The 144179-nt window shown below is 38.3% G+C and overlaps 2 protein-coding genes across 2 annotated transcripts; one reads left to right on the top strand and one right to left on the bottom strand.

The window, feature by feature from the left end:
* Window positions 1-32248: 32248 nt before the first annotated feature.
* On the bottom strand, window positions 32249-39809 carry UTP23 (UTP23 small subunit processome component). Its single transcript, XM_081214276.1, has 3 exons — window positions 39516-39809; window positions 35932-36106; window positions 32249-34954 (listed from the first exon to the last, which is right to left on the bottom strand). The coding sequence occupies exons 1-3, from the start codon at window positions 39701-39703 to the stop codon at window positions 34571-34573; spliced, it is 747 nt and encodes a 248-aa protein (XP_081070402.1). The 5' UTR covers window positions 39704-39809; the 3' UTR covers window positions 32249-34570.
* Window positions 39810-53708: 13899 nt separating this feature from the next.
* On the top strand, window positions 53709-141466 carry EIF3H (eukaryotic translation initiation factor 3 subunit H). Its single transcript, XM_081258767.1, has 8 exons — window positions 53709-53870; window positions 73822-73978; window positions 126840-127007; window positions 128528-128627; window positions 129854-130003; window positions 137252-137372; window positions 139379-139511; window positions 141242-141466. Exons 1-8 carry the CDS (start codon window positions 53739-53741, stop codon window positions 141337-141339), a joined length of 1059 nt encoding a protein of 352 aa, XP_081114893.1. The 5' UTR covers window positions 53709-53738; the 3' UTR covers window positions 141340-141466.
* The last annotated feature ends 2713 nt before the right edge of the window (window positions 141467-144179 follow it).

Genomic DNA, 144179 nt, shown 5'->3' with positions numbered 1-144179 from the left:
GACTTCATCAGGAAGGGCCTGAAAAAACTCAGAAAAGTAGCACTAAAGGGCAGTTAATCTTGAGCAAATACTGAGAATGTAGCCTAAGAACGTGTTAAGTCCTTTATATCTTGGCTTAATTCTAGAAAGTCCTTAGAGGTGATTTAACGAAAGGCTGGGGGCCTGAAACAAAGGCTGCTGGGCCCTGATCATAATTGTTGAGGCTCTAGGGCAAGCAGCATAAATCCACTTGGCCTATATTTGGTAGCTTATGCTACATTCATTTATTCATTCAGTTAGCTAGCTGTGTCTACTTTAGACTGAAGCTTCAAAAGGGCTTTTTCTACCAGAGTAGACATAATTTAAATAGGATATGGGGGTGGTGGTGTGATGAATTGGGAGACTGGGACATGTATACACTGATGTGTATAAAATAGATGACTACTAAGAACCTGCTGCATAAAAAAATAAAATTCAAAAAAAATATATGCATAACACACACACACACACGCATGCACTCAATCAATTAATCCTCTTTCCTATAATAAGTAAATAAATAAATATTGGCTACAATAAAAAAAGAAAGAAAGAAATAGCATAGTCAGCTTTTATAAAGGCTCAACACTATATATACTGGCATCAAGAAGACTGATACATCCTTATGTCACTGGTTTATTTAAGAAACGTTTATTGAATACCTGTCTCTGGCATATATTTTTATTAGGCTACTTTGAGTCTTCAAATGTCACTTCCCCTGTCCTTTCTGAAAGCCCTCAGGTGGAATGAATCTTTAAAAATTATTTATAGATACATTTACTTATTTACTTATTTATAGTTACCTTGACTTGTGCCCCCCTCCCCCCCAAAATTCAGATTGATGTTACATGTTATACAATCAAAGGATTTTATGGCTGGAAGGAGTTTTATTATAACACTAGTCTCAATGTAATAAAATTCACTATTTACATATCTGTTCCCCAGGCAGATCACAAACTTCAGGAAAGGAGACTGTATCTCACTCATCACTGAATCTCAACACATAAGGTGTTCAGCGAACGAATATACGTACGCATATATGAACACCTCTGTATGAATGCTGTCCTTCAAAGTAGTACCTTGGGAAACAGTACATTTTTCCAATAGTAATGACACTGCATAGAATTCCTCCCTAGAATTTGAGATGATCTTCAGAGCCAGTGTCAAAAGCACATAAGAGAACAAGAAATATTTTAATTTTCCCTTTGATTATTTCCCAAAACATCTCTTTTCCATTGATTATTATGAAATTATTTTAGGTCTTTTCCAGAAGTCAAATTCCTCCTTAAAGGATTAGGAATCTCCCCAGTCGAGGGTGTCACTCTTGTTGTAGATGACCTCTAAACATTTTAACCCTGGCCTGCCTCAGTGACTCTACCCGTCTCACCCTACCTGTGCCCAGAGCTACGCTGACTTACAGACTTGGGTTCAAATCCCAGCTCTGCTGCCTGTTATCTGTTCATACATGGGCAAGTTATTTGAGCTCTCTGAGTTTCAGTGTGATGTGTAGTTAATTTTGTATCAGTTTGATGGAGCCATGTGATACCTAGAATAATGTTTAACCAAATATCTAGGTGTGTCTGTGAGGGTGTTTCCTGGTGAGATTTACATTTGAATTAGGAGACTAAGTAAAGCAGATTGCCCTCCCTAATGTGGAGGAAGGGAGAATTCACTCTCTCTGCCTGTTTTCTAGCTGAAATATGGGTCACCTCCTGCACTTGGACTGAAACGACACCACTGGCTTTACTGGGTCTCCAGCTTGCAGATGGCAGGTCATGGGACTTCTCAGTCTCCATAATTGTATGAACCAATTCCCTTATAATAAATCTTTCTTTCTCTCTCTCTCTCTCTCTCTCTCTATATATATATATATATATACATAATCTCCTATTGGTTCTGTTTCTCTGGAGAACTCTAATACACTCATTCTCCTTATATGTGAAACAGGGAAAATAAGAGCCATATATGTTAGCACGGTGCTAAGCATTGTATATATATCTCACTTAATCCTTTAACCTCGAAAAAGATAGGTACTACTGGGACTTCCCTGGCAGTCCAGTGGTTAAGACTCCACGTTTCCAATGCAGGGGGTGTGGGTTTGATCCCTGGTTGGGGAAGTAAGATCCGACATGCCATGTGATGTGTCAAAAAAAAAAAAAAAAAGATATAGGGTACTATTGATAGGATTATCTCCTGCATACTCAAAGTCCTTGCTCCCTTGTGGCACTGACATTCCTTGGGGTAATATCCCCCTACCACCAAGGAACCAATTCTTTTTGCATCTCAGTCAAATTCCAAGGGGAGGGAATCTGATGGGTTCAAGTTAATGACTGGTCCCTGTTGGGCAAAATTCTCAGAAAAGCCTGTTCTATCATCTGACCTACAGATGGGCTTGTTTGATCAGATTCCCACACCTGGGCCATTCAGCTTTGTTCAGGGGAAATTAGTGGGGGGGGGGTGGGGAGCCGTTGGTCTTATGTTAACACAATGACAATTTATATTTAAGAACCACCTTTGGAGTGGTAGAGGCCAGGACTCCCTGGGATTACTAGGAGGCTTTGGACCTGGCAAGCTTGCTAAGGTTGGACCTGTATTTAGTTTTTTTCTAAGGACTAAGGCAGAAAGGGTACAATATCCCAGGGTGTGCTCTTTAGGAAACAGTGATCTCCTATCCCTTGTTTATTGCCGAATTCCAAGCCTTAGAATTGTGCCTGGCACCTGGCAAGCATTCAAATAATATATATTAAATAGATAACTAAATCCAACAATTCAAGGCCTTCCTGAGAGAGGCAGCTCCAGAGATCAACAGCCGTGAACTAGTCTTTCTGTGGCTGTATGATCTAGAGAGAAATCCATGCCCCTAAATACACGTCCAGGAAATGCTTTTGCTGTTTAAGAGATTTTCAGTTCTCTTTAGGCATGGAATAACAAAATCCTGGAGCAAAGCACTGATGAGGAGACCTCTAGAGGAGGCGGGAGCTCCCTCTAGGGGCCAAAGAAAATATCCTCAAAAATGCAGCACTGACACTGTAGGCAAATTTCTTTAAGAAAAAATGTTAATGCTTTAAAATATAGCAACGTCACCAGAACAACAAACAGAATGACAGCTTTAACAATTCTCCTTTGACTACACAGTCACCCAGCAAATAAAGTATTTTTTATATTCCAGGTTCTGTGTAAAGTATAGGATATTTGGATGAAGCTGAGGATGAGGGAATGTGTAGAAAATAGAACCTTTGTACACTATTGGTGGGAATGTAAACAGTTAAAGCATTATGGAAAACAGTATGGATGGTCATGAAAAATTAAAAATAGAATTACCCTATAATACAGCAATGCTCCTTCTAAGTATATATCCAAAGGAAATGAAATCAGTACCTCAAAGAGATACCTGCACTCCCATGTTCATTGCAGCATTATTCACAGTAGCCAAGATACAGAAACAAGCTATATGTTCATTGACAGATGAATGGAAAAAGAAAGTGTGGTGTACATATACAAAGAAATATCATTTATCATTCAGTCTCCAAAAAAAGGAAATTCTGTTATTTGTGACAACAGAAAGGAACCTGGAGGACATTATGCTAAGTGAAAGAAGTCTCACACTTAAAGCCAAGTCTCACACTTAAAGCCAAGTACTATATAGTACCACTTATATGTGGAATCTATAATAGTCAAATTCACAGAAGCCGAGAGTAGAATGGTGGTTGCCAGGGGCTGGGGCAGAGGGGAAAATGGGGACCTATTAGTCAAAAGGTACAAAGTTTAAATACGTACTGGAGATTTAATGTACAGCATGGTGATATAGTTAATAATACTGTATCGTATGCTTGAAATTTGCAAAAAGAAGATGTTAAATTTTTGTGTGTAACAACAATTAACTAAGCAAGGTGATGGATACGTTAATAAGCTTCATTGTGGTTATTATCTCAAGTGCACGTGATATAAAAACCTCACATTGTAGATAGGATGACTGGCAGCATAAGGCACTCCTCTCTTTGTCCCCCTTTTGTCAACAAAGAATTAGACATCCATCCATGAGCCACAGTACCTTGGTGGGAGCTGTGGGATCCAGCAACACGTGCCAAGGGACACAGGAGTCGTCTCACTCACCTGTGTATCCAGTAATAAGCAGACAGACCTCAGTACAGGATGGAACAAGCAGAGCAGTAAACTTGCCGCAACCCCTGTCACGTGGTCAGGAAAAAGCCTGGAGAATAAACTGGGCAGATACCCATAGTCAAGAGAGAAATGTTAGAAGTCCAGCCTACCTGAGAAAAGATTCAAGTACCTCATTAAAGGAAAGAGCCTGAATGCAGCCAAGACAGTAAGAACTTTACCAACAACAGTCTCCCCCCACCACAGCAACACTGCACGGGGCTGACCTATCAGGCGGCGGTGAATTCTCCTGCAGGAAAAAAGGAGAGTGGTGAGTGACCAGGGATGCAGGACACAGCTGAAGAAACTTGTTTCTCTCCAGCAGCATCAAGAGGACCAAGGCAGAACCTCCATGAATGGGAGGAGAGAGGAGATCAGGAAATGGACAGGTAAGACTGTCAAAGGGCATTAAAGGGAACATAGTCAGCAGGAAGTCCATCCACAAGCCTCTGGGAGTCCCACAGCCAGGGATCTCCCTACCAAGTCCACAGGCACCCCCAACACCTTGAGGGCTAAACCCATAGCTCCCTCCAGCCTGCAACTGGCTCCTTGTACACTCCCAAGTGTGGCGACAAGAGAAAGCTTCCGTAGACAGTGAATGTGCTTAGAAAACGGGCGAGGGTTTGTGGGCAAGGAAGAAATTAAAGCTCGAGCTATAGTACCACTTTTAGAAAACAAAAGGGAGGTTTCAAGTAGCCAGCCTGGTGAGTTGTAAGAACCAGGGAAGACTTAAAAGCTTAAGAATTCCGCCACAAGAGGGAACAAGATGAGTGGAACAGGTGTATCTACACAAAGGCAGAGAAAACCCCGGAAAATATCAGCACCAGTGAACTGAATACCTATCTGAAGGCAACTAGCAAAGATTTAAAGAGTCGTCTGCTTCTTCAAATGCAAAAGCAGCAAAGCAAAACTACAAGGAACATAAAGGATCAAAGAAACAGGTTATCACCAAAAGATAATAATAATCCTCTAATAACAGAGCTCAAAACACAAAATTTGCAATGTGGTTGATGAAGAATTCAAAATAACTGTTATGAAGAAACTCAATGAGCTACCAAAAAAATAAAAAAAAAAACCCTCAGAAAGACAATTCAATGAAATCACACACACACAAAAGCACAGGTTCAAAATGAGATATTTACCAGAGATAGAAATCATCAAAAAGAGCCAAGCAGAAATTTTAGAGCTGAAGAATTCAATAAATGAAATGAAAAATGCAGTACAGAACATGTGCAGTAGAGTAGGGCACCTGCAGACAGAATAAGCGAGGTAGAGGGTAGGAATTTTGAAATAACCCAGTTAGAGGGAACAAAGAAAAAGAATGAAAAAAAGAGAAGAAAGCATTCATGATCTATGGGACACCATTAAAAACAAATATTAGAATAATCAGGGTCCAGAAGGAGAAGAGAGGAAGAAGGGGACAGACTTAAAGAAATGGCAGCTAAGAACTTCCCAAACCTAGGGAGAGAATTAGACATCCGAGAGAGTGGAATGATATATCCTTAGTGTTCCAAGAAAAAAACTGCCAGCCAAGCATATTCTATTTGGCAAAGTTATCCTTCAGATATGAAAGAGAAATACAGACTTTCCTAGGCAAACAAAAGCTGAGGGAGTTAATAACCACCAGACCTATAAGAAATGTTGAAGGAAGCTCTTCAAGCTGAAATGAAATGACATAAAAATATACAAAAGTATACAATACACTGGTAAAGGTAAATATAAAGTCAAACTTAGAAAATTCTAATTCTGTAATTGCATGGTGTGTTAACCACTTAACTATAGTATAAAGGGCAAAGGAAAAGAATATTAAAAAATAATTATAGCTAGTATAATTACAACTAACACCAATATTAAAAGAGGTGTAATTATAACTAATACCAATAATGACATCAAAAAAATAAAATGGGGGTGGGCTTCCCTGGTGGCACAGTGGTTGAGAGTCCGCCTGCCGACGCAGGGGACACGGGTTCGTGCCCCGGTCCGGGAAGATCCCACGTGCCGCAGAGCGGCTGGGCCTGTGAGCCATGGCCGCTGAGCCTGCGCGTCCGGAGCCTGTGCTCTGCAACGGGAGAGGCCAGGGCAGTGAGAGGCCCGCGTACCGCAAAAAAAAAAAGAGATGGAAAAAGAGATTCCATGCAAGTGGAGACCAAAAAAAGCAGGGGTAGCTATAATTATATCAGACCAAATAGACTATAAGCCAAAAATGGTAAAAAGAGACAGAAGGTCAATAGATAATGATAAAGGGATCAATTCATCAAGAAGATATAATAGGGCTTCCCTGGTGGCGCAGTGGATGATCCGCCTGCCGATGCAGGGGACACGGGTTCGTGTCCCGGTCCGGGAAGATCCCACATGCTGTGGAGCGGCTGGGTCCGTGAGCCATGGCTGCTGAGCTGCGCATCCGGAGTCTGCGCGTCCGGAGCCTATGCTCCGCAACGGGAGAGGCCACAACAGTGAGACACCCGCGTACCGCAAAACAAACAAACAAACAAAAAGATATAACAATTACAAACATATGCAAACCCAACATTGGAGCACCAAAATATATTAAGCAAATACTAACAGATCTGAAGGGAAAATATAGACAATAATAGCAGGGAACTTCAATACCCCACCCTCAACAATGGACAGATCATCCTGACAGAAAATCAACAAGGAAATGTTGAATTTGAACCATACATTAGACCAAATTGACCTAAGAGACATCTATAGAACATTCCATCCCATAGAAGCAGAATACACATTCTTCTCTAGTGCACATGGAACAAGCCCCAGGATATGATATAATAGATCACAAAACAAGTCTCAGCAAATTTAAGAAGATTGAAATCATACCAAGTACCTTTTCTGACCACAATAGTAAAAAACTAGAAATAAGTAACAAGAGGAAATCTGAAAAATCTACAAAAAATGTAGAAATTAAATAACACATTACTGAACAACCAATGGGTCAAAAAAGAAATCAAAGGGAAATCAAAAACTATCTCAAAGCAAATGAAAATGGAAACACAATATACCAAAACCTATGGGATGCTGCAAAAGCAGTTCTGAAAGTTTATAGTAATAAATGCATATATTAAGAAAACAGAAATCTCAAACAACCTAACTTTATATCATAAGGAACTAGAAAAAAAAAGTCCAAAGTAAGCAGAAGGAAGAAAATAACTAAAATAACTAATATCTGAGCAGAAATAAATGAAATAGAGACCAGAAAGACAATTTTAAAAAATCAACAAAACCAAGAGCTGTTTTTTCAAAAAAGAAAAACGGACAAACCTTTACCTACTCTTCCTAAGGAAAAGACTCAAATAAAACCAGAAATGAAAGAGGAGACACTACAACTGATACTACACAAATACAAAGAATCATAAGAGACTACTGTGAATAACTAAATGCCAACAAATCAGATAACCTAGTGAAATGGATAAATTTCTAGAAACATACAACTTATGAAGCCTAAATCATGAAGAAATAGAAAATCTGAAGAGACAATAACCAGTAAGGAGAGTAAATCTGTAATCAAAACCTTCCAATACAGAAAACCCCAGGACCAGATGGTTTCACTGGTGAATTCTATTAAATATTTAAAGAAGAATTCATGGCAATCATTCACAAACTCTTTCAAAAAACAGAAGAGAAGGGAACATTGCAAACTCATTTTAGGAGGCCAGCACTTGAGATAAGGACAGCACAAGAAAACTATAGTCTAAAATCTGACGAATATAGTGTCAATGAAAAATTAATCAGCCAACTGATGAAAGAAATAAAAAATGTTATTCAAGCCAAATTGAGGATTATCACCTGGGAACAGCCTCGCAGAAAGCTCTGAGAACTCTTCTGTCCATTAGAAGTCAAAGCACAGTTATATAAGTTTTTTGAGACAGAGGGCTGTACATTAAATAATGTATTATTGACAGTTTACACAAGTACAAAGTGGTGGGTCATGTGACCCCTTACAAGATTAAAAAGGAATGTTATCTTTTAAGGCATTGTCTTGTTGATGCTAGGAAAATATTCTCCCTTATGGTCGAGAAGGTATTTCTGCCAACGGGGAGGTTTGGTTGATGCATGATGCAGATACACAATGCACAGTAGGGGGAGAGAGGTGGCCAAAGGGCAGGGAAAATTTTTTATGTTTAAATTTTTCTTGTCTTGCCATAAAATATAAATTTTATTTCACAATAGGTACAAAAATTCTCAACAAAATATTAGCAAACTGAATTCAACAACACATTGAAAAGATTATACATCATGACCAAGTGAGATTTATCCATGGGTTGTAAATGATTCAACATACACAAGTCAATAAATGTGATGCACCACATTAATAGAATGAAAGATGAAAATTACATGAGCATCTCAATATGCATAAAAAGTATGACAAAATACAGTATCTTTTTATGATAGAAACACTCAACAAATTGGGCATATAAGGCACATACCTCAACATAATAAAGGTCATATATGACAAGCTCACAGCCAGCATCATACTTAACAGTGAAAGGTTGAAAAACTTTCCTCCAAGATCAGGAAGACAACAAGAGTGCCCACTCTAACCACTCTTATTCAACACAGTACTTGAAGTCATAGCTAGAGCAATTAAGCAAGATAGAGCAATAAAAGGCACCCAAATCAGAAAGGAAAAAGTAATATTGTGTAATATTGTGTTCATGAATCAGAGGAATGAACACTGTTCAAATGTATACACTACCTAAAGCCATCTACAGATTCAGTGCACTCTGTGTCAAAATTCCCATAGCATTTTTCACAGAAATAGAAAAAGCAATCCTAAAATTTGTATGGAAACACAGAAGACCCCAAATAGGCAACTCAATCATGAAAAAGAATAACAAAGCTAAAGGTATCACACTTCCTTATTTCAAACCAGATTACAAAAAAGTATCAAAATAGTATGGTATTGGCTAATAGACACATAGACCAATGTAACAGAGTCAAAAGCACAGAAATAAACCCTTGAATTTACAGTCAACTAATATTTGACAAGGAAGCTAAGAATGGATAAAGGATAGTCTCTTCAATAACTGGGCTGGGAAAACTGGATAAGCACATGCAGGAGAATGAAATCCAACCCCTGTCTTATACCACTCACAGAATTAACTCAAAATGGATTAAAGACACAAACAAAGACCTGATACTGTAAAACACCTACAAGAAAAATAGGAAGGAAGTTCTTTGACATTGGTCTTGGCAGTGATTTTTTTTAGATACAACACTGAAAGCACAAGCAACAAAAGCATAAATTAGTAAGTGGTATATATCAAACTAAAACGCTTCTGCACAGTAAAAGAAACAACCAAAAAATGAAAAGGCAATGTACAAAATGAGAGAAAATATTTGCTAACCATATCAGAGCAGGTGTTAATATCCAAAATAAAGAATTCACACACTTAGCAAAAATAATGATTTAAAAATTGGCAAAGGAAATAGACATTTTTCCAAAGACAATATCCAAATGGCCATGAGGTACATAAAAAGGTGCTCAACATCACTATCAAAGAAATGCAAATCTAAACCACAATGAGATATCACCTCACACCTGTTAGAATGGCTATCATCACAAAGACAAAAGGTAACAAGTGTTGAGCAAGGGTGTAGAGAAAAGGGAACCCTTGTGTACTGTTGATGGAAGTGCAAATTGGTTCAGCCATAGTGGAACACATTATGGGTGTTCCTCAAAATTAAATATAGAACTACCATAGGATCCAGCAATTCCACTTATGGGTATGTATTCAAAGAAAATGAGAACAGGATATCAAAAGAGATATCTGCACTCCCATGTTTAGTGCAGCATTACTCACAATAGCCAAGATATGCAAACAACCTAAGCATCTGTCAATGTCAGGTGACAGATGAATAGGTAAGGGAGATGAGAAACATATATTACCTATACAGACACACACACACCATTGACCTTTGAACAATGAAAGGGTTTAGGGGCACCAACATACCACCCCTAGGTCAAATATCCATGTATAACTTCACAGTCATCCCTCTGCAGCCATAATTCTGCATCTACAAATTCAACCAACTACAAACTGTGTAGTACTGTAGTATATATTTATTGGAAAAAAGCCTTGTATAAGTGGACCCATGTAGTTCAAATCCATCTTGTTCAAGGGTCAACTATACGTGGAATATTGTTCAGCCACGAGAAAGAAGGAAATCCTACCATTTGTGACAACGTGGATGGACCTGAAGGCATTATGCTAAGGGAGATAAGTGATATCATATAGTATTTTGTCTTTCTCTGTCTGACTTATCTATGGAATCCAAAAAAAGCCAAACTCATAGAAGCAGAGAGTAGAATGGTGTTACCAGGGATTAGGGATACAGGAACTGGGGAGATGTTGGTCAATGGGTACAAACTTCCAGTTAGAAGATGAATAAGTCTTGGAGATCTAATGCACAGCATTGTGATTATAGTTAACAATAATGTATTATGTACCTAAAATTCCCCATATTATATAATCATTTCTAATAATAAAGCCACATCAGAGTTCCTTGTTTGGGGTTTTTTATAAAAAAAAATTAATACCTACATGTTTAAAATTTTTGCAATAGACTTTCTTGAAAGGACTGGAAAGAAAGTGAATTTTCAAGAATTTTTTCTAGAATGTAATCCTAAAGAAAAGCATTTGTCATTGTAATCCCCCAAATTATACACACATTCTACAATTTTACCGAGGGATCAAAGCCAGATGAAGGAAACGAGAATGAGTAGCAGTGAGTGAAGTTAAGTTGCAAAGTTTTTAATTTTGATGGTGAGTATGGTCTTCACATGATGATGATAATGCAAGACCCAGTTGATCACACTGAGGGTTGATAGTAAGTTATACCATATTTTTATACAAAGTCTGATGAGAATTAAAAAATTAAATAATCCCAGTAAAGATTCAATTAAACTCTAATGCGCAGATATCAGCAGTGGCCATTTGTTCCTTACGTGTCAGCAATCACTCATCCTTTTTTTTTTTTTTAAATAAATAAATAAAAACATCACTCACCCTTCTTCTGCTGGCAGTGCTGCAGTTTTCCTACGGGAAACAGCGCTTAGATACTCTCTGTCCATGTGATTCAGATGGAGTTCACTCCCAGAGCCAGAGCTGAGCATGTAACCAAGAGGTAGCCATCAACTTGTACTCTCGGGCTCCACTATTGGTTCAGGGATGTGCACATTTTTGGATCTTTTGCTGGAGCAGGTAAGAGGGGTGATTTCCTTTCTGCTCCAGCTGCAGATTCTGGGAAGCCACCAGGTAGAGAACACTTTCCTGAGAGTAAAACCAAAACAAAGAAAAGAAGAAGTGAAAGATAGAGTAGGTGAGTAGTCTGAACGAAGTCAAGTACCTGGATCCAGCTGAGACAAGCTAAATGTATCCCTGGACTTCTCAGTTGTGTGACCCAATAAACTGTCTTTTTTTTTTTTTTTTTTTTTGGCCATGCCGCATGGCTTGTGGGATCTTAGTTACCCAACCAGGGATCGAACCTGGGCCCTCGGCAGCGAAAGCACGGAGTCCTAACCACTGGACCGTCAAGAAATTCCCAAACTCTGCCTTTTAAAAGTCAGTCTTCTGTTACTTGCAACCATAAGTATCCAGCCTAGTGTAACTTACATTTTTCACCAGCTCTAAGTCTGTGGATTGCTCCTCTTCTAGGACCAGTCATCCTAAACCTAGTTTATTCTTTTTCAACCTAAACACAAACTATGACTAAAATAATGGTATGCTCCTAAAGCACATGGCTTCATGCCCCACCATCAATGGGAATAGAATTTATACAGTTACAGGATTTCATTAGACTGAGGTTCACCCGGGTTGTCCCAACTTAGTAATTGACAATATAGTTCTTTTAATTGTTCAGGTTAAAAACCTTGAAGTTGTCCTTGCCTCCCCTCTTTCCCTCACCTGACATCAAGTGCTTCAGCAAATTGTTAGCTCTTCTTCCAGATCTGTTCAGAATCTCACCACCTCTAACTTATTGCAACCTATGATTGTCTCTTGCTTGTATTGTTCCAATATCTTCTCAAATGCTCCCCCATTTTTCATTTTGTATTGTTAGGGTTGTTTTCCACACAAGTCTCCAGAGAGATCCTTCTAATGTGCAGTTAAATCACTTTATTATTCTATCCCAAAACTCATAAGGGTTTCCTATCCCCCTTAGTTCATCCACATGGCTTCATTTTTAATAAGATTAGTACATTTTAAAGTACTAAATTTATGATTAGCTGAATAAACTTCACTTCCACTAACTAGACGTTTTATGGGCAAATCAAATGGCAGACTACCCTGAAGTGAAATTCAATTTGACCTCTGAATAAATGGTAGATAGAACATGATAAAATGCATAAACTTGCAACTGATGGTTATTATGGATGCTAAAAAAAGGGAGAAATTTTGCAATATGAACAAGAATACCCAATGATAATTGGATTTGGATGCAGCACAGGGTCATAAAATGATACCATAAAGACATCAGATTTCTTCTTTGATGATGTGAAAGAGCTCTGGACATTTTGGAGAGTTTTGGTGCTGGAAATACTGGAACTAGTAATTGAAACAGTTTCCAAATAGCCACAGAAGATGATTATCAGTAAAGCACTGGTATGTCTGCCTTTCTTTCTTCTTTGACAAACAAACATTTATTGTGTGTCTACTACACACAATAGGGACAAGTGCTTAGGCAGTAGGGATTTGGCAGCGAACAGAGAATCTCTTGACTTTAAAGAGTTCACAGATCCTAAATTCAAAAAAAAATAAGAGTATTATAGTGAGATAACTGCATACTTTAATGGAAATATAGCCAATGGATGCTGTGGGATATTGAAAGGAATGATCAACTGTGCTTAAGGGGATGGATGCTCATAGAAGTCTTTATAAGGGTTGGCCTTGAAGGATTTTAGAAAAGACCTTTAGGAAAATTCACTGTAATGGGCCTGGGACCCTCCTCCCCTCCGCCTTTATCACCACTACCACCCTCTTAATACAACATCAAAATTTTTCCTTCTACTGGAAAGTAGATGTGATTTTCAGACCACAACCACTGTGTGGTCTCTTGGAATTCCCTACCATCACCATCACTTCAGGTACCTTCAAAACAATGTAATTTAGTGGTTAAGACCATGGCTCTAGTTTCAGATCCTGGTTTCACCATCTGCCAGCTAAAAGAGCTTGGGGAAGATACTGAAGCAAAGTGTCGAACTCTAAAGGTTGATGCACACTTTTCAAAAGATGTATATCTGGAGAGAGAAGAATTTGTAATTCCCACCAATCCTCTGCTTGAAGCCCTTTGATTAAAAAATCTTGCTGGCTTATTCATTTGAAATATATATTTCCTTAAGTCAGAGTGCCTGTCATCTTGCATCCAAATAGGTTGATGAAAGTTGAGACTGGGAATCTCCATGGACCTATCATTCACGTACCAGGAAAGGCACTAAAAATAGTTCAAAACCCCAACCATCATCATCACCAGGAATGCCTTAGAGAACACGTAATGATGTAGCGATTGTTCCACAGACTCTAGGTACAAATCCTGGCTCACCACTTGCAGTTGAGAGACCTTAAGCAAGTCACCCAACCTCATTGCAATCAAAAGAATCAAAGTATTGATATAATCTAGTGAAGATGTGACATCTGTTTTTGGCAGATCCCCAAACGGGATATTGCTTTTAGGATGCCTGTCCACTTTTCTCTAACTCCAACCTATTCCACACAGATCTACACAGGGTGAAATGCAAGCACTTTTTCACAGGACCACTGGATTTGAAGCTCCATTGAGACTGGAGACTTTGGTCCCTACAGTATCCAGATAGCCTATAAGAGCAAGTGGCATGTGGTAGGCTCTCAATCAGCATTTGTTTAATGAGTAAATATGAACATTTCCCTCCTACACAGCTGACTAGACCAAGAGTGAATTATTTCAGACCCTGGGGCCAATCAGATTCCCTCTTGCAAAACTTGCATTCAGGTTCTGGAGAATATGGATTTATGAGCAGTCAGCTCTGGCTTTATGATGTGATATAAACTCTTTGAGGCTAAGGGCACCACTGAATGGAGGAGGAGATGGGCAAAGCAGGAAAGAGGCAACTGGCCATCTTGGAAGGGAAGAAAGCAGAGCAAATGCACAGAGAAGATCCAGAGACAAGAGACCTTACAGCCTTAGAGGGAAAGAGGTGGAGCTGGAGTGAGTAGCTACCTTGGATTTGTATTGCTGATTCTGATTCCTGATTTCTGGTCTTCATGAAACTCAGCTTCACACCCTTCTCTAGGTTTGGGGACATATTCCTGTGTCCTTCTATTGAATCCACCCTTGTTTTCGTCATTTTGAACTGGTTTCAGTTTTGTACAATCAATCCTTAAAACAACAGTAATTTACCAAGGTGTGAAAAGAAAGATGAAAATGTTTTGACATTGTCTCAAAGCCAGGAACAGTCAGTAACTTTCAACTGAAATATTATAATGGCTTGGGTTTCTACACCTAATTTACACAATGAGGTAAATGTTTATATAGATTCATCCCTTAAGAGTCATCTCTGCCTTTCTGAAGACTTCAGAAGCCTTTTATAGATTTGCAGTTTTTTCTCCCCAGTGTCTAAACTACCTGTGCACTAAAGGTGAATTTGCACACACACACAAAAAAGTTTCTGACAAAAGCGAAATGCAACATTTAGAACTTCCAATTAATTTAAGTAATTTAAAAGATTTTATTTGGGGGGCTGAGTAACTATTTTCTGAATACATAATGTGATTTTCTTATGAGACCAGTTACTGTCAGGGTTATTTTGCTGTCATCTGTATACATTTACATGAACGCAGTTTTCCTCTCTTTTCAGTTGTGGGACAGTAAGATGACCGACTATATGGGTATGACTTGGGATACTCTGCAAGTATTGATCTTCTCCCCAAAACCTGCTCCATCTGCAGCCTTCCCCATTTAGCCTGATGGCAACTGTACCCCTCCAGTTACTCAGGTCAAAACCCTTAGAGTTATTTTCAACCCTACCCTTTTTCTTCCACTTTGTTATGGGTTGAGTCATGTTCCCCCAAAAGATCTGTTAAAGTCCTAACCCCCCTGTACCTCAGAATGTGACACTATTTGGAAACAGGGTCATAACAGATGTAGTGAGTTAAATTGAGATGAGGTCATACTGCAGTAGTGGGGGCCCTTAATCTAATACGACTGATGTCTTTATAAGAAGAGGAAAAGAGACACAGGCACATGAGGGGAGAGCACTGTGTGACGATGGAGGGCTGCAGCTGCAAGCCAAGGATCACCAAGGATTGCTTGCTGGCAAACCACCAGAAGCTAAGAATGGGCAAGGAAGAATTACTCCCTACAGGTTTCAGAGGAAGCATGGCCCTGCCAACACCTTGATTTCAGGCTTCTAACCTCCAGAACTCTGAGATAACACATTTCTGTTATTTTAAACCACCCAGTTTGTAGTACACTTTCGTGGCCACTCTAGCAGACGGACGCAACCCTACATCCAACTGGTGAGCAAATCATCTTGCCTCTACCTTCAGCATACATCCAGAATGAGACACTTCTCACCACATCCAAACTGGCCTCCCAGCTGCAGTCTATTCACAACATGGAAGCCAGGGTGATATTACATTAACACCTAGATCAAAGGATGTCACTTTCTGCTCTGCCTGCAGTGGCTCTCCAGTTCCTGAGTAAAATCCAGAACCCTCACAATATTCTATGAGGTCTGTCTTCCCTTGTTTTGCCAACACTCTCCTGTGACCTCTCCTTCTACCTAGAGTCAGTCAGTCTCTCCCCTCCCTCTCCCCTCCCCCATCTTCCCACCTCCCTTCCTTCCTCCTCTCTCCCCCTCCCTCCCTCTCCCGGGCTCTCCCACCCTCTCCCTCTCCCATTTAGCCACACTGACCTCCCTGCAGTCCCCTGAACTAGCCATGCGGCCTCACACCTCAGAGCCTTTGCACCAGCTGCCCCCTCTGTCTAAAACACTCCTGCCCTAGATATCCAGAAGACTTGCATCCCTTCACCTCCTTCAAATCTCTGCTCAAATGTCATCTTCTCAGAGCGGTCCACTCTGACCATCTCATTTAAAATTACAACCTCTCCTACATTCTCAACGGCCCTTCTCCTTGGATATTTCTATTTTTTGTAGCACTTATCAGTTTCTAGTATATTATATAATTCATTTGTTATATGTTTATTTTTTATCTTCTATCTCCACCCTCCCCAAAGAATTTGGCCCACAAGCACAGGAATCTTCGTCTTTTTTTTTTCCTCTAATGTATCCCAAGCACCAAAACAGTAGGTGCTCAATAAATACCTGTCTGTTGGATGAATTAATATCAAAAGGAGCTGTCAGCTACAGGCTTGGGTCAGTTCTGCACCAGTGGTATGCTGGAGTCTGCTCACACCAGCTTGCCTCTCTTCCCAGCTTCTTGTTTGGTGACATCACATTGGTAGTTTAGAACCAGCCATGGTGGGAGTATTTATACCACAGAAATTGGCAAGGTCTACAAATCAGGGCTTTTTTTTTTTTTTCCAGGAGAGCTGGATGGTAAACATTTACCAGCATGCCACCTCTGCCTAACATTATGAAAGACATTACAAGAAGAGCTAAGTTTTAGCTGTGAGACCAACTGATAAATCAGAACCTAGCTCATCTGGCCTGCTTTGCTCCTCAGAAGCTAAATACCACTGAACATAAATGCCCTGCTCTGGTCAGGGTTCATGTAACAGTGTTTATCCATTATGATCACTACCAAGAAGAGCGGTGGATAAAACATGGTCACCATCTAACAATGCATGTGGTCTCCTGCTGAATCTATATTGAGGATACAAACAAACATGGGTAGTAGGTTCTCCACTCAGATAATTCCTCAGTTTAACTCTATTGCTGAATTTTGTAGCATAATCATTAACTTGGTATTAGGCTTCAGTGTAATGGAAGAAATGCTTGACAAGGCTCAAGCACTGTGATAAGAAATGATGACACTGAGGTTAATAAGACCTGTCCTTTGTCCTCAAGGTGCCCACAGTCTAGTGGAGAGAATGACACAGATAATGCTAGGATACTTCAAGATACAGAGACACACAAATTATCAAAATGATTTAGTCTTGCCACCATCTGCAATTTTTTTGCTTTTAAAAAAAAATCAACATAAGATAGTGAAACACTAGCCTGATGATGACCATTTGGATATAATGCAAATGGTCATTGGATACTGCCTTTTGCCCATCCCCTGAAAGGGGTCAGGCTAATGTTCATATCTTCTGGTGGTGATGGAGGAATGGAGGGTAAGAAAAAGTAGGGAAGGACCAGGAAGTAGAACCATCCCTCCTCAGGTGGCAAAGAGGCAGAAAATGGATCCCCATGACTCTGGCTCCATGTTTCAGAATCAGACCAAAGGAAGCAGGCATCAACTAACCAGGAGATTCCTGGAAGGTCAGCCAAATGCAGGACACAGAATGAGAGTGACCATATGCTCCAGTTTGCTTGGGACCATCCTGGTTTACCCCTGTCACCCTAGTATTGGTGTAGTTCAGCATTTGTCCCAGATAAAAGTCAGTCCGTTTAGATGACAACTGTCCTGAGAGATATTAGGACAGAGCAGACATAAACCATCGTGCGGCACCACATGATGAAATAGCACCCTGAGATGCCAAGCCAGCTAGCCTAGTCATTTCTTTAATTCTGCAGCAACATGATGCTATATTTTATACCATTTTATGCCCATCCAAACCCCCATCTATTGTGGAAATTTGGGACGCATAACAGAGGTCCTTTTTTTGGTAATTTGTGTTTTCCTGCCAAGTCTCTTTCATCCTGCTCTTGATAATAACACCTCTCTTCTGTGTGAGAAATACATTCACGCATACCCACTGTGAACCCGGCCCCAGAAGTGGCACCTGACCGAGGACTGGCCAGCATCCTCAACTCTAGGTCTTTTTTCCATAAGCCTGAAAATGTTGGACCATTTCTCTGGCCTTATCTGGAGACCCTGGCTGAGAATGAAGCCAATAAAAAGCTATGAGGCAGGATGCAAGGGCATGAAACAAAGAGTGTTGATGGATGAACTACAGAAGTAAGCTGGAGCCAGCTGATAATTTAGCTCTTAAATCATGTTTTTTTTTTTTAAAAAAAAAAGAACCTTGGGCTTCCCTGGTGGCGCAGTGGTTGGAAGTCTGCCTGCCGATGGGGGGACGCGGGTTCATGCCCCGGTCCCGGATGATCCCGCATGCCACAGAGCGGCTGGGCCCGTGAGCCATGGCCGCTGAGCCTGCGCGTCCGGAGCCTGTGCGGTTAGAGGCCCGTGTACCGGGGAAAAAAAAAAAAAAAAAGAACCTTATCCACGGTTCTACATCCTCCTCAGAATTTTATCCGGAGGAAATTACTACATAGCTCTCATAATTGTCCCCCGCATCCCCATGGCTACTGCCTCTCATTTCAGGCCACCATCATATCTCAACCAGACCTTTGCAACAGTTTCCTAAATGGTCTACCCATCCCCACTGTCCACCCACTACCTCTTACCCTACATGCCCCCACCCCCCTCAGAGTTACCAAAGTGATTTACTCAAAATCCAGATACACATCTTCCTTGACTTATGATAGAGTTACATCCCGATAAATACATCATAAACTGAAAATATCATTAAGTCAAAAATTGATTTAGGGACTTCCCTGGGGGCACAGTGGTTAAGAATCTGCCTGCCAATGCAGGGGACACAGGTTCAATCCCTGGTCCAGGAAGATCCCACATGCCGCAGAACTAAGCCCGTGTGCCACAACTACTGAGCCTGTGCTCTAGAGCCCATGCACCACAACTACTGAAGCCCATGCACTCTAGGGCCCACGTGCCAAAACTACTGAGCCCATGTGCCACAACTACTGAAGCCCACAAGCCTAGAGCCTGTGCTCCACAAGAGAAGCCATCGCATGAGAACCCGGCGCACTGCAACTAGAGAAAGGCCGTGTACAGCAACAAAGACCCAATGCAGCCAAAAATAAATAAATAAATTTATTTTTTAAATAAATAAATTTAAAAAATAAAGTTTAAAAAAGCGCATTTAATACGGAACTATACTCAATATTTTGTAATAACCTATAAAGGAAATAATCTGAAAAGATATATATATATATGTATGTATAACTGAATCACTGTACTCTATACCTGAAACTAACACAATATTGTAAGTCAACTATACTTCAATAAAAAAAAAATAAATAATTTAAAATGCATTTAATACACCTAACCTTCCAAACATCATAGCTTAGCCCAGCCTACCTTAACATGCTCAGAATACTTACATTAGCCAACAGCTGGACAAAATCATCTAACACAAAGCCTATTTTGTAATAAAATGTTGAATATCTCGTGGAATTTATTGAATACCACACTGAAAGTGAAAAACAGAATGGTCATATGGGTCCAGAATGATTATATGGGTACAGAATGGTTGTAAGTGCATGGGTTGTTTACCCCTGTGATCACATGGATGACTGGGGGCCTCTGCTCAATGCCACTGCCCAGCATCACAACAGAGTATCAGAATGCATACTGCTTGCTTGGGAAAAGATCAAAATTCAAAGGACGGTTTCTATGGAATGTGTATTGCTTTTGCACTATTACAGAGTCTAAAAATCATTAGGTTGAGCCATCCTAAGTTGGGGACCATCTGTATATATCACTTTCCACACTGGCTTTCCATTGCCCATAGGAGCAAGTGGAGGTGAAAATCTACAGGGACTCACAGAGCTGCCTCCTGCCCATCTCCCCAAATACACCAACCCCTTCTAGAGCCACACCCCATTTGTTCTCCAAGCCTCAACCCCACACAACTGTCTACCCTGGAGCGTTCCCTACTTCCCCACCCTGCTCAACTACTTCAGCTACATGGAACACTCACTCCTCTATTTCTTGCCTCAGTTTTAGAATTTCCTCTTCACATAAGCCATGTGACCTCCAAGGCCCCCTGACATGGAACTTGAGATGTCTGTCCAGGACTTCCCTGGTGATGCAGTGGTTAAGAATCCGCCTGCCAATGCAGGGGACACACGTTCGAGCCCTGGCCCCGGAAGATCCCACCTGCCATGGAGCAACTAAGCCCATGCGCCACAACTACTGAGCCCACATGCTGCAACTACTGAAGCCCACACGCCTAGAGCCCATGCTCCACAACAAGAGAAGCCACAAGGAGAAGCCCACACACCACAACAAAGAGTAGCCCCCGCTCGCCACAACCAGAGAAAGCCCACAGACAGCAACAAAGACCCAACGCAGCCAAAAATAAATAATAATAATAAAAAGATGTCTGTTCACTTGTTACACTTTACTGCCTTATTTGTCAGTGTGTCTTCCTCTAGAGTCAGACCTCAGCCTTTTGAGGATATGCCCCTCCCTGAGATGAACTTTCTTCCTTTACCTCCTTCATCCCCTCAGCCCATCCTTAACACCTCTTATCTCCACTCAGGTGGATCTATTTCTTCACACCAAAGTGTCCTCAGCCCTCCCTCAGGAAAATCTTTGGTTCTCATATTTAGTAAGCCTAGGTGGTAATGAAAGTAAAGCATAGCATCTTCAATCTGTGAGAGAGCTATTATTACTCTTTTCTTTTACCAGAACAGAACAATTACTCTTGTAGAATTTTCTCATATCATTTCCATGGCCCCAGGATATGCCATTTTACATTATAAAAACAATTCCTTTTAGCCCTTCAATACCCAGGGTACTGTAACCTGAGTCACTATTGAACAAGGCTGAGAGAGAAGCATTTTCCTAAATGCGTTTATCTGTTTCACACTGAGCAACTGCAGATATGGGACTAAAATTAAAAATGTAAAAGTAATTAATTATTTGAAGCTAGATTTAATTCTAGGCTATATATGAATTTTTGACTATAGAAATAAATGACTTTGTTATTTTCTTAATAATAGATAATTTCAAACACCAATCTAAATCAATCACTTTTCCGCCTGAGTTTTATCAAATTTGTATTGCTTATTTTTTGATAAAAGAAACAGTATTTTTCACAAACATAGAAAACAAACTTATGGTTACCAAAGGGGAAAGTAGGGGTGGGGGGGAGGGATAAATTGGGAATTTGGGATTAACTGATACACACTACTATATATAAAATAGGTAAACAACAAGGACTTACTGTATAGCACAGGGAACTATACTCAATATTTTGTAACACTCTATAAGGGAAAAGAAATCTGAAAAAGAATATATATATAACTGAATCACTGTGCTATACACCTGAAACTAACACGATATTGTAAATCAACTATACTTCAATTTTTAAAAAAAGATTAAAAAAAAAGGAATCTTCGGGGGGGTCAGGTTTGTTGAGATGTAATTTATATACTGTAAAATTCACATTTAGGTGTACAGTTCTGTGAAAGATGACAATGAATACAATTCTGTAACTACTACCACAATCAAGATAAAGAATATTTCCCTTATTTCAAAATGTTCCCTTATGCTCTTTTACTATTAATCTTCTCTCCCCCCAAGCCCCCTATCAACCACTAATTGGTTTCTGTCCCTATAATTTTGCTTTTTCCAAAATGTCATATAAATGAAATTACATAGCTTGTAGCCTTTTGATTCTTTTTTCACTCAGCATAATTATTCTGAGATTTATTCATCTTGTTGCAAGTTTTTCAGTAATTCCTTTCTTTTTGTTGTTGAGTAGAATTCCATTGTCTGGCTATAATAGAATTTCTTCATCCATTCTCCTATAGATGGACATTTGGTTGTTTTCAGTTTTTAGTGACTATGAATAAAGATGCTATAAATATTTGCATACAGGTTTTCGTGTGGACATATGCCTGTATTTCTCCTTGGTAAATACTTAAGAGTGGGATTACTGAGTTTCATGGTAAGTGAATGTTTACAAGCAACTGCCAAACTGTTTTCCAAAGTTGCTCTACCATTTTGCATTTCCACCAGCATCTACAGGAGTTCCAACTGTGCTATATCCTTGCTACCATTTGTCTGTTTGCTTTTTCAATCTCATCATTTTAATAGGTGCATAGTGGTACCTCGTTGTGGTTTTGAATTTTATTAGTTTTAATCCCTTGATTTGAATACTATTAAAGTCAATGAGTCAAGTCTAGAGATTTAGAGAGAATACTGCTATTTATACAAAAAAAAATGTTTCTCAGTCAGTTGTAATTGTGGGACCTGAAGTAAGCACTTACAATGCCAAACAAATTTGAATCTCTGAATTTAAAAAAAACACATTTTTCTTATTTTATTATTGACAATAGTTACTCTTTTCTCCCATAAAAAAATTAACAACCACTGTTTCACGGCATGTAAAAAAAATTAAAAGTAATATTTATTGCATCCATACTCTGAACAAGGCTATATGTACAAATTATTGTCTTGTCCCAAATATCCATTCTTCTTCTTTAGTAACAGATGCCCTGATTTACCTGGGTATGTGGCTAACTGGAATAAAGGTTATATTTTCAGTCTCCCCTGCAACCAACAGTGGCCACATGTTGTAGAAGTGTCATGTGACAACTTCTAGGAACCTCTCTTAAATGATGGTTTGCCTGTGCCCTTTGTTCCCTTTCTTCTTTGTCCCTTCCTCCTACCTGATACAGAGCTAAAGAAGCCACCTTAATCCATGAGTTAACCTTGACAATGAGGCCATACTCAGAGGAGCAATAAGACAGAAGCAGGAAATTCCCTGGTGGTTCAGTGGTTGGGACTCCATGCTTCCACTGTCGGGAGCCTGGGTTTGATCCCTGGTCGGGGAACTAAGATCCTGCAAGCCCCGCAGCCAAAAAAAAAAAAAAAAAGACAGAAGCAGCCTGAGTTCCTGAGAATTTTGCCAACCTTTGGATATTTAGATGAAAGAAATAAATTTCTGTCTTGTTGTGGTAGATTAAACAATCACCCCTAATTCTTCACTCCTCCTTATACCCACATCCTTTCCATGGCCTCATCATGGGCAGAGAGTATTCTCCACCCTCTGACTGTGGGCTCAGCATGTGATTTCTTCATAGGTAGAAACAACAGTGTGCTGGTTCTGAGACTGGGCCTTATGGGGCCTGCTGGCTACTTTGTGCCTCTTCTTTTACCAGAAGAATAGTCCTGGTTTCCAGCATTATTTATAACAGCTAAGACATGGAAGAAACCTAAGTTTCCATCAACAGATGAATGGATAAAGAACATGTGGTGCATATATATACAGCACTCAGCCATAAAAAAGAATGAAATTTTGCCATTTGCAACAACATGGATGGGTATTATGCTTAGTGAAATAAGTCAGATAGAGAAAGACAAATACTGTATATTATCATTTATATGTGGAATCTAAAAAGTAAAAACTAGTGGTTACTGGTGGGGAGAGGGAAGGGAGGAGGGGTAAAATAGGGGTAGGAGATTAAGAGGTTCAAACTACTGGGTATAAAATAAATAAGATACAAGGAAATATTGTACAGCACAGGGAATATAGCAAACATTTTACAATAATTTTAAACGGAGTATAATCTATAAAAGCTTTGAATCACTATGTTATATACCTGAAACTAATATAATATGGTAAATCAACTATACCTCAATAAAAGGAAAAACTGCTAACTGAAAAAAAAAGGGAAAATAGCAGTCAAGTAAATTTAATGAGGAAAGTCTTTTTTTAAAAGGCTGCTTTAACGACTACATATACCTATATAGAAAAATAAAATAAAATTTGATCCATAAGTCATTCCATACACAAAAATTAACTTGAGATGGCCAGTATACCTGAGACAGGCTGGGACCTGGGCCCCTTTGCTGCAGTGCTTGCACCTGGGTACACGTCGAGCAACAAAATACAAGGAAATTATGTGGGACTAAAAATAACTGCATGCCTGTGCAGTTAGGGAAAATTCTGGACAACAGATAGAAAGAGACCAAAAAACCCAACTGCTACTTTTCAAGAGCTCGGAGCAAAACACGGGGTCAGCAGCAAAAGCACGGTACTGCGCATGCCCCCTGCACACACCACCACCTAAGGGGTGGGCAAACCCCCTGGACACACCCCTACCCTCACCGCATATAATGAACAAGCTTACCCCCCTCTCGGGGAGCAAGCAAGGGAACCTATTGTTTGATCTAGGTCCCCGCTGCTGCAGCAGGGGTCCCAACAAAGCCTTGCCTGAATTCCCTGTCTGGCCTCTGATCAATTTCTATTGACTAAGGAGGCAAAGAACCCTGGTCAGTAACATACCTACCTAAGCATAAAACCCAGTGTTGAAATAAATTTCTAGGTCCAAGATGGAGTGGCTCCTTCCCAGGGTGCCACGTCAGCAAACCAAAGCTTAGATAATTTTTGTGTCCCTGTAAATGTTCTGCTTGACCAGAAACACAGTATATCCAGTCAGCCAACCCCCAACTCCAAGCCAACTCTGGGCTCTATACTATTTCCTTGTTCCTTCTCACCCCCAACAAGGTCGAGTAAGTGGTCCCAGCCAATCAGATGTTTTCTATTGTTCTCTTCCTTGTTCCTTATTCTTTACCCCATAAATGTTTTCTGCCTTTCACCCCATTTTGCAGTTCTCCAAAAGGGGACTGTCCTCTTCACGAGGTGTTAAAGTTTGTATTACCTAAATTATTTTCTTTAAACTTTTAACACCAGAAACATAAAGCACAAAGGCTATATTTCCTAATATAATTAAACTGACCGCCCCCAATGCTACTTTAATAAAAAATAATTCATATAACTTGGGCTTCCCTGGTGGCGCAGTTGTTGAGAGTCTGACTGCCGATACAGGGGACGAGGGTTTGTGCCCCGGTTCGGGAGGATCCCACATGCCGCGGAGCAGCTGGGCCCGTGAGCCATGGCCGCTGAGCCTGCGCGTCCAGAGCCTGTGCTCCGCAACGGGAGAGGCCACAACAGTGAGAGGCCCGCGCGTATCGCAAAAAAAAAAAAAAAAAAAAAAAAATTCATATAACTCACTAAGTACTTACGTGCCAGACACTCACTAAAGAACACTTTTGCCTGCATCATTTTGTTTCATCCTCAGAAACAAACGCCATAATTCCACATTCCCCTCCATATTTGTAGGGGATAGCTATGTTTTTATCTAACATTTGTTCCCCTTGGTTTGGCAATGTCACCAGAGTTTCCTTAGAAGACCCACTTCTCCCTTGTACTTACTCCTTGTGTTTTCTCTGGCTCTAGCCTCAGACTCCGGTTCCCACGTTGGACATCTGAAGTCTCGGTGACCTTCCCAGATTCCTGGTGGTGCCCTTCGTCTCGCTTTGGCGTTCTCTCCTCATCTAAGGCGTGGCTCCTAAAGCTTACCACGGGTCAGGATCACCTGGAGAGCTTGTTATAGAGATTCTTAGACCCCACCCCCAGAGATTCTGATTGGTAGTTCTGGGGTAGGGCTCTTCAATTTTCATTTCTAACAAGCGCCCAGCTGATGCTGATGCTGATGCTCCTGGTCTTCGGAGCTGAGAGTTTGTTAAAAATGCAGATTCTGAGCCCTACCCCAGACCTACTGAATCAGACTCGCTGAGATTAAGACCCAGAAATCTGAGTTCTAGTAAAATCTCCAAATGAGTCTTATGCACACCAGAGTTTGAGATCCACTGTTCCATTAAGTGCTTTTGAACCCTGATTTCATATTAGAATCACTTGGGGAGCTTTTAAAACATTCAGAAGCCCAGGCACCTCCCTTAGAGATTCTCATTTGATTTTCTGAAAGGTCTCATGAGAAAAAAATTTGCAACCAAGAGATGAAAAAGACTGCTCTGAATTGTGTTGTCCTTAGGAAGGAAGGTAGGACCCAGGCATGTACCTGCAGAAGTTGGCAGTGCAGGGAAAGAGAGAGAATGGGGGCAAGGGAACAAACATTTGTTTTCTTGGATCATTAAGTAGCCTTCGAAAATACGAGTTTTATTGGCTGCATGGTATTCCATTATAAGCTGTGCACTATTTATCGAACATATACTAAAGGCCAGACACTATCTTATTTACAATCCATATTTACCCTATTTTACCCATTAAAAAAACTGAGGCCGAGAGAAGCCCCATTTGTTTGGACCTAGAACTGCCTGACCCCCAAACCCAAGTTTCTTTTTACGCCAGAGGTTTTCAATCTGGCTGCACATTAGAAACACGTGAGGAACATTTAATTTACACAAATGCTTGGATCTCTCACCAGACTAAAGGAATCTAGGACATATACTTTCATTTCTCTTGGGTATATACCTAGGAAAGGAATTGCTAGATAATACAGTAATTTTATGTTTAAGCATTTGAGGAACTGCCAGACTGTTTACCAAAGCAGCTGCACCATTTTACACTCCCACCTGCAATGTATGTGGGTTCCAATTTCTCCACATCCTTGACAACACTTGATATTTCTTGTCTATTTAATTATAACCCATCCTAGTGGGTATGAAATGGCATGTAATTTCCATTTGTCCTTTCACCTTCACAATAATTTTATTTGGGCGGTTTTTGTAGGGGAGAAAAAGGTTGTGAAAACTTCTTCTTTTATAATCTTTAAAGATTATGTTAATGCTTAGATGTGATTTTTTTGCCTGATCCCTTCTCACCTCTCTTTATAATAGTACCCCATTTTTCTTCTTTGATGAGGACTATCCCTTATCCACTCTCAGTCTATATAATTTGAGTAGAGCTGACCTCCTCCCCCCTAGCGCCAGAATGAACACCTGAATCAGGCCTGGATAATTGGAAACGTTGTATTAGAACAGGGCCTAGTCGGGAGCCGAAAACCACACCAGTCATGTGAAAGAGATAATGTAATATAAGCATGTATTAATTAAGTATCAAGTTGTTAACCAGGACCCTAAATAGGTAGAAAGAGAACCCGAAAGCTCCTAAAGGTATAGTAACTGCAGGAAGCAGCTTCTGCCCTTAAAGCAAGGGGATAAAACGGAAGAGGTGAGAATTACTAAAACAGAAGTTTGGAGAAGCAGCCCTTGGAGTTGAAACCTCGGAGAAGGCAAACTCCAATCCATTGGTGCAGACGTCTCTCAGCTCAGAGGAGGGGCCCCATGGGTCTGGTACCCACACACATCTCAGCAGAATGGGCTCCAGCCCCTTAGTGCTGGTGTCTGGCTCTCTGGTTGGGGGAGAGGGGTGGATGCAATAAAGCTGTTTCTGCAAGTGTTGCAAATTGGGTTCAGGGACCGTGTTAGTAAGAAACTGCAGCTGCTAGAGTGAAGAAGTGACCCTTGCAAGAACCCCAAGCAGTCAGGGAGTCTACAGTAAGCTCACAGGAAGAAGCATGTGCTTTCTTCTTCCTTCCTCCTTCCAGGTCCTGCCTCAGTGCCCCTCAGTGGCAGAATCTACAAAAAAGCTGCCACCAGAGAACTGTGGTTTGCAGAGTTCCAGCTCCAGTGCCACAATGTAGAGCATAGAAAGGTGGGCTTGGAGCTGGCACAGTCCACCCCTTTGGCTACTCAGCATCCGTAGGCACCCTTCTTTACACATTTAAACTTTCAAACAATTAACTCCCTGTTTCACCTAACAGGATGCAACTGTCCTTCATACAAATGAAGGTATTCTCACACTCTTCACAAAATGAGAAGATGCAAAATCCTAATGGTCATTGTAGCTGTCTTTAGGTTATGTTAATTACCTCTCAATTTCAATCTCAGTCCGGGATGAAATTCTGTTTCTGAAGACCAAATGGTAAAGTTAACTGCAAATAAAAAACACTTGTAGGGGGTTGGGGAGGGATGGACTGGGCGTTTGGGATTAGTAGTTGCAAACTATTATGTATAGAATGGATAAACAACAAGGTCCTACTGCATAGCACAGGGAACTATATTCAATATACTGGGATAAACCATAATGGAAAAGAATATAAAAAAGAATGTATATGTGTGTATTAACAGAGTCACTTTGCTACACAGCAGGAATTAACACAACATTGTAAATGAACTATACTTGAAAAAAAAAATTTAAAAACCACTTGGGGCTTCCCTGGTGGCACAGTGGTTAAGAATCCGCCTGCCAATGCAGGGAACATGGGTTCAAGCCCTGGCCCAGGAAGATCCCACATGCTGTGGAGCAGCTAAGCCCATGAGTCACAACTACTGAGCCCATTTGCTACAACTACTGAAGCCCACGCACCTAGAGCCTGCACTCCACAACAAGAGAAGCCACCGCAATGAGAAGCCCGTACACCGCAAGGAAGAGTAGCCCCTGCTCGCCGCAACTAGAGAAAGCCCGCATGCAGCAATGAAGACCCAATGCAGCCAAAAAAACAAAAAACAAAAAAAACACTTGTTTAAATGATTAGGGAAAGGAGGAGAAAAAAAGAAAATAATATATATGTGTGAGTGTATGATTCTTTTATACATAATATATATTGTACATATAATGTATATGCACATATATTTATATATGTATAACATTTACATAATATATGTGTACATATGTATATTATATATACATATATGCATATAGCTATAGATACATATACACCTAACAAGGAAGAAAATATTCATAGCTGTTAGAGACATAATTTATGTAATTGGTCACAGGTCATATTTGATATTTTAAACTTCTCCATTTTTGTATTAGTGGTATTGCTGCATAACAAATCACTGCAAAACTTAGTTGCTTACAACAACAAACATTTATCTCACATGGTTTCCATGGGTCAGGAATTCAGGAGTGACTTAAATGAGTGGTTCTGCCTCCCATGAAATCACAGGCAAGATGTTGGCTGGGTTGCAGTCATCAGAAGGCTTGAGCAGGGTTAGAGGATCCACTTCCAAGATGGCTCACTCACATTGCAAGTAAGATGATGTGGGCTGTTGGTAGTAGGCTTCCTTTCCTCTCCACCTGGAATTCCTCATAGAGCTACTTAAATAGCCTCATGACATGGGAGCTGGCTTCCCCCAGGAACAAGTGATCCAAAAGAGAGCAAGATGGGGCTTCCCTGGTGGCACAGTGGTTGAGAGTCCTCCTGCCAATGCAGGGGACGCAAGTTCGTGCCCCGGTCTGGGAAGATCCCACATGCCGCGGAGCAACTGGGCCCGTGAGCCGTGGCCACTGAGCCTGTGCGTCCGGAGCCTGTGCTCCGCAACGGGAGAGGCCACAACAGTGACAGGCCCGCATACAGGAAAAAAAAAAGAGAGAGCAAGATGGAAGCTACATTTTTTTAGGACCTAGCTTCAGAAGGTACATGCCATCATTTCCATAGTATTAGTATCCTATTTGTTATATGGGTCAGCTCTATCCAGTGTGGAAGAGGACACACAAGCTTATGAATACCGGGAGGTGAGAATTTGGGGGCACCATCTTGGAGGCTGGCTATTGCAACTATGTGTTCCATGTTTCTTTTGACATCAGCCAGAACCTCAACTTGTTCTTTAATTGGTGAAGCAACACAAACCTTCATTACTGAAGTGTTTGAATACACCGTGGTTCTGCCTTTGTTTGTAGTAGTTTTTTACTAACATTTACTATCAGATATAGAAGTAATAAGAGGCATCTTAGAGACTCCTCAGTTCCAGAAATAGTCCTCCCTACTCTCAGCCTGTAGCAGGAATCCAATTTGCTCTTTGAAATTGGGATCAATTATCCCAGCCAGTAGAGTAACTCTCTTTTTTGCCTGTTGGTTCAGAGGCATAAGAAAGAAACCCCCAAATGACTTGGTGGCAGTCTCATCTTCCAAATGAATGGAATTATTGTTGCACCCTTGGTAGGAGCATTTCACCTTTAGAAACAAGACCTCCAAGCCAGCAGAGCTCAAAGTTGTGAGGGGAGGAAGCAAAAATTCTCTGAGTGGGTTATAAAATGTAATAGTGAGAGGAGCTCCTCCCATTTCTATCCTTTAATTCCTGGACCCATGTATTCTAGGTATGGAAGAGACACACCATATATTGACCTCTGGTTCAAAGTTTATACTGCATCTTGTAAGAGAATATCCATCCTTTCAAGGTGTTGTCTCCAAACTGGCATTACTTACATAATGATGTATTATAGCAAGACCATTTAATACCACAAATTCCTTGATTAGAAGCAGTGTTGGCAGAATACCATGACGGCAAACAGGCATTTTGTTAAGTGATACTGACAGAAGCATTATGGGAAAGAAAAGAAAACTCATATACACAATAGGCTCTGTTCCATTAAGGATAAATTTCTATTCCCTCCATGATGGAAAGGATCCAGTGTAATCAACCTGCCAGCAGGTGGCTGACGGGTTCCTTTCCCCTCCCCACCAGAATGGTGCCATACTGTGGGCTCAGTGTTGTTCTCAGCAGTAGTGATAACTAGGTCAGGTATGTCGTTGAAGCCCATGCATAGTCTCCATTTTGTCACCATAGCCACTTTTTTCATGGGCCCAGTGAACAAGCACTCAGCGGCGGGAAAAGACATCTAACTGACATCTGTAGAAAGTGCCATTCTGTCCAACTGATTTTTGAGAGCCTCCTCTGCTGTGAATGCCTATTGATGGATTTTCACATGGGACACAATTATCTTCATACTTTGTGCCCATTCTAAAAGATCCATCTATATACTTCTTCACCAGACATCTTTCTCACAAATCTTCCAATCCTATTCTTTCCAAGTCCCTAACTTGACTAACATGTTTGTAGTACTTGCTCCTTCCTGCTCATCAGATTCAACCTGCATAATCCCATCAATGTAGTGGGTCAGTGTGACGTTGTGTGGAATATCAAGATGCTCATGATCTCCACAGACTATACTATGGCTGAAAACAAATGAGCTGACTTAGCATGAAACAAGACTGTAAAGGTACACTATTGACCTTGTCAAGGAAAAGCAAACTGAATTTTGGTGGTGGTCCTAGCAAATTGTTAAAAATTGAAGGAGAAAAAAAAGGATTTTCCACATGAGGTGCCGGGAGCTGTGTTGATTTGTTCCAGCAAAGATATTACATCTGGAAGAGGTCCTGCAAGTGAGTTACCCTCTGATTAACATTAAAATAATCTAGTCATGCTTCAAGATCCATCTGTCTTCTGCACAGACCAAATAGATGTGTTAAATGGAGATGAGTTAAGAATCAACATTTCTGGGCTTCCCTGGTGGCGCAGTGGTTGAGAGTCCGCCTGCCGATGCAGGGGACACGGGTTCGTGCCCCGGTCCGGGAAGATCCCACATGCCACGGGGCGGCTGGGCCTGTGAGCCATGGCCGCTGAGCCTGTGCGTCCAGAGCCTGTGCTCCGCAATGGGAGAGGCCACAACAGTGAGAGGCCCACGTACTGCAAAAAAAAAAAAAAAAAGAATCAACATTTCTGCATCATTCAAGTATTTGGTGATGGTAGTAATCCCTGCAATTCCTCCAAAGATGTCTTATTCTTCTGGTTTACTATCCTGGTAGGGAAGAGAAATTCCAATAGCTTCCCTTTGACCCATCATACCCTAATGACCCTTCATACATGAGAGAGCTAATACAGGGACACAATCAGTTGCCTAGTATGTCTTTAAGTTGCACATTCTGGAACTGGAGAAAAAACACAGGGTGGGCTTATGGACCTACTGTGATTCAAACTTGGCATGTAACTCAATTTATTACCTGACCACCATAAACCTCCATTTTGAATGTTGGACCAGTTGCATTTTGAAACCCTAGCAATCAGCATCAGTTCAGAGTCAGGGTGTAGTAATCTCCAAAGGTTCTAGATATTTCTATTCCCCAAAGCACATTCACTCTAGAAAATGGCCACAGGTCCCTTTGGGGAAGGCTTCACACGGACTTCAGTAGTTGTAGCTCACGGGCTCTAGAGCACAGGCGTAGTAGTTGTGGCGCACAGGCCTAGTTGCTCTGCGGCATGTGGGATCTTCCTGGACCAGGGCTCAAACCCATGTTCCCTGCATTCTTAACCACTGCGCCACCAGGGAAGTCCATGCATTTTATCTTTTATATTTTAACTTAAAAATTGCTATTTTATAAAAGTGAGTTGACTTTTCCAGCTCTCCAGTTTGAACTCTAATAATAGGCAATCAAATAGCACTGAATAAATATAAACCTTGTTAAAAATACCTAAAATTTGTGCATTTGAGGATATTGAAACAAGTATCATCAGTATACATTTCACTTGCTTTATCACTTCATCTACATTTGATTTGCTAATCTTAACTCGTCATTATTGACAAATGTTATTTCTCCTCACAAGAACTACAGAACTATATTCACTTTTTCCCAGTACCTTTGCTTTCCTTTTAAAAAAATGTTCCTACCATTAAGAATTTAAACCAGAATCATGAAATGACAATAGAAAACACTCATCTGGCTTGACAGGTAATATAGCCTGTGTGGTCCTCCTGGTGAAAAGCTAAAATTCCACTTTCCACCAAAACAGCACCTCTTGAATTCAACTGAGAATGACATTTCTACAGGAATAAATTTGAATTTTCTCATATTTAGGAAAAGTTATTTATTTTAGCCATAAATAAGAACTTATTCATGAAGTACTTCATACATGATCAAGATATTCTAGGGATACAGATTCGAACCACTATTTGAAGGTATCACAGGCAGCTGAAAATCTGGAGCTACTGATCAATCTGACAACTTTATACTTCAAACTTCCAGTGCTACTTTAATTTTGGCCTGAAGGATGATTAAAACAATTGGGGAGGGGGCCGAAAAAGAAAAGCTTGATTATTCAATTCCTAATTGAATTAACCCTTTAGACATTTTAAAATTTATTTATTTTTGGCTGTGTTGGGTCTTCATTGCTGCGTGCAGGCTTTCTCTATTTGCGGCGAGGGGGGGCTATTCTTCATTGCAGTGTGCGGGCTTCTCATTGTGGAGCATGGGCTCTAGGCACGCAGGCTTCAGTAGTTGTGGCACATGGGCTCAGTAGGTGTTGCTTGCGAGCGCTGGAGTGCAGGCTCAGTAGTTGTGGTGCATGGGCTTAGTTGCTCCACAGCCATGTGGGATCTTCCCTCACCAGGGATCGAACCCGTGTCCCCTATATTGGCAGGCAGATTCTTAACCACTGTGCCACCAGGGAAGCGCCCCCTTTAGACATTTTTAAAGTAACATTTAAAGCCAACCTGAAAGAGTATTATTTTGGAATTTTTGCCATTTAACATTTATATCTAAAAGAAAATCATCCTCCAGAACTCAAAAAAAGGGATTTTTTCCCCTAGGACCTTATAAACAATTAAGAAGTTCTCAAGAAAAATTGAGAGAAATGATTTTTCAGCAAAGAATTCTTTACCTTGCTAGATTATCAGTGCAACAAATATAGGTTTAGACACACTGGTTGAGCCTCAAAAAATGTGCCTCCTACACACTCTTATGCTCCACCGCAGCAGAAGAGGAAATCAAGAACGAGTAGAATGAAGAATCTAGGCTACAGAAGTGACAAAGTCGATTCTCTGGATAAGGACAGGAAATGCCTGGGTGATAGCTGAGCAACATGCTTGGCAGAAAACCTTTCCACATTGGAGGACAGAAGGCTGGCTCCAGAAGCATTCCAGGGGTAAGAAATGACCTGATATTATATTGAAAATTATGAGATCCTTTCCAGAGTTACTGGAGAATATGGTAAGATCAAGTCAGAGGCTAGAAGAAAATGAGACCATTATTAACTTCTGGAATAACAAAAAAGTAACATAAAAAATAAATTCAACCATAGCAGGCTACTTGGTTTAGCAGTAAACAGAGTTTATCGTCATTAAAATGAAAATACTGAATTTGGGATGTATAAAGATTGAAATATTAATATATTAGAAAAATGGTGTAGTAAAATAAGTAAGCAAAATTTCCACTCTTTCTAGTAGGAAGTCAATAAATAATGGGCAGATCCAAAGGTAGCAGCAGATTCATATTATTTGGAAATATACAGGTAAATTCTACAACCACTACATGAGTTGAAAGTTTCCTCTGTGAATGTGAAAAAGGGATTACCTCTTTTTTGTCACTATATGACTTTTTTAAACTATCTGCATATAATGTTGGAGGGTGGGGGGCAGCAGCAAGACAGAAAGAGACAACAGTTTTACATTAAAACACAGCCTCCAGGGCTTCCCTGGTGGCGCAGTGGTGGAGAGTCCACCTGCCGATGCAGGGGACGTGGGTTCGTGCCCCGGTCCGGGAAGATCCCACATGCCGCGAAGCAGCTGGGCCCCTGAGCCATGGCCGCTGAGCCTGCGCTCCGCAACGGGAGAGGCCACAGCAGTGAGAGGCCCTCGTACCGCAAAAACAAACAAACAGAAAACAACCACCAAATTCTCTAAGAAAAGTAAACATGATCACACCTAAATCCATCCACTCTGGTTTTTTTTTTTTACAAATAATTTTATACAAAGGCTTGTGGGTCAATATTCATTTACAAAAATAAGTTTAGTTTTTTAACATAAGTACTTCCACAGTTTCAAAAAGAAATTCATTTTCATATTTGCATGTCTTTAAGAGCGTCCAAAGGACTCATTATCCTTCTGCATTCTGCTTTTCAGAAAGTACTTTTGAGGTAGATCTGTTTCGGATTCTTTTTCTTCTTCTTTTCTTTTCAGAGGCAGATGAGTTTGTATCCTGTGTTTTTTTCTTTTTCTTCAAACAGCTAAGAGGATTAGGGCCACTTATTTTCTTGCGCTTTTTTTTTCTTCTCTGTTCAGGGTCTTTTACTAAACCCTGTTCCTCTTTGAGTTGCTTGATACTTTGTTTCTCTTGCCCTGAGACAAGCTGACCTGACTCTACTGCTTTAGCAAATGCAATTGTTTTTGGAGAAGGTTTGTCCAAGACTATAGTGTTCTGGATAATGAACATGAGAGGAATTCCGGGCTTTTTCTTTACTTTCATAGACAAATTCTGATCCTATTAAAAATAAAAATTGAATTATTTAGTTCAAATATATCAATTAAATCAGATGCCTTAAAGAGATTTCTAAGAACTTAAAGAGGGCTATACTGAAAATAAAAGAGATCCCAGGTTTTACTTTTCAAATCAGTATGTCTTACTAATGGGAGTATATTTTATGATAAAGAAAGGAAGAAAAACATAAAAACTGAGCACAAACAGTTAAGTTGCAACAATGTGAATAGGATTTATCAATATTTTATATTGATCAATATTCTAAGACCACAAATTTTCTAGGACCTTGAATTACAAACTAATGCAAAGGTAAATATACTAGGTGATGTCCCTCATTTCTACTCTGAGATATGTTTCAGAAAGGGTCAAGAATGCTCACAGAGATTGAAAGAATAGAAATAAAGTAGGAATTAGCTGATTCAGATTCTAGACTCAGCTCTGCTTCTAATTGTGTAATTTTATAATCCTACAAGGAAATTTAAGGAAATATGTATGTATGCAAGCTTATTAATTAATATCGACCCTGAGAGTCTCTCCTCCCCTGCTTCCCAGTCTTTAAAAGCCTGAAACAGTTCCATACTGGTGGTATAGTCTCAAAACAATATGAAACACAACTTTCTAAGAAATAATATGAAATACAGGAACGTGAAAAAACATGCATAAACATAAAATGTAAAATCTTTGCTCTACTTACCTTCCCTTCAAGAGCCCTAAAACATATCATCACATCTGTCAATAATTTTTATTTTACAAAAGGAAACTTCAGTAATTTAGAAGAAAATCATTACGCTTAAGGTTGTCTCCTCAAATTCTCAAATGACAATTGCTTTTGTTGACGACAAATTAACTTGAAAGTGTGCATTTTAAAAAGTTGAAACACTTAAACCACTTCCACCTAATTTTTCCTAATGATAAATAGCTCCATATGGAGTACAAATAGAAATGATTAAGACTGACTCTGGTTTTATAAGTGGTATCACCTGTGTTGCCACAAAATAATGGTGAGGATTCCCATCTTCAACCATGGAAAGCAGACATTCTGATCCACTCACTGAATTCTTGAAATGGGGACAGTTTCGAACCTGGCATTTTTGTGCAATCAGCTTTGCCCCATATAAGTCCTTTCCCAATGTTTCCAACTCTTTTAACACACACCTGAAAAAAAAAGTTATTAGCAGCTCACAATTATAACAGACGCATATCTGTTGTTCACATAAATTATATTAAAAAAACTCAACTCTTCTTTTTAAACTACAAACCATACATTAACCATTTTACTCTTAAAAGACCCGAAAAATGCGTACACCAAGTAGAAGGAACATAATAAACAGTTAACATGTACTGAGCATTTATGATGTGCAGGCAGCATGCTAACTGCCTTTACATAAATTCTCGCTTATCTCAAAACAGCCCTACAAAGTTGGGCAGTTTATGTTTTTTTCTACTTTTATTCTATTTATGTATTTTTATTAATTTTTCTTGGAGTATGGTTGCTTTACAATGTTGTGTTAGCTCCCACTGCAAGACAAAATGAATCAGCCACACACATACAGACATCCCCTCCCTTCTGGACTTCCCTCCCGTTCAGATTAGCACAGTGCATAAGGTAGAGTTAGTTCCCTGTGCTGTACAGTATGAGGGTAGCTTAGTGTAAAATTATCCTTACTTTAGAACACCTCATTCTGAGAGATTTCAAGTAACATGCCCAAATTCAAACAATAAGAGGTAGAGTTGAAATGTGAATCTAAGTAGTTTGATGATAGATGCTTTGCACCAACCACAGTGCTACAGGCTTCTCCTTCAAGTGCAAATCGGTGCACCTTCAGAATATTTTCAGCTTAGAAAAGTAAACATTCTCAAGTCACCAGCGTGTTTAAAAACAATCACAACTTTCTTTCACTTTGCATTTTCATATTAATATGAGGCAATGTTTTTCAAAGTGTCATCTATAAACTACCCCTATCGGAATGACACAGTGATATTAATTTCTAGCTCCTTTCTCATCCCCAAATCTGAACTCCTTGTGGAGTCAAACATTAGCATCTTATTAAGCTCCCCAGGTACTTCCTCTTAAAAATTACGAGAACTACTGAGTCAAAGATTTCTCAACCTTAGCCAGCCTTTGCCTGACTCTACCTTGCCTCACCCGCTTTATCACACCATTAGTTTTTGCTTTTTTAAAGATATTTTCCTTTCTAAAGCCATCCATTTTGAACTCCATTTTGAGTTTCAGGCCTAAATTGCCAACTACTTATTGAATATTTCCTGTGGATGGCCCGCCATCAGCTCTTCGTCAAATTCACGATGTCTAAAATCAAACTACTTTCCTGCCTCCAGACTTCTCCAGGGCTTGCTATCTCTTTGAATTTATTATCTTCTCAGATACTGTTTCGAAATCAGAAATCCTATTTAACCTCTGCTTCCTCACTCCTACCCCTGCCCCTACCCCATCAGCGATAGTCCTATCTCAGCTGTTGGTATCTACCTCTGTAATGTCACCTTGTGAAGTTCCCACCTCTCCTCTCTCAGGTTCAGGCTCCCATTATTTCTTGACTAGACAACCACAAAACGGGTTTGCCTGTCTTCATTCTCTTGCTTCTCCAACTTACCCCTCACATGGCTGCAGTTACCTTTTCTAGAAGATACTTATCAGGTCTGATAGCATTTATCTCTTGATACACACTAAGAATTGACAATAATATGCTTTAAAATAAATTAGCAGTAACTTATTCTTAAATGAATAAGAATGGCCATGTTGGGACTTCCCTGGAGGTCCAGTGGTTAAGAATCCGCCTTCCAATGCAGGGGACGCAGGTTCGATCCCTGGTCAGGTAACTAAGATCCCACATGCAGCGGGGCAACTAAGCTCACGAGCCACAACTAGAGAGAAGTCTGCACACCTCAACGAAAGATCCCACATGCTGCAACTAAGACCCACCCAAGGGAGCCAAAAAAAAAAAAAGAATGGCCATGTCAATAATTGCAAAAACTGGGTGATAGACGTTTCGTTATACTATTCTATTTTTGTGTATGTATGAAATATCCCAGAAGTTAAAATAGATTCTTTAGGGGGAAAAGTGCTGCAGAATATAATTTCATGCAGTACCTCTCAACCTTTTTCATATTACAGCCCTGTATTAAAAATGTTAATATTTCTATGGCAGACAGGGGTAAGTGGACAAGGCTTGTAGCCAGAAGCAATCAACTCTGGGGCACAGACCATCTGAGAACTTGTCTGGGAGCTCTGAAGGAGATGGGGATCAAAACTTAGGGGGTATCTATGACCCATTTGAGGCTCTGCTTGAATGAAACCCACATGAAGTTCTGAATATAGAAAGCTGTTCATGGAGTAGTGTTATGTGAGAAAAGCAGGCCATTAATATCACATTCAGAGTAAGAGCCCATTGGTGTGTGTGTGTGTAAAGAACTGGATGATACACCACATGCTTACAGTGGTAAGTCACTGGTGTGGTATTATAGTCATTTAAATTTTCTCTGTTCACATTTTAAAGGAAATATTCTACAAAGGAAAAAAAAAACAAAACTAAGTTTATGAATAGCAGTTCTTCATTATGCAGCCTCAACTTATCTTCTTCCCAGCTTCTTTCCCAAATATACGCTGTGCTCTAATCTCTTTCCCTAGCATTTCACAACTCCACTCCACTCCTTTGTTCAAGAGGTCCCTCCCTACAAGTCACTTCTCTTTTCTTTCACTCAAAATATGTCCTTCCCCTCAGAACTGAACCGTGACTGAGCTCAAATGTTATCTCCTCTGTGGAACCTTCCTTGATTCCATCCTTCCTCCAATCAACCCCCCAAGATTCCATCTTAGGTGTTCCCACACTTTGAAGAAGTGAGGAAACTAGGGGTCAAAACACACCAATTAGAGGTTGATTTATGCACCTTGCTGGCCATACGGGCTGGGAGATCATCCTGTTCACCAAGTTACCCTCTGGCTAGAGCAGTGCTTGGCGTATGGCTGGTGCTCAGTAAACACAGGTAAATAAACAAATGACCTTGCACAAAGTTAGGAAACATCGAGTCCTAACATCTTTCTGGGAATCGAAGATATTACATCATGGGGCAGTTGTGAAGCTTGAAAAATTCTTAAAACTGGGAAAAGCTATGCAAACAACAAGCAATCACTTAGAGGATACAGGTCTGAGATACCAATAAACGCTCTACATATACTATACCTCGTCCGACTTATAGCAAGTTTGTAAGTAGTTACGAGCTTTTTTCTACAAATGAGTAATCCAAGCATCAGAGAGGTTAAGTAACTTGCCCGAAATCACAAAGCTGGTAGAACTGGGCCCAATACTGGAAACCAGGTCGAAAGACAAAGCACGTGCTCTTATCCTTCAGGCTAAGATGAATACTCGCCGGATCTTATACTGTCTATCTACTTGGTAGATACTCGCCCACCCTCCTTAGCAGTCTCGCTGAACTCGTGGGCGGCGCGCTTTGCCCCTCAAGGGCTCCCAATGGATGCCTGCGAGCAGCGGCCTCGCCTCTACCGCACCCGCGGGGCCCCCGCGCCTCCACCCGGACCAGCCAGGCCCACCTGGTGCTGCACAGCTGAGTCTCCCCCATGAGGTAGCGGGGCAGCTGCTCCCGCAGCTGGATGCGGCCTCGCAAAGCCGCCTGACAGAAGGTGCCGTCCAGCAGGATCTGGTACGGCTCGCGGACCCCAAAATTGTTGCGGAAGAAGCCAAGATGCTTCTTGGCGTGTTTCTGCCTCGTGATCTTCATGCCTGGCTTTCCCGGAGCGAGCCACCGGACCAGAAAGCAGCAGCAAACTCCCCCGACACAGCCCGCTATCGGCAACACTGGCTTCTCCCGGAAATGAAGAACCCTTGGCCCCGGAAGCAAACGCCCATCAGTGGGCCTGGTTTACGTCACTCCCAAACGAGAGCGCGCTTTACCCGGTGCCCGCGCTTTAAGGGACACGCCCTCGGGGGCGGAGCTTGCGCGTAAGTATGAAACCGACTAAGTGCGCGATTAGAGGCGCACATGCGCAGTCATGGTCCAGGTTAAAAAAAATACACACTGCCTCTTGCGCGTTACCCTGGCACGGCATCTGAAAAATCCGCGGTATAATAATAATCAGTGAAAATATTGAGGTTTAATATGTCCTAGTCACTGTTCTAGGTAATATACCTTATATTTTTCCCTTTAATGTTAATAATTCTCAAATAAGGGAAGAAAGCGACCAAAGTATATTGGGCGACTATGATTGGGCAGGTTTGTAGTGATTGCCTTCCTATAAAGAAGTTAAGCACGTTTACTAAGGGCACGTGGTTCTTAAGTGTCAGAACTATCACCGGAACTCAGGTCGCTTGCCTGAAGTTCAAATATTCTTGCACTCCCCCTCACCTCCCGCACACATTCCCGCCATAGGACTACTCCCACTGAAAAGACAAATGTCAGGGCAAAAAGTCCCCATCGTTTTGCATTTCCTCTTCTCCTGGAGACCATCCTAAATCACTCGCAAGGAGTGTTTCCGGAGGACTTATTCAAGAGCTTCGTTTTCCAAGAGTCAGTGTCCCTAAACTAGAGTGCTAATTCGGCCCCTCACCCAAGCCATTTGACCTTGAGCAACTCCCCAAGAAACCTGGGTTCAGCTTCCTCGCTGTCAAATAGGTTGGCAGGACTAGATGACTATTAAGAACGCTTTTTATGTCTATAGTCTCTGAGGTAGGAGAACGACATACTGGGAGGTACAAAGCTGACCGAAAGTTTAGAAATTACTTGGTCAACTTGATTAATGAAGAGAGTAAATCTGAAAATTTTGAGTTCCCCCGTGGCTAACTGCCACATATCCACTTCAATTCTAGGCAAAATAACCAAAGAATGGGGAGTATGGAATTTTGCATTTTTTCTTCTGGCCTGGAATCTGTCCCAGCTCTCATTTTAGCTAAAGACTGAGAGAAAGAACCAATGCAGAAAAATAACTTACAAAGTGATCGAGATGTGTTACTTGCATTTGGGGTTTTATTTGAAGATATAGGTTTATGAAATTGGAACCAAAATCTTCTATAATGTTAACTCTGTCTTGATTCACAGCACAACATCCCTTAGATGACTGCTTTCATTTAACTGAAAATAAATTTAGGAATTGGAAGACATGAAGAGTTATTGTAGGATTGGATTCATGGTTCTTAAGTATAATTGCTCATGACCTTCCAATCTGAATACTCTCTTTATCCCTGTGTGCCAACACCCCACTCCGACTATAATCCCACCAAAGACAGAAAATATACTATCCCAGCCTTGCAAAACAGTTAAAACAGTTTTAAAAACAGGCTCACAGATTTATCTACCAGCTCCATCCTGTTAGCCACGTTTCAGTACTAAGAAAAATGAGGTTCAGGACTAGGGATTTGAGTCATACTCTAGTTGTTTGTTTTTTTTTAATTTACTGGACTGTAGCATTTTTTTCAAGCTCTATGTATATGACAGTGCTATTTACACAACTGACCCTTATTTCACAAATAAGAAGACAGTCTATACTGCTGATTATCAAGTTTAAAACAGAATTTTCTGTTACAGCAGTGTTTCTCAAAACATGATCATGGGACATGCAGAAAAGTTCTTAGTGTGCTTGTTTAATATGCCCATTTCTGATTCAAAACAAGTACTGAGGGAGAGGAATACTAATCAGAGAGGAAGTGACATTTATTACAATATCCCCAAGTTATTTATTATGCATATTGGTGTTCCAGAAGGACTGTCTGCAGTAAAGCATCACTGTTTACCCAATGGGACATTTTCATTAAATGGTCCACTGAATACGTTTTGGCCTGATGCCAAATGACCTAGTATTGGAAAACCAATATTTGGTCACAACAAAGGCAGAAGCCAAATATTGCCATTATTGGAGAAACTATTTGGATATAAGTTTAAATCTGAAATTTTACTTTGAAAATTATTATAATATTATTAAAATTTTTTAATTAAAATTTTTTTAATACTCATTGAAAATTTTTTTGACCTTAGAGTGCAGGAACAGTAAGGTCTCAGCATTGCTAGCTGCTATTTTTTTCCTCAGGTCAGTACACTGGATATTTTCCAGGCCAAACAGACATTCAGTTGAGGTAGGGGATTAATTTATTTTTCTTTATTTTTTTATACTCTTCATATTCTTTATTACATCTGGATCAAATATAATTTATAATATGATGTTGTTGTACATGATTTTGAAGTTCTTTCTTCATGAAATTTTGATGAAGCCAAGTTGACCTGAAAATGATTTATTCCTGCAAGGTATGACTAATTCCCAAACAAGAATTTTCATGAAAGATTCATGTCCTAAATGGAATTAAATAGGTAAATATTAAATACAATTCATAAAGGTTATTTTGTTTAATTTCATAAATACTAGTATATGAAATAATTCAGCAAAGATATCTATTGTGATATTATTCTGCCTTATATTCATATTTAAATCTTTATAAATATTTGTTAACATCCATTAGCTCCAAAGGAATACAACATTTTCCCTAATGTTATCCAGCTAACATATTCTTTAAATAAATAATTTCCTTAAATAAATAATTTAAAACAACTTAGGTAAACTGGTTTGTATTGAGGGCTGATTAGTCCTTCACTAAGATCCCCTAGGATAAACTCCATCTGGGACTTGCTTACTGTGAGTTTTTATATATAGGGGAAGGTGTTATGAAGGCTGGTTTTGGAGGCTGCCATGTTTTTAAAAATCATCCTTACAGTTTTCAAATTACAAAAATAACACATGCCTGTTGTAACAAGAGGAACAATGGAACAGCACAGGACATTCATCTCCTCTTCCTTGCCCAAATAACACATGTTAATCTACTGTGTAACTTCTGTAATTTTTTTAATATTCATATACTTATTTGTCTACATATATGCATACATATGTAGAGATTTTTGTCACTCTATGTTATTCAAAGATAGAATCATATTTTATCACTTCTGTACATTTTGCTTTTCTTACCCAACAATCCTTGTGGAAATCCTCTCCACACATACTCCAAGTCAACTGGCATAGTTCTTATTCATTATTTTTAATGACTGCATGAAATTTCCCACAAAATCACCACATTTAACATAATGACTGTGACACAGACTGTAAATCGATGCTCAATATCTCTTCTCTTTAGTAATAGGATCCTAATTTTATTCTGGACAATCGTGCTCCCAGAAAAGAGAATCCATTTCCCAGCCTTCTGTGCAGTCAAGTACAGTCATACGATTAAGTTTTAGCCAAGGGTATGTAAGTATAAGTGTGACAAGGGACTTCTGGGAAAGCTGCTTAAAGGAACCTAACTTGGTGATGGGCACTTTTGTTTTTTTTCCATTGCCTTTCTAACCACTCCCTGGAGTTTGGATGTGACGAAGGGAACCCTAGCAGCATATTTTAGACCAAGAAGTAAACTTGAGGATAGAGGCCATGTGCTAAGCTAGCAAAGTAGATAACAGAAGCAGCCTGGGCCATCAGTGACTATGAAACTACCTTTCCAAATCTAGACTTTCTACCTCTGGCCTTGTTTTACATGAGAAGAAAAATAAACTTCCATTTTAGTTTAAAAAAATTATTTTCTTTGTATTTTTTGAGACTGTATTTTTTTTAGAGCAGTATTAGGTTTACAACAAAATTGAAAAGAAGATATAGAGACTCACCATGTAGCCCCTGCCTCCACACATGCATAGCCTCCCCCATTATCAACATCACTCAGGACTTCCCTGGCGGTGCAGTGGTTAAGAATCCGCCTGCCAATGTAGGGGACATGGGTTCAAGCTGTGGTCTGGGAAGATCCCATATGCCGTGGAGCTACTGAGCCCACATGCCACAACTATTGAAGCCTGTGCACCTAGAGCCCGTGCTCTGCAACAAGAGAAGCGCGCGTGTAACCCCTGCTCTCTGCAACTAGAGTAAGCCCGTATGCAGCAACGATGACCCAATGCAGCCATAAATAAATAAATTCATTAAAAAAATCACTCACCAGAATGGTACACTTTTTTCAACCAAGAAGGAACCTACATTGATAAATTGTTTCTTTTATATGCAGCCAAACCCAATCTTAATTGACAGAGTATGTTAAAACTACTTGCCAGAATTAGAGAATTTTTTATTGGCAGATGTTTTTGATAAAAGTTTGATGTTGGTTAGTGTTTGCCAATACAATTACCCTTTCTTTGAACAGGTTCAAAATCCTAGTTTATAAGTCGTCTGTGAAAGGTAAAAGACTTTTTCAAAGTAAAATAAACTAAATCCTTTTTACGTACTTTAGAAGTTATCTTGACATTTGTTTTTTTGAACGTATAAACAACTTGATTTGAACTGAGAATGTCAGTGGGATATATCTCCTGTTTGGAAAAGTTAGTTAAATATGAAGAACCCCAGCTGCTTGGGCAAGAAACATCAAGGAAATGTTAGTTGTCAATCAAAGAAAGCGAGCAGAATTTCTGTCTGTTGGCCCAGCTAGTACCAGTGGGCTCTTTCTTAAATGACAAAGGAGAAACTGTCTCTTGGAAAAAAATTTCAAGGGATTGCTCTTTGTCAAGGATATTTCTAAGCAAGACAGTGATCAGGAAGTAGTTCACCATTGGTTATCAGATGACTGTTGTCAGATGGCTGTAAAATTAGACTAGCAAATTTGCTTGCTAAATAGTTTATTTGAATGAAATTATACAGAGAACAAATACTGCCATGTGAGGTAAGTTGAAAGGAATTCATTATTACACAATAGATCTGAATAGTGCTCTCCATTGGGATTTTACTACAAAATGTTCAGTGGCATTAATTAAAGTAGTAAAAACATACAATGGTAGAGAAAAAAGAAAAGTTAAGAAGTAGTAGCAATGTGCAAAATGTTTTACTTTGATACATACATAACAAACTGCCCTTTGAAATTTAATTAAATCATAACTGAAACTGGTAGAGAAGCTCATACTGTATGGGGTCATTCATTTTTAACCTATCAAAGCATTTTTAGAAGCTTAATGAATCCTTATAAAATTACTCTAAGTAAGCAAATATTATTACTGTTACTTAAAGGAGTTTAAAGATTGAGAATTATGTCAGATTATGGCATTAAACGAGTTCCTAAAAACACTATTTATTTATATTGAACAAAATGTTGAAGACAACACTTTCACTCATGGTTTCGTATATATTTTTAAGCAGCAGGAGGACTTCAGGGCAGAAACTGAACTTCTGGTGGCAAGGCTTTCAATAATTCAGTAGAATATTATTTCAAAGTCTTGTATTTATAATTGAATCACACCAATACAAGGTATTAGTTACATGATATTATACCAAATAAAAGTCGCTCTTAGAATCTGTGCAAATGTTTTCAATGTGAGATCACTTTCTTTTAATATTAGTTGATAAGTCATACATCAAAATACTGGGATGAGAAGATCAAATGTCATTTTAAAAATTATTATTTTAGCAAACATATAGAAAATACCCACATGCTGAGTCATAGGTATAAATGAATATTATTTTCTTTTTATTGGCTTTCTCGATTGTGACTTTTCATAATTTTGAACAAATCACTTAGTTCTTCAAAGTATAACCTCACATAGTATGTATGTACACAGAAGAAGACATATGACTTAAATTGATCCCAGACTAAAAGAAAGACTTTTTCCCCATGGTTAGGGGGAGAGGTTTTCTTTTTCTTACAATAAACATTAAAAAAGAAGCACATTGTGTTCTTTGCTACTGGCAGCTATTTTGAGGTTATGGGGGTAGCCAGTCAGTTTGTGGACAGAACCAAAACACGGTAAAAGACAGAGTCAAGAACTGGAGTCTTTATGCTGCTTCATTTGGAGTCTGCCTCCTTGTAGACATTTAGTTATGTGATAGAATACATTTCCTTCTTGTTTAAAATAATTTAAATTGTTTTTTGTTTACTTTTTTTTTGGTTGCTTGTAGCCCAAAGCATCCTAACGGATGGAATATTTGTGAAATCTATGCAACAAAATGTACTTTTAAAGGGAAAATGATAATATTACCTGTATAATATTTTGCCTTAAAGAAGTTTAAGGTGTTCTGCATATGTTCTTGTTTTATCCTACACACCATTGTGAAGAGGCTGGGATGCAAAGTTAAGTGTTGCTGTTAGCTGCTTTCAACTATCTCCCAAAGGCATCTTTTCCATTCCAGTTAAATATTAAGGAAAGCATTTAGTGTTTTAAGCCAAATGATTTCTTTTGGTCAAATGAATATTTGTGGACTTCTAAAGAGTTTATGAACTTAATTCAGAACCTGAGTTTTGCCCTATTTATATGTTGCTTCTTCTGGCTCTGCTGATGTCTAATTTTTGTGTCCCAGGCCTTGTACATGAATTGTGATGGCACCGCAGATTCTTTTGGAGAGGAGGAGATAGGACGGCTCTTGCCCTTTCCTCCCGTTTCTATAGAGTAGGGAGTTTCTGATCCCCTCCTTATGAGTGAATATTATTGGAAGGTAGGCTTCCTGTTTCTCTCTATACCTGGTTACTTATGACTCCCTGACAATGGAGTGACTAATCTGATGTTTGGGGAGATCCTGTCACCATGCCATAATGACATCTCCTTCTCAAGGGGAAAAAAGGATCTTTGTGTTCCTTTCCTAAAAAATAATCTACAAAGAAGAGATAAGAACATACACCCCTTATAGGCTTTCATTGAAAATGGTGCTTCCTTGATTCCTTTGTTTCTAATGGGTACTAAAGCAGAACAATTCCTCACTTGTATGTCATGAACGCGTGGTTACTTTCCAGAGGGACAGTAAATAGAAGGTCAGATGACTTTCTACCCTCTTCCTTCATACCAAGGCTAGAACCGATGCTAAGTTGGTCCTATAGAGGTTGCCTGCCAACCCTGAGCTCAACTCAGACCATCAAGATGTCCAAAGGAACCTTGCCTTCCATAGAGGTCTGGAAGAAGGCAACAACTGAATAGGAATAAACTGACATTAAAAAAAAAATCCTTTGGCTCAGCTGAATACTGAATAGGAATAAAGTGACATTTTAAAAAATCCTTTGGCTCATCTTTGGTGTCTTGACTCTTCTATTTTATTGCATTGAAAGGGATTTAGGTAAATCTTAGCCAAGTGAAGGAAAACAGCTCTGGTACTGGCTGGGTCTAAGGCATGGACTGGTCACAGTCTGACATTCACTGGGCTGTGTTTTCCGAATGGGTTGAGTTATTATGCCACAAAAGCAGAACTAGTCAGACTATTTATTTTTTCATTTTTTCGCTCAGGCATGGCAGGCTATCCTTTGCTTCCTGTCCTCATGCGGTAATCACCGTGGACAGGGCCCACAGCTTGCTTTGGAAGGCCTTTACCATCCTCTCTCTTTTTGCCTCTGACTAAATTTGAAATATTTCCAGCAAATATAGAAGTATGCTAAAAACTTTAGCTCCAGTGACAGAGAGAGAATGAAGAACAAATTATTGGGAATACAGGATAAATTTATTTTATCCGGTATATGAATATCCACAGTGAAATTAACAACAACAACATCAAAACTGCCTTTTGGAGGGCGGCTAAAGTACAATTTAATGGTTGTGAGCAATCTTCTTTGGGTGATCAAATATATTCAGTATTCTGTTATTTAATTTCTTCTGCATGTTTGCAGGCTTACTTTGCTCTAGGATCTTGAAGAGGAAGTTTAGTTTATTGATTTGAGATATATCCTCTTTTATAATGTATACATTTAGCTATAAACTTTCCTCTCAGTACTGACGCAGCTGTGTCCCACAAATTTTAACATTTTATATTTTCTTATTCATTCAGTTTACTGTGTGTGTTTTAAAATTTCTCTTAAGACTTCCTGTTTGATCCACGGGCTATTGGAAGCATGTTGTATAGTTTCCAAGTATTTGGAAAATTTTCTGCTACTTTTATATTTTGATTTCTAGTTTGAATCCATAGTGGTTGCTGAACATACTCTGAATGATTTCAGTTACTTTAAATTTGTCAAGGTTGGTTTATGACTCAGGATATGATCTCTATGTTCCATGGGGATTGGACAAGAATGTGTATTTTGTTGCTGTTGGGTGGAATGTTTTATAAATATTGATTAGATCCTGTTGATTGATGGCATTGCTAAATTCCTTTATATCCTTGCTGATTTTCTCTCTAGTTGTTCTATCAATTGTTAAGAGAGGAGAGTTGACATCTCTAACTATGACTGTGGGTGTGTCTATTTGTCCTTTGAGCTCTATGAGTTTTTTCTCAACATAAGTTCAGCTTTGTTGCTAGGACATACACATTTAGAATGGCTGTGTGTTTTTGGTGATTGACCATTTTATCATTATATATTTCCCACTGTCTCTGGTGATTATCTTTGCTCTGAATTCTCTTTTATCTGATATTAATACAGCCAGTCCTTCTTCTTTTGACTGATGCTTGCATGATACATTTTTCCATCATTTTATGTCAATGTGCCTATATCATTATATTTGAAATCAGTTTCCTTTAGACAGCCTATGGTTAGGTTGTTTTTATCCATTCTTCCAATAGTTGTATTTTAATAGGTGTATTTACAACATTTATATTAATCTAGTTATTGATATGTTTAGGCTTAAGACTGCCATTTCATTTTTTTCCCCTATAATTCTCTGTTTTTACTTCTGTTTTCTTTTTATTGCATTCTTGTGGGTTATTTGAACATTCTTTAGAGTTTCATATTGATTTATCTATGGTGTTTTTGAGTGTCTCCCTTTGTAAAGCATTTTTAATGGTTCCTCTAGGTATTATATTAGATAAAAATAACATCACAGTTTACTGTTAAGTCATTTAACCAGTTCAAGTGACTTGTAGAAACCTGACCTTCCTATATGTCCCTTAACCAGCCCTTATTTGCTTTAAGTGTTTCTTCTACATATATTTAGAGCCACACTAGGTAATGCTATAATTTTTGGTTTAATTCTCAAAAATAATGTAGAAAATTCAAGAGGAGAAGGAAAGTCTATTGTAATTACTCATATTTTTGTTTACTGTGTTCTTTCTTCCTTATGATGTTCTAAGGTTTATTCTTTTATTGCTTCTTTTCTTTTTAGAGAACTTCTTTCAGTCATTCTTTTGGGGTAGGTTTGCTGGTAACAAACTGTTTTAGTTTCCCTTCATCCAAGAATGTTTTGATTTCCTTTTTATTCCTGAAGGATATTTTGGCTGGATATAGGTTTCTGGGTTGGTAATTCTTTCTTTTACCAGTTTGAAAATGTTATGCAACTTCCGCTGGTCTCTGTGGTTTCTGATGAGAAAGCCACTCTAATCTAATTGTTTTTCTCTTATATCAATATAAGGTGCTTTTTTTTTCTTGCTTTCAAGATTTTTTCTTTGGTTTTCAGAAGTTTGACTGTAATATGTCTTGGTGTGAATTTCTTTGGATGTACCCTGTTTGGCATTCACTCAAGCTTCTTGAAACTGTAGGTTATGACTTTTCCCCTATTTGGGAAGTTTTTATTCATTATTTCTTCAAATACCTTTTAACCCCTGCTCTCTTTCTTTTGTCTTTGTGAGATGTCAATGACAGGATTGTTAGATATGTAAGTTTTATAGTTCCAAAGACCTCTGAGTCTCTGTTCATTTTTTGTTCCAGTCTCCTTTTTTTAAGTTGTGGTAAAATATACATAACATAAAAATTTATATTTAAAACCCTTTTTTGAATGAACAATTCAGTGCCATTAAGTATGTTCACATTGTTGTGCAACAATTACCACTGTCCATCTCCAAAACTGTTCCATTATCCCAAATTGAAACCCTGCATCCATTAAACAGTAACTCCAGGGCTTCCCTGGTGGCGCACTGGTTGAGAGTCTGCCTGCTGATGCAGGGGACACGGGTTCGTGCCCCAGTCCAGGAGGATCCCACATGCCGCGGAGCGGCTGGGCCCGTGAGCCATGGCCGCTGAGCCTGTGCGTCCAGAGCCTGTGCGCCGCAATGGGAGAGGCCACAACAGTGAGAGGCCCACGTACCACACAAAAAACCCCCAAAAAACCCCAGTAACTCCCTCTTCCTCCCTCTTTCCAAGTACTGGTAATTGCTATTCTACTTTTTCTTCTCTACAGATTTCACTATTCTAGGTGCCTGATATAAATGGAATCATACAATATTTGTTCTTTTGTGTCTGGCTTATTTCATTTAGCATACTGTTTTCAGGGTTCATCCTTGTTGAAAAGGTTCAGCATATCTCTGACTTTCATTTCTTTTTAAGGCTGAATTATATACCCTTGTATGTAAATACCACATTTTATTTATTCATTCATCTGCTGAAGAACATTTGAGTTGCTTCCACCTTTTGGCTATTATGAATAATGCTGCTATGACACTGGTGTACAAATATCTGTCTGAGTCCTTGCTTTCAATACTTTTGGGTATATTCCTAGAAGTGAAATTGGTAATTCTATGATAAATTTTTGAGGATCTGCTCTACTTTTTCTCACAGTGCCTGTACCATTTTATATTCTGTTAATTTATGTACAGACTGGGTGATTTTTATCATTCTGTCTCCAGTCCTCTGATTTTTTTCCATTGTCCTTTCTTTTCTGCTGTTAAGCCCATCCATTGAGTTTTTTTATTTTTGGTTATTGTATTTTTTAAGTTCTAAATTTATGTTTCATTCTTATTTATATCTTTTATATCTTGGCTGAGACTTTGAATTTCTTTTCTGACACTCTTTTCATTTGTTTCAAGTGTGTTCATAATTGTTTGTTGAAACATTATATGATGACTGCTTTAAAATCCTTGTTGGACAATTCTAACATCTCTGTAATTCCAGTGCTGGCATCTATTTGTCTCTTTTCATTCAGTTTGAGATCTTCCTGGTTCTTTTCTTTTTTTTTTTTTTTTTTTTTTAAAGAGGAGTGAGGCGCCCCCAGGTCAGCGCGCTGTGAGGAATTTTCTCGTGGGCCTTTTGCCCGGAGAGATCTCTCTCTGCCTCTCTGCCAGGTGATCCTCCGTACGCACCAAACTCTAATTGCAAATTGCCTTCTGGTGTTGAAGGGCTATTAAGCAGATGACTCTGACCTGTTCTTCTCTTACTCCCCTTGGCAAAGCTCCTGCTCGGGCGGAATCCACGCCTGCACCTGCTCAGCTCGAGATCTTCCTGGTTCTTGATGTGATGATGAGTGATTTTTTTAAAATTGAGACATAGACTTTTGGGTATTTTGTTACAGAACTCTGGATCTTCTTTTTTTATTTCTTAAACTTTAAAAAAAGTTGAAGTATAGTTGCTGTACAATATTATATAGGTTACAGGTATATAGTGATTCACAATTTTTAAAGGCTATACTCCATATATAGTATTATAAAATATTAGCTATATTCCCCATGTTGTACAATATATCTTTGTAGCTTATTTAATAACTAATAGTTTGTACCTCTAACTCCCGCACCCCTATTGCTCCTTTCCCCTTCCCTCTCCACACTGGTAACCACTTGCCCTCCAAGTCCATCCATTTTGCTGCAAATGGCAAAATTTCACTCGTTTTTATGGCCAAGTAGTACTCCATTATACATACATACCACTCTTCTCTATCCATTCATCTGTTCTTGGACACTTAGGCTGCTTCCATATCTTGGCAGTTGTAAATAATGCTGCTATGGACATTGGGTTGCATGTATCTTTTCGAATTAGTGTTTCTGTTTTTTTTGGGTATATACCCAGGAGTGGAATTGCTGTGTCATATGGTAGCTCTACTTTTAGTTTTTTGAGAAGTCTTCATACTGTTTTCCACAGTGGCTGCACCAATTTACATTCCCACCAACAGTGTATGTGGGTTCCCTTTTTTCCACATTCTCGCCAACATTTGTTATTTGTGCAGAACACTGGATCTTGAGACATATGTTTTAGCTGGTTTCCTCTGACACAGCTCTGGCAATGGAAAGAGGAGGGAGTCCTTCTTATCACTGCCTTAGGAGGGTACAAATAGAAGTTTCACGTTCAGCCTCCATTGATTCCCTTGGGGGTAGGACTAGTTCCTTGTTATTGCTGGAGGATGGGAGTTCCAGCTCCCACTACACGTGAACTTATATCTCCTGGATGGGAGGGGTAGAAATGCTTCATTACTGCTCTTCTTGTTTCCTTCACTGGCATTAGGAGTGGGTGGCTTCATTACCAGCTGTGGTGAAATCCTTAGTCTCCACTAGGCCTTCTTTGACATCACTCCATTGGGGGATGGAGTGGGTGCCTTATTACATACAGTCTGGTGGGGGTGAAAGTTCAAGCTCCCCACATGGTCTCTACTGGCAGTGTGCAGAGAACAGACTTTTGTTGGAGTTTTTAAATCTGTGCCTGTTGATATTTTCAGGTGACTGGACTTCAGCTCCAAGTCTGGGATATATGCGGCAAATAGAAACTGGGAAATCACCACTGTGTTGCTCCTTGGGTCCCCATGTCCCTAACCAGTCTTTCTCCTTCTCTTCGCCTTGCAGAGTCTTATGTTTCTTTTATTATATAATAGCCTGGGATTTTGTTGTACTTATAGGGAGGAATAGGAAAAAATATTTCTACTTCATCTTCCCAAAAGAAGTCTGGATTTTGAATACATTTTTAATGTGGAGCCTACAGAAGTTTCCAATGAAGCAGGGGTAGGGTGTGAAGGAAACAGAGGAGTCAAAGATGGCCCCAAGGGCTTTGTTCTTATCAACTAGAAGAATAACACTGTCATCAAATGACAGGGGGAAGACTGCGGGAAGAACATTGTTTTCGAGGGGAGGTGGTATTTGGAGCTCAGTTTTTGAAAGGTTAAGTTGGAGGTGCTTGTGGGACATTTAAGTGGAGATGTTGAATAGACAGATGGATATGCTGGTGTGGAGTTCAGTGGAGAGGTCTGGGGAAATATAAATTTGGGAATCATCAGCACTGCATGATGAGCCTTGAGATAGGGAGTAAAGATAAGGGAATGAAGATGTACAAGGACTGAACACTGCTGCTGTTCTTAAGTTAAATTAATTTAATTAAAATAAAATTTAATTTTAAAATTAGGGAAGGGTAAAGAAATCAGCAATGGTGACTGAGAAGAAAGGATCAGTCAGTGAGATAGGAAGGAAACTAGGAATCCAAGTGAAGGAATGTCATTCCTTCTAGACCCTTTCTAGTTAGGGTGATCATATTGATTTCCTGTTTAAAATTCTACTTCATTCTCGCTCTCTCTCTTTCTCTCTCTGTATTTGTACCTTTTGGCTCTGGGCTATTTCATGCAGAGGGCCCACATACACTGTCTTTGTTCAGATTACAAGAACCCATGTAGTGTGTTTAGCATACATGACTGGAAAATCTTAGTGGGATATTTAAAAGGACAAAAATTGCAAAGAAATTTTAAACAAACTGCAATATGGCTCACCACTAATTAACAGAATGACGTTAGACAAATCACGTCTCAATTTCCTAACATGGGAGTTTGTACAGCTCTTCATACTTTCCAAGATTGGAAATGGGGATTAATTAAAAAAATTATAAGTGAAAGCATTTTTTACGAATGGGACGCTACATAAATGCGAGCTATAATGCAGTTATGATCAACTGCCTAGTGGAGACCGACTAAACATAAAGTGCAAAACATTTTTAAAAGTCCATTTTTTCCTTTCTTAAAGCTTTCTGTAAGCCGCTAACGAACAACGCGACTGTGCCGAGGATTCCATTGCCGAAGGTGACTGGAAGCGAGAAAGGAGGCGGGCCCTCCCCCGGCCTTTCCTAAGAGCTCCGCCTCTCGAACGCCAGACTGCGTCTGACGTCACGTGAAGCTTGTACTTCCGCTTCCGGTTACTCACGTTTCTCTCTTTTCCTGTCCGGCTGGAAAGATGGCGTCCCGCAAAGAAGGCACCGGCTCTGCTGCCACTTCTTCCAGCTCCACCACCGGCGCTGCAGCGAAAGGCAAAGGCAAAGGGGGGTCCGGAGATTCAGCCGTGAAGCAAGTGCAGATAGATGGCTTGGTGAGTGGGGTTCCGTCTCCCCAGGCCCACGTGGGGAGCTCAGTTCCCAGCCCGGTTCCGCCAGACGTGCTTCCTGGCAGGCTCCCCTCTGGGCTTGTTGAGGCTGGGCCAAGGTTTTTCCCTAAAACCCTTCTTTATCTTCATTTTCTGCTCGGGAGACGCGGCCGCCTTCTCTGCCATCTAATGGGGGAGGTGAGGGCTGAGAAAGGGGACCTAGGCTAGGGTGTGTGTGTGACAGATTCTTGGGGTCTTGTTTTGAGATGCTTGGGAGAGGTTATTTGGAGAATGACTCTTCTGGGAGACAAGTAGGTGACGGAGGTGTCGAGAAGGATCTAGGACTCTAGGGCTTTTGGAAGGGGAGAGTAAACTTTATTGCTTCCCTGCTGGCATCTGACATCTGTAACTTCACAAGTGGAGATTTACTTTGTAGCCACTTTTGAGCCTGTTGTTCAGCGCTTACCTGAAACCGCGTAATTGGAATAAATATCTTGTGTGTTGGCTTCTGCTTTCCCTATCTGTGAACAATTGGAGTGCCTCAGGATTTGGGTTTAGGCTTCCTTCCACCTGGTCTCTGCTTGACAAAGTAGATGAAAGCACAACTCTGGAGTCAGACTGCTTGGGTTGGAATCTAGCTCTACAATTAGCTGAATGACATTGGGCATGTTACTTAATCTCTTTGTGCTTGGTAAATTAAATGGTAAAACGTGTTACCATTTAATTTTAGCTGCTACTGGTATTATTTGTAGAAGTTACAGTGGTAGACTTTCTTTAAGGCCCCTTTTCAAAGCTTTAAATATTTGTACTTTGATAACTCCTAGATTTATATTTCTTGCCACACTTGGTTCTTGAATGCCACTCTTATATATCCAGCTGCCTACTTGCTATCACTGTTTGGATATCTCATAGGTACTTCAAATTTAACGTGTCCAAAATAAAATTATTGACTCTCCCACTCATTAATCTTACCTCAGTCTCTCCCATCTTAATAAATGGAACTACTATCTCTCCATTTGAAAAAGTCAAAACCTAGGGATTCATGTATGCATGTTCTTTTTTTTTTTACCCTCAGCATACAGTCCCTCAGCAGATTCTGTTTGTTTCACCTTCAAAATATATCAAATTCATCTGCTTCTCATCTCTATGCCACCAACCACATCCACTTACAATAAAATACAGACTTCTTATACAGACTTCAGGGTCCTGCTACTCTTGTCTCTTTCTTCAGACTCACCTCATACTTTCTTCTAGGCTTCAGTCACACTGAGCTTTCAGAGTTTTGTTTTCTCGGCCTGAAATACTCTCTCAAATATTTTTCCTTCTCCGTGGCTTCTTTTGAGCCTTTAGGTATTGGCTTAAATGTCAGCATCTCAAGAAAGGCCTTGCCTAACAACCCGGTAAAAAATAGCCCCATCCCCATCACTCTTCATACATCACCTTTATTTCCTTCGTAGTATTTTCTACTGCCTGTAATTGTCTTGTTTGCTTTCTTGTTTGTCTCCCCCACTAGAATGTAAGCTACTGAGGGCAGGCAGGGATTATGGTTTTTCACCTGTTCTGTTCCCAAAACGGAACAGGTTAATTGACATAGATAGGATAAACTGATGAATTTTGTACTGCTCCTGTTTCATGTCCCGATATCTTCTTTTATAAAGATTATTTTAATGGCATCTTGACTTGATTTCTTAGCCTGCATACTTTTATTAAAACATTCACTTAATGTGAACGTTCAGACCTTGTTAACTTTCCTCTTGAAATGGTTTTTTTTTTCCCTCCTGGCCGCATTGCACAGCATGTGGGATCTTAGTTCCCCCGACCAGGGATTGAACCTGTGCCCCCTGCAGTGGGAGCTCAGAGTCTTAACCACTGGACTGCCAGGGAGGTCCCTTGAAATATTTTTAGTGACTTTGCAATGAATTCAAGGCCCACCAAGATGTTGTCCTTGCTTTTGTGTTCACATTTATTTGCTACTATTTCCAAGCTTCTACGTAGGAACGGTTCATTCCAGCCACACAGGACTAATTTGGTTAGCCTCATGTTTAATCACATTTGTTTCCAGTGTCTTGGTAATGGCCAAGGCCACTTTTTCTTCTTTTTTTCCTTGAGCCTTTCCTTTCTAAGCTTTAGTCCTGTTTCATCAATTTTTTCTGTATCTTTAATGTTACCTTTCTCTTGACCATGTGACCATTGTCAGACTTTCCCATATTAAAATGTTGAGCCCTGTCTCTTTTTACTTAGTACTTTGTGTTCATTCTTAGTCCCCACTCTTTTCCTTGAAGTCACTGGTTAAAGAATTTGTCTATATTCGTGGTCTTCCATTCTTTTTTTAACTCAACTGCTACTAGAATCTGCTATCACCAAGTCCCTGACTTAGTTTTTAAAAAGGTCATTGATAACATTATCAAAGAACTGTAAAAAAAAAAAATCAAGATATATTATACATGCAAAATAGTGTCTGTAGTACATAATTTAAATAATCACAAAGTAAACATCCACTTACCTGGCATTTAACTTGAGAAATAGAACAACATTATGAGTATCTTTGAAGCCCCTTCCCCTGTTTCATCCCTTTCTCCCATCCCTTCTTCGAAACCTATAATCACTCCTGTGAGCTTTGTTTCAGTGATTTCTTAGTTTTCTCTATAGCTTCACCCCACAGAGTATTCCCAATTTGTTTAGTTCTGTTTATATTAATAAAAAATGAAATATTAATTAAATCATAGTATATGTTCGCCTGTGTCTTGAATCATATGTATGCGTATCTCATACCATGATTTTGAGATTATTCTGTTCTAGCGTGAGGAGCTATAATTCATTCATTTTCATTACTATATAGCATTTCATTGTATGACTAGAACATAATTTTCCTCATCTAAATGTTAATGGACTGTTAGATGGCTTGTTTTCGTGTGTGAAATGATATCTCTCAATAATCTTAATTGTGCATTTCAGTAGGCTTGTCAGTGTGTCTTTTGTTATACATTGTGCAGAGTCAGTGCTCAGTATATCCTTGTAGAACGGATGAGTGAGTCTTCATTGTAGTCAAGTGGTCTCATTGTTCCTAGAGAAGATCAAGCTAATTCTTCCTATTGGACTTTTCATGTAAAACCCACCTTGTTCCCCCCAAACCAGGCTGAATCTTACCTTTCTTATGTACATTATACTTTTGATACTCAAAGTATGATCCAAAGACCGGCAAGACAAGCAGAATTGGCCTCGCCTGGTAGCTTGTTAGAAATGCAGAAATATAGTATTTCAGAATTTTTCCTGATCTACTGTTTCAGGTAATTTATAGCATATTAATGTTTGAGTAGTACTGCTCTTGGCCACATCGATCTCTTCCTTTCTCTGAACTTTTTGTGGTGACAGCTTGTGTTGCTCATCTTGGCGTGTAATCATATGCTGTTAATGAAAGGTTTACTGTATATTAAGGAGAGTCAGGGGGAGTACTAGTAGGTATCCGTAAGTAAGGTAGTTTACCTGCCTTAGGTAGGCAAACCTAAGTCCATCTGACTTTTTCATCTCAAGTTGCTTCCAAGGTTTGGATAACCCTGCAGACATCCTGGACATTGTTCCTTTCCCTTAAGGCGAGAAAGCTTGTTGAAATCCATTTCCTTTTTTAAAAAAACTTCATGACAGTGCTTGCTTCCTGTGTTTATGGCATATACACCATCAGTGATGAGCTACATTAAGTGTTGTTCCTTGTAGCTTTGTGGGGATGATTGAAGGAGCTTAGCATATGTGGTATTTCACATGGAGATGATTTAATAAGTAGCATTTCTGGACCTTACTTTCTTCTGCTTTAATGTGAGGATAAGGTATGGTCTTCCTACTGTAATAAATAAAAGCTTAACATATAAAATTTCCTACTGATGTTTAGTCATTGTCCGTAACAGTTTTAGTAGCTGGGATTGATTTTAATAGTTGGTATTAGTTACAGTGGGATTCCAAACTGGATGCCTGACCAAGTAAACGGAATATAATGAGAAATTTAAACTGTAGTTGTTGCAGTCTAGATAAAATGGCATATATCACTTCCCAAATGCCTGCTTCGACATTAAAAGGTGTGGGCACAGAAAGTCTTTTACATCAGACTGCTGGCTTTTTATCTTTTGCTTTCTTGTCACCTTTGGCTTCAACTAGCTCCCTGTATAATTAGAAGTTCTGATCTTATTATCCAGGATTTCATAAGTTTATCCAGATATTTTAAGCCTTGGCAACCTTTTTCTGGGCCTTTAACGCTGATATTTTTGGGGAGAGAAACCTCTATAAATCATTAGGCTTTGAAGACGGTGTTTGCTAGTTCTTATTTTTGTGGTCAGATACTCTCACTTTTACTTTACCAGGTCTCCTTTAGATAGTTTTTTAGATAAAAGTTCCTGATTTCAGCACTACATGAAAACTTGGTTGCATTTGCTTTTCTCTGGGAAATTAGTTCATAATTTTGTTCTTGTAAAATATTTAAATTATGGTACTTGGATATTATTTCATTTGGCAGGATATGGGAAAATATACTGAAAGAGAAAATAGCTTTATCTTTTCCCCCTGCAAACTACTGTTTGTAGAAGATTGTTCTATAAAATGGTTATCTCCTGTAAAGATTAGACTTGATAGCAAAGTATACTATAATTTACATATCCATCTATTTGATGACAAACTGTACTTGTTTCATCAAAACCGAAGGGCTGAAGTGCGTACTGGTATATACCAGAGCCGTATTCTGGAATTTTATTGATGTTGGTACCAAGCCCAAGCATACAAGGAAAAAAAAAATGGATTTAGCAAAATAGTGGTAACTCAGGATTAACTTACTCAAAATATAAAACTTTTTTACTCTTTGAGTCTGAATATCAACTGTATTTTGGCATAAAATTTTAAGGATTTGTTTTCCTCCCAAATAGTACCTAAATGCCACAGGTATCCATTGTATCTTGATGATATGAAACATTTTTTTTCTCAATACCTTTACCTTCTATCCCTGTCCCCAACTAGTTTCATTTGATATAAGTAGCAAATGTTTGTTTATCTGTGGGATAGCAGTAATGTGCTAAAATTGGATGTTTTATAAAACAAAAAATGGTATAATTCATAGTAAGAAAAATTTGGAGAGAAATAAAAACCACAAAGGAAATTAGTTTATACGCTCATACCTTGAGGGTGGATACACTATTAAGAGTTTGGAATTTTCTTTTCTAGCGTTTCTTCAACGCTTTAATAAATATCTATAGTTGAAGTTAATGGGTTAAAGGTGGTTGTGCACATTTTTAAGCATATTAAGCATGTTGCCAAACTGCTCTCCAGAATAGTTGTATAGTTCAGTGTGCTTTCCCACTTACAGAGTATAGAGTGCTGTTTCTTGACACCATTGCCACCTGAAAGTTATGGTTTCTAAAAATCTTAGTCTTTATTTTTAAAATTAAGTATGCATGTTAGTATGCTTGTTGCAGTGGTTCATCAATTCAGTAAATATTTCTTGTCTGATAGTGATAACACTCACAGATCTGCGCAAGTCACCCAGCCTTCTGGTATTATCTTTGATTGTTCCTTAGGGTTTCCCGTGGATTCTCTTAAAGTTACTTACTTAGTAGCTGTGGTCCTAGAATGCAGAAACTCCTTGGAAAAATCCTCATTACACAAAATAAAATCAAACTTTACAGCCTGACTTTTAAGATCCTCTTTACCTTTTGTTTATAGCTTCCAAATGAGAGCTTGTAGATACACTGTTGTCAAGTTTGGTTTAAGGGTAGCCTTTAACACAAAACCAACATCTTTTTCTTTTGGGGAGAAGAAAACCCATTTTAGATTTTGTACAGAAATGCATAACCTTCAGTTTTGTTCTGAAGGACCTCTTGAGGATAAAGAAGGTGAATAATCACCTCCCCCTGGGATTATTGTGGTATACTTCTCATGCTGGAAAGTTGAAGTGCTTTTAATTTATTAAACCTGTTTCATTAGGCACAGCCATTTCTCTGGGTGCACATGGCACACAAATCAAAACGCAAGAAAGCGTAGGTAGTGAAAAGAAACTGTCACTCTTCCATTCCTGCCTTCAACCACCCTCTTCTCAGGGGCAGTCACAGTTACTCTTTTTTTTTTTTTTTTTTTTCTTTTTGCGGTACGCGGGCCTCTCACTGTCGCGGCCTCTCCCGTTGCGGAGCACAGGCTCCGGATGCGCAGGCTCAGCGGCCACGGCTCACGGGCCCAGCCGCTCCGCGGCATGTGGGATCCTCCCGGACCGGGGCACGAACCCGTATCCCCTGCATCGGCAGGCGGACTCTCAACCACTGCGCCACCAGGGAGGCCCCACAGTTACTCTTTTTGAACGTTTCCTTCTGGACCTATTTTGGCAAGTATTGCCTCCTGTTAAGGAAGCAGAAACAAACTGTAATCGAAGCACCTAAAAATCACCTTAAGGCCTTCTAATTAAGCGGTGGTTCATGCTCCTGAATATAATAAACTTAAACTGTGTTGGGAAGCAGACACTTCATAACAGCTTTGAAATTTTGTTTGTTTTGTGTGAGAGGGGCACTGAATTTTGTTCCAGCTAAGCCTTTTACTTTAGGAAAATTATCTTCTAGCTATATGTGGGAAAATTTGCTTATTGGTTATGTATATTGAATTGGTAAAGTAAAAATTTAATATTCTGAGTTAAATTTCCTTCTCAGTTAACATTTAATTGAAATTACACATTTGTGTGTTGGATTGCATCACTGTACTTTGCGATGACTTATTTTTATGATGAGGGCAGAGCTGTTCTGTTGAATTTCTTGAGGCTGCGTTGTCCTTCTTCACCTTTCCCCAACAATTAATAGTTGATTTAACTTTAAATCTGTGGACCGTCAATGAGCATTAGATCCAAGAGAATTATTATGAAATACAGTCTTTCAACTGCAATATTATAGAAGCGATATTGGTTAAGTGTATTGGAACATTGTAACTAATCCCATATGTGTCAGGAGCAAAATATCTTTTTTTTTTTTTTCTTATTGAAGTTACTTGAATTTCTTTCACATCAAAACTTAACAGCAGTGATTTAAATCCTATTTATTATTTGACTCAGCCAGTTATGAAATGGAACCCCATCCCACTTGAGCCATAAAATGTGTTAAATTTAAGACTAATGCTGCTTTCTGTTTTTTGAATTTACATTTTGGCAGTAACTACCTTCTTTGTTCAGTGTTAGAAAAAATGATCCAGGCTTAACCAAATAAGAAAACTGCCAAGTTCACAGATCAGTCAGTGAGAGAAGCCAGAATTAAATGAAAGTCTAGATATTGACTTTACAGAATATGCTAAGGGGAGATTCTGTGGCATTACAGTTTCTTTGAGACTAAAATTCTTCTACAGTAATAGCTGTTCTTTGACGGTGATGGATGTGAGAAATTCAGGCTGTGGACCTTACTTCCCAGAATCTATAAAACTGGAATAAAGCCAGCTAGGAATCATGCATCCTGTCTGACCTCTTCTGTCTGGCTAGCAACTGGTGCAGTTTGGGCTTTACCTTTTTATTTCAGACTTAAGAAACTCTTGTAGTGGATCTAGTCTTTATTTTTAGCAAGGATAATGATGTTTTAAGGAAACTTACATCCGTCCATCCATACACATATACACAATATTTTGAATAAATCAATTAATCAGTTTACTCACACTCTTGACTTTTTAATGCAGATTAAAAAGTCCTGTCCTAAAACCCTGTGGTATTGGTTGTTATAAGAGATAGCTCTAGGTACAGATGCCTGGTAAGTCTAAACAAAAATGGAAATTTGGCATTAAGTGGCTGATTTTTAATAAGTCATATTTATATCTTATAAGACTGAAAAAAATCTCTGAGGAATAGACTCTGAACATTCTGAGGAGACAGGGGTAAGTGCCATGAGGGTATCTGGCATATTCTAGTAACTCACTAAATATTTGTGGGATAGATAGATGGATGGGTGAATGAAAGAGATTAGCTAAAATATTTATTGTAAAATAGTAGTTGTAATAGTCGCTAACGGTTATTGAGGCTTTACTAGGCGCAGTGTGATAGGTACTTTGGGTGGGTTATTTTTTAATCCTTGTAACTATGCTGTGAGAATAGGTACTGACTGATTTATCTCCATAGGAGATAGGTGGTAAGGTAACCTTAAGGCCACGGAGCTGGCGCTCGAGCTTAATTTTGAATTCTAGTGCCCAGACTGAACTATGCTATATGGTTTTCCTGTTTGTACAGACCAGAGGTTCACATTTGTGTGTACTTGTAAGAATTAATTTTAAGCTTTTACTGAAGTTTTCTCTCGCACTTGAACATTAATTTTTTTCCACAAAAATAAAGATTAATTCTAGAGTTACTGTGTACTAGACAACAAATGGAAGACAGCAAATCAAGGTTTGCATGTTTGGGGCTTCAGCTGGGCTCACTCACTTGATAAATGATTTACTGTCTTACCTCTGTCTTACTAGAGCATGCGATTCAAAGTGGAGTTGTGCTGCTGAAATGAGTTTGTTTTTACCCTTCTTAAACGTACAGAGTTCAGAATAGAATCAAAACTAAGAGAATAGTGGTCTGAGCCCAGCAAGTGCCTGTCCTCTCCTGTAGCAAGAGGGGGTTGGGGGGAAGCTATGGGTTTGGTAGCTACACAGTTTAGAGTCCACATCTATTGAGATAATGTTATATTTTGAGAGACTTCGTTATCAGTGACATAAATTAGGAAGTGTTTGATTATAAACTCTCAACGTTCCGCTCCTGGAGTTGGGAGAGAACTGTACCTGCCTAACGTTACAGGTTCTATAAACCAGGGCTGATTAAGTGTGAACTGTTACTGGTCTGCCTGAGACAAGCACGGGATTCAGACTGAGTCTTTAGAAACTTTGACAGCAGTTTAATATTGCTTTGTAGCCAAGCTTGTGACCCCTGAGCTTGTATTCTCTATGTCTTTAAAAATATGTTTTCACTTTCTAGTAAGTAATTTTTTTTCTTTGACTAAAATACTGGTCTGTGGTGGACGGGAGGAAAATGAGTTCTTTGCTGCTTGTAGTTTGAGAAGCGCTGTTATAAATGATTTGTATGCCTATTTTAGATAATAGCATCTTCCTATAACCAGAGGAAAGCCACTTCCTATAACTAATAATATTTAGTAGAACCTACCTAAAATAATATTGTGATCACTAAATACCACTACTTTTACTTTTTTTATTTTCCGGTTTAATGGTAAAACATTTAAATAATGTCAGCATTTCTTATCTGTGAATTCTAACAAGATGAACAAATAGATTCAGTGTTTGTTTACCCTAGGTGCACAGTACAGGTTGCAACCTCCGAGCAGTCCTTATGAGCTCAGCTTTATAAAAGAAGGTTAAAAATGATAGATGGTATAGTTCTAACAGTTTGGAACTACTTAGGTCCCAAATCATTTAAACTGGGCTTTCAACAGATCCTTTTTATGTGTAGTACAGAGACAGTGGGAAACCTGCTGCTTTTCCCGGTGAAGATTTATTGCCATAAGTTTGCACAAAGTTTGAATTGATATTTTGCTGATTTATAATTGGCTTAGGTTAGGCTTCTCTTAAACAGATCTCTCTGCTTGTTGAAAACCAGTCTGTGTATCTGGAAGTTACCTCTTTCACCTTGATGGTGTGTACATATGCATATTTTCTGGTAATTTTTGTATGTGTGCAGCGACATCTGTGAATTGAGTTGAAGAGTAACCGTATCAACAAGGCATTAGAATTTAAAGTCAGCAGGTGCTCAGGCTTATAGTGTGTGGATTTTTTCTTTTTCTTTTCCTTTCAGAGCCTCTTAACCATGCTTCATTCAGTCCATATTTTCTTTTTAATGTACCCGAAAGAACATGCTAAAATCAAGATATATTATGTCCACACCATTCTGTCAACTCAGGAGCACTGTCAAAAAAGGAAATCAAATTAGTTTGCTCTTCTTTGTGCAACGCCATACAGTAAATTGCAGTGATTGCTGTATTTTAAAATCATTTCCCTTAATTTTTTCTTTATTTGATTTTTTTTTTTTTTTTTTTTTTTGCATTACGCGGGCCTCTCACTGTTGTGGCCTCTCCCGTTGCGGAGCACAGACTCTGGACGCGCAGGCTCAGCGGCCATGGCTCACTGGCCTAGCCGCTCCGCGGCATGTGGGATCTTCCAGGACCGGGGCACGAACCCGTGTCCCCTGCATCGGCAGGCGGACTCTCAACCACTGTGCCACCAGAGAGGCCCTATTTGATGTTTTTTGAATTAAAAACAAATACATGCTTATAATACAAAGATTCATAGAAGAAAAGGTATGTCCTTCCACACCATTCTTGTTCATACAAACATAAATACATAACTGCACGTATATAATACATTTTTTTACTACTTTTTAAAACTCTTTCTAACCCTTTGTCTGTCATGGGCCTCTGGGAATCTGGCAAATGCCATGGACCTTTTTTCCAAGAAAGTGCCCTTAAGTATGTAGACACAAAATATTACATTTGATTTTAAGAGGTTCTTAGTTCATTTGTGACCTTCAGGTTTGAATGTTTGCTTTTAGGGTTTATGGACTTGGAGAAGTATACTTGTTAATGTAGAATTTTGGGTAGTGTGGATATTTTTTAGCCATGTCTTTTTTTTGGGGGGTGTGTCTGTGTGTGTTTGTAAACATGTAAACATCCAATTTCTGGTGAATTAGTTTTACATAAACAGATTTTTCTAGGTAACAGATTGTATATTAATTACCTAATTAATCTCATTAAATTCTAAAATACTTTAAAAGAGAAATTCTGAATGTTCTACTCGGACTTCTAAAATAATGCAGATTTATTTTTGATTTATTTTGATTTATTTTTGATTACTTAGGCTTATTATAAACTTGAGTTATTTTAAACTTGAGTTTATATATACACATATAAAATATAAATAATGTCAGAATATAGCAGTGGTTCTTAATCTAGTTCCTTGGGCCTCATAGCATTTCAGGGGATCTTTGAACTCTGAAATTGGGGATAAAATTTGGAGTGGGTACATATGAATTGTTTCTTCATCATATAGACATTTAAAAAGTACATACAGTTTTTTAAAGTTAAGGTATTATTTATATACAATAAAACCCACTCATTTTAAATGTACAGTTTGATGAACTTTAGTAGTTGTAAATAATTATATAATGGGAACCACAATTATACAATTATTTGTGACCTTCTGCCCTCAGTATCCTCCCCCTCACCTTGGCCCCAAGGCAACGGCTTATCAGCTGTGGTTTTGCCTTTTCTAGAATTCCATGTAAAGGAAGTCATATAATACATAGCATTTTGTTGACTTCTTTCACTCAGTATAATGTTTTTGAGATTCCCTGTTGTTGTATTGATACTTTGTTCCTTTTTTTTTTTTTTTTTTTTGGCGGTACGCGGGCCTCTCACTGCTGCAGCCTCTCCCGTTGCGGAGCACAGGCTCCGGACAGCGCAGGCTCAGCAGCCATGGCTCACGGGCCCAGCCGCTCTGCGGCACGTGGGATCCTCCCGGACCGGGGCACGAACCCGTGTCCCCTGCATTGGCAGGCAGACTCTCAGCCACTGTGACACCAGGGAAGCCCACTTTGTTCCTTTTTAGTGCTGAGTAGTATTCCATAGAATGGATAGCCTATTGCAGTTTTTTATCCACCTGTGTTTGGTAGACTTCTGGGTTGCTTCCAGGTTTTGTCTATTATGAATAGTGCTACTGTGAACATTTGTGAACATATATTTGTGTGAATATGTTTTTATTCTTCTTGGGTAAATTCTGAGGAGTAGGGATTTGGATCATGTAGTAAGTTTATATTTAACTATACGATACTGCAATTACTGTTTTCTATCTTTCCACCAACAATTTTCATGGAGCTCTAGCTTTTTGGAAAGGTCTTAGTTTCCACTTCCTTGAGTCAAACAAGTCAAGACCCCATCTGCTGACCCAGGACAGAGATTGGGCTGCAGCGCAGTTCCTTGCCCTTGGGGATTGTATCTAGGTCTGATGTAACTTTGGATACTGCTGTGTTAACTCACAGGGTTAATGCTCTGGTCTGTGAGTTTTCTCTTCTAGCTTGGTTGACTGTCGAGTTAAGCTTTTCAGAAATGCAGCTTATTCATCATTTCTGCATGCACCCAGGAGTAGAGGGGGTTGAGGTACTTCGTATTCGTATATTGCAAGGCCAGAAAGTTCCAGATTCAGTTCTTAAATTACTTTTTAACTTTGAACTTCATTAGAGTTGCTACCTTGATTAGAAGAATTTTGGGTGGTAACTTCGTAGACGTATCTTTACCAGGTAAAGATTAACCTTGACAGTGGTATTAGAAATATTGCTGATTATAAAAGCCATGGCAAACCTTTCCTGAAAGGATTTTATTAATATATTGTTTCACAATTCATCAACAAAAATGATATGAAATTGTTAGTTTTGAATTATGTAGTAGTATCTTAGGATGTAACTGAGTCTGCTAGGAGATCGGGTTTATTATTTATATACCAGAGCTTTTGGTAAAAACATGAAAGTGTACTACTCCCACCCTACTGTTCATCCCTCTTTAGGCCTTTTTGTTCCCTTAAGATACAACTTGTATATTTTATGAAAAGCAAATATTAGTATTTTTTTGAACTAGTGTTTAAAGCCCATAGTTGGCAAATATTCACTTCACCCAGCTCTTCCTAGGGCTGGCTGCTTGTTCTTCAGCTCTCTGCTCAGGGGTCATCTCAGAGAGAGGCCTTTTCCAGATCAACCTAGCTAACAGCACATTTCTCTATTTTCTTCATAGTGCTTTTAACAATGTATAAGCACGTTAATTTTCTTAATTGTCATTCTAGAATAGTGGTTCTTAAACTGAGAATTCCCAACACTCTTTTAGAGGGTGTCCGAGATCTAAACTATTTTCGTAATAATAACTATAAACATTATTTGTCACTTTTACTCTCATTATTTCATGAGTGTTTAATGGAGGTTTTCAGATGCTACATGATGTGTTATGTAAAAGACTGAATGCAGAAGCAGATAGGAGAATCCAGTTGTCTTTTATTAAACTAGACATTAATAGGATTTACAAAACTGTAAAACAGTGTCATTCTCCTATCCTGGTTAAAATTTTTTTTTTTTTTTTTTTTGCTGTACGCGGGCCTCTCACTGCTGTGGCCTCTCCCGTTGCGGAGCACAGGCTCCGGACACACAGGCTCCGCGGCCATGGCTCGCGGGCCCAGCCGCTGCGCGGCATGTGGGATCTTCCGGGATAGGGGCACGAACCCGTGTCCCCTGCATCGGCAGGCGGACTCTCAACCACTGCGCCACCAGGGAAGCCCAAAATTTATTTTTGAAAAGGTAAATGTTTTACAGAAATGTGAAACAATGTCATTTTTGTATCCTGGTTAAGTTTTTTGTTTCGGAAAGTAGTTATTTTACATAAAAATGTAATTTAAGTTAGTTTGTGATGCATTTATTGTTTTAAGTGAATAAGGTATTTTGAACATTTTTGGTTTGAATTTTCATATGTAAATGTCAATATAAAAGTTCTTTGAAGTCCACAGTAGTTTTTAAGAGTGTTAAAAGGGCCCTTTGATCAAAATATGTGAGAACTGATGTTCTAAAATATAAGCCCCACGAAAGTAAAGACCTTATGTATTTGATTTAGTTTCATATTCACAGGGCCTGGCATTGCTATAACTGGCCTGTAGAAGTCACTCAGCAAATATCTGGGTGAATGGATTAATGAGTGAATGAAAGAAGCTGAAAATAACAGAATTCTGGTGATTCTATGCAGGGCTTCCAAGTTTTTCTGTAGTAACGGGTCTTTGTAGACATCATATTTGATAGGAAATTACTCCAATTCATCAGAAAGCATAATCTTTATTTTGGTCAGATTTAAATTGTTCCCTGGTATGGAACTGAAAGTTTCTGATGTGCTTTTGATTAGAGATTCTGCTAAGTGTTCCTTTCCAGGAAGGATGGAAGATTTAACCCATCATGCTTATTAATTAACTCAAAGTTTAGGTTGATTGACTTCTGGTATAACTAATTTATTTGGATATTTTAGATTATTATTTATATTTTATCCTATAGTATTGAGAATACTTTCTGTCTTGGAAGTTAAATTCTTTGTTGCTTTTAGCCTTTTGGGCAAAGTTAGGTTTTCATTTTTTTTTTTTTAACGTCAGACACTTAAATAGTATTTTGTTCATTGGAGATTAGAAATAGTCTGCTTTGCATTTTCAAATTGTCTTCACTGAATAGTAAACAATAGTAGGAAAAGATGGTTCCTCTAGGGTACTTTCAGCAGACAGGAAGTCTGTTTACTGTCTTGCAAGTTGGGATTCTTTGGCAAGGTTTGCCCATCCTGAGAACATGCGAACTTCAGAAAGCTAGGAGATGGTTCTAGAGACTGCTGACCTATTCCAGGAACAGTACTTAACTGTGCAGGGCATGTCAAGGAGGTTAATAAGCATTTAGACTCAGAATATGACAATGTTAGGGAGGTGTAGAAGAATTTGGTAATTTCAGATTCTGCTGGCCAGTTTGTTTCTGTCCCGTAAGGCATAATTTGTAGAAGAATCTTCATTTACCTGCTAATTTATAGGAAAAGGAACCTGGTCGGCACTAGTTCATAAGTAGTCATAAACATGGGGTCAAGCTATAAAAAGTAAGTTTTACTCTGCTATAGACATGTGAATACTTCTCAAATGAACTGCTCACATTACCTATCTTCTCATTTTTTTATTGTAAGGATCCTTTCAAGTAGGGCTTGAGTTTCTCTTTATGCTTTTATAAATAAAAGGTTCATTCCTGGGTTTGTATTTCTCAGTGTACTCACTTTTTAGCAACACAGGGAGTCTTAAAACAGGAAAGAAAACTTGTGGTTTAAGCAGTTGAGTGCGTTGCAATCACCTGAGAAATTACAACAGAACAAAAGGACTTCCCTGGTGGCGCAGTGGTTGAGAATCCGCCTGCCAGTGCAGGGGACACGGGTTCAAGCCCTGGTCTGGGAAGGCCTGCACATGCCGCGGAGCAACCAAGCCCATGTACCACAACCACTGAGCCCGTATGCCACAACTACTGAGCCCGTGCGCCTAGAGCCCGTGCTCCGTGACAAGAGAAGCCACCACAGTGAGAAGCCCGCGCACCGCAACAAAGAGTAGCCTCTGCTCACCGCAACTAGAGAAAGCCTGCACACAGCAACGAAGACCCAACACAGCCAAAAAAACAAAAACAAAAAAACCCACCTCATTAAAAAAAAACACAACAAAAAACAGAACAAAAAAGGAAGGCTGGTCCATACTACCTCATTAAAAGTTAGAATGAAGTAGGATGTTAGAATCACCTGGAGAATCTAAAAACAAAAATAGAAACCAAAAAGCAAAAAAACAAAAACCCACAAAACCCCAAACCCAAAAAACCAGTATAGGAACCCCAACCCAGGTTAACTAACTCTGATTTTTAGGGATTGGGTTTCAGGCATCAGTATTTTAAAAATACTGATGGCTGTCATATGTAGCCAGGGTGAAGACCTCTCTTCATTTATTTAAAAAAGCTCCCCAGGTCATTTTGATAAGCTAAGAACATTTGTGATGCTTATAAACAAAATATAATAGAGGAGTATGTTTTTGTTTTGGGGAGCTATTAAGTTTTTCATGTATCTTGCTTTTAAGAGTAAGAACAGGTAGCATGACATCAATAAACAGGATTAATTAAAAGTATGTCAGCACTGTTTTATGGACAGAAGCATATGATTGGTTGGAGGGAGAGAAAAATGAAAGGCTAGTAAGCATGACTGAAACAGGACATGTGTGGTGGAACGTTCCCATCTTGTGGCTTGTGAGGATAGTGCTACTAAAGAGCTGAATCGCATTCTTACAGTCAGTGGCAGTTTCCTGTTCATGCTACTTCTTATCAGGGCACAAAAAAATGTGACCACCAGTACCATTCCCTCAGTCTTTTTGCTGCAGGTCCCTGTAAATCTTTCACTGAACTTTTCTTACTCCATGCAGAAACCCTGCGTCTACAACTTAGTTACAGAGACTTCTTCCAGAGCTGTCGCCACTGCATTCTGTTTCAGTCTTGTTATGAAAAACATATTTGGAGCCTAAAGTTACTCGGTTACTGTGAAGTAAGTAATTAAATGTACCTTGGTGTCAGAAGTCAGATCTCACTTTCCTGATTTAATAAATCTATGTCAGATTATCTGTTTCCTCCTCTGTAAAATGGGAAAATAATATTGCTAACTTTGTAGAGTGATTTTGAGGATTAAATGAGTAATTGCATGCGAGGCACTTGGTGGGGTGCTTGGCATAAGTGACTGATAAATGTTTACCATTCATTCCTTTAGCAAATATATTTTGAGTATTTTTTATGTGCTAGTACCTGTGTTGGGTGTTGAAGATGCAGTGAGTAAAAACATCCCTTCATTTTTACGAGGACATTTAAGAGGGGAGACCGTGAGCAGTACATGGATTCTTATAAATACCAATAATATATGGAATATTTTTCTATATACAGTAAGTTCTTGGTTATTTGTGTAGAATTTCAGAAGCCTGTATGTCAGTAGGTTCCTTCTGCTCAGGAATTTCCTTTTGACATCTAAGTGAGCCTACTCTGAAGTTTGTAATGCAATTCCAGTACATTATTTTTTGAACTAAAGAATTGAGATTTTAATGTGTATATAAGAAATAGGAAGGCTCTAAAATGTCAAAATGAAGAATGAGTTTGCTTAGTTTTGGTAAAGTTGTTTTTTTTCTGAATGTTTTATTTCATCAGATTTTATTAAATTGGCAAGATCATTTTAGTGATCACCAGGCCTTTCCTAAAGGCTTCTATTTTGGACAGCCATAAATGCTAGAGAGAATTCATCTTTAAAATTGAAATACTCTTTTCTGAAACTGTCACCTGTGGTCCTTAGTTTGTCTTTCAAAGTAAGACGCATTCTCTAGTGCTTCACTATTTGGAAAGTGCCCTTTTTTTTTTTTTTTGCGGTACGCGGGCCTCTCACTGTTGTGGCCTCTCCTGTTGCAGAGCACAGGCTCCGGACGCGCAGGCTCAGCGGCCATGGCTCACGGGCCCAGCCGCGCCGCGGCATGTGGGATCTTCCTGGACCTGGGCACGAACCCGTGTCCCCTGCATCGGCAGGCGGACTCTCAACCACTGCGCCGCCAGGGAAGCCCATGGAAAGTGCTCTTTATGAGTGTCCCGAGCCTGGAGAGAGATTTGAATTCATTGAACTGGTTCTCATCACAGAGTTTTAAACTTTCTCTCTTATAATTAGCCCTTTTGGGGTATACTTATTCATGTTGATCGTGTTTAGCCGATGGTTAAACCACTGTGCTTTTTCCCGTTGCTCAACTGAATACTGTTAAATTTTCTCTTGATTGTTATAGAGAACTGGCTGTAACAGGTCAGTGATGCTTGAAAGAGTGAGATAATAATTTCTTTTACTTGGAGCACTGTACTTCTGTGGATGCTGTGTGGATGCTGTATAAATTGCATTGATTCTTGGGGCAAGCATATCAGGCTGCTATGCTGTTTGGTTATATTGCTCCCAACCCCTTTACAGTTCACTTTGGTAAGAGTGAAGACAGTGTTTCAATATAAGATACTTTTAAACTATGCTAATTTGTTTTTAAACATAATTATTTTTTCTCATTTCTTTATAAAAGGAAATAAGATTATTTTGGCCTGGCTTTTTGTGAAACTATGCTGAGCCCTAGTCATCAATACTGCTTTTTGCACACACAGGAACCAGCTGTTAGGGATCAGTTCTAGGATTTGTGCAAAGATCTACATTAAGCTCAGATATCTTCTAGCATCTCTCATTTACTTTGATTTCACCTGTGGTTCAGTGATCTCATTAATAGGGTTAAGTATCCAGGAAACTAGGTAAACTACACAAGTTGGTAGGTGTGTCTGTGATAACTCTTTGTCAGTTTTGTTTATCCCTTCTTATTCATGTTTCTTCTGTTCTTTAAGTGTGAAATAATTGTTCTTGGCAGAGAGTCAAGTTGAACAGGAATTAAACAGTTCTCTTTTTATTGATAAAGTCAGTAATATTGATGATTTACTGAGCATTTATTACATGGCAGACCCTGTGTGAAGTATTTACTGTACATTTTCTCATTTTTAATAGTGTCAATAATGCTATGAAGTAGCTCCATTTTGCAAGTCAGAAGTCTAAGACTTAGGAAGATTAAATAGCTTTCCCAAGGTCACAGCTAATAAATGCTAGAGCTGTAAATCATTCCTATTCCTGCATGACCCCTTAAGCCCATTTTGTGCCTTTCAAGAAGTGGAGAGGTCTTTTATACAGGAATATGTAAGGTTTGTACACTTTCTCCACTTCACAGTATTGAAGTAGTACACCAACTAGTACTGCCAGTCCTTCTACATGAAGCTTTTTTCCCTGCTGACAGCTTGCTGTTCTTAGGAGGTCTGGATCTTACACTGGTGTAACGTCTTTTTGGGTCTGTTCATCACAGAGTCTTTGCTTCGTATCTGTTCCTAACTCATGGTTTTAATTATTAAGTTACTGATATGAAAGTCATGTCCTTGTTAAAGTATGCACATGAGCTTTGGAGTTTGACTTGGTTTAAATCTTGGTTCTACCATTTCCTGGATGTGTGATCTTTAGTCATTTACTTCTCTCTGCTTCAGTTTTCGTATTTGTAAAATGAGTATAATAATGCCTTTTCCCTAAGGTAGTTGTGAGAATTACGTGATTGATAATACATGTAAAATAATTAGAATACTGCCTGGCACATGATGTTCAATAATTTTAACCTGTGTTACTAACTGGTTACCAATGATTTATTTCTGTCAATAATATACTTGTTTTAAATTAAATGCTAATCAGTAAGATACTAATTATCATTTTGTTGTTAGACTTATTTTTTCCCTCTGAGGACTTTCCATTATATTGTAGACTGTATTGCCCTTTAGTCTTCAGGCCATGGGCTTGTACTGAATAATAGACTACTATTAATAAATACTATGTGCCAAGCACTATTCAAAGCCCATTAATATATTACCAGTCTCATGTTGTAGGAATTATTATTAATCATTACTGTTACTGTGAACTTTTAAATTAATTGCCTGTTCAATCCTGTTACCTCTTTATCTTTATGGAAATATTAAAGGAGAGAGTAATAGTAAGAGCTGACTAATCCATTAGAGATTATTTGGTGTATCCTTCTGGTTGAGAAAAATTAGGTAGTGCTAGAGACTGGGTTCTCTTTGTGTTCTCTGTTACCAAGCAGATTCTTCTTAGATACATGTTCCCATTGTTGCTTCCTCTGATTAATTAGATGCTCTGTTCAGGAACCATCTTGAGGTGTTGAGAATTTGTCAGAGGGTTCTGCTTTTAGGTGTTCAGATAATTGAGGTCTTTTTCTCTGTGTTTTATTGATACTTTTAACATCTGTGGCAGGAAATTATCTTACTATTAACAAAGGTTAACAGGATCACTTTGTAATGATCTCAGGTTGAGGTGATGTTGTTTGATTTGACTGAAGGAACTCTTGGATGCCAGACCTTTAGGGACCCTTGACTTGAAGGTTGTGAGTGCTATACATGGACACTTTTTTTTTTTTTTTTTTTGCGGTACGCGGGCCTCTCAGTGTTGTGGCCTCTCCCGTTGCAGAGCACAGGCTCCGGACGCACAGACTCAGCAGCCGTGGCTCACGGGCCCAGCCGCTCCACGGCATGTGGGATCCTCCCGGGCCGGGGCACGAACCCACGTCCCCTGTATTGGCAGGCAGACTCTCAACCACTGTGCCACCAGGGAAGCCCTGGACATTTTTGACATGTCTTCAAATTCCAAGAGTTTCAGATGTACATTTAAACTATTTAAGACTCTATTATTTATGTACGGGTAAAGGAAATGATTTGTAAGGAATTTGGTTAGGCAAGTTTTATTTTTTCTTTGAAATAAAGGAAGTGTAAACTATAAGATGGCATTTAAGCTTCTTTCTGTTTTTTTTCTTCTAGGTGGTATTAAAGATCATCAAACATTACCAAGAAGAAGGACAGGGAACTGAGGTGGTTCAAGGAGTGCTTTTGGGCCTTGTTGTCGAAGATCGGCTTGAAATTACCAACTGCTTTCCTTTCCCCCAGCACACTGAAGATGATGCTGACTTTGATGAAGGTAAGGGTACTCGTCTTAACTGTGTCTTTGCAGTGCACACAAATGGTTATTAATCCAATGTTCACCATAACCTTTGATATTCTGTTACTGGGAGTCTATCAGGGTAGCCTAGTTCTGAGTTTCTTGAGAAAAAAAATTATACAAATTCTCTGAAATGAAGATTTATTATAAAAAACTTCATTAGTTTGGCCTTTACTTATTTGGAATTTGTGATTCTCATAATTTGGATAGGAGCTGTGCTGATGTTAACTTTCCCATTATGAAATCAGCTTGCCAAGTACATTGTGAAGGACAGGGATTGTCATTGTGTCCAACACCCATTTCCTACTATAGTATTTGGCTTACTGTTTAAGAAAAGATGAGTTGAGCTATCTACTTCAGAAAGACGACACTCCTTAAGTATTTCAGGAGCATTTTATTTTTGTGCTACAGGTATAATTGCTTTGTTAGCAAAGGTTAATAGTAGTTAAAAGCTCATACCAAAGGCCAAGGTCAGCATCCTAAAGGATTTAAAAAAAAAATCTAGTTGAAAATAATTTCTCACTTGTCTGAACTCTCAGAACTCATTTTGTACATACCTTTTTTTTTAATGGCAGTTAAGACAAATAACATTTATCAGCTTAATTATTTTTAAGTATACAGTAGTGTTAACTTTATGCCATTTGTTGTGGAGCAGATCTCTAGAACTTCGATTTTGCAAAAACTGAAACTCCATATCCATTGACCAACTCCTCCCCTTTTTGCCCTCCCCAAACCCGTGGCAGCCACCATTCTACTTTCTGTTTCTAAGAGGTTGACTGCTTTAGATACCACTTATAAGTGGAATCGTGCAGTATTTGTCTTTTTGTGACTGGCTTATTTCACTTAGCTTAAGGTCCTTAAAGCTCATTCACGTTGTAGCATACGGCAGGATTTCCTTCATTTTTTTTTTTTTTTTTTTTTTTTTTCTTTTTGCGGTATGTGGGCCTCTCACTGCTGTGGCCTCTCCCGTTGCGGAGCACAGGCTCCGGACGCGCAGGCCCAGCGGCCATGGCTCACGGGCCCAGCCGCTCCGCGGCATATGGGATCCTCCCAGACCGGGGCACGAACCCGTATCCCCTGCATCGGCAGGCGGACTCTCAACCACTGCGCCACCAGGGAGGCCCTCCTTCATTTTTAAGGCTGAATAATACTCCCTTGTATGTATATACTATACTTTATTTTTCCATTCATTTGTTGATGGATATTTAGATGGTTTTTACCTCTTGGCTACTGTGAATAATGCTGCAAATGTCTCTTCAAGATCTTATTTTCAGTTCTCTTGGATATATAATCTTGTCAGAAGTGGGATTTGCTGGATCGTGTGATAATTCTATATGTAATTTTTTTGGTAGAACTTTCATAGTGTTTTCCACAGTGACTACACCAGTTGACATTCCCACCAACAGTGTGTGAGGGGTCCCTTTTCTCGATCTTCTTGCCAACAGTTGTTATTTGTTGTCTTATTGATGATAGCCATTCTGACACGTGTGAGGCGATCTTTCATTGTGGTTTTGATTTACATTTCCTTGATATTAGTGATGTTGAGCATCTCTTCATATGCTTGTTGGCCATTTTTATGTTTTCTTTAGAAGGAGAAATATCTATTCAAGTCCTTTGCTAATTTTTTAGGATTTTTTTTGTTGTTGCTCAGTTGAAGGAGTTTTTATATATTCTGGGTATTAACTCCTCGTATATATGGTTTGTAGATGTTTTGTTCCTTTCACTCTTTTGTTTCCTTTGTTGCGCAGAAGGTTTAATATAATGTGACTTATCTATTTTTGGTTTTGTTGCCTTTGCTTTTGGTGTAACATCCAAGAAACCATTGCCAAGACCAATGTTATGAAGGTTCTTCCCTGTGTTTTCTTCTAGGAATTTTATGCCAGTGCCATACTCTTTTGATTATTGTTGCTTTGTAATGTGTTTTGGAATCAAGAAGTGTGAGGTCTCCAGCTTTGTTTTTCTTTCTCAAGATTATTTTGGCGATTTAGGGTCCTTTGGGATTCCATATGAATTTTAGATGTTTTTTTCCTATTTCTGCAAAAAAAAAATGCCATTGGGATTTTGATAGGGATTGCGTTGAATCTGTAGATCACATTGGGTAGTATGGACATTTTAACAACATTAAATCTTCTAGTCCATGAATACAGGCTGGATGTCTTTCCATTTATTTGTGTCGTCTTTACTTTTTGTAGTTTTCAGTGTACAAGTGTTGTGCTGCATTGGTTGAGTTTGTTCCTATTTCAAGTATTTCATTCTTTTTGGTGCTATTGTAAATGAGATTGTCTTTTAAATTTCTTTTTACTATTCATTTTCTATATAACTTTTAATTGATCAACTTTAACTTTGATAAAATGTTATCTCACTTGACTTCACCTCCTCATAGTACCTTGAACATTTAATAACACAAAGTATATTCTTACTGAGGTTAATACCTTGGTATTGCAGTTTGGTCTACACATCTTCTTTTCATTAAGATAATACTTCTAGAAACTAACCAAGGCTGTTTTATTCTAGGCACTTAAGTATTAGCATTATTAAAAAACTTTCGTGCAATATGCATTTTATTTTGTTTTATTTTAAGCCAGTCAGAATCTCCTTGTTTCATTTGAACTACTGTAATATTAATATTAGATGTGTGTAATACTCACATAGGATTATGGTTGGGATTTCTCTTCAGTCCGTTTTGGCAGTATTAAGTTATCTCTATTCCCATATTCACCAGCCTATCTGGAGATACTTAATTATAATTCAGTAATAACTATTTTAGATCTGGAAGACAAGGGAGAAGACCAGGGATTGTTAGCACAATTTCTTTGATTTACAAGTTAGGAGCCTGAGAGGTTCATTTGAAGTGACTTACTCAGTTTCCTTGTTAGTGGCACAGTTGGGAGCAGAATCCATTCCTGAACAGTTTACATTGTCACGTGGCTTTCTCGGGTAATTAATTTTGTTTTATAAAATTCTCAATTTAGAATATGAGCAAGAAATAGCTGTTCAGTGCAAATATGGTAGATGAACAAAGCAAAATGTTTGACTAATTTTAGATCTTGATCATTGGAAGCTAACTTTTTTTTTTCCTGCTTTTAAAAAAAAATTTTTTTTATTAGTCATCCATATTATACACATCAGTGTATACATGTCAATCCCAATCTCCCAGTTCATCCCACCACCACCACCACCCCCTGCTGCTTTCCCCCCTTGGTGTTCATTCGTTTGTTCTCCACATCTGTGTCTCAATTTCTGCCCTGCAAACTGGTTCATCTGTACCATTTTTTTAGGTTCCACATATATGCGTTAATATACGATACTTGTTTTTCTCTTTCTGACTTAGTTCACTCTGTTTGATAGTCTCTAGATCCATCCACGTCTCTACAAATGACCCAGTTTTGTTCCTTTTTATGGCTGAGTAATATTCCATTGTGTATATGTACCACATTTTCTTTATCCATTCGTCTGTCGATGGGCATTTAGGTTGCTTCCATGACCTGGCTATTGTAAATAGTGCTGCAGTAACATTGGGGTGCATGTGTCTTTTTGAATTATGGTTTTCTCTGGGTATATGCCCAATAGTGGGATTGTTGGGTCATATGGTAATTGTATTTTTAGTTTTTTAAGGAACCTCCATACTGTTCTCCATGGAAGCTGACTTCTTTTATGGACTTGAGATAATTGGCCTTTGTACCTTTTCATTAACATGTGCTTTAAGAAGCTCATTAAAAAATGCTTTAATAACACTGAGATTAGAACAGACTTCAATTTAATGTTAAATAATAATAAAAAACTTACAGGGCATTGTTTGCTGTGTATTATATGTGCATTTCCTATAATCATTTACTCTACATAGTTGAAGGTTTTACCAGTCCTGTTTTGCACATTAGGAAACTGAGGTCAACTTGTCCAAAATCATTTAACTGGCAGTTGGTAGAATAGGGATTGAGATCTTTGGGTCCCTGGTCCCAAATCCCATGATTTTCCCACTAAAATGGTGTTGATTTTAGAAATTTAATGAAGTAGAAGCCAGTGATTAAAGGGTGTTGAGTGCAGAGCATCATTATTCTATATCTTAAATTTGTTTTTGGGAAAAACAACTGAATTTGAATTAGATTTTCTTGGTTTGCCTTTGGAAGCTAGTAGGTTTTGCCATTTTCCTTACATATGTGAATAATTGTAAGACAATGCTCTGTATTTCTTCGTAGCCTCCTGTAGTAGTCTTAAATTTTAGGTTCTCTCACTTAAGCCATTTATTTAAGTTTTTTCGATGTGAACCATTTTTTAAAGTCTTTATTGAATTTGTTACAATATTGCTTCTGTTTTACGTTTTGGTTTTTTGGCGGAGAGGCATGTGGGATCTTAGTTCCCCGACCAGGGATTGAACCTGCACCCCCTGTATTGGAAGGCGAAGTCTCTGTGTGTGTGTGTGTGTGTAGAATAGATTACAAGACAAATTGTAATTCTTTTTTTTTTTTAAGAAGATGTTGGGGGTAGGAGTTTATTAGTTAATTAATTTATTTTTTCTGTGTTGGGTCTTCGTTTCTGTGTGAGGGCTTCCCCTAGTTGTGGCAAGCGGGGACCACTCTTCATCGCAGTGCGTGGGCCTCTCACTATCGCGGCCTCTCTCGTTGCGGAGCACAAGCTCCAGACGCACAGGCTCAGTAGTCGTGGCTCACGGGCCTAGCCGCTCCGCGGCATGTGGGATCCTCCCAGACCAGGGCTCGAACCCGTGTCCCCTGCATTGGCAGGCAGATTCTCAACCACTGCGTCACCAGGGAAGCCCGGAAGGCGAAGTCTTAACCTCTGGACCGCCAGGGAAGTCCCCATTTATTTATCTTAATGGGCATTGGTATGCAGTCACCATTAGATGTTTATCAAACCTTGATAAAAGCTAAATTTTCCCATTATAGTCCTGCATGTTGATTATTTTAAATCATGCTAAAGTAAAGACCTGTTGTTTTGCTTACTGCTATTCTGGTATTATATGCTTGCTAAAACTAATATTTATTCAGGGAAGGATCTTTTCCTCTGCTTTTCACCCTATGGAAGTAAAAATCACTGAACATTTAATAAGCTTAGTGATTATGTATTTCGAGTTGTGTTAGGTTGGGTTTTTTGGTTTGTGTGTTTTTGTGCCTCGTGTAAAGTTGAGATTTCTAATCTGTGGTCCAAGAGAGAGACGTTTTAAGTTAGGGCCTGGCAAATGATGATCTGTGGGCCTGCTTTTCCATATAAAGTTTTATTGAAACACTGTCATGCCCATTCACTTATGTATTTTCTGTGGCTGTGTTCCTGCTACAGTGGCTTAGTTGAGTAGTTGTGACAGAGACCATATGGGCACTGAGCCTGAATTTTTTTTTTTTTTTTTACTGTCTGGTTCTTTAAGAAAGTTTGACCACTTCTTTTTTATATATAATTTTTTCTTGTTATTTTCCTGCTCTCAAAAGTTAAAGATAGTTCTTTCTTTTCATCGTAAATTGATGGCTTTTTGTTTGTTACTTATTTCTTCTGGATGTTGCCCTTGACATTGACTCTCATCCAGAATGTATTATGGGCACTGTAATGAAAATGCTGGTATTATCAGGTGTTTGTTTCTCTGGTGCATCTGCAAAGTATCAGAATGGTATTTACTTTAATTTTAATGCATTTTTCTTTTCAAAAAAATCCCACATATTATTGATATATGTGAGAACTGTCTGTGGATAACAGGGAAGAAAGGCTTTCAATTAATGGTTGTAGACTTGTGACCAGGTGTTGTGGAAAGGTAGTGGTATGAGGCCTGAAAACCTGGGTGGAAATTTCAGCTCTATATTTAGGATCTGTGTGACGCCGAATAATTCACTTCTGAACCTGTTTTTATCTGACTCGCTAATGTTTTTCATCAAGCACGTATTAATTGCTTATATACTGAACATTGGGAACATAGCTGAAGGATAATTTCCTTATGAGATTAACTTTCTGGGTAGTGCTACCATGGATGATGTTACAATAAGCTGATACAGAAAACAAGAAACAGTTGTGGCATGAAGTTTCTCTTGTTTCTCTCCATGAATTCACTTTTTTTTTTGCATATGTGATAACTTCTCCTTGGAGAGGTTTAAATCTCGATAAACTTTTATGTTACAGAATTTACTTTCTAGAGAGATAATATGCTCATGTTAGAGAATATATGATTTTTAAAAATTAAGTAGAAAAACTCATATTAAAATTCCCATTAGGGGGCACTATTATCAAGCTTAGGAGAACTGGAGACTAATTTGTTTTTTTAGACATGCAACCCGAGGCTTGCTAAAAGGGAAAAATATTTTCATCTGATAAGATTCAGATACTGTTTTATACAACTGAATTCCTTAAATATGTTATAAAGTGCAGTGAATTAAACACAGATCCAATAACTCACTGTCTTGTTTTTCAGCAGACTAAATCAATATAATATTGCAGGTGATACAAGAAGCTTACTTTATTCTGCATCAGAGCCACATCCATAATTTTCATATTTGGAATAGACAATTTTTAAAATTTTGCTCTTTTAAGTTAGTCACAAAGGATGATCCTTGGCCTTCAAATAAGTTTCTTTCAGAAATGAAGCACGAAGACTGTATTGTGCTATTAAAATGCAGTTAGGGAAATGAAGTGATGCCTAACTGAGACAGTATTGACGTGTGCAGCATGTGTAATTACTGAAGTAATTCCACACAGTGAAGTGATATGTACACGCACATAGCTCTTAACCTTTCTGTTTATTTTCAGGCACTTGAAAATTATTTTCTTAAACTCAAGTTTAGTGTTAGACCAGGAAACACTACTAAAGGCTGTGTTATACGCTATCATTTTATCATTAAGCTACCAACAGAAGAGCAGTAAGTAGTATCGTCTTAAACAGAACTCTTCAAAGGCTAAAATAAAACTTGGCAAAAATGTAATTAAAATAAAATGTAATCACAGTAATTTTTCATGGCATAGGTGTTATTTTTCTATCACTGGGATTGGAGAGAGTGGGTTTGTATAGTTATATTACTTGCAATACTTTCTACATAGGTAAGCTATATTTTACACTGGAGAAAGTCTCTGCTTAATTACTTGCTTCCTGAAGTCTTGCCTTCCTTCTCCTTAGTTTGCTTGCAGCCCACACTGAGTGCAAAACTGCTTTAACCCTAGCTGATGACCACTATTTTGTATTGCTTTTGAGTTCAGGGAAGGGTTGAGTCAGAATGGAGAAAGCTTTTCATGTTTTTTCAGACAGATGGGGACATTTTGTAAAAAGACATGATGTTTACTTATTATTTTGTATTATCTTCCATCTGTATGAACAGTCATTGATCACTGTGGTCTGTTCGACAGATTTCGTTTTTTAAAAAATACTGTTTTATTGCTTCTTTTCCCCCCCAAAGAGCTTTTCTTGGTGGAAATATTGGAAATATTATATATAGATAGTTTTGAAGTGTGTTTTGAAACTTACTGGAGAAGTAGGAGTATGTTTACTTTGTGACCTCAGATCATCAAGTGGAGGTATGATAATGTTTCAGATATCAGAAAAAAAATTCCTTTTCAGCTTTTATCCAGCAAATTGCATTGAGTAGGTGGTGAAAAAAAATTGCATTGAGTGGGTGGTGAAAAAGATACAGATATGAAATCCTAGTTACTGCTTTGAAAGATTTTAAGTGGGAGAGACAAGTGTGTAAATAAAGAATTGTGAAACAATTAATCTAAGTCTAGTGTGAGGAAGGGAGAAAATGATGGCAACACTCAGATATGAGCTACTAATTCCTTTTGGAGGATGACTTCACAGGGGAGGTAAAGTTTGATTTTGTAGGTGGTTATTAGTTGCATTTTAAGTAATTTTTAAGGAAGTTATGTCTTGTGAGTTTGTTCCAATTATTCACATTTCTGGGCCCTCATAAATAACACAAGCATCTCTAGAATTTAATATATATTCATTTTGGCATCTTTATTGTTCAGAGCTAATTATGTTCCTTGATAATATTTTTCAGATTTTGTTGCTGATTTTGTATTAGGTGGAGAAGTTGTTTTTGACATCTAGGCTCTTTTGATACATAAAAAGATGCTTGACAATAATAATTGAATGCCTTGTTTATAGAAACTCAAGACCCATGCTGCAGTTAGCTCTATTTAAAATATTTAATAAATATTTAAATAGGATACTTAATAAATTTTAAATATTTAATAACCTATTTCATATATATTTCATTTTAAATGAAACATTGTATAGTCAGGTAACTAGAGAGAATCTGTACACTGAATTATGGCACAGTTCTCCAGGGTACTGATGTCTTTGTTGTTATTCATGGTAGTATTTTGAAAATGTTAAACCATTCACATTGAGTCATTTATCACTGAATATTCAGGGTAATGAACTTTAGATTATTGCTTACTTAAATTATTTTGCTCACTCAGAAAGCTATAGTTTGTGATTTGAAACTAAGTTAAAAACCTTAACCTTACTTTATATGTTTAGTTTTTGGCTTATTAGGGTGATGAGAATATGAGAAGTAGAATCCAAATATAAAGCATCAGTCCTGATTATTTTTATGCCTTTTTTGTTCTCTCAGTTTGGGCGTCTCAAGATTTTAAATACAAGAGTAGGAACAAAGTCTAACTTCATTTTAAAAGCTTGAAAAATATTTTTGCGTTTATTGCATGTTTTAAAATTTAGGGTTTTTTCCCCCTTTTAAATGAGAAACTCCTGTGCATGGAAGGATATACTATTGAAAATGTGGTCAAGGTAAAAGATTTTTCTGCTTTAAGAAATTAAAGTGCTTTACACTGTACCCTCCCTTGGTCCCTAAAGCGTAAGTGCTATGGTTTGGAAAGAAGCCAAGTAAAACCTGTTCAAATTTTGTCCAGACTTAAAGTAATACCTTAAGATTTGAAAATTACAGGTGGATACAATACTTAAATAGTATTTAAAATTCCTAAGTTTCCCAGGTCTAAAAATGTAATCCTTAAATTACTATTCCCAGTGGTTTAAATTTTAATTAAATAAAAATTGCCTTACTTTTGAACCACAACGACATTAGGTATAGATATTTGAATTTATTACTAAACTTTAAGGTAATAACCATTAGAAATGAACTGTTTTGGCACTAATTAAAATGTCAAAAAGCCACAGCTACAGTGTGTAATCAAAGATCCTTGCTATTTCTGTTTTTCCAAAAATTGTCCTAACCATCACAGTTCAAGCTTCCTGTCTTGCCCTGGAGAAGTGCTACCTGGCTTCACCCCCCCAATTAAATACATTACCTGATCTGCAAGTTTTATAGATTGATAGATTATAGTTAGATTTGACGTTCTGGTGCTAATACTGAGTTTTGCAAACTGCCCTTTAATATAGAGTGATATCTTAGTCATGCCAGTGAAGTGTTCTGTTTGTTTCGTTTTCATCTCTCTAGGTGAAATTTTCATAGCTCTTGAAACTTTTATCTGTTTGAGGTTACTCTTCAAGGCTTACCTATTATCAGTTTCAGACTGGTGTTTTCATACCTTTATCCCTTTTCAACATGAGGCTTATTTGCTGCCTTTTTTTTAAATTGGTAATTTTTACTCAGTACATTTTTGGTGCTTTCTGATACATTTGAGAACAAAGACAATATTTATTTTGGCTTAAGTAACAATATAATGGCATAGGTTTATAATGCAACCCTACATCTCCCCCGTTCTTCACCCCATACATCTTCATCCTTTGTTTTCTCTAATATGTAACCTACAGACATCTTAATATACAGACAGCCTTTCTTCCCTCCTTGATCGGTGAGAGGATCACAAAATTACTCCAGTGGTCTTTGCAGAAATGTGTCTGTCTTGTTGCTGTTTTGTAGAATTGGATAGGTGAGGACCTTGTGGACATGGTTTTTGGTGGCAGGCTACTAGTCCCACAAGCAGCAACAGTGGTTAGAAGAGTCAGACAGCAGAGTCCTAGTTAGGGAACTTTGGACTTGGGGCATGTGTCAGCGACCCCAGCAGGCAGCAAAGGCAGCAGTCACTCCACAAATAACAGTTGTCCTCACGCTACCGTAGCTTCCAGGCTCCTCTGTTCTCACCTTACCTTCTCCTTTTCTTTTCTTTCTTTATTCCATTGTTACTCATTCATCAAGTCAGTATTTCAGTGGGAACTGTGTGCCAGGCATTTCCACTGGCCATTTCGTGCCTATATCTGCTAAGGATATTTTCTGAAGTGTTCGTTGAAGAACTTAGCTGTTCTAAGCAATGTGTTTGACTTGAAGCATGGGGAGATTTGTTAGCACATTACGTTAGTGAAACCAGATTATTGTATAAAGTGAAGATTATGTTGCTATTCAGGTGCAAGTGTCTAGAAAACTTTTTGTGTAGTTGGAGAATGACTTGGGTTTATAAAGATGTGTCCGCAAGCCTACACGTCTCCAAGTTTGTGATTCAGAGTGATTCCATTATTTTGTAACTTAATTTGTTCCCTAAAGATTTGTAAACTCATCATGTTTTTTATTTTCATATTAGAAATATTTTATTTTTGATCTCACTTGGTAGGGACTCCCAAACCTTTAGATGAAAATTTCTCTGTCAGTAATTTAATCTATAATCAAATGTACTCAGTTTTAAAAGTCTGTTAGCAAGACTTTTTTGGTGAGGTGAATTATTTCTTCTTAATTTTGAAATTTCTTCTTTTCCTCCTCATAACACTCTTCTCACCACTCCTACCTTGAAAACACAGATAAAACAAAACATTAAAAAGATTCATTACTAGAAGAGAGTGAAGGGTTGTATGAAGAGTGGTGATATAACACCTTTATGGGTATTAGCCATTTTCTCTGGTGAATGAATGAGGAATGGGGTGGTATAGACATACTGTGAAATGTTACATATTGTGAAATGTTAAAATCACAGTAAGCAAGTCTGGGTTACTTCCCTGCTCCTTTAGGAGATGTTTGACATGATTAGCCATGAGAATGATGTTTTGCTATAAGCCAGATTTGTATTTCGTTTTTGTCTCCTCATCCTATGGGCAGCCTGATAAAAAATAAGTAGTAGCCAATTCCATATATATGGAAATGGTGTGTGTACACATTTACCATTATAGCTGTTAGTTGAGAAAAAATTTAAAATATTTTTTATACAGCTCTTGCAAACTTTCTGAAAGGCATAAAAGGAAGGGAATTTAGACTGAGTTCTGGTAAAGTTCTGGTTTATTACTGATTGTAATCATTTGTCTCTAGCCTCAATTTTCACATTTGCAGAGTGGATCACAGTAGGAACTTTTGTGATTCTTTTTGCACGTGGGAAACTGAAGCCCAAAGAGGCCCAAGTTTAAAATGAGTGGCTAATCCAGAACTAGAAATTCCAACGTGCCCATCTAATATGTAATTCACCACAATTTAGGAGGGTTGTCAGTAATGCCAGTATTTTTTGAAAGCACTGTGAGTGATACAGATGCATGCAGTTGTGACTTGTAGGCATGATGTGTATTTACTTAAAAGTGACTTCTTGGTGTTACCATTTACTGTCAGCACAGCTGGAATCAAATGTTTGTTGAATTTAACACGAGATTCAGAAAGTTTCTTAAGTTTCTCCCTGTATACTAGGTATTAAATTAAAATGAAGGGCAATTCTAACCTTTAGGTCAACAGAAAATTAGTGGTAGTTGAATATATACAGTCACCTCCTGCACTCTAAGACCATTTCAATGCTGAAAGAATGGAGAAGCTAATTGAAAGTATACATTGATCTGGGTGGGTTAAGGGAGGAAAACCACGTTCTTATTAAATGCTGTTGAATGCAGTTACAAACAATAGGTTGAATAGATGGTTTAATTTGACTTAGGAGATCAGCCTCTGACTGATGACACAGGAAGACTTTCTAGAATACATTGCTTTGCAGATGACTTAAACAGACAATACTGATAAAGCTTGTCATGTGAATTTCCTTCTTTACTGAGTACACAGTATGCTTAAGTGATATGTTGTGCAATGCTTCCAATCTGCTGTAACTGCCATCTGCGCAAGCAGAGTGAGAGAGAAGAGAACATGGAAAGGAAATGGATCAGTTAGTAAGTTGTAAGGAATCTGTGTGAACACTGGGTGCCACTCATGAAACACAAAGCAGTGAGTGATTTTCCTTTGTCACCAGTACACCCAGCTGTCTGTAAACTGGAGGCTTGCGATACATTCAGCTCTCAACTTCCCCTTTTAGATGTTGTGGTACCTATGCTTGAGACCATCTAGAAAATCCAGGGATAGTAACCATGATCATGCCAGCCTCTTATTATTTTTCTCTATTATTTTTTTTTGATAAAATCTTTTTGCTGCTTCAGTGTTTGACACCATTGTTGAGGTAGGTTTAATAATGCTAGCTAGAATTTTTATGTTGCCTAAATGGAATCTTTTTGGAAACAAATTAGGCCATAAAACAAGTTTCCTGAGAAACAATTAAGTACTTTAAAAAAGGTCAGTAAGACCTATAGATGGGAAAATTGCTTCAAAATCTCACAAGTTGTAACCAACAGGGAACCAACCATATGAATGATGGAGAAGTTGTGTATGGGTAAGAGGAGTTGACTGGCAGAATCTATCCTGTATACCTTTGTCAGTGAGTAAATCTCTTATTTGACTTCGAGGCTTATAACTTGTAAAACAGTTCTTTGTGTGTGCATATGGTTACCTTTTTGATGTAAACATATGAGCTCTTATGAAGCTGTTAATCGTGAGTCATCTGGTACCTCCTTAGTAATTAACATAACCTTATATAGATGACTAATAATACAAAGCCACTGTGGTTTCTGTGGTTTTACCAACCATGGCTCTAGTTCTAAAACATTTAAAATGAGACTTGCTCCCTCTTTAAAAAATTTTTTGGACAAAGAGATGTCTTATCAGAAAACTGCAGTAACTTAAGCAGATCCATAACTGGAGGGAATTAATAACAGAAAGTTTTTGTTGACACCAGGAAGTAGATTAAATAGTGCAATTGTGGTAATGAGTACCGTATATGATAAGCTTGAGCCACCTGGGTTTTATTAGGCTGCTTGATACTTTGATCACAATATTATTTCAAGGCTTGTCTATTTAAATTGCTAAGGTTTCTTGTCATCTTTGTGATTTAGACCATAATTTCTTTCACTGCAAAGAGATTTTTTTAAAAGAAAGGCTCTGGCCAAGCTGAGATTCTGGGGAGGTGCAAGTTCAACAGCTAAGCGAACCTTAGAACGAGAAAACCTTTTAAACAAAATTAAAAGCTTGAAAGTGCAGCAGTTGAGTATCAAGTTCATCCGACCTTGCTTCTCTTTAGTTTTTTGCTTGGATCATAATTACACTTTTGTTTATCCTGTGGTAGTGGAGCACTATAATGCTGTTTGGTGTAATTCAATTAATTATTGTTTGATATAAATACATCCATTTAAATATATATTTCATGTCTTGAGAACGTAGTAACTAACTGCTATCGGTTTCCCTTCAGCTGGTATTAAGTGGTTTTGATGAGCATCTTTGAGAATTTATGGAAAGATTTTTAACTACTTCACCCATAATGAATGAATTATACTAATCACAGAATTTAATTTGTTTGATAAATTGTCTTGCTTTGTCTTTGAACTTGAAATTTTAAACGTTAGCTAGCCCATTAATATAGATCAATGAAATTTTTAGTCATCAAAATCAACAGACTTTCCTTCCACTAATTTTAGAAATAGTCTTTCACAGGTATTTAATAGTATCTTTGTCCTGTAGTTAAGCAAATGTTTTGGCTTAGGAAAATAAATATTCATTTGGACTAGTAAATGGAGGACAGGGAAGATTTAATAACTTAAGATATTGTTGTTCTTAGCATGATAGTAATAATAATCATTATTAAAAGTGCTGTTTTGAAAATGTACATGTAAAATGCTTTGTACATTTATTGATGTGCTGATTAATTTCACTGTCTTGATTCCCCCCCCCCGCCACCTCTGTCTTGATTTTTGAGAACTCTTACAGCTATTGTAGTTTGGCTTGAAGTTTCCATGTCCCAGTGTAACTTTTAAGCCTGGTGAAGGGCACTTAAAAATGTAATGGACTTCTTTTAATATACCTGATTTGCCCTTGGTACTGAAAGACATATGGAAGTGATAATCAACAGCCTTTTTGTTTTTCCTGATAAGACAAAGGAGAAAAGTGTTAAAAATAGGAAGAGATTTGAGCATTGGAAAGATTACTTACCAAGAGTTTGTAACTTTCTGTTTTTAGAAAGTAGGGTAGTACTTTTAAGTTTTAGAGGTTTGTGACTCATTGAGGAAAGGTGAACTCATACAAAATGAAGAGGCATAGATTTAGGAACAAGCATGTGATACAAACATAGGAAAGTGAGGTCTGTCACTTAGAGCAAAGACTTACTTTGGGGAAATGGTCTGAAATAATAATAGACAGGGTCAGATTATGGAAGACGGAATGCTTGAAAAACAGGCTTAGACTTCAAACAGTTGTGTGTCATTCTGAGTTCCCCAGCAGAGGTGTAAGGGTATAACATCAATATTTTTTGTCTAGATAATGAAGATTTGAATGAAATGTGAGCAGTAGCATTAAGAATGAAAAGGTGAATACTAGAGAGATGGAAGAAATTGTAAAAGGTTGAGCTCAAGGTTATACACATATTTTGAGGGCTTGACTTCATGTATCAAATAGCTTTAATATCTGACATATTCTAGAAGAATTAAATCCTGTTTGTCATCCCTTTTCCTCTTGAATAATTTGTAAACAGCACCCGTTCTGTGATAATGGTATGTATGACAGAGCAGGTGGGTACAGTAAATGTGAGCTGTTGATGACCGGCAGGGCAATACGAGCTTTACTAAAATATTAAATATTTAAGATTTTTCAATTAAGGGAGCTTTCGGGGCCATTTTGAAAAGTACACGCATTGTTTGGAATAGTCAATATGGTATAGATGTGGATTGATATTTTTAGGGCTGTCTTAAGGAGAGAGGATTGATCTTTATTATAAAGCTCCAAAAGGCAGAACTAAGATCTTCTAAAAATAGAAATAAAGAGTAAAGTAGATTTACTTCACTCTTCCAACAGAACTGTCCATTCATGGGATGGAATTCTTTAGACAGTTGTGTCCTGTCTTGAGAATAGTTTTTACAAGTTGGTGGATTCATTCATTCATTTAAAAGATATTTACTGAGGGCCAGCTACCACAGGAACTTTGGCAGATATTGAGGGATAACATAATGAACACGTTGAGGAGAGAGACATAAGACAGTTAACCAGATAAAATAATTACAAATTGGGTTAAGTAGTGTGGAAGAAATAAACAGATTTAGCGGGTGGTGCCCCACCTTAAATGGGTCCCTTCAGAGTCCCTGATACTGAGGTGTATTCAGGTGTGTGAGAGCCAGTAGAGGTGTGTGTGAAGGCCTCCCTGAGGTGGGAATGAGCTTGCCATTGTTTAGCAACTTTTAGAAAGTTAGGCCATCTGAATAAATCCTTCTGAGTTAGAAACAAGGGGCTATGTCATTCAGAGCCTTATAGGAATTTAGGTTTTGTTGAGTAAGCAGCAAGAGGTTTTAAGGGTTTTAAGTTAATGGTTGAGTTAATGACTGTCATGTTCTTTATAATTCTGTGACTTAATCTAAGACTTATTTTTCTTCTTGGTGGTGTATTTGAAATATTCATGAAAACTCAGCTTGGTGATTGAATGCATTGGTGATAGTGTTTATTCCAAGAAAGTTTATCTGTGGCTACTAGATAACTTTTATAAACAAATTTGTCTGGAGTTTTTATTTTTTATTAACTTTTCTATTTTGGAAAAATTGGGGGTGTACTGAAAAGTTGCAAAGATAGTTCAGAGAGTTTTCCTATAGCCCTCAGCCCGGCTTCCTCTAATGTTATCATCTTACATTCCTGTGGTACATAAGTGTAACTAAGAAACCAACTTTGGCACATTACTGTTAACTAAACTCCAGACTTTATCCAGATTTCACCAGTTTTTCCATTAATGTCCTTTGCTTTTCTGGGATCCAGTCCAGGATACCACATCACGTTGCTTTTAGTTGTTGTGTCCCCCTAGTCCCCTCTGGTCTGTGGCCATTTCTCAGTCTTTCCTTGTTTTTAATGATACGGGTAGTTTTGAGGAGTACTGATTAAGTGTTTTGTAGAATGTCCCTCAGTTTGAGTTTGTCAGATATTTTTTCATGATTAGACTGGAGTTTTGAAGGGTAAACCTACAACGGTGGGTGCTCTTCTTATTACATCCTGTTGGAGGGTAGAATGTTATCCACATGACATCACTCGTGATGCTGACTTTGGTCACATGGGTCAGGTGGTGTCTGATATCCTTTTTCAATCATCACTCTGTCTTGGAAGTCTTTATAATTTACGGAAACCTTAGGACATTGATGTTTTGGTTGAAAAATTAGAGTTTCTCTCTTGGAAGAAACAACTCAACTTTTCTCCTTATACTTTCTATTCCTAATAGTTTAATAGCTAAACAACATGGGTAGAGTTATGTACTATGTGCCTTAATATGTAACTTTTCACAGTTTAGATGAACTTTTTTTTTTTTTACTTTTATGCTGTACCATCTCAGACATACTATTGGGTATCTAAATTCATTCAGGCCAGTTGGGATCTATCTCAGACAGAATATGAATTAGATGTTGGAGAACATTCATTGTAGCTCATCAGCACTTGAATATCAGGAATATTTGATGCAGGAATTATCATTTCCCATGTGTGATCCTACGCAGTGTTATTGGCAATAGTTTGTATCCACTGCAAAATGCCTTTTGTACAAAGGAACTCGCCAAACTTTTACATTTGGTGTGAACACAACTTTGTCCACTGACATAGCATATACTACCACTGTGAGAGCTACACAGTGTTATACAGTCTATGAAATTGTTTGAGAGGTGAAGAAAAAAGGCTTGAAATAATTAAAAACCAGCCTTAAATAGCTTGTGTTTTCTTTGGGATGTTTGAAACATTTCAGCTTTTAAACTACTAAATTTTGAGTTTTCCAGTTAAGAAAATAAGAAAGGATGTACAGCCATCCCTTGGTATCCACAGGGGATTGGTGCTAGGGCCTCCACAGTGAATACCAAAATCGACGGATGCTCAAGTTTTTTTTTTTTTTTTTTTTTTTTTTGCGGTACGCGGGCCTCTCACTGTTGTGGCCTCTCCCGTTGCGGAGCACAGGCCCCAGACGCGCAGACTCAGCAGCCATGGCTCACGGGCCCAGCCGCTCCGCGGCATGTGGGATCTTCCCGGACCGGGGCACGAACCCGTGTCCCCTGCATTGGCAGGCGGACTCTCAACCACTGCGCCACCAGGGAAGCCCTCAAGTTTTTTATCTTATATATTCTTATTTTGGAACCTTCTGGAATTTTTTCCCCCTTCCCTGAATACTGTCAATCTGTAGTTGATCAAATCCACAGATGTGGAACACGGGGGATATGGAAGCCTGCCTGTGTTGAAATTTTAGGGACATTCCTTTGATTTCCGTTTTCTGCAGTTCTTAAACTTTTGTTTGATTATTGACTCCAAGTATCTCTTCATATTTGTTGACTAACCTTATTACTCTTCTGTGTATGGGGAAAAAAGCAATTGTACATCCAAGATTTTACTATTATTAGTAAAATAGGTATTTTTCCTAGCTATTAGTAGGAAGAAATTGTCTTTTTTCTCTTTTTCACTGGGAAAGCTCACTAAAAAGTAAAAATCTTGAAAGTTAGCCATGGGGAGGCAATAATCTTTGAATGTCATCATCATCACCACCATCATCATTATTATTGTATTGGTAATGATAACATTACACCTCAGTTGTAATGGCTAACATTTATTGAGCACTTATCAAGTGCCAAAAATTGTGTTGAGCATTTGGTATGCATTAAATATAATCCCCATGGCTACTTTATGAAGTAAGTGCTGTACTATTCCCAGGCGATACTTGGTTATACACAAATGGCTCGTATAGGAAATGATTTCAGAAGAGGAAGTCACTTCAGCCCTAGGTTGGAACTAGTGGAATTTGCACTAGATCTTGAAGATGTGTGGTTCCTGCTTCTCTCTCTGACATGTCCTTCGACATTACCCTCAATTTTCCCCCTAATATGCCAGCTGTGCTAAACCACTTGTTTTCTACCCAAACCAAGATCTGTCTTTTCCTGGTTAGGGGATTATTCTGTTCTCTTAATTTGAAATAATTTCAGATTTACAGAAATTGCAGAGAGTTCTTGTATACCCTTCACCAGGTTTCCCTTACTGTTAACATCTTATATAACCATAACATCTTACATAACCATGGTGTTGTCAAAACTAAAAACTGGGACCATTAACTAAAGTACAGATTTTATCTAGATTTCTCCAGTTTTCCTACTTATGTTCTTTTTCTGTTCCAAGGTTCAATCCAGGATACCATGTTGCATTTAGTTGTCACGTTTCTTTAGTCTCCTGCATTCTGTGCCTTTTCCTTGTTTTTCCTGACCTTGACATTTTGAAAAGTACTAGTATCAGGTCCTTTGTCCACTGTCTGTCAGTTTGGGTTCGTCTGATGCTTTCTCGTGGTTAGATTGAGGTTGTAGAATTTGGGGAAGAATACAAAAGAAGTGCCTTTCTCATCACATCATATCAGGGGGTACATCATCTCAACGTGTTTCAGTACTGGTGATACTAACCTTGGCCGCTGAGTTTAGGGGGTGATTGCCAGGTTTCTCCACTGAATATTTACTATTTTCCCTAGAAGTGAGTTACTACTCAAGAGGAGGGGAGTTAAGTTCCACCTCCTGGTGGAACAAGTAGCAAAGAATTTTTGGAGGTAAGTGAAAAACACCCCAGTAATTAATAAATATTATGAGGACTCTCAGGATTAATCTTAATTATCTTTTTCAGTTATTCACTTTTATTAGACTGGATGTTTATTGAGCTCAGGAACTAAGACTGATGTATTGCTTCCCTTGTATGTAGAACAGTGGCATATGGTAAATGCTCAATAAAATATTTGTTGAATGGCTAGAGCCAAAAAAAGGAGATTGTAAATTGCTCACAAAGCTAAATTAGTTAAACTTGATCCTTTAGGTAGCAGAATAGTATTAGCAGTATTGAATATGTGACAAAAATTTTTACTGTTTTAGTTTCCTTTGTTTTAATTTTGTTTGTGATTGAAGAATACATTCTTCCCTAATTTTAACATATATAGAAAAAGTATTTTTTTTTCTTAGCTTTGAAGGAGAACTGATTAGAATAAAGAAATTTAACAAAATAAATTTAGGCCAGAAGTCTTATTATATGATAGCTGGTTGAATGTTTTGAGCATACTCTATATTTAGTAGGGTGGATTTAACTTGGGAAAGCATATAATTTCTAAGTAAATTAGCAGTGATAGAAAAATCCCATCCCATTTCTCAAAAAAGGTGTTTAAAAGTTACAAATGTTATGTTTAACCTAGCTTTTGCAATATAAATGGACTCTCTGAACCCCAAGCATGCTAAATTTAACTTCCATATTGGTTGCCGGTTTTACTTATGGATGTTTCTGGCTTCTCTTAAAACTGTATAAATCTTTTTTTTTTTTTTAAAGAGTGTCGGTTGATCCACTAAAAACAGGAACAATAAACCATACTTGCATTTGACCATTGGTAAGTTTTTGCTAAGTAGTGACTAAAAAGTGAAGAGGAGTTTTGTTTAAGAAGATGTTGAACACTTCAGGAGATTGAAATTGGTTAATCAATTGGATAATCTTTTGTTTCAGCTGCAGTTGCCACCATCCCAGTAAGGATGAGTTTTGTTACCTGCTTTTTTCCCTAGATGGTTAAGCAGTCTTGCTCCAGTGCCAGATTATCGTTGGCTACTTGAGACTGTTAAAATACTGTCTTCTATTTCATTATTTCCATTAAAAACAAACTACACTGTCATTTGCCATTGATCCTAAGGGCCCTTGCCATTCGAAGAGAATAATCAGAGCACCTATGTGTTCATTTAAATAAACTGTTAAGGAAAAAGGTTGTTGAGCTTAGAGGAGTCAAATGTCACGTGTTTTATTGATGACGAAAATTGTTGGGAAATTGAATTATGAAATGGATGGAAATGTAAGCAAATGTTATCAAATCAATGTGAATTAATAAAATGAGACCTATAAGTTGGTGAGTTTTGGCATACACACACAAATAAATGTATATATGTCTGTGTGTAAAATTTATATGTATAAATTCCTAACAGCCCCACTGCTGTCCCTTGTTAAGATGAGCCACTGATATTAACAATGTCTTGCATCTCAGTAGAAAAAAATCATAAACAATGAAATTTAGGGGTTGGCAGCATTAAAGAATTGGCGTTCACGTGACAGATTAGGATTTCTAAGAATGGGGAAAGAGGTTGATTGCGGGGAGAGCTTTTAAAACAGAGGCTGTTACATGACCAAGGTACTGATAGATAGATGCGGAGTATGTAAAAGTCCTTTAGCTTCACTTTCCTCATCTGTAAAGTGGAGACAGTCGATACCTACAACATAGATTTATGTTAGTTTTGATCATTTTGTTCAAGAGTTTGGCCTTTGTACCATTGACAGTGGGCAACTATGAAAGCTTTTTGTATTATGACAGTGTTCAGATCTGTTTTAAGACCAGTCTGAGCACTGGTGGTGAGAATGAGAGCAGGGGTAGATACGAGAAATTTGATGTCTTCTGAGTAAAGGAGTGATTTGCATTAGTGAGTGACAGCTGACTTGACTTGTAGACTAGACTTAATATGATGATCTAGAAAATTGCAGCGTAAATTCTGTTTTGAATTAAATGTATGAGAAACGTATAGGTTTACTTTTTTGAATAATCAGCCATGTCAAATTTATTTTATATCACATTGATCAACTTGTTAAAGCTAAAGGTAAAAATTACTGCAGTTATAATTATTTTGCATGTGAAACAATAGCTACCTAATAGCCAAGCCATGATAATAGCTCTCTAGTGTAGTGGTCCAGGGGTAGGCTCTTGCTGTGTTTGAATGTGATCTGATCTGTACCATGGTGATACCATCTACCTGTAGGGTTGTTTTGGGGATTAAGTAAGAATGCATGTAAAACATTAAAGCAGTACCTGACTCATGGTAAACACTTAATGAGTGTTAGGTATTGTTATTTTTCACAAAAGCATAACTTTGGGTACATTTGGGGTAAAATTTTGAGTTCATTATAGCTTGGAGGCATATGAAACATGTAGGGTCTGTCTTCTACTGGAGCATAATTTAACTTAATCAGTTGAGATTATGTTTATCACATTTCAAGATCAAGCCTTATTGAGTAGTCTCATTTGCATTGTATAATTCAAACTAATCAGGGCAAGTTGAAATTTAGAAGATTTTTAAACAGTGTGATATTTAATAGGAACAAATAAAGATTTGGGCCCTGAGGGAAGAAACATAAACCTTTAGTACTAATTCAGTGCGAGGAGGACAGGCTCAGCTAGAGGTTCCTGGTAAAGTGGGTAAAAAAATGTTGTAACATAATGCAGAGGGAGGCTCACCTCTTGGTAGTGGCTTTAAGCAATAGGGAAAGTGGCTTGAGTACAGACTCAGAGGGCTGTGGTCATCCTCATTCCATTTTAATTCACAAGCTCACTGGTGGAGTGAACTCCACTTTGCTCCCAGTCTGTAGCCGAACAGAGGAGGAAAGTGAGCAAATTTGCCAGCCTTTGGGTTGGTGAAGGCAACAATAGGTCTTCGGTGTCCATATGTATGCAAATAGGCATGCATTAAGAAAAAAAAAAAAGCCTTTCTAAAATCCTAAAACTCTATCCTTTTTTTATTGTTTCTTTTAAAAAAATTTCATCCGGGCCCAGTATTTCCTTAGGGGTGATCTGGAACCCCTTGGAAAAGCCACAGTGAGACTATTATGTCTGTACCCTTATTGTAATGGTCGTATCGTAATACAGGCAGGCTTGGTGTCCTAGCCTTTTTTATTTGACTGCATGTACTGACTTAACTGTTTTCATTTTATTTTGTTTGTTTTGTTTTCTTAAAAAAATTTTTTTTTTGGTTTTTGTGCTTTTCATTCTGTTTTTGGAGCAAGGGTGTTCTGCCTTACATATTTTGTAGTCAGATTTACACTTCATCAATTTTACCCTCAAAGTATTTTGATTTATTTTCTCAAGGAGACTAAGCATGATACAAGGATTAAATATATGAGTATGTAGTAGAAATTCAATATCATGCTAACAGCACCTCCCCCCTCACCTGTATTGTAAGTATTCTGAAGCCCTAGTCATTGAACCCTGTATTTTAGGCAGAAATAACAAATTATTTCAGAAACAATTGGTGTAGTGCTTTGGGATCTGATTCTTGATGTAGTCATGAAATATGCTTATCTTTTATCAAACCTTAATTATTATTCATGATTATTAATTATAGGGCTAGAAAAATTTGAGTAGTATGAGGAAAAATCTTATTTCCAGGTATTTTGGGGGATTTTCCAAGTATTTAGGGATACTTTGAAAGTATGCTATTTAAAAAAATTTCCAGCTTATTCATATACCCTTATATGTATATATACTCCATGGTTTCCTGTTTTATTCAGTGGGTCACTTTATTTTGATGTTCATTTTATCCTGTTTGATCAGTAGGTTATCATTCAAGGTAGCTGTGTCCTTCAGCAATGTCTCCATCAATGAGCTGAGCATTTTATTGCTTTGGGGCATAATATGATGTTCCAGGCTCATTTTGTACTTCCCCTGTCACAGCTCTGGAATCAGTCATTTCTCAAAGGAGCCCCATATCCTCGTAGAGAAGAATGGTGTCTAGAAGAGAGAAGTGGGCATCGAGCGTACTCACTGCTGTTGGAGTATAGCACTGGGCCTTTTGAGGCTGGCAGATCTAGGGAATGTATGTATTTAAGTGCGCAAATAACCCACAGAAAACACATTCACGTCTGTACTTCTGTATTTATCTGTATTGAAAACCATGAGTGCACACTGCAACGGCCAACTCCAGTGTACGGCAGCAGAGTTTCTTTTAGGTTCCTCCCTGTCTGTATTTACGACTCCCTTCTCTGACGGTGCAAACGCTGGCCTCTGCTATTCTTGGTATGTTTACTTACTTGGTTAATCGCTCCCTCGCGTAACTCACCTGTCTCTGCTTTCACACCTTTTCCCACGCCTATATCCTCCTTACCTTGCTCAGGCTCTGACTCCACCTTCCGTCCCCTTCTCCCATGTGACCTTCTTCACCCCACTTGGGCTCTGATACCCTATGCCAGACCACCTGTCCCTGGATTGCCCCGCATTCCTTACCCCGCTTAGATGCTGGCCCTCTTTGCTTTGCTCCCCGCGCCCCCAACTTTATTGACTCTCTGACTCCCCATGCCACCTACTGCCTTGTGAGGCCGCCTTTCTTACTCTGTTTAGTATTGGACACCTGCTCACCTGCTTGGGCTCTGACACTCTGCTCTGGACCCTTGCATCTCTGCCCCCGCCCCCCCCCCCAACCAGGCTGTGAACTTTTTTTTTTTTTTTACTTAATTACCTGTGCACAGTAAGGCACAAGAATTTAGGAGGTTGACCCTAGTTTTTAAGACCTTTGCATTAGATGGGATTTTCTTATTGCTGTTTTGTTTTTAAAGACAGTATGGGCATGGCTATGGGATAAATAGAGGATGCATGGAGAGAAACTTTTGTTTTCTTATTCCCTGTTACTGTGTTGCAATACACCTTCATGAGTCAGTTTTAGCTCATGCTTCCTTCTTTGAAGGGTTAAACTAACTATCAGCATCACATAGTATCTCTATCTGATCTGAACATGATTTAGTTTTAGGGGAACTTTTAAGGAGAGATTGTAGAACTGTTTCTCAAGAATAATTATATATAGGTCAAAGATTTCAACAAAACAAAAAAATGAAATCATGAAAGAACTAAAGGCAAATGTAACTGAAATATTTAATATTTAGTCTTAGATTACATAAGACCTTTCTGTGTATGTTACAGAACCCAGAAGGCATAAAATGAATGGTTGATAATTCAAAGAATAAAAATACAAACATATATATGGCAAAGCGAAAGAAAGTATTTGCAATTCAGCACTGACAAAAAGCTAATTTCTTAATTATATAAAAATTGTTTTTACAAATTGAATGGTGGGAGAAAAGAAAACAAACAGACCACTAGAAAAAGTGGACCAGAGGTGCCAGGCAGTTCATAGGAAAAGATAAACAAATCAACCTTTCATAATGAAAGAAATGCAATTTAAAATGTATAAGAAAATACTAGTTTTCACCTTTCAGATTTGGAAAGATTAAAAAATTTTATCGTACACTGCACTGAATTTGATAGACACTGTGTAAGGAAGCAGATACACTCATATATTACCGACGAGAGTTTAACCTGGCACAGACTGTCGGAAGAGAAGTTTGGTGGTATCAAAAATGGAAATGTTTGCTCACAGTTCTTTACCTTGCAGTTTCACTTACAGGAATTTGATTTGCACATCTCCTTACCACGTATGTGAAGTGATGTATGTACAAGGATATTTATTACAGGATGTTTAATATCAAAAGATTGAAATAACTTAATGCCTGCCAGTAAGGGAATGATTAAAATATGGTGCATCCATTCAGTGGGATGCGACACGTTTGTACAAAAATATGAAAAGCTTTATGAACAAGTGTGGAGAACCCCTCAGATATATTTTTAAGGGAGTACGTTTTTCAGTTGTTTGTTTTTTGAGCATGCTACTATTTTGTTGAAAATATGTGAATTTATATATCTTTATGTGTAACAGACTTGTATATGCTAAGACTGCCTCTTTAAGGATACATCTATAAACCAGAAAGAGTGGTGATGTCAGAGGGCATAGGAGTGAGAGGGACACCTACTTTTCAACTCATTAAGCATATTATTATGAAGAGTGTAAATAAACATCTCAGTGCCACTATATAAGATGAATATACAGTGAGGGTAGCAGGAAAGGATTTCTTTTTTGAAAGGCAGATAATACTTTTCCTGAGTCTTCCTTAATTGTGGTGTGGAATCCTGTCTTGATTCTTGGTCATTTATTACGCCAATACATTCTCTAAATGTTTTGCCTAAGTTCCACTAAGGTTTGATTTTAAGGCAATACTTACTTTTAGTAGAAGATAAGCAAGGTGGTCTTTTCTGTAAACCAGAATTTAATTGGTCTTTACTGCATTGATGATTTTTTTTTGTATAATCGAGGTCCTGAAAAAATGAAAAAATGCATAGTTTATGTTTGTAAATCTAACAGTCTTTTCAAATGCACTGAGAATTTGCCATTAAGAGGACTCTTGGGTGAGTTTTATAAAGGGAGTGGTTCTTTCCTCTAGTTTCTTTCAGTTTGTTTCATATTATTGACGTCATGGTAAACTTCTATTGGATTTTGAGAGCCTTTCAGAGTGCTTGCAAAATTATGTGTATATCCTTCTATGCTTATCCCTGTAGTTAGATTTAGTTCAGTCCAGTAAGTAAAGAGGGTAGTGCCACAGTGGGATGCTAGGGAGTATTTCTTAGGAGGTTGTTAATTTAGAACACAAGACCTTATCTGCCAGTGTAAAAAAGTGAGCATTGGGAAGAGGGAATTTCATATTTGTGATTTCACTAGCTATGAGAAAAACCTCTGTTCCAAGAGGAGTAATATAAAAAGTAATTTTGTCTAATCTCCCAAACCTTAAAATTGAAAATAGGATCTTTGTACATCCCCCTCCTCATTTTTTTTTAAATAGAAGGGCATTTCTTTTGTAGGCTTTAAAAATTTTATTTCTTTTTAATAGAGGTTCCTGTGGTGGTGTTTTGAAACAAAATTAAAATTTAAATGACTGAAGAGTACATATAGAGTGGCAGGCAAGAATTGCAAGATTATTTAGTACATGTTAAACAACCAAAACAAAGAACACTTGAGTACATTATTTGGAGTGTCCTTGGGACTTTATAAGCGTACCCCTCCCCCCCCAAATGCTAGGTTTGTAGGGGGTGGGGGAGTGATGGTCAAAGCCAAAAGGTGGCATTTGGCCTTGAACTGGAGTCTGCTCTTAGCACTATTAGCAGCATTTTTTTCAAAGTGTAGTATGTGTGTGTATCATGGATGCAGTGTACAAATGGGTTGTTATTTATAAATGGAAAATGAAGGTTTTTCTTGCATTTCTTAGTAGTTTAAGCAGTGTTTGCTGTCATTAGGAGCTGCCATCAGGCTTAGTAATGTAATAAACTATGTTTGCACTAAGGCTGTTTATTAAATGCACCTTTGATCTAAGAACACTAGGAAACAATGTTTACCTGAACAGTGAGCATGGGGGTTGAGTGTACTCTCAGAGATACAACACTGTCACTAATTTTGGTGAAAATTCTATGGATTAGCCATGATACCTGTTCATATTGCTCTCACATTTTATTTGATTGTCAGAGCCTTTCGTATGTTGAGTATAATGGCCTTCCTCTTAGTCACTTGCTTAATTTAGCAAATATACTTAAAGCATTTTCTACTTGTGTTTTAAATTTTCTCTTTCTTTAAAATGAATACACAGAGCAGAACTAATCTTTGAATATTTGCTGTATCAATTACATTAGACGTTTTTCTTTTACACGCTGAGAATGATAAGCAAAGTAGGTTATAATTAGATCCCAGTGTAAGTCACCCTAGAAATGGTAGTTGGGATCAAAAAGGAATGTTAACAGCAGTCTGAAGGATTAATAAATCCAGTATACCCTTTCCTGGGCTTCAGTGTCTGCAGCCTTTCAGTAAGTTGCCTTAGCTCAGCTAGAACTTATTTTCAAATTTCTTCGCCCTTTATTTATTTTAAAATAAATTTTATTTATTTATTTATTTATTTATTTATGGCTGTTTTGGGTCCTCTTTGCTGTGCGCGGGCTTTCTCTAGTTGCGGCGAGCAGGGGCCACTCTTCGCTGCAGTGTGCGGGCTTCTCATTGTGGTGGCTTCTCTTGTGGAGCACAGGCTTTAGGCGCACGGGCTTCAGTAGTTGTGGCATGCAGGCTTCAGTAGTCGTGGCTCCCAGGCTCTAGAGCGCAGGCTCAGTAGCTGTGGCGCAGGGGCTTAGTTGCTCCGTGGCATGTGGGATCTTCCCGGACCAGGGCTCGAACCTGTGTACCCTGCATTGGCAGGCGGATTCTTAACCACTGCATCACCAGGGAATATATACACTTTCCTATTGGTGAGATTCATTTCACCTGTAATAGTTTAATTAAAATACAGAAGATCTGACTTTTCAATGTGATAGGGCCTCTGACTACATTTGAGTTTTTAAGAATATATACAGTTTTAAAACCCTGTAAAAATGCCCCAGATTAAACAAATGTCTCCTGGCCCTTCTAACTTAAAAAAAAAAAAAAAAATTAAGAGCCAAGTAGGAAATACTTCATAAAGCTTATCAAATGGCTGAGTCAGTTTCTCTTGAATTCCTACGTCTATTTACAGGAGAAGTACATAAAAAATACAATTTGTTGAATAATTATAAAACAAGCATCCACATAACTGCTACTTGAGTCAAGAAATAGAACATGGATAGCACCACAGAATCTCCCTGATCATAACTCCCTTGCATTCCCCCTAGAAGTAACTAGTATTCTGACTTTTCTGAAGCCTTATTTTGTATTGTTTTACCAGGTATGTTTTTATGCATTATGAATTTAATTTTATCTGTTTTTGAACTTTATAAGTGTAATGACAGTATATGTTTTCTTTATGTCTTGCTTGTTTTACTCAGCATTATATTTCTGAGGTTCGTCCTCTGTAGTGCATTCATTTTTTTATTGCTGTATTCTATTTGAATATATCACATTTTATTCATTCATTCTGTCCTCAATGGGCATTTGAATTGTTTCCAATTTTTATGTGAAATTTCTAGGTTTTTAAAAGCACTGTATACGTCAAAACATTTTGTATGCTAAAGTTGACCATTTATGACTCCTCCTTAAGGCATGAATACCAGAGAGATTAGACACCATTCTGTGTTTAGCGCTCATACCTGAGCATATTCAGAAGAAGGCATTTCACTATCTAATATATTTGTGGTGAGTTTGACAGTAGGTGCTTGTTGCAAAGTTTTTGGAACTTTTCCCTTGGTATTCAAATGTTTCTTTAGTTTTTCTGCATTATATGAAAATCATATGGATAAAAGTGAGGGAAATTATGAGTTAAATTGGGCTGACTAAATATGGTATTTATCTTTATTTTTTATTGCTTTGCCTTGACAGTAACATTTTGTTGTGTTGCATTTAAGCTGTGGTCGGAATGTGTCTCTTGACCTTCTGAAGTACTATATTTTTAACTAACCTTAGCTTGTACTTTATAAGTATACGTAGGCAGTAGTCAGACCTGATTCATTCTAGCTTAGTGTCTTGGGCATTTTAGGTTTCTTACTTGAATGAATGATTGCTTTTGTGACCAAGTTTTTATTACAAGTATCTTTAAAAGGAATCATGAAGTATATAAATAACTTAGCAACCCTCATTGTTAGAGGTTTTTGTAAATTTAGGTGGTTTTCAGTATATTCGAAAATTATTCCAGAAATGAAAGCAGTCATGGGAAAAGCAGTTTGGAAATGATGCTGTTTTAAAAGCCTGTAAAAATGCCCCCCAGATTAAACAAATGTCTCTTGGCCCTTCTCTTAAAAGGAAAAAAAAGAAAAAATTAAGAGCCAAGTAGAAAATACTTCATAAGCCTATCAAATGGCTGTATCAGTTTCTCTTGAAGTCCTACATCTATGTTTCTTTAGATAATATAGTAACAAATTATGTAATCATAAATTATCGCAGTTATTTATTTGGAAACTTTCAGGTTGCACTTTAGATTTGTGAATTTTGTGATGCCAGTTTGTGATTAGTGTTTCTTTTGCTGGAGCACCAAGGTTGGAGCAGGCACGATGTGGATTTCTAGTCCTTTTCTTGAATGTGTAAACTTTGTTGATTCCTACTAATTGAAATTGTTTTGCAGTATTCCTTTAATGTGGTACCCAACCTAAAATGCCTTTTGGTTTTCTTGGTGGCTCATTTAAACTTTTTGCACAAGCTAGTTTTAAAGTTACCATGTAAAGTTGCTGAGCATATTCCATTTTTCATGTTAACTGCTCAGTCTGTCTACATTACCTAACTTCAGGCTTTCATTATCATCTCTTGCCTGAATTATTGTGGTAGCCTTTTAACAGGTTTCCTTGCCGAAGTCTTTTCCTTCTTAGTCCATTCTCCCCTCCAAAGTGATGCCTTAAAAAAAACAGAAGTGGGGCTTCCCTGGTGGTGCAGTGGTTGAGAGTCCGCCTGCCAACGCAGGGGACACGGGTTCGTGCCCCCGTCTGGGAAGATCCCACATGCCGCGGAGCGGCCAGGCCCGTGAGCCATGGCCGCTGAGCCTGCGCGTCCAGAGCCTGTGCTCCGCAACGGGAGAGGCCACAGCAGTGAGAGGCCCGCGTACCGCAAAAAAAAACAAAAAAAACAAAAAAAAACACAGAAGTCTCAGAGTGTCACTTTCCTACTTAAAACCCTTCTCTGGCACCTCTGTACCTGCACAGTAAAGTCCGTGTCTCCCAGGCCTGTGACGTTTTGAGATTTGCCTCAGGCATATGGTTTCCACCTTCTTTCTCACTCTTTTTCCTGTGTACATTATATGGTATGAGATGGTTTTATAGAGTTCCCTAAAAACTTGGAGTCTCTTACACTTCTGTGCCTTGCATGGTGGTTTCCTCAGGCTCTACCCCAGCTCTTACTTTTTCTGTCTGGCAAGCTCTTACCCTTCCTTCAAAACTTAGCGCAGGTTTTGAACCTCTGCAAAGCCTTTCCTATGCCCCTATCCCCATAGTCCCCTTTGTGTTAACTGTGCAAGCCATATACCTTGAATTTATCGCATGGTATTGCTAATGTGGCTTTCTTACCTACTCTGAACTGCTTGAAGGCAAAGATTATGTCTTGATTCAAGGCTGGCTGTCACCTTTTACCTTAGTGCCTAGAAAAAAAGATAGGTGCTCAGGAAATGCTGGCAGAAGTCATCTGGAACTGGAGTTGAGACTCACTCTGTAATGACATTTGAAAATCTTTTCACATCCTCCTATTTTTAGCATAATATGGATGATTTGAGCCCATTTGGTCACTCATCTTTTATTTTCCAGGATATGTAGACTGTATTATCCTTTCTGATTAGCAGGTAGTCAAGATATTTACAGAACCATCACAAATTATATAAAATTCCCTCCATAGGACTTATCATTGACTTTGAACTTGTTGTAAAATCAATTCCTGATGGGATGCTAAATGTTTTATATTTTAAGTAATATGGTTTTAATTCAGAATATGGAACCCCAGATAAGCTTCATAAATAACACTTGTAAACTCTTCCCTAAGGCATTTGTGATTAGTTGTTTAGTTCAGTAGAGAAGCGGCAGAAATGGGAAGTTGAGTATTCATTTTCTTCATTGATGACTTCCTGTGTTTAATAGTAGGATTAGTCTGTAATTGTGTTCTCTTTTCTACTGTCAGTAAAGTTTATTGTATTGAAATGCTGTATAAAATCCATGTCTCTTTCATGGATACTAATGGAAGTAGCTGATAGTGTGAGGTGATGGAAACATTTGATTTCTAAACACTTTTCAGTTTGCATTTGATTTCTGTTACTCGAGGGGACTGATCCTTCACAGCTGTTAGAAAATGTAAGTGGGTTCCTCTCCTGCTGTACAGATCTTTCCTTGTTTGGGAACCTCTGATGGCACAGTAGGGGCTTTTAAAAGTGTCACAAAGTAAGGCAATTTATACTGTAGTAAGCATAGAATTTTGTTGTTGCTGTTTATGGCAGAAAATTGAAAGTTAAAAGTAAATGGAGGAGAAAGGTTGCTGAGCATGGTGTGCTTGTGAAAGCAGCCTTTTTTGAATTAATAATGCCATTTCTCCTGGCCACCTGGGCTTTCTCTCAGTTTTCCTCTCCTATTTCTTCTACTCCAGATTCTCTTATTGGTGAATTGAAAAATAAAAGCAGAATAGATTGATGAATCACAGACAAGAAGTAGCGTACATTTTGTCTTGATTAATGTCCTAGGTTAATATATTTGGGGGAAGGGACGCCATCAGCCGTCCCGTGGTAGAAGCAGTCTATTGAATAGGTCTGTGTTTTGAACTGAAGGATTTACTTATTACAGAAATAGTTCTCCAAGTATTCTGTGAGGCCCAGTTGTTAGAACATTGCTGAGAAAAAGAAAGCACTCTGGGGTTGGAGAAGATGCCTCTTTAGTACCTTTTTATTCTCCGTTAGGCTTTTACCACTTAGCATGGAGATTACAGCCATCACGTTGGAATACTAACCTTAGCAACAGATGTGACCCTGAAGCATGTTACTCATTTCACCAGATGTTCCATTTCTCTTCAGGGCAAACTTCTGGTTAGTTTCTTGTATCAAACACTATAAGAAATCAGAATTTGAAGTTTATTTTAGGCAGACTGTGGTTGTTTATAAATAAGAGAAAAGGCACAGTCTTTTATAACCTGAAAGACTGAGTGATTTGCATTATATCAAATAAATTGTGCTGCAGCTACATTTTACATTTTGTAATTGATATTGCCTGTATATTCTGTTTGAAAAGGTTTGGAAAATATGTATTTCAACAATATACTTATTTCTTATGAAATAAGCAGTCAAGTAGTATTCTTTGTTGATCGTGCAACAACTATTTATGATTTACATGCTCCTTCCAAAAAAGCATTTGAAGCAGATATGAGTTTCTTGCTAATTTGACAATTTAAAACATTTTATAATTGAACAAATTGTGGATATTCTTAATCATAACATCTGCAGGATGTTGATTTATAAAAACAATAAAATGTTTTCATGCTATGCATACTTCCTGTAGTGTATGCTTACAGTTCAAAAGAATCATTTTCTTATCTGTTTCCTTCAATCTTTGAATTTTAGCACTAGTCATAATTCTGAGTCTGGAAAAGATTTCACGATATTCCAAATTTCTGTGTTTTTCCTTCCCATCAATAATGGTTTAGCAGTTTTATGTAATATTAGAAGCATTACTTTGTAAAAGTAGCAGTATCGAGGAATATATCATCTTGTTTCTTTGGAATAATATGAATATAATAGCTGCAATGTAATTGAAAAATGTGTATTAATTGAAGAAAGGGAGGAATCCTGGCATCTTTTCTTTTGGAAGCTTTGCTTTTTTCGTGTTCATTCTACATCTTCACTGTAGCGGGGGGATCCAGCAAGAACAGTTTTATAGTGCATTTCAGAAGATACACTCTCCCTTCTTCCTACTTTCAGTCAAATATTTTGGTAAAGCCCTCATGTCTGCAAGACTTCCATCTGGTGAGAACTCGATCCTTTCTGCCCAGTTTCATCTTGGCTCTCTCCAGTGGTTGTAGCATAATAGCTTCTCTTTGAGATTAAAACACAGAACAAAGACAGGCTCTTTTTATTAACAGTCAAAAATGAAAGGCTGCAGATTTGCGAATAGTCCTTTTTCCAGATAGAGAATTATTAGAGACAGGTCTTATTTTCTTCTTTTAAACTCTGTATTCTAAAATCGTACTACTATAATGGACAGTTCTTACACTTTCCTTGTCTGTAAAATGGGGATAATAGTACCTACACCATAGAACTGTTGGGAGGATTATCATAAATACATGTGAGGTGTGTAGGCTAATAATCAATGTAGGCTATTATTATTCATCTTGTGGCTTAAAAAAATAAAGCTGGCTAAAATTAAAAAGAATTCAATGTATATAACCTGCCTGGGTTATATAAATCACTGAATACTGCTGTGACCAGAGAGCATTTACAAAACAGCATCTTCATGATAGCCAGATTTTTAATTTTTTGCTTCTGCCCAATTTTGGTATTGTTTTCTTATAGTCCTTTTTATGAATATTAATATCAGCCTTTTGTATTCAAAAGTTGTTATGATTTAAATAAACAGTTTTAGCTTATGTCATCACCCCTATGCACACACCCCATTGCCAAATTGAGAAATTTAAATAGAAGTTGTTATAGACTGAATGTTTGTGTCCCTCCAAAGTCCATATGTTGAAACCCTAATCCCCATTGTGATGGTACTTAGAGATGGGGCCTTTGGGAGGTAACTAGAGTTAGATGAAATGGTGAGGATGGGGCTTTGGTCTGATAGGATTAGAGTCCTTCTAGGAAGAGATACCAAGAGCTTGCTCGCCTTTTTTCTTCACTATGTGAAGGCATCAGGGGGAAGGCTGGCAAGCCAGGAAGAGAGTTCTCACCAGGAACTGAATGAGCCAGCACTTTGATCTTGGACTTCCCAGCCTTCAGAACTATGAGGAAGTAAACTTCTCTGGTATTTTGTTACGGCAGCCCAAGGGAAGCTCAAAATTGGAGTAGTTAGGTAGGAAGTAAGTTGATCTCTCTCATACTAAAGGGATACATTCATCATTTAGGGCATTGTGACAATGAAAAGGCATTCTGTTTAATGTCTGGGGTATGGCTCTGTCCTTATTCCTGATACAGCAGATGTCTATTGAAATTTTTGTTTTATGACACCATCTGTAAAATGTTATTGTTTGTGGATGGTAGGTATTCTGAGATGTTTTGACCTTTAACAATCATGTGAGTTTAGTTGATTTTCTCTGGACAGGCACTTAATGTAGTAGTCATAATTCAGCGCCAGATGATTATCATCTAAGCAGAGGTCTCAGGAAAAGTTCATGCACCACAACCATAGCAAACAACATATCACAACATTTCATTTTTATATATTCTCTTGATTAGGTTGTTGAATAGAAGTAACAGGCAATTGGAAGCTAAGACTTTTACCTCCAAGAAATCAAGTATTTCCTGCTCAGTTGGCTTCATACCATCCTGCATGTCCTTAATAAAATTCCATTTTAATTTTGTAGGAAAGGTAAATTTATTAGGTACAGACCAAGCACTTAGAATAATTTTTACTTTTTACCTATTGTGAGTAATTTCACCAGAGTATGCATCTTCTACCCTCTTGAAATGTGACCTGTAAAATGTTCTGTGAGGGCATTTGAACCATGCTGCCTCTGAAGACAGGAATATCTTTTTAAAGAGTTTTTCATTTGGTTTTGAGAGGTCCTGGAGAAAGGACAGTAACATTGCCTAATCTAAAGAAAAGTAAAACAGAAGAGAGATGCTTAGAGAGAGAGGCATTGTGGCACTGAAAGCAAATACCATGGATATTTGCTAATTGCTGTTGGTAACTTAACGTTTTATGGCCTCACGTGAGACACTGTTCACTTAACTTATGCTTTTGACCGCTTTGTTTTGACCCGATTGCCAAGCGTCCTTTTCGCAGTGAAATGCTTGAGGAAGCAGTCTTCGCATCTTTCCATTGCTTTCTTACTCAACAGCTTTCAACTGATTTTAATTGTGAGTTTTGCTGAGAGCTTAGTGTGGCTTGATCTCTTCAGTGTAATGGACCCTACTTTTATGCTCTTTGATCTGATATAGCCTTATGACATTATGAATTTGTCTCCTGGACCTTCTACTGCAGTTCCATAGGAGCATCTGGTTTACCTCTTGAAATGCTTCTGTTACTGAACTTCTCAAATTCTTGCATCTCTTTTTTGCTTTTTCTCTTCCTATCTTATCTATATCTTTAAACTTAACTATCATTTTTGTGAGCATGTGAATTTTGTTATGAATTAGAGAACAGAATGTACTCTGTTTGAACTTTTAGCCCTTTCTAAGTTTTTCTTTTTTAAATAAGCTTTTTGAATTATAAAAAATTAATAGAACAATATTTCAGAGAATTTGGAAAAGAGGAAAAATTATCCATCTTTTATCTTTAACATAATGATGGTTAATAATTTGGTATATTTCCTTCTAAGTATGCTTTAGCATTTTAAATTTTAGAGTGCTTTTACCTTTTGTATTTGTTTCATATTATGTTGCATATTATTGTGTTTTTGAATGCTTTTCACCATTGTTAAAGCTGTACTGTGAACTTTTGAAGGCATAAATGTATCACAATTAACTTCTTCCTATTGTCAGACATATTAGACAATTTCTAATTTTTTGTTATAAACAGTTTTTGATGATCACTTAAAAACATACCCCTCCCTCCAGTTATGAATTATAGCCTTTTTGCTGATTTCCAGCAGAGGAATCAGAGTTAAAGGACATAAATATTTTTATGGTATATTGAAAAGAATGTGGGCTTGGTAGCTGGGAGCATCTAGCTTTGAGCCATGGTGGTCACTTACCTATTATATGGGCAATTTACTCATGTAACAAATGGAAAAAGTAATATCTTCCTTACATATAAAGTATAGGGAGTATCTGATTTATTGATGGAAATACAGGTAGGTGCTCAGTAAGTAGAAGCTTTTCTTAGAGCCAGCGTTTTTCCTTAAAGGATGTTGCTCTCAGTAGTATATGAGAGTCTCATTTAAGTGTGACCATATACTTTAACACACAAATTGGGAAACTTTAGTTCCAAACCTATGCCAAGTAATGTGGGCTTTGGACAAATATAAACTGGAGCCCAGCCACACTTGGAACATATGTCACCCTGCAATTAAACCACATCTTCACCGTCATTGTGCATATTTTTTTAAAGTTACATATTTTTCAGGTTAAAATTGACATATTTTGGTTCAAATTTATTTGATTACAAATAAAGTTGAATTATAGTCTGCCCAATGGAGTAAAATTCTCCATTTAAACATAATCTTAAATATTATCTCTATTTTCCCACAATATGTTCTTCTGAAAAAGACATAAGTAAGTTAGCTACGTAACGTCGATTCATTCTTTCTAAATATAGAGACAGTCTTCTACGGTGCTCATTGAGGTTTCTAATCCAGTGTTTGCAGTGTTCCAGATTGCTTTCAGGATTTTTTTTTTCTCTTTCCTTGGTATTAATTACTCTGGATAAACTTGCATTTATTATTATTCCTTTTGTATATCATAAGGAAAGCTATCATAGGATTCATCTGAGTTTTTTTTTTTAAGAAGGACTTACTAAAGCACCACTTGTACCAGGCAGTGTACTTGGTGCTGAGGACACAGTGGTTTTATTGTGAAAATGTAAACACAACAAGGTGATTGTAGCGTAGTGGAATAATCTTATAAAAGTGGGAGCACGGTACACAAAGTAAGGGCACTTATCCTGGACTAGGGAACCTGGAAAGATTCTAGAAAGAAGGGGTTTCTGAGCTAAGACCTGAAAGGTGAGTAATACATGTCTAGCCTTTCCCTTGTCTGCCATGTATATTAGTACTGCTGTATTAATTCAGACTTGTGGTCTACCCACCCTCTGGTCTTTCTATAATTAGTGTTAGTAAATAGTATTGTATCAAGAGACAAATTATAAGAAAGCATGATCGCCATAATTGGCCCCCAACTTGCAGATCTCAACTGCACATGTATTTGTTAATAGTTCTTCTAAACCAGTTGAAAGTCCTTCATGTCCCTGGCCTATATCAGTTTGATAGTAGTGAATTTTATATTAAAACACTTCAAATATGAACATTAAAAAAAATTATCCTTCACTTTCTGCCTTCAAATATTGGTGTTTTCAGAGGAAAAGGCATTGAAACAATTGTGGTCATATACATTTTACATATTGAAGTGTAAGGTTGATTATGACTTTCCTAGAAGACTTCTCTACATTCCTAGTAATTGTTAAGTTCTTAAAGCTTGTATGTGTGCTCTAAAGGATAGTGAGTTGGTCAGTGTGTCTCGGATGATAGTTAATACGGTAGTTTGTTTTGGTTACCACTTTTACATCATTTACATATTTTTGTTTGTCAAATTTGGATTTTTCATTCTTACTATTGTATTGTAATTCCATCTCAAAAATGGGGGGCGGAATGGTTCATTCAATCGTAAAAATAGGAACACTATCACTGTGTCTCAGAATAATATGTGATAATCGAACAGGGTTCCAGTGCCTACATCAGTGTTCTGAGGAGAGTTGGGGTTTGCTCCTCAGGGAACATTGGCAGTGTTTGGAGACATTCCTTCTGTTATCACTTTGGGGAGCGCTGCTGGCATCCAGTGTCTGGAAGCCAGAGGTGCTGTGCAGTATGCTACAACGCACAGGACAGCCACCACGACAAAGAACTATCTGGCCCAGAATGTCTGCAGAAACTCTGGCCTCAGTGGAATGTGGATCTATCTGTATATGCTAGGAATGCGAATCTAAGAATGTGGTGATTTATACAAGCAATAAAAGGAAAGTGAATAAGAATCACTGTGGCACATGCCTCAAAAGTAGGTTTTATGGACTTCTTGAATAATTTGCCCCTAGTTCCCAAAGTTTTTGGTTATTTAAGAAACTTTGTCAAGTGGTGGCACAGTGCCACCAAAACATTTGTGTGATTTAAAACTACAATGACAATTTTTATAAATCAATAAACTTTTTCCAGGACAAATGTAATACTTTCCAAAGAACTGTTTCCAAAAATAATGAATCTTGTCGCTAAAGATGGACAAGAGTCCCAACTACCAGAGCATCATTCAAAGTAGCACTTTTTTTTTTTTTTAAATAACACAAGTAGAAGTTGCACTATTGCAGATAACCTTTTAAAAGCAGCTGTAAAGTTAATGACAAAATGCTGTGTTTGGAGAGAAAGCAGAGTACCTATATCCTTTCCTTTACAAAACTACTGTTAGTTAATATTTCGTAGTTTCAATCACATAGAATATGCAAAAGCACTTCCTATTAAATGTGCATGTTACTAGATACTCAGCTTCACTGTTGATGTGCACAAAAGCATTCATCCTTAGCGTATATGTGATTCTTGTATGAAGGAAAAGTGCCAGGCGATTTTTTGTTCATTATGGAAAATCCATGATTCAAGAGAAGAGTTTTTTGTTTTTTTTTTGTTTTTTTTTTTTTGCGGTACGCAGACCTCTCACTGTTGTGGCCTCTCCCATTGCAGAGCACAGGCTCCGGATGCGCAAGCTCAGCGGCCATGGCTCATGGCTCATGGGCCCAGCCGCTCTGCGGCATGTGGGATCTTCCCGGACCGGGGCACGAACCCATGTCCCCTGCATCGGCAGGCGGACTCTCAACCACTGCGCCACCAGGGAAGCCCAAGAGAAGAGTTTTTAATTTAATAACTATTTTGTGAGTTATATAGACTAGAAAAAGTGTGTTAGAGTACTGATAGAGTACAGTTGTATTTCTGGCAAGAAAAAAGCATTGCTGCCACAGTGCCTGCCCACACACTACTTTACCTACAGGGAACAGCTTCAATGGCTCCAGAATTCTCCCTCCTCTCCTTGTTTTTGCACCTGAACATCTATGAAATTGGGATGTACTTTTTTTTTTTTTTTTTTTTTTTTTTTCTTTTTGTGGTATGCGGGCCTCTCACTGTTGTGGCCTCTCCCGTTGCGGAGCACAGGCTCCGGACGCGCAGGCCCAGCGGCCACGGCTCACAGGCCCAGCCGCTCCGCGGCATATGGGATCCTCCCAGACCGGGGCACGAACCCGTATCCCCTGCATCGGCAGGCGGACTCTCAACCACTGCGCCACCAGGGAGGCCCTGGGATGTACTTTTTAATCCATGGTGTTTTATAATTAAAGTTGCTAGCTCTCTTTCCTTTCTTTTGCTTTAGTGGAGTTTTAGACTTGATGAAATAATGCTATTATGCTTTTCAACCTTAATTTATTATGTAAGAAAATAGTGAAGATAATAAAATTGAAACTTCAATCTTTCAATACTTATCTTTAGAATCTGTTCAATGAAAAATGTGTGGGAAGAGATTAAATCTGACCCTGCTTTTCTAACCTGCCTGTGAGGAGTAAAGATACCTGTATGAATCTTTGACATAAGAGTAGAGGTTACATTTTTTTTTAAATAAATACGTATCTTTTTTTTGTTTTTATTTTTTTATTTTTTATTAATTTATTTATTTTTGCTGTGTTGGGTCTTCGTTTCTGTGCGAGGGCTTTCCCCAGCTGTGGCAAGCGGAGGCCACTCTTCATCGCGGTGCGCGGGCCTCTCACTATCGCGGCCTCTTGTTGCGGAGCACAGGCTCCGGACGCGCGGGCCCAGCAGCCGTGGCTCACAGGCCTAATCGCTCCACGGCACGTGGGATCCTCCCAGACCAGGGCTCGAACCCGTGTCCCCCGCATTAGCAGGCAGACTCCTAACCACTGCGCCACCAGGGAAGCCCGAGGTTACATTTTTGTACCTTCTTTATAACAGTCAGTGACAGTAAAAGCTATTTTCATTCCTTCCTTCAAATAATTTGCTAAAGTGGCATGTTTTAGCTAAACATGTAGTATCTTGAGTAGCTTTATAGTATTAATTTTGAGTAAAAATACCACAGTTTTTAACATTGAGATTATGATACTGGGATGAGGAAAGTGTTCCCACTTTACTAAGCCTTGATAATTTTAATTTATTAGAGGAAGAAATTGATGAGATTGCTAGACATACTAAACTACATCTAAATAGTGCAGCAGGATATGAATAGCTCCAGAGCTTAATGAAATCAAGGGTTAGAATCTAGTCTATTTCATTCATATATGTAGCATCATCTGACAGTAACGCAATGCTGGCTGCTTTTCCTGATGAGACCTACAAGTCTGAGTAAGGAGCTGCTAATTTAGTAGAAATAGAATGAGAAAAGAACCTTCTTAGATATATAACCTGTAATCCAAGTCACCCATCTCCAGGCTGTATATTTAAACCCTGGAGGTAAATGCAAATCATCTCTGTCACTGATACACAGCAGTTTTGTTGCATTTTTTAATTTTATTAAAACTTTTATTTATATAATTAAAATTAGGATAACTTCTTAAAAACTTGAAATCAGTGGTTTTCGTGAGTGCAAATGTCCATTAAATGTTCTGCAGATGATTCACGTGTGAGAGAGGTTGTTCCAGTGCTTGTTTGTCTGAACTAAACTTGTGTTGGGAGGAAAATCTAATGATGCTTTGGGAACCGCTGCCTCTTCCTTCAGGGATTAGCCTCAGGCCTGTTTCCTGTGTGAGGAACCCACTTGTGCTCTGTAGTCTAGAACTCTAGTCACTTCTTAAACTGTGATCCTTGTTATGCTTCTCCCCTTCTTCTGACCATTCTTATTGTTTGGGTTTCTAGATCATAGTTTTTAGTGAAACTGACTTTGTCCCCCATTGATCTATGGAATATTAGCAGCTGAAGGCACAATAGAGATAGTTGATTCCAATTTCAAAACCTAGCAAAGAAACACATGAAGTTTTATTCATGGGGGATTTTTATCTGGTTCCTGCCTTAACTCTTTTAAAAAATGTCAGTTTTCTCACAAGGGTAATCATTGCCATTTTACTACTGATTTGATCACCATTACCATGTGATAAGCATTAATCCAAATCATTTTTTCATTTGAGATATATTAAAAATTAGATGATTTTAAAAATGTATTTTTAAGGGCAGTTTGGTTATTTAGAGGTTTTCCTCTGCTTTATTTTATTGTATTTAATGGCAAAGCCAAACATGCCATTCAGGTCTGCTGTTTTCTCAGCCTGCAACTATTCTTCTGTGCTGTATTATTTTGCAAAGTAAGAAGCCAGGCCTTTGATTCCCAAGCTTGATTTCCTGGTTGTTATTAACAGAGATAGTTTGTTCATTTTAAAGGCCCAGAGAACTATATGTGATTATCCAGATATTTCCTTTAGGGAACATTAAGCGTTTGAGTAGACCCAGGAATGCTGGCTGTCACCCTGCTCCTCTCTGCTAGAATGTCAGCTGCAGGAACCTTTTCTGTCTTTGCCCTGTTGCTGGACAGCACCTAAAAGTCCAGCACATTATAGCTTGAAATAAATACTTGCTGTGTGAATGTATGAAGGGATGAATGTATGAATTTGCTGTTCAAGATTTTTCTTCCCCAGAATATAAGGAGGAAGCCTCTGTAAGCTGTTTGTATTGTCTTTATCTGACCATCAAAATCTATTCTGCAAGGAAGAGATATATATCCTTTGGGGGTAAAAGACTTTTTTTTGTTGTTGTTAAGGTGATATTACCTGGTTTGAAAATGCTTTGAAAGATTGCAAATGGCACCTTTTTTTCAAGTTCTCGGCATACCCAGCTCGCTCTGTATCTGGACACTGCAGTGAGGGACAGTTTTTTTTGGCACTTTGAGTGGGGGTGAACAATCTGAAACAAGTTCAGGGAAAGTAAAACAAAGATAGCCTTTTCCTAGATAGTTATTTATGCTACCCTAGATATTTATTTATTTATAGTTGTGCTGTGTATTTCTGTCAGTGCAGCCCATAGAGGTTAATTCTATTTCAAACATCTGGCAGGATCCTGCCTGCCAATTGCGGAAGAGAATTATTTGGTCTGTTTTGTAGCCTTCCAGCATCTTTCTGTAATACTTTTCTTGCCTTTCAGTGATTTTTACTTCTCGCCTGTATGCTCTATTTCACCTTCCTCTCTAATCCAAGAGGTCCGCCATAGAAAAGCATCTTTAGGAACCTCAGATTACATAATGACAACTGATTAGACAAGTCTCAGTAATGGCTTCTAGAGATCTCTGTGTAAAAACTCCAAAAGAGGGCTTCCCTGGTGGCGCAGTGGTTGAGAGTCCGCCTGCCGATGCAGGGGACGCGGGTTCGTGCCCCGGTCCGGGAAGATCCCACATGCCGCGGAGCGGCTGGGCCCGTGAGCCATAGCCTCTGGGCCTGCGCGTCCGGAGCCTGTGCTCCGCAACGTGAGAGGCCCTCGTAACGCAAAAAAAAAACAACAAAAAAACACAAAACTCCAAAAGATAACAGGATTACTGAGTTGCTTGAGGATGGTTTTTAGTGTGTGACTGTAGAACTGTATTTCAAGGTACGTTTGTAACATAGCAGGATACAATTTGTGCTAAGTGTATTTTTATAACATAACATTTTTGCTAGAGACCAGCTTTCCCCCAAAATGTGTATTCTTCTCAAATGGAGAAAGGTTACCTCTCTGTTGGGATCACCACTCCTTGCCTTTAGAACAGTCTTAGCTTACTAGCTCCGGTCATATCACCTGGTCGGTAAAGGAGTGTATATTCTCTTGGGAATTACTAATCTAAATCACAGAGTTGTTTAGATGAAGCCTCCATCCAGCTTCCCACGTGATGGACTTCCTGGTCTTGGTAGGACAAGGGTAAAAGTGACAATCTGTTGGGTGTCCTGCTGGGGTTTCCTTGGGACTTTCGGTCTGTCATTTTTACTCTCCCTGCATGGTGTGTCTTTGGTGATCTCAGTGCGGTCTGTGCTACTGTTTGTCTGCCCCTGAACTGAATTGATTACTGCTTCACATCTTGCCTCCTTCCCAGCTTCCCCCTACATGTGCACAGAGGAGTGGAAGTTCCCTGAGAACCAAGACCACATTTGGCTTGTTCTCCATTGCATCTCAGTGCTTGTTACTCGTTTTTGGATCTTAGCCCGTTTGAGAATTTAGTGAAAGCTTTACACCCTCTCTCCACAAAAGTGCATATTTGTATGGTTTTGGGAAAAGGAGATTGTAACAGGAAGAGTAACATGGCCTCATTAAAAACAAGCCACAAGGATCAAGCCTCAGATTTATTGTGGTGGCTATGCAGGTTTCTGCTTGTTGATTTTCTCAGCATAGACCTCTTTATTCCTTACCTCATAAAAATAAGTTTGCATGAAGCTGAGTGTGTAGGGGAAGAGATGGGGGTAAGAAAGGGTTGGATGGAGAGTGTGGTTACAAGTCCTTCTCTTCCTATGATATAAATAATCCATAGGAAATTATTTGCTCTTCCTAACCTTTTCTTTAACTCCTGTCACTACCCATTCTTGCCAGCTTTCCCTTCTTTGCGTTGCAGTTAAGGATACTCTTAAAAGATTTGTGTCCTTCAGGCTTTCTTCTTACAGGACCTTTGATACTGATTTTCTAATCCAAATTGTCCTGATGTTTGAAGGTAAAGGGCACTATCTTGCGGCAGTTGAGGCTGCGGGAGTGGATCACCCCACTAAGTGATGGGTGGCGCATTAGAAAGCTATTTGCTCTATTGAGCTGAGTTTAGCTCCGTCACTTGGGTGGGCAGTATTTCCAGTAACCTTTACTCAGTCAGTGCCTTGTGTAAGGGGGCACTGCTGCTCACCCTTCCTTCCCATTTCCACCCGTATTCTCAGTACAGTTTCTAAAGTCCCCTGTTGGGGAGGGGGCAGGGAGCTTACTTCCTTTCTTTGGAAGAGTTACAAATGCAATCAGGAGATAGAAACTTATATAGCACAATGCAGCTATTTTGTTATATACCCAGTAATAATAGAACACCCAAGATTACCTTTTCTCGAAATCTAATTTCTGTAGCTTGTCTCTTTCTTTATTGACTCTGTTCTTTATTGTACTGAAAATAATTAGCTTATAGTTTTAGTATCTAAGGAGTATTTTTTCCTTTTGTAATCCTTTTTCATGGTAGACTGTTTTTTGATCATATTCATATTTGTACCTAAACTTTCCTTTGACTCAGATAAATACCATAACCTCTAGATTATAAATAGCATTTCTGAATGATAGGTGATGGTGAAAACCCACTGAGCTCTTCTTGAGGTTATTCAGTGCACCAAGCTCTTGTTGCTAAGGCTTTCATTTATCCTCTTTACTACTTCATGAAGTCGATACTGTTTTTATTCCCATCTTACAATGGCAGACACCTAGGCTGAGACAATTTGTCACAGGTCACACAACTAATATGTGTTAAAGATGGTGTCTTAGTCAGCTTGGGCTGCCATAACAAAATACCATAGACTGGATGGTTTAAACAACTGGATGGTTTAAACAACAGGAATTTATTTTTCAGTTTTGGAGACTGGAAGTTCAAGGTCAAGGTGCCAGCAGGGTTGATGTCTAGTGAAGGCTGTCTCCTTGGGTTGTGGCTACCTTCTCACTGTGTCTTCACACAGCCTGATTGCTCAGTACTGCCTATGGATGGAGAGAGGAAGCAAGCCCTGAGGTGTCTCTACTTATAAAGGCACATACTCCATTGTGAGGGCCCTACTCTTATGACCTCAACTAAAACTAGTTACTTCCCAAAGACCCTATCCCCAGATAGCATCACATTGGGGGTCAAACTTTTAGCCTAAGAACTTGGGGAGGGTCACAGTTCAGTCCATAGCAGATGGTATTCAGACCAGGTTGGCTACTTCAGATTCTGAATAGTGTGGTACCATATTCTGTTCTCTGCTCCCACAGTTTAGGAGCTCCGGTATCCAGATTATTTGGTGACCATGTTAAATGTAATAAGTTGGCCAGCAAAAGAAAATGCTGTTGATACTTGTGTACGTACTCCTATAGTATTGTATGTATTGCATACTTCTTTTGCTGAAAACCATGGAAAAGAAGGGTAAGAATAAATAAGAAAACAAAAATCATCTATGATCCCACTCCCCGGAGAACTGTTGCCATTACCATTTTAGCATATTTCTTTCTAGTTTTTCTCTTTCGGAGGAGGGAGCAACCTAGGTTACTCACATACTCTGCTTTTCTTCCTCCTCTTGGCATCTCACGAGCATTTTCCCAGTTAAAATTTTTAGAAACATTCTAAATGATTTTTGCCTTGGAGAAAACAGATTTGAGAGCTCCTAAGAAAGGAGAGGACTATATGCGCTGAGTGTGGGAGAAGGTGGACAAGATTGATGACTCAGGGCCTCTCACTGAGGGAGAAAACAGTTAGTAGGCATGGAGGGTGGGATTGATAAAGTCAGTGTATACTTTTACCGAGTGCTTTACCTATGGAACTCGCGCCGAAAAATGCTTGTTAAGCAAACAGCCATCTGGACTGGAGGTAAGTTTTTTAAATTGCCATCATCATATGGTTGGAAGTTGAAACCACCATTTTCTAGGTGGGGAAGTTGAGGTTCAGAGAGATAAATGTGTTAATTGGCCACCAGCTCCTATTGAAGAGGGGGTACCTTTAAAGCTCCCGTCACTGTAACTTTTATCAGGCTCCCAGCACAGGTGATACTCAGTAAGTGGTTTCAGAATGAACAGTGCTTGTATGCTGCAAACAGTTCTTCCAAAAAATGATCATTTGTTCTCTATTTTGAATATTTAGTGCTCACTACTGATGCATCCCATTCTGTGTTTTGAACAGCCTGAGTTTGATAGGTAGTTTCTTACAGGATGAAACTATTAATTCATTTTGGTAGCCCTTTCTCCTTTTATTCCCCTGCTGCTGCTGCTTCTTGTAACTTGTACAAACTGTTTTCTGTGTTAAGACTCATGAACCATTCTCTCCTTGTTTTCCTTTAAAAACCTAGATTTATAAAAAAGGTAAATCAGTTGTGATTGTTTTATTAGAGAAATGCTTTTGCTTCTCAAAAAACTGTACAATAGTTTTCCTTTGAGACCCCACATGAAAATTTCATTTTAGGCTTAAGAACTAGATAAAAGTCTTACCTACTTTGGGATCTTATGTTTTTCTCCCTTTGGATAATATAAATTACCATGTTTCCCTTTTTGATTTGATTGCCAGAGCCCAGAACTAAATTTGTGTGTTTTAACCTAAATATCTGTGGCTTGCTTCACTTTGTTCAGGTCTCTGCCTCACCTTCAGTTTCCACCTTCTTTAATCTAATTTATACTTTGCCTAGATGTGATTTTACTGGTTATGCTTTTTAATGCGCGCTACTTCATGTCCTTTGTGGACGTGGTAAGATGGAGATGGATTGATTTATCCATCTATAATTTCCTAATAATTGTGACCATTCTCTAGTACATTAACAACAATTAGGTTTCTGAAATACTTCTTTTAGTACCTAACTTTGTGCCAGCATTAAACAAGTACTTGATATACAGCTGTAAATATGACAAGGGCATTACCTGTCCTCATGAAAGAGCATGAAATATATATTTTTCTAAACCCAGAGATTCTCATTTGGTCTTCTAACATACTGTGCTCCTAATTGTAGCAAGTGGTAGCAGTGGTCAGTAGGTTATTCTTTAAGTGAGAATTCTTCATGGTGATAGGTAAGGAAAGGGGGTCTATATCCCCTTGCTCCCATCAAAGTGAATTTACTTTGTGTGTGTAAACAGATCTCAAGTGACATACAATTAACTTAGTTGCTGTTCTCTGTCATTCACTTATGTGCATCTGTTTTCATGACCAAGGACATAAATGTATATATATTTTAAAAATGCTCGTAACCTCAAAGAAATAGGATTTCTTGGCTGTGTTTCATGATTTGGTTAAGAAGATACAATATGAATTTGTTGCAGGATATACACAGTATTTTCTGTGAAGAATCCAGTTTATTTCATAGGAGACTTCTTGAGATACATTAAAACCTCTAAAAAACCCTGATTTCCAATAATTTTCAAAGCTCTTACTAGTTTTAAAAGATAGAGTAGGGCCTCCCTGGTGGCGCAGTGGTTGAGAGTCCGCCTGCCGATGCAGGGGATACGGGTTCGTGCCCCGGTCTGGGAGGATCCCATATGCCGCGGAGCGGCTGGGCCCGTGAGCCATGGCCGCTGGGCCTGCGCGTCCGGAGCCTGTGCTCCGCAACGGGAGAGGCCACAACAGTGAGAGGCCCGCATACCGCAAAAAGAAAAAAAAAAAAAAAAAAAGATAGAGTAGCACACACATCCTCTTTCCTTATTCCCAGCTTGGCATACAGAAGAAATTACTTGTCAGAATTCATAAACACTTTAAAGAAGAAATTAAACCACCCAGGACAAATGAACACTTTAAAAACATTTCTTTTTAAGATTAAGAAAGGCAGTATTTTTGTTATTTCTTTTTAAATAGAACAGGTTAATATCTAGGTAGAGTAGAATTTATATTGGACTCTATATTTCTCTATATTGTGAGAAATTGAACTCTTACCATAGTTCTTAAGCAGTCCCAGCGTGGCCTTAATAACAGGTGTATTATTTGGGAGGGGAAAAAGGATGAATACGTAATGCAGACTGGGTGAAGAGAATATGGAAGTTTGAAGAAATATGTACTCTACAGTTCTCTCTACCCGAAGTAGACTCTTATTTAATTCTTTTTTCAAATGCACATTCTGTTTGCTTAAATCTACATCTGCTCCTAGCTTTGAGCATTGCCTGAAACGTATGTGTGGCTTGGCAGAAAGTCTGATATGAAGAGGAAAGCACAGAATAGTTCGTCTTGTTAAACAGTGAGGCAGAGCCTTCACAGTCCATAGCCTGTCCGCATTCACCGTGTCTCGTGGTGCTGCTGGGAAGGAGGGTTGTGATAAGTTTCTTCAAAGCCCTCCTTAGGTTAGCCCTAATGCTAGAACAGATATATTTGGATGCATTCCACTTTCCTGTTATGTTTGTTGTTATCATTGATTTGTTTCAGCGTTGTGGGGTTTTGTTTGTTTGTTTGCCTTTAAAGCCCTTTGCATCTCTTGGTTGAGCTTAGTTTGTTTCTTTGTTTCAAGAGCATGTCCAACTACATCTGGTCTCTCTTTGTTCCTTTTCTTGATCTGTTTGTGCAGGTCATCTTTGATCGGGTCCAGGGCTTAGTTTCAAATAGTAACATAGAATGCATTGTTTTAGGAGTTTGATTACATGTTTGTGATAATTTCAACTTTGACATTTAAAAATCTTGGAAGGTGGTTTTATCACTTAAAATCTTACTGATAGTGCTAAATTACTCGTTAATTTAGTGATCAAACATGCACAAGCTGTGGTTTCTGAAAACCTAGAAATTGTGTATTTCTGCTCTCTGTTATGCTTTATTGATTCAGAAATAATTCACTCTACACTTTACTAATAAAGAAGAGATGAGATTCTGTAAATGGATGGTTGCCTGGGCTTCGGAGTCAGAAAGTCTAAAGTCCAATTGAGTCCTGCCACTTTACAAGCTGTGGTAAACAGCTTTTCTAAAAGGATTTCAGTAATCGTGATTAGCTCATTGGAGTTATTGTGAGGAATAAAGTCAGATAACATATGTAGACCACTTAGCAGGAAGTGTGACATAATAAGTGCTCACTAAGTGCTAGTTTCTTTCCTGGTGCTTTAGTCTTGTCCTTTTCCTCCAGGCTATATCTATGTATATTTTTAATAAGATTTTATTATAATATATTTTTAAATGATTTGGATTTGTTTGATACAATATCAAAGTAGTCAAATAAGACAATAGATCCATTGAATTGTTTTTAATTTTTAAAATTTAAATTAGTTTATTACTTGGTCCTTTAATTATTCCCCAATAATACATCAATAACACTCCCCGCCGGCCCCCGCCCTGCGAATCTGCCAGACAGATAGTTTTAGAGTACGCTTCAGCTTCAGTTTTCTACTTCAGCTCATCTCAGCCTGGCCAAACTGTGGTAATTCTTTGTTCCTGTTGTTTGGCAATAAATTACATTTCATTGAGGGCTCACTTAAAATAATAAAATAAAGATGGTTTTTGAAATGAAGGTGAGGAATTGGAGGTGAAAAGAATGCTGATTAATTATTGTGCTGAACTGAAAAGCTTCGAATTCATTGTCCTTCCCGGTGATCTTAAGGAGAACTCGTATCTCAAACTCTTGTTCGATTGTTTGCCAGTGTGTGAGTCCAGATACAGCATTTAAATATAAGGCAGCATAGTATTTTCACTGTTTTCATATTTGGAGATAAAACGAGAGAAAGCCCAGCAAATGTGGTGGGTTTTTGAAAGGAGTAGTTATTGGGCAGCCTGCCTCAGTTAAGACTGTTTAGCTCTAGGCAGTTTAAAATTGACTGTTTTGCAAAGAGCGTATCTGGAAAAAGTGAATGTGAACACACTGGTGCCAGATTGCGGGCAGATACTCGGTGTTGTAAACCAGGCTCTCCTTTGCTTGGGAGCGGCTTAAGCAATGAAGGCAATTGTAGAGGTTGAAGAGATTTATAAAACTTCACCTCATTTTTATAATCCTTCCAAATTTTGTAGCACCACCTCAGTTGCATCTAAGTGTAGCTTTTGTATTAGTAATTTGAGTTGGCTTGGTAGTAACTACCAATTTGTCTTCGAAATTCATTTGCTGTGCACTGTTTCTCCTCAGTCAGTCGGCAGGGGGTTTGCTTTTTAAACTAACAACGTTTAAAATGTTCTTTCCTAAACTTCTCACTACACAATTCTGAGCCTTTCTACTGAATATTATCATATTTTAAAGTAATCCCCTTCTCCCCAAAAGTTTTCCCTTGCTATTCATCTTTGGAAAGTTCTCCAGAAATATTTAGCCATTAACGCAGAAGTTAATATCGTTGGTTGAAATTGCCACTTGGGCTTCTGTTAAATACGAGAACTTTAGAACAAAAATGAAAGTATCTCTAACCCTGAGCCAACTCCTCAGAGTTGCCAGTAAATGCTTGTCTCTTATTTCATTGATCTGCATTAACTCAACTATAGGGAGGTGTGGCACTTTATATCAAGGAACTTTGGTTTTCTTTTCCTCCTCCTTTCTCTTTTGTTTCTTTTGCTGTAATTCTCTTCCTTCTCAGAGATAGGAGTGAACCTTATCTGTCTAACCACATCTTTTCTACCCAGCGGTGGGTGGTGGCGGTGGGTGGTGGCAGGGAGGGGGTAGGTGAGGATGGCTGGGAATGAGAAGGAAATAGCACCAGTCCCTACTCCCCAGAGCCTGCGGGCTGGGACACACGTCAGTCCTCACAGTCCTTTCCAGATAGCACGAGCCCTTCCCCTTTCTGTTTACCCGGTGTCCTAGCTAAACTGGGTCTCTTGTTTGTGCCTCACCTGCCCACCCCCAGTATCCCTCCCCTCTACCTCCAGCATAACTCCTGAGAGGGACTAGACTAGCAGAGCCACTAAAGCAGTGGCATTTGCCTGGGAGATTAGAATCTGGAATGAACGTTCCTTATTTCCTGTGTAAAGTTTACTGGCATGTCACTGTATCACAACTTTTTTTTCCTTGTCAGGGGGTAAATGGGTGTCAGCTGGTGTGGCAGCTCAGCTCAGTTGATTGATGGGCGTGTTGGGAGCACAGTTTTGAGACAGGTTAGTGGGACAGTCTGCTGTGCATTTCTTATCCCCACGTAGGTTTACCGGGAAGCTTTTGTAGGGTTTGATTTTGTACTTTTTGAGAACTTGGGTTGGAGGAGGTGGAAAAACTGTGAAAGGAGACAAGGGTCACATGTCTGTGTTAACACTAGAGCAAGGACATAGACCTAAAAGACGGCAGAGATAAAAATTCACTTGGCTGTTTCTGAGTTGTCTCTTGCTTGCATATAATAGAACAAATATGACTTCCTTAAAAAATTTTTTTTTATTAAATCGAAGTAACCTCTTTAAACTGTGCATTTATTGGAGCCTCATATGTGTAGTTCCAGCAAGGACTGGGCCTCAGTGCACCCCAACTTCACTTTGGATCTCTAGCACCCTTACCCTCACCTTTTCAAGGATCACTTGTAGTCTTTTTAGATCCTTTCTTTCTCTGATACCTCCAAGAGGACATTCATTTAAAAAAATTTTTTTAAGTTGTGTTTTTTAACTTAAAAAATAGGGGTGGTAAGTCTAAACCTAGATGAAGAATGACCTGAAGTTTCACATATTTTTTGTGTGTGTAATGGTGAAATTCCAGTTCATTGTAGATTTTCAAAAGCAATTTTATTAACTCACCTGTCATTGCTCTTAACCATTGCTCTTAGATTTGTATTTTCATCCTATGAAAACTCTTATGACCTTAAAAATAAATTTTTATTAAAGCCTCGTAAAATCTTGTATGTCATGATTTTCTAAGCTGTAGAAGAGGAAAATAGAAGTGCTCCCCCCACCTCCAACCTCGCCCATAATATAGAGGTTTATTTCTTCGTCTCTCAATCCCCAGAAATAAATACATTGGCATTTATTACAATGGTAGTTCCGAGGGCGACAGGCTTCATTCATGGGCTTAGTCTTTAGTCTCTTCTCTGGCTGAGAGAAACACTTCATTTTCCTCCTTATCGTTACCAAGGGGCTGCAAAGATAGGTAAGACTCTGGATGAAGAAGGAATCTGGAGGTTTGCTACTGATTGTAAAGTTTTCTACTTCATGCATCCTGAAAGTGCTATTATAAAATCTGTTGTATTCAGGCTGTTTGACTTAGTAAGATAACAGAATATTTTTCATAGGAAAGCACTTTTATTTTAATTATTAATGCATGCTACCTGCTTTAGTTTATAGAAAAATCATTACTTGTAATTAGCATATCCAGTGAACAGTGTGTGGAATCGTTGCATTTTGACTGGGATGAGCTCTCAGATCTTTTTGGAGATGGGAAAACTGAGCATCAGAGAAGGACAGCGAGATGCCCCACGGCAGAAATCTCAGAGCCGACACGAGAACCTAGATTGCTAGATTCTGGGTCTTTTCTTCTTTTCTACTATTGCCAGTTGGTAGAATCTGTCTTCTGCTTATATTATAGCTAAATTGTACATTGACAGATGTTTTAGAAGTACCAGTCTTAAAAAACTCATCCTATAAAATCGTGTTTGTACTGTCAGTTGCTTGGTAATTGCTCCCCATCTCCTCTTTCCTGTCCCTTTAAAATAAATATTAAATTTAGTTCTGGCTCCTGTTTTACTGGTGATATTAGAATTTTTCACTCGTAAGTTACATTTGATTAAATTTTACTAGCCAAATCAGTGATTTTCCTTTAAAAGAGTTATGAAATTTTAAAGCAGAAAGAGACAATAGTGATGGTTCTATCCCAGTTTTATGTGGTTGATAGGAATCTGTTAAACTGGCTAGGAAGGGGCATATCTTACATGCTAGAGAGCGAAAAAATTAAGCTAAAAGATAATCGATTCAAGATTACCATGTTCATTTTATACTGCTGCTTCTTGAAGCCATCATATTGTATATAAAAAGAAAACTTCAAAAAACACATAATTCTTGAGCAGTTGATGAGTTGGCTGCCATCTTTTATCATAAGAAATATAACCTTCCTTGGAATAAGCAGATTTATACTTTCTTAACCTAGTAACAAGTGTTGAAAAGACCGTGTCCATCTGGGGGAAGGTTCTTCTATACTTTATGATCCTGAATTTTGTTTGCTTTGTAAAACCGTAGTGCTCTAACCAAGGAAATGAGAGACATTTAACTTTACTTTTGCTAAAACCTGATTAAGAGTTTTGAAAATGAAATGGTTAGATTTTGAGTTAAGCAAATATGTTTACTCAACACAGTCATGCATTTTTATTATAATAGAAATAGCTTGAATATTATGTTAACTATGAAATTTTCTCCTGTTTTACATATTTGCTATTCATTATTGGGCTATATTGCTTTTTAGAATGCATTACTATAGTGTCTGCACCCATTTTTCTATTAATACGGCTTTGAGTTAATAATATACGTTATAGTCATTAATTTGACATGTAAAAGTCATCCAACTGTTTCATTCTGTACATGGTGATTAAAATATAACTATTCTAATGAAAAAAAAATACTGTTGATTACTTAACACAAAGGAACACACAGACAAGAAAAAAGAATTCCTTTCTAAATTTAGCACATGCAGCAGGGGGCACCAGTTGAAGGCAAAAATGAATTCTTATATTTTTAATCAGCTACAGCTTGTGTCCTGTTCATACTTAAATAATGTGGTAGTTAATTGTTTTCCTGTTGGTTTTCTTGATGGTTTTAACTTCTCAGTTCTAAAAACTGTGTTGAAGACGTTGATAGCTACTCTCAACTTATTAATTCAAACATAACTTCTTACAACCAACCAATTTAGTAATTACACAGATTTTTTCCTTAAAAGTGGAGACACATTTAATAAATAATTACTTGTTTGGAATAAGGCATTATTATTACATTTTTAATACTGTTTCTACAAAATGTGTTTTTGTTAATGAGAAAAAGAATGCCCTGATGATTTGAAAGCTTAATTTGTTTTCTTTGTATGTGAAGCGAATGAATTTAAAATCTGGAAACCTGTTCCCTTTAGCTAATAAATAGTTGTGTAGAAATTTGTTTCCAAAAAGGCTTGTTTTTTAATATGGGTAATGTCATTAAATAGTTTTTCTTTTGTCCCCCTTGTCCCCATCATCTAGTGCAATATCAGATGGAAATGATGCGGAGCCTTCGCCATGTAAACATTGACCATCTCCACGTGGGCTGGTACCAGTCCACATACTACGGCTCGTTCGTCACCCGGGCGCTTCTGGATTCTCAGTTCAGTTACCAGCATGCCATTGAAGAATCTGTCGTTCTCATTTACGGTTAGTAGGAGTTCCCTTTATTATTCTTTTCTTCCCTTAATATTAGTACTACTACTATTTTTGCTTTCTGTCTTTTCGCCTCTAAGAGCAGCCTGGCAGGCCTTCTCAAGTAAATACCAACCCTGTTTCTGCAGCAGCCTCAGCAGCAGCTAAGTCTAGACAGGGTTTCCTTCTTTCTGTTTATTTTTCTTGCTATCAGAGCCCTGATGTGTACATTTTGGAATGCTGGAGTAGCTGCTTCATTTTTATTCCTCCATCTCCCCTCCCTCATTTGAAGGGGCTGGTGGAACTAGACCAGATGTCTAACAAACCCCGATTGCTAGAGTGTCTGGCTCTGTACGTGACTGACCAATCATAACACAGTGTGCCAAGTTTTTTTTTATACCTCTGACAGCAGCGTACAAAACCTGGACTGTTTCTTAGCACAAAGATTTTTTTCTTTTCGGCCTATTTAATGGTGTTTCCTCAAGCTCTCCAGACCAGATGTTCTGTGCTGTATCAGAACTGTAGGCAATTTAACAGCTTTATAGCCTTCCCCCTCCCCAAACACTCACAGTTTGCCATATCTGGCAGACTTGCATATAGTTTCCAGCTGAGAAGTAAATGTAACGTCCTGAGTATCTGTCAGAAAAAATACTAATGAATACGATCAATCTTATGAGCTGCCCCCAAATTGTTTCAGTATGTTAACAATTGGATTACAGTAAAGAACAAGTTGTTAAAGTGTACTTATACTGGCTGGAAACATTGCATCATCAGACCTTGATGAATTTTCCACTTGTTTCAATCTATTTTGGTTTTCATTTTATCACCTATTGCTAAAAGTTTCACTGTGTTCAGTTTCAGGCAACATGAATGTTAACACAGGTTTTAGGCGAATATTGGCATGCCGGAGCCGTTATGCAGCAAGTGCTAAGCTCCGTTACTCACGGAGTGTTTAAGCGTTAGCTTTGACAAAATTAGTTTCTCTAAAACTAAAGAGGCACTTGTGATCGCACTTTGACTTTAGTGGTTTTGTTTTTAGAATCTGCTTTAACTAAAAAATTTGAACCGTGATTGTTAGGATGGATAAATTTTGGAAGGGCTGTTCATTTTAATTAGTGGACTAAGAACTACACAATGTGTCCAGTGAATTTTCATGTTTAATATTCATTAGTATTTTCCTCCTAATTATACAAGATATATGTAAGATGTATAGAACATATGCTATATTTAATTTTTGTCAAGATTGCTGGTTCTAGCTGAGGAATAGATTTGAAAATAACTATTTTGTATCTTCTGTTTATACTTTCGGGAGGAAGTTACTCTGCCTATTATAAGTAGGATGATAGGTTCCTGCATTTTCACTTACTGTTTGCTATGCTGGTTTGAATCTGCTTCAAATTGTGTTCTGATTATTTACTTTGATCTTCATTTTGCAAAGACTATGATAATTAACAGAATGTGCCCAGAACCAGTGTCATTTGGGCACTGGTAGTGACAGAATTCTTAGTAATTTCTTTTTCTTTTCCTTATTTGAGATCCCATAAAAACTGCCCAAGGGTCTCTCTCACTAAAGGCATACAGACTGACTCCTAAACTGATGGAAGTTTGTAAAGAGAAGGATTTTTCTCCCGAAGCGTAAGTGTTTGGGGGCCTATAAGGCATATGTTAAGGATCGGGTGTTTTTCTTTTAAGATGTTAGTTTGCCACATGTATTGAATCCTCGGTGGTGGTGTGGTAATGCTTTTGCCATGTGGACGGTAGAAGTTTCTGCATGGCTGAGTGCCACTTGATTTCTCCCTTTCCATGTTTAAACTGTTCTTTATGGAATGTCTCATCTGTTGTTCTCAGCATGGGTGAATTCAGTTAGAGTGGGGATTAATTAGCTACTGGATTTGAAGAAATATATGATTAAATAAAGGGAGATGGGATGAGTGAGTGTTCAGTGGCTGTCAGATTGTAAGTTCTGTGTCAGAACAGTTGTGAGCTGTTTGTCTTATTTTCTGACCTCCTGTTTCATTGGCGGGGGGTGTGTGGAAAGATATAAATATTTTATAGGGTTCAGTAAGGAATGTGGATTTTTGGGATATTTTATGGGTGACAGGTATGCAGAGAATTAATTGAAAAAGCTGTTTTGTGATCCTACATAATGGCATTGGAATATTTACATTAAAATTTTAAAAATTCAGAATTCTTTCATTTTCTGTTAAGTATAGGAATTTTTATTTCTTATTAAAGTTAGTGCTTTTGACTTCATGTAGGACAGACAATTCATTACTAGTTTACCATTTGGCTCCTAAAGAAATTAAGATGCAAAGCATTTAAAAAGAAAAGCTAACTCATGAACAGTTCCTGGGCATGGTAGTTATAACTAAACTCTGAGGACTTGCGTTCTCGCCGTGTTCTCAGCCACTGCGTGTGGAGTAACATGTGAGTGTCCTGCTACTTGTTAGTCTCTTGAGTTCAGTTGGCCTTTAAAGTGAACTTTCCAAAAACTAGAGTATTTCTCTTTTCTAGCTATTTTAAATGTTTTAGATATAGATTATATAGAATGATTTCCTATGGCATTTACATTTTAGTATCTGAAATTTTGAAGATACCTGATTGTGAAGAAACAATAGTTTCTTTTGCTAAGAGTCTTATTTTCTAGTCTTCTAGCTCCAACTCGGATCATTTTCAGAGTTGTTCAAATCACTCGACTTAGGCTTGACTCTGTAAAACTCTAGTTTCTCTCCCTTTTTAAAAGAGTGCTAATGAGACAAAAAATCCTGAAGGGGGCCTGTAATTAGGGAAAATGTATGAAATAATCACTTTAACACTTACTTCTGACCACCAGACTAACGTATTTTTAACATGCTTCACAGATTGAAAAAGGGAAATATCACCTTTGAGCACATGTTTGAAGAAGTGCCGATTGTAATTAAAAATTCACATCTGATCAACGTCCTAATGTGGGAGCTTGAGAAGAAGTCAGCTGTAGCAGATAAACATGAATTGCTCAGTCTTGCTAGCAGGTAAGCGGCCCTGTCTAATGAAAAGTCCCTTTTTATCACTTTCTGCAAAAGAGTCTTTTACTTAGACTTTAACCTGTGAAACAAGAAGAAAATTACTTAAGCACATTTTGAGGTTCTTAAGACATAGCAGCAACATGTAGTACTTGTCCAGCTCTGCTAAAATCCCAGGAAAAACACCGTGGTTATTGATAAAGTGAGATGGTATTTGAATACTAATAGCTCCTGTTATTATAGGAGCCCTTTGCTGCCTTTTCTGTGTCATTTTTGCTTTGAGATGGTACATGCCCACAGGGGAGGGGTTTTTTGATTTGGCTCAGCTTTATTTATTGTACAGTGTCCTTAGAGGCTATGGTATTATGTCTGGATATTTAATAACGCTTGGGAGAAAACCAGAAATGCTTCTTTGTTTTACTGTGGCATTTGCCCTTGTTCATGTGTAGATTCTATTAGCAGTAAACTTGCCATTTGAATTTTCAACCAAAATTAGAATTTTCTGAACCTCACACTGGCTTTTGCTATCTTAGACAGTGGTGACATCATTTGCTTCATCGTGACTGCTTTGGCTATCTAGTTGCTAAGATATTATTTATTATATTGATAAAATGGTGACTGAGGTGTTCTAAAACAGATTATTTCCTTTATGGAATTAATGTTTCATTTCCCCTCATTTATTGCTTTTAACAGAAATATGAACAGTCATGTATTAGCTCCTCTTAAATTCCCTTTAAGCTTGACGTTAGTGATTGTTTTGTGGCAGGAGAAGGCTAATAGCAAGTAGGTAATCTATCAGTATGCATTTGCTGAATGGCTTAGAAAAACAAGGTGTGTTTTCATAAAGCAACCAGTTTGGAACAGAAGCTCAGTCATTTATCAGGTTTCTGGTTATCCCAGATAGAAGCTAGTACAAAAGAATATGCAGGCTTTGTACTTCTTCAATATAAGACAAGTAGGGTTAAACCCAGAAGGACCAGTGTACCCAGTGTTCTTCTCCATGCACTGGGATGGGTGGGACTGTGGTTGAAGTGCCACCTTCATTGCATGAATTCGTCACAGAGGCCACTAGAAAGTCTTAACAGGGGAAGGAGATGGAAACTGGATGGTAAACGAAGTGCTCAGTAATACAGCCAGGTTGCAAGGGTTATTTGGCACTAAAGAGTGTACTGTTCGACTGCAAACGTATGTTCACAATAGTCCTTTAATTTGTCTCTTTTAGAAGGTCATATTTTTCATTGCTTTCACAAGCACACTCGGCACACCTGTATTTAAAGCATTGAGCTAAGAACCTTTTTCAGCATGCAATTTGATGTATTAAGTATATAGTTATATAATAGTTTTAAATTTACTATGTGAAAGCTTTTGCTTACATATTTTTTATGTCTTCACCTTCCCCCAAGCTTCCTTTATTGAGGATACAAAACAAATACAGCCCTTCTCTGCTTTCCCATTACCAACGAGCTGGTCTGTAATGTCTGTTTGTCCAAAGCAGCATTTAGAATAGCCAAGAAAATGTTCCCAGTTCGCCATAGCAACTAAGATCTGGACAAATATTTTATTATAGTTTTTATCTTCTGTATTTTATATGAAATAGGAAGAGAAGATGTTTGCTTTCCATGTGAAGTTATTTAAAAGGGTAAATTGGTGTTCCTATTGGGAGAAGAAAAAAAAAAAGAGGCAACCTTGAGGCAATGCTTATACGAATGGACTGTTACATTGGCCCAAATTGATAGTACTAATTTAAAAGACTGAAATGTAACCTTTGTACCTCTCAAATTTTAATTTCTAACATTAGTAACATGATGATGCTGATCATCATTTGCCATAAAATTTTTTCTATGAAACCGCATCAGAAATCATTCTGAAGTAGCTCCTTAAACATTTTGCTTGGTCTTGCTTATCACAACCCATATGCGTGTTCCAGTTCTTTGATTTACCTGATAAATTTGCTTTATGCTATGAATAAAACATACTGCATTCCCTTTCATTTGAAAAATTCTAATTCTTAATTTTAATATTATTAGATGGAAGTTCTGGTAATGGTTATTTCATAACAGCCTTTATTAATTTTAAAAAATCTGTTACACAAGCCTTTGGCTTTTCACACATGAAAAAACAATTCTGTTCTTATTTCCTCTTTAAAAAAGTAAACTAAGGGTGGGCATCATACATGAAGGATAATAAGGACAACTTGATACTGTAGCCAGAGCAGACTTATCACTGCACCTCTCCGTTCACATCTGCTTAAGTTATCTGTTTTCAGTTCTTTGTTTCCTTGGCAGTAAAAGAAAAGACTATATTATTGAAACTGCCAACAATAACTCCCTGTTTCACTATTCTAGTTGAACTGGTACTGAAAAGATGCCCATAAAATTGCTCTTGGTAGTGGACCTGATTTCCTATGAGTGTTATCTGTGAAATAGTTCTGTATTATTGTTAATTCCTTTTGCCCTTCAAGACCTGTACTGTGCAGATTTTCACCTATTTCTTATCGGTTAGGTTTCTGAAGAGCACTGTAGTAACAGAAATGTTATGAAATGTTTCAAGTCCACCTACCTGTGCTTGTGCTCTTTCACTATAATTACATATACCTACAGCACGTAATGTTAGTGCTTTGCATTAAAGACGCTTTTTAGTAGAGAGGGAAGTCCTCTTCTAGTAGCGCCTTTCTCATTGCTAAAATCAGTGTAGTCAGTCTCCAAGATGTAAGGTCTGGAAAAAATAATAGATCTTTCTCTGCAATGGCAGTTAACTCTTCTTAATGGCTTTCTCCAGTGTCACTGCTCTCTCCTCGATCACCCAGACGAGGATTGGTGGTGATCTTTCCTGTCTGTGGATTTCTTTTGCGCTTAAGAACATAAATGACTTAGTTAACAAGTAATCATGTAGTTAATTACAGTATTTCTTGTATTTAATATAGTTCTTCGGGCCTCAGTTCTTTCACTGGTGAAAATGAGGGATCAGTGTCTCCCCTGAGGCCTCATCCAGGTCTGTCTTTTTCTGCACCCTCTCTCCTTGGGTATCTCCAGTTCCTCTCTGTACTGGTTCTTTTCTGTTACCTTTATTGACTGGATTTTCCCATTAACTTTTTTTTTTTTTAATGCTCGACAGTTGAGAAAAATTGAAAGGATAATAAGTAATACAGTGAACACCCATAAACATTGACCTGTTTTCACCAGGTGTATGTGTTGCTACATTTGCACCTGTTCTCTTTCTCTCTCTAGACATAAATGGGTACTTTCTTTCCTGAACCATTTGAAAGTAAATTGCAGACGTGGCACTTAACCCCTAAATACTTGAATTGAATCTCCTAAGAGTAAGTAAGGACATTTAAACTTGTTTAAAGTCACCGTCATCTTAAACAACAAAGTTACAAAAACAACACCTTTTGACCTCGTGCCATTAATATCCATCTCCTTTAACCTTTTACTTCATTTTCTCCCCCCTTTTTTTTTAACAGTCAAACTTCTTAATAGGATTTTCTATATGTTGCTGTCTGTATTTACTCATTTTCCACTTATCCTAAACACTTAGTATTCCATCTATTCTGTGTTGTTAGAGTTCTCGCTGAAGTTGCAAAAGATGACTTTATCACGATATTGCTGGATGTTATAGAGTGTTGAAAATTTAATATGTTGATAAACCTTCTTCCTGAAATACTTTCTTTGTAGTTTAGGATACTACCACTGGGTTACTTCTGGGTTACTTCTCATTCTCCACAGTCAACCTTCTTCTGCTCATCCCTAAATATCAGTGTTCCTTGGGGTCTGTCTTCCTGTGTGTGATTCCTGGGGTGATTTCATCTTATTCCTTGTCTTTTGCTACCTTCGGTCAGGGCCTCATTATTTCTTTTCCTGATGACTTTCACAGTCTCCTAACTTCTGCTTCCTACCTTTTCCTCTTTCATTGCAGTGATCTTGCTAAATGCAAATTGTATGATCATATTACTCCTTTGCTTAAAATATTTGGCCGAGCCCCCATTGTCCTTGGAGTAGCATCCAAACTTATAGCCCAACTTCCAAGAGTCTTTGCACCGTGACTGTTTGCCTCTTCAGTTTCATTGCTCTTTTTTCCCAGTCTTGCCCTCCTCCGGTGCTTCTTCTGATGGACTGAGTTACTTGCAGTTCTTCAGATGTATCCTGCTTTTCATGCCAGTGTCTCTGACCATGCTAACTGCACACAGTATCTGCAGTGTCCCACTGCATCTTCCTTGTCTCCAACTCCCATCTTCAGCTCCTTCAAAAACTCAAAATTCAGCTGTCACATAATCTGGAAAGTCTCATCTGATCCTACCAAACTATCTTTTATGCTTCTGTTCTGTTATAGAATCTACTACCACTGTGTTGCATTTCTTTTTGTGTTCCTTGCTTCTCACTAGAATGCTTTGAGTGCAACAATGTCTTATATAGTATCTTATAACAGAGTGACTGAATATAGTATCTTATAACAGAGTGACTGGAAAAGTAAGTATGTACTCAGTAATGTGTGTTGAAAGAATGCATGTGAGAGGACACAGTATAGTTAAATTTCAGCCCTGAAGTTTCTTGGAAAGCATTGTAACTAAATAATCAGTGGATCTGGACATTTGATTAGCTATTGGGGGGAAAAAATCATTTAAATTCCCAATCTTGCACCATCAGCTCAAATTATGGATGAATTAAAATCAGACTATTAAGAAATTGGAAAAGAACAGAAAAGTAAATACTTAATCTGATGTCCAAAGAAGAAATATTTAAAAGTGAAAAATGAGTCACAAAATTACAATGGAATAAGATAAATATGAAATAAAATTTAATTTGAAAAAAGCACTTGATTCTTCAGTTAAGTCATTAGACCAAGCTGCTGGATCGAGGTAAGATAGATAGTGCCAGACCTGGGATTAAAAGATAAATTTATCTACACACACACACACCCCCCCCAGATCTATGCTCTTTCTATTATTTAAGATAAAGAGCCAAAGCTTTCTAATTATTTTCTTCAGGTTACAGATGGAATCCATGTTTTAACTGGATTCACTTTTAGTCATTCCCAGTATTCCCAGTCTGTTTCTTCCTCAGCCTTTTCTTTCTCTGTAAGTCCTGTAACCAACCAGCTGCTCAAGCCAGGAAACTGGGAGTCGCCCTTGACTCCTCTCTCAGTTCTGCCCACTTCTCTCCATGTTCACTGCCACTGGGCTGTTCCAGGCCGCCACTACTTCTGTCTGCAGTGCCACAGTAGATTCTGTGTCTGTCTGTGTGTGAGTGTGTGTGTGTGTGTGTGTGTGTGTGTGTGTACGCGCGCACGCGTGCAGTTTTAAAATAAAATTCATGTAAAATAAAATCTAACATTTTAACCATTTTTAAAGAATACAGTTCAGTGGTTTTTAATACGTTTGCAATATTGTGCAATCATTACCACTAATTTTGAAACATTTTCATCACCCCAAGCAGAAACCCCATGCCTCTAAGTAGTCACTTCTCCTCCCCTCATCCCCTTGCAGCCAGTAGTTACTTTCTGTCTCTGGATTTGCCTCTTCTGGACGTTTCCTATAAATGGAACCATGCTGTAAGTGGCCTTTTGTGTCTGGCTTCTTCCACTTAGTATAATGCCTTTAAGTTTCATTCATATATCAGTACTTTGTTCTTTTTATAACTCAGTAGTATTTCATTGTATGGACAAATCACAGTTTGTTTATCCATTCATCCTTTTCGTTTTTTTTTCCCCCAATTTCTGTCTGTTTTGAATAACGCAGCTATTAACATACATGTACAAGTTGTTGTGTAAGCATAAGTTTTCAGTTCTCTTGAGTATATATCTAGGAGTAGAATTGCTGGGTTATATGGTAACCCTATGTTTAACTTTTTGAGGAACCACCAAACTGTTCTCCACAGTGGCCGCACCATTTTACGTTCTCCCCACAATGTACGAGTATTCTAATTTCTCCACATTCTTGCCAGCACTCCACAGTGGACTCTTAACCGTCTCCTAGTTGCTACCCTCCAGCGTATTCTCTGCATAGCAGCCAGGCTAAATCATTTTAAAATTTCAGGCAAGACATGTCACCAGGGATTCATGTCAGAGTCGTGGGTTCTCATTCACACTAAGTGACCGTGTGGTTGGGGTGTTGCGCGAGGCAGCGAATGGCTCCTCGTGTGTGCCTGTCCGGCCTCCCCAGCCTGTCTCTGTGCTCCTCCCATGCCAGGCCTCCTCTTTTTACCTGTCTCGTTCTTACCCACGTCGGGCCTTCAGCACTTGGGCTTTCTTTCACCTAGAATACTTCTTGCATGGCTGATTCCTTCTAATCTTGTGCTTCCAGCCTGTCACCTTTTAAAAGAGATATTCTGACCACACTCTCTAAGTGTCTTATCTCCCCTCTTCTCTCCTCCCCTCTCCCCATCGATTGTAAGCTCAGTGAAGACCGAGACCAGGAATGTCTCATTCACTAGTGTCTCCTTATTTGCTAACACTGAGGCTGGAACATAATAGGTGTTTAGTAGATACCTGCGTGGAATGAATGAATGAGTTCTATTTGTCAGCTAGTTATTTTTAGAGTACATATACGTGTAGTGGGCCTTAACATGGTAGGAGATAGCTGTGGGCAGAAATCAGTGAATATGGTGGGTGTTGTACTAACCATTAGCATCACTTTGTAAGAAGATTTTGGTAAGTAAGCTGCAGTAGAAATTTATGGAGAGGAAAAGAAAGATGAATGACTGTACTCCAGATTCTAGGAAGGACAGAGGGGAAGGAGCCCTCTTTCTTCATTTGACCTTGCAGAATAAATGCTATTGTTACTGTTTCAGAACCTGCTAGGTAGAGAAATCATGTGCCAGAAGTCTCAGTCTGTTTGCCGGTTCTTCCTTTCTGTGGCTACTGATTTGAATGCTCTGGAGCACAACTGGGGAGAGCGGAGGTGGGGCTCAGGAAGCGGGTTCAGAAGTACTGAGCCTAGGTTAAACTTGGTTGTTCAGAAAGTACCCATTTTAGATACCCTGCTAGCCATTTAACTCTTTCTGCTCTGACATGTGTATGCTCTGACACTAAGAAATTGAGCTATTTCAGATACCCTTGTAGTTAATAGTTGTGGGTTCGATATGGGAAGTTTAATAACAAGCTGACTCTCATTCTCTCCTCTGCCTTTGCTTTCCTGTATGTGTGTGCTTTCATTTTTTTTAGCAAATGGCAGATCAGTTTAATATCTCAAAACTACTTAGAGCAGTGGCAGAGCTATAACTTTAAAGTATGACATGTCAGTATACTTCCTTTATATTTCAGCAATCATTTGGGGAAGACCCTCCAGTTGCTGATGGACAGAGTGGATGAAATGAGCCAAGATATAGTTAAATATAACACATACATGAGGAACACGAGTAAACAGCAGCAGCAGAAACATCAGGTTGGTATTATGGGAAAATTCAACAAACATAGAATTTCTTTCGAAGTATGGTGCTTCAAGAGTCATCTTCAGAACGATCTAAATTATCTTTGATAAAGCATTGACTCTTAGCTAGTAACTCTATCATGTTTTAAAAGATTATTCTTTATATAGTATGTTCCTAATATATTATTTACAAGTTGTACTTAAAAATACCTATCTTGAAGAGAGCTGGTAGATTAAGTTCAGATTGTAATGCCAAGGTTATGCAAAAAAGAGATACATTCATTGAGAAAATCAGAGGCAGAGAGATTCTAGAGGGTCACAGCTCATTTCTTTACTAACTATAATTGGTTTGCTAGTGGCTCATTGCAGTACAGTTAGCAGTCTTCAGTTCATTTAAAAAACTGAGCAATTGTGATTAAGAGCAAGCAATTTTGATAGGAAATAATAGACCAACTGCTGTGAAATAGATAGTATAAGACAGATTTACCTGGAATTACCTGGATATTCTCATATGCACATCCACACTGCTCTGGCCATTTAATCTTAATCTTTATTAGTGTTGCCTGAAGGCCACGTGATTTTCACAGTTCCTGGAATACTGTTTTGGACTATATTGCTCTGAAATGTTCTTAGCATTTGAGTCATAGATAAGTTGATTCCAGAATGTACATACATGTGAGTGTTTGTTTACTCTGTTCATTAAAATGTACTTTAAACTAGATGTTGGTAACTGTAGGATTTTAAGCACAACTAAGTGGTTCTGAGAATATCATATTTAAAAAATTAATTTAATACCAATGTTCATATATTTAGTGAAATTTAAAATACTGTGTTTCTACACACACAGAATTTTAAAAACACATATAAATCTATAAAGTATCGTTGTTTTAACTGAAAAGATGGTGGTGAAGATGGTGCTGGTGAAAATCTCTTGTAAACTGGGGAGAATAAGACCAGCTTGATCCCATCCCCCTGCTGGTTCTTCCTGTAGGTAAAAGACCCAACTGGAGGATCCAATTGAAAATCTGTCACCAATGAAACAGTTGATTCTGGAAACCAATCTTAGGAGATACTTTTTAGAATTCTAGTATGTCATATATTTTTGCATTTGACATTTATTCCTACTTACCACCATTCATAACCCTTTTTAGATTTGTCTCACTTCTACTCTCATACCCCATAATGAGTAGAAATTTTTGCAGAGCAAGTTACTTCCCTTATCTAAGGACTTAAAATGTTTACTAGCCTACCCTGGTTTCCCATTACCTGACCTTTTAAGGCTGTGTGTGGGATATTATTTCCTCTGCTGTCGTAAGCAATCCACAGCTATTAGCGTCTTGATTGTAGTTGAAACTGTAAGTTTATAGTTGACATATACCTATATATATAACCCCACTTTCTCTGCATTGAGTCTTAAGAATCCAGAGTTTGAAAGTTTTTGAAGCATTATCTGAGCTAATCTTTCTTGGGTGTAGAGCTAAAGCACAGATGATTATCTGTTGTTAGGAATTGATGGTATTTACTGTTATAATAATAGCAGGAATGGTGACGTTATAATAGTAACATCATCAGTATTATTGTTACTTTGGTCAATAAGGATAAAGCTGAAAAAATTCCCCAATATGGTATTTCATTACTTAGTTCTTCAAGTTGAGATGAATCATACTTGCAGTGCTATTTACCCCGTTGTCATAATTGGTCAAGTTACTCCCTTTCGCTCATGAATCTTGAGCTTCTTTGCCTGTAAGCCCCATGTTTCTCACATAACCAGTTTTGTTTTTCTAAATCATTAGTTATATAATCTTAGAGCTCAGAGTGACACTAGAGTTTACAACAAGGAAGTTTTCTTTGACTCTTAACCATATTTAGCCTCTTAGAAGCAAGAGTTATGAAGGGTTACATTTATAAAACCGAGATTGGAGTTCAAAGCAGTGGAGTTTTGCTGATCACATAAGTGAGGGAGGTCTTTTTTCTCCCCAGGTAGAGAAAAATAACCCAATCATTTCCTCTCTGAATTTTAGTATCAGCAGCGTCGCCAGCAGGAGAATATGCAGCGCCAGAGTCGAGGAGAACCCCCGCTCCCTGAGGAGGATCTGTCCAAACTCTTCAAACCACATCAACCCCCTGCCAGGATGGATTCTCTCCTCATTGCAGGTATTGTTAGCCAGTGCAGAGCATGGCTGGTTTTCTTTATTCTTTAGGGAGCAGAAGACAGGGAGAGATTCACAGGGTAAGACATCTAAAAGGTAGTGTATTTAAAATGGTTAAATGATGGACTTGAATCTAGCACCTGTAATTTCTGAAATTTAAGAATTTGTCAGTCTTTGTTATTTCTAAGGTCCTTTCAGTACTTCACTCTGTGTTTATCTAAACAAACACTTTTGAGATGGGATTATATAAACTTTCTAAAATGGGAAGGTTTTGTGTGAGTCATCTTTCATGGAAACCAAGAAAAAGTGTTTATCATCTCATAATGCAAAAGACCATTGAGTTCAAACCCCTTACTTTTGATGTTCTAGCCTAGCCTTGAGCCCAGTCTGTAAGTGGGTGTTTGAATTGAACTGAAGTTTTTGATTCAAAGAAGTATTTCCCTTACTTTGACTTGTATTGTAGCAACATGAATGCAACATGGACTTTCTCTGGGGATAAACATTTAACACTACCTTAAGGTAGTAGAGCCGTTGTGTCCTATGCTAGGACTTGATTTTGAATATATAACATTCATGCCCTTATTTAGCTATAATCACCTTATTTCTGTGTGAATGTTGTTGAATACTGTTTGATTCAGTCAGCCAGTTGTCTGAGAGATTTGTTAGAGTGAAAATCCAACTCAGAGAAAAGCGGGTCTTCTGCAATTTCTTAATTCTGTTGATATATTTTTAGTGTGGGGGAAATTCCAAATTCCTTAAAGCTTTCTGGTACCTGTATAAATGGGATTCGGGAAACTGAGACGCCTTACTTACTTAAGGGCCACTTCAAGCAGAATTGTATTTCTTATACTTTCAAGAAATGTGTAACTGTTGCATCAGATTAGGTCATTAGTTTTAAGACTAATGCAGTGGTGGAGCCCTTTCCTCACATGGGCTCCCTGCTCATGCTCTGTCTGGGCTCTGGTGGTGCAGGAGGAGGCTGTTAATATTTCCGGAGCACGGACTGAAAACTACTGTAGTTAACATCTGCGTCAGGTGGGTCTGTTCAGTTTACTGTTCTGTGATTTGGTATCTCCTTTCTACCTGGCTAAGAAGAGCTAGTGCTGTTTTCTCACTTGTCTTAGTTACAGTGTTGGTCTGGTCTGCACAGTCAGTACATTTTGATTGACAGCTAATATGTGCTTAACTGCTGATAATCTTTTTAAAAGTTGTCGTTTTTCTTCATTATCCATGTAACCAAGAGTGGAAGATAGCTTATTTAAAAAAAAAACTTAAATTCTTTATTAATCCCTTATGAATGAATAGAATTCTTAACTCTTTTTAAAAAAATTTTTATTGAAGTATAGTTGCCCTACAATATTATATGTTACAGGTTTACGATTTAGTGAATCACAGTTTCTTAAGGTTATACTCCATTTATAGTTATTATAAAATATTGGCTATATTCCGTGTTGTACAGTATAGCCTTGTAGCTTATTTTATACCTAATAGTTCGTACCTCTTATTATTCCCTACCCCTATATTACCCCTCCCCCCTTCCCTCTCCCCACTGGTAACCACTAGTTTGTTTGCTATATCTGTGTCTGTTTCGTTTTTGTTTTTGATTCAAAACATAACAAAATAAAATTCTGATGATTCTGTATTATGCTGATTTTCTTGTTTGACTAGTATTCTGGGTAATTTTACAGTTTGTGGAACATTATGACTGTCTTTCTCACTTTCCCGAATGCACAGGCCAGATTAACACTTACTGCCAGAACATCAAGGAGTTCACTGCTCAAAACTTAGGCAAACTCTTCATGGCCCAGGCTCTTCAAGAATACAACAGCTAAGAAAAGGAAGTTTCCAGAAAAGGAGTTAACGTGGACTCTTGAGATCACATTGGGGGCAATTCTCAGAAGAAACACACTTGCATATTGAAAAGTCTTTCTAGCAAATAATAAAATAATAATAAAGCAATCTCGACTGCTTGCTCATTTGGTTTTAGACATACTGTATTCAGCTTCTTATTTTTATTTAGCTTGTACCTGTGTATTTCCAAAGATAAAGCAGGCTTGACCAGAAGCATCACCAGGCTCAGACCGACAGACTCATCACCTTTGTTATATATCCTCTGTGGTGCCACGTTTCAACCACCGAGTCCAGCGCTGCCTGTCCCGATGCCTGACCCAGAGGCCCTGGTACCTACTGTGAATCTAGTACTTCTTCGCTCCCAAATGAGCGCCCCTGAAGCCCCAGGCTTTCTGTGCTTGCCCTGGCACCCCTGGTCCCCAGGCCTAGAATCGCTTGGCGTGCCTTCCCATGGGTCCGCCTTTTCATTTCTTCAGGTGATGGTTGCCCAGTCCCCATGCTCACAGGCCATTCATCGGGCACAAGAATTAAAAAAAAAAAAAATCATTTCACCGAAGGACCATGTTTTTGTGTGAAAATGAAATTGATTCTGTGTGTGTGTGTGTTTTCTTTTTAATTGAGGGCTTCATGTTTGTTTTTTATACCATGAAATATGATTATGCTAATAAGTTTTATGAGTGGGGAAAGAAGAATTGGGAGACAAGTGCTACACTGGGGGGAAAAGACTATTTTAACAGTTTTGTATTTGAAAGAAAAAAATCCTGCCATTTGTATAACCCCCAAATCAGTGAGATTTACCAGCCAGCAGAGGTGTGCCTATGAGACTCTTATGGATGGTTTTCCCTTTGAAGACACGGCTCCTAGGAAGATGATCAAAGGAATGGGTGGTGGGTAAGAAGAGTTGAGAAATCCTTTTTTTTTTTTTTTTTGCAGTAACATTGTTTTCGAGGCAAGACGGGGGCTCTGGGATCAGTCGGCTGGATCGCACCCTGGCTCCTTTCCCTTTAGTGGGCCCTGAGACACGTTGTGCCTCACTGTCCTCATGCAGAGGAGGTGAGAGAAGGAGACCAGTGTAGGGTGCTGTGGGCGCTAACAGAGTCCACGGGGAGCCGTGGTTGGTGTGGAGCAGCCTCAGAGCGAGCTGTGACGCAGGGCGTGCCCTGGGCCCTCCGTTCAGGATATTGGGGGTTGTTAGCAGGTTTTTGCTTTTAAAAAGATCTGGCCCTCGAACATCCTAGAATTCAAGTCCTTGCTCACATGTAATTAGTTTTTCTAGGATAAATTCCTAGAAGCGGACTTACTGGTCAAAGGGTATATATAATTCTAAGGCTTTTAGTTGCTGTATTGCCTTCAAGGAAGGTTATCCTGATTTGCACTCCCGCCCATGGTGATTGCTTAGTAGAGTGAACACATCTGAGTGTGGCTGTGTTAGGCAGAGGGGATATACTGATAAAGCTGGTCATGGTCCCTGCCTTTGTGGATGGTATACTCTTGGTTCATTTCCCTGCATTCTGGTTGCCTAGGTTTGGAATTTTGTTGTGGATACACAAAGCGCCCTTGAAGTATCAAAGAGCAAACTAAAAAGAAGGAAGGCAAGTCAGTTCAAACATAATCTTATAGACTGTTTTCCTCATGGTATATGTTTAATTTAACAGGATTCAGTTGTATTTTTAAAGATGTGGCTCTTTCTGAATTCTGTATGACTGTTTAGGTCCTCATAACTCAGTAATATGTGAGTACACACTTAACAGAAGATTTCAGTAGTTTTTGAGTTAGGAATTACTGTAGTGGGAAAAACTGTTTAGGAAAACATGTCAATGGAAATTAAATCTCCACAGTATGTAGTGTTAGGGAATAGCTTCTGTTCGGCATTTGATTTGAGTGCTATATTCTGACAACCTTCAGGAACAAATACATGTGGTTCATCTTCTATAAATATTTGCAGTTTCCTCACGTTGAAATGAGAAAAGCTCATAAACTGAGTACCAAGTCTGATAAATCATTCACTTACCCAAGAACAAAAAGAACAGAAAAAACTAGCATGTTAACCTAATGGAAAATTAAATGTTACAAAGTAAGAAAAGTAAAACCTATTTGATACTTAACCCCATAATCATGGATAATACTTTATAAGTTTCTAGATAATGTCACATTATTTTTAATTGAAAATACCTGAGAATGAATCTTTAGCCTCCCCCAAATACCTTATTCTTTTAATATGGAGGTAAACTAAAGGAACTTTTTTCTCCATTTTTTGAAGCTTGGAAATGGAGATGTGGTTATCTAATGTTAACGTCATTAATGGAGTTCGGTGTCACTTCTCATTTGCAGCATCTGAATATTTAAGTTTTAGTGTCTTCTAAAATGTTACTACACTGTTCACAGTATGTTTTTACAGCATTCTTTGGAAAACCTATGTCAGCTTTACTTTCAAACCATGCTGGCATTGAAATCTGGTGTGGATATCAGAATGTTATGAAAGAATTTTTTATTTAAGTTGTAAATTCCATCTTCTAGTAAACATTTCTCATTCAAATTAAATATATAATATACCATTTATCAGTTTTCTCTTTTCATTAGGCATCTTTTTCTTTGATAGTTCTGTCATAGAGATAGGGCCGATAATACTCAAATTGGGTCAAACCAAATGCCTATAAAGGCTTATTTTAGCAAATGACTCATGTGCCCATCTATAGAAAGCACAATCAAGTCGTCATTGCCAGCAGAGGATTCCTTCTTTAGTTGGCCTGTATGGAAGTGGGGGGGGGCAGTGGTTAGATATGTAATGAAGGGAAGGTTGAAGATCTGAATCTGTTAATAT

Source organism: Mesoplodon bidens (genome assembly GCF_964165515.1).
Source record: "Mesoplodon bidens genome assembly, chromosome: 16".
Classification (NCBI taxonomy): domain Eukaryota; kingdom Metazoa; phylum Chordata; class Mammalia; order Artiodactyla; family Ziphiidae; genus Mesoplodon; species Mesoplodon bidens.
Note: the sequence above shows the minus strand (reverse complement) of the source record. Positions and strands in the feature narration are given on the sequence as shown.

Bases quoted from the DNA above. Each gene is read 5' to 3' on its own strand.
- UTP23 (XM_081214276.1), bottom strand. From the start codon at position 39,703: ATGAAGATCACGAGGCAGAAACACGCCAAGAAGCATCTTGGCTTCTTC. The intron at 36,107-39,515 runs GTGGGCCTGGCT...TTTTTTTTTCAG, and splicing joins ACTCAGCTGTGCAGCACCAG to GTGTGTGTTAAAAGAGTTGG. The intron at 34,955-35,931 runs GTGATACCACTT...TATTTTTAATAG, and splicing joins ATTATTTTGTGGCAACACAG to GATCAGAATTTGTCTATGAA.
- EIF3H (XM_081258767.1), top strand. From the start codon at position 53,739: ATGGCGTCCCGCAAAGAAGGCACCGGCTCTGCTGCCACTTCTTCCAGC. The intron at 53,871-73,821 runs GTGAGTGGGGTT...TTTTTCTTCTAG, and splicing joins AAGTGCAGATAGATGGCTTG to GTGGTATTAAAGATCATCAA. The intron at 127,008-128,527 runs GTTAGTAGGAGT...TCCTTATTTGAG, and splicing joins ATCTGTCGTTCTCATTTACG to ATCCCATAAAAACTGCCCAA.